This window comes from Rhinolophus hipposideros (genome assembly GCF_964194185.1).
Source record: "Rhinolophus hipposideros genome assembly, chromosome: 3".
Taxonomy (NCBI): Eukaryota; Metazoa; Chordata; class Mammalia; order Chiroptera; family Rhinolophidae; genus Rhinolophus; species Rhinolophus hipposideros.
This window is the reverse complement of record NC_138049.1, coordinates 67,633,508-67,777,686: the sequence shown is the minus strand read 5'-3', so window position 1 is coordinate 67,777,686 and position 144,179 is coordinate 67,633,508. Positions and strand designations below refer to the sequence as shown.

Here is a 144,179-nt window from a genome sequence, read left to right as displayed (position 1 = left end):
CTTTTTCACACTTTCAGTCTTGCTAAGGAAAGATATCAACAGTGTCTGCCCATACTTACTCCACGTTCTTTCTCGGCACTAACAATAATATGAACTGTATCTTGATAATGGAAAATCTTATTGAGGGATGTGCTAAGCTATCTACATATATTGCTAATTTTAGTCCCCACAGCAATACTCTGATGAAGATTTCATTATTATTTTTATTTTACAAATAGAATGTGGGGGGCATAGAAAAGCTAGAAGGAATGATTAACATCAGAAGGAAGTGGGAAAAGAGGGGGCGCTGTAAGATTTCTGTTGCATCTTTTAGCAGATTTTCATTAGCTGCATTGCCTCAGTTCTTTTGCTCTAGTGATAACTATTTCCAAGTAAAAAATCAGGACATAGGGCTATAACAGATGCTTTTTGTGCCCCTTGAGGGAATACAAGGCAGCCAGTGCTGTGAGTCTGAGAAAGTGTAGGGGCTAAGCATGCAGGCATGGAGGCAGGCTATTATTGTAGTCACACATCAGCTGTCACTGTGGACCACCCGGGTGACTGGGTAAGGTGCTCTCTCTAAGCCCTGGTTTTCCACCTGCAAAATGAGGTTTAATGAAGGGTGGTTTTGACAATTAGGCATGATAGCCAGTGCAAAGTTCTTAACCTAATGCCCGAGTTATACAGTTTCAGTAGCAAAATAGTTTTGAGTTATGTTGAGATTTATAACCCATTAACGATGACATGTGAATTCTGTTTTGGAAAATGCAAGACCCACGATTATTCTTTTTAAGCTTACCTAGAATTTGTTCCATTCCTAGCTCAGAGTTCAAGGATAACTGTCAAGGTACCTTTCTTTCTCAGTTTTCTCTCCTTAGATGTTATTTTCTAGGTCCCCAGAGCTGTTTTTCTGACCAGCTGGGTTTTTGGCCCCGCTGATAATGCGTTTTGTGTTTGTTTGTCTGGATTTTCATGATTTAGTGGCTCCTGTGCTGATTATCTAAGTGAACTCTCATTAATTACCTTCCCTTTAGCTTGTCAACAAAAAAATCTCAAAGAGTTTTTCTACTTAGAAGTTCACCCTAATGATTAGTTTGAAATTCTTGAGGCGGGGACAAAGATTTTAGATCCCTGACTCTTTATCTAAACTAAAGTCAACACTAGGAGAGCTGCTTCTTGGCAGCACAGGGAGTCGTTGGCTGGTATTTCCACTTTAGGAGTCTCTTCTTGGGCAGTGTCACATGACCAATTCATTTCTAAAGTAAAGAGCTCACCTTCAGCAAGTAGGTGCTGTGGGAAAACTTGAGAGTGTATCCGGTACTCAGGACAAGCTTCAGGAGCATCCCCAGGGGAGCTGCAGGGGGCTCAGCAGGGCTCCATGCTGGAGGTTTAATGTTGTGGTTACCTTCGTGAAATTCTTACTATTTTGATCTTTGAATTCGTGTTTTGTAAGCAGTCTAATGGGACTACAAAGTATGCGATGGGGCCTTGGAGCCTGCTTCAGACACGGTCCCTCTTCTTGCCATGTCACTGCCTCTCTGAGATAGTTTCTTGGCTGCCCATTCTCCCTGCCTCTGCCCGGGAACTGCTGTCCCCTTCTGACTCCCCACCTCCTTCCTGTGGGGCTGTGTGCAGGTGGGAGGACAGTTGGAGGCAAGAGCAAATCTCATGTGCTGAGCTGGAGCGATTGGGGAGCCCCATGCCAATGAATGTTTGAACTTATCCAGGGAGTACTCTTGTCATGCGGGGCAGCCTGCGGGGTCTCTGGTCCTGCTCCCCACATAAGAACACAGGATATGGTGAGGCCAAAATGGAACACCCACAGAGCCATAGATAGGGGAGTCATACCATTATAGTCTTGCTGGCAGCTGGGTTGGAGACACAGGAAGCAGGAGCCACAGGATCCGGAACCTGCTGTCCGCTTCTCTACCAACCAACCAACCCCTTGCTAACTGCACTCCGCCGTGCTAACTGCAATCCGCGCTTGCCAGCCACCATCTTCTTGCTAGCCCCCACTTTCCCCGCTAATGTAGCCACAGCAGTTATATTAGAGGCCAATGGCTCACTGGTTACAGCTGACGGCCAACTAGCCACAGCTGATGGCCATCCAATCACAGTGATGGCCATTTACTACCTCAGCCAGCACCTTTCCACGTGAGACCAAGAGCCTGGAAACTGCACTCCTGGCTCTGTCTCCACAACTCCTGTGCCAAGGGAGTGTTATAATAAATAGAAAAATAAACACTATAAGAGGTTGAGAGACCTGAGAAAAAAGGTAAAAACTGCTTTCTTGTCATTTGAACAAGATGCTCTTCATTTTCATCTTTCATTGGACCCTGCAACTTATGCAGCTGGCATTCAGGTATTCGGAGGGGCAGGGGTTTATGCCATCTTGCAAGGTGTGTAACACTGCAAGTGTACCTATCCTAACAAGCAGAGCGGTTCAGGGGTCTTATGACCTCTGGAGGCTGTGGCAGAGCCGGGTGTCCCCCAGCTCTGTTAAGTAGCAGTTCATCTACTGTTAGGCTCTTTGAGGCTTTGGACAGGCTTCTCCTTCACCCGCAACACACTTAGGAAACTACATCATGTAGCATAAGCATAGTTTCTATTACTGCTCCTCATAGTGAATGTGGAGGGAAATGCAAACATGTATTTGCAGAGTTTACCCAGAAAAGTTGAATTTCAAAGGCATCCCAATATTATAATAGTGAAGTGAAACAAATCAGTGAAATTCTTGCTGGCCTGTTTCTAGATATTTTCTACATACTTTATATATTTATATGAACTGTAACTTAGTGCAAAATCAGAACATTTAACTGACATTTTGATTAATACTCATTACTATTGCGTCATTACTTCTGAATTGCGGTCACCCGTCTCTTTGGAGCAGGCTGGGAATCCACACATGGAAGGAGTCTTGTGTTCCTCTTCGAGTACATCTAGGTAAATATTTGTGTCCAATTTGACACAGGTTCTCCGTAAGGAAGTGAAACTGGGTGGTTCAGTTTAGTACTGTTCGGAGTGCGTTTTCATGAACTTTGGCTTGCTTCTCCTTCTTAAGAAAATAGTCACTTTGGACAGTCCCAGTCGAGGTTGCTTATACTCACTGCCTAACTGAAACGTCCCACTGTGCTTGATGTAGGAGATTTTAATTGTACACTATCTCTCCAAAATAAATTAAAAGGAAACTGTTCTCAGTTTTACTAAATTGGTTCCTCTTACAAAACATATTACATAATGTCTACTAAACAGCCCTGAGAAAGATTTCCTAAGACACAAAGCAAATGAAGTACCTTGGTACCCTCTGTGTGGTTCAGAAACCCTGCGTTCTAACCTCTGCCCTGTTATTTCTGAGTTGTGAAAAGGAAAAGAGAGGACACATGAGAAAGAGACTGTCAGAATCTGGGACAGAGTAGGTATCTAATAAATATTTATTGTTAAAGGGTACTAAAATAAATTGTATTTTGTGTATTTTAAAAATCTAACTTAAGTTCTTATTATCTCCCAGAAGGAAGGAGCCTTATCTGTTACTTCATATTTGATTAATATCAGATTTAGGATAATAATTTATTTGAGTTAATTTATTATGCAATTGTGGGATTTTAGGTTCCCATTTTGCCAGTCTCTGTACACATTTCACAGGCAGTAACCACAGAGATTGGGATTTCCCATCGCTAAGTTCTAGTCAGCTGTACATCGGAGAGCCACGCTCTCCAGACGCCACGTGACTGTGACTCGCCGTGGCTCGTACAGGTGCTCAGGAAGGAAGTGTACAGTCTGATTTTGTCCCCTATCACAGCTGCCACCAAGCATCATGGAAATCACAAAACTGCCTCAGAAAGCAAACATGGCTTCTTTTAGGGAAGGAAGAGGGGTTCCAGGTCTTGTTTTAGGTGCTAGAGGGCTCTATATATAATCAAAATATCCAAGTAAAGAAAACTTCTCATAACAAAGTAATTTTAATAAACATTCCATATGTTAAGTCAGAAATCTTTCAATTTGTAGTAGGTTGAACAAGACTCAGCTGTATCTGACCTAAAAAACAGGTTTATATGATTCTATGGGTCTAACTCTCACACACAATCGCCATATAACCATCCATTCTGCTAATCCTGAGGTATCAGCTGAACTCTAAAAGTATACATGATTTTAGTATAGTTTCCATACGAATTTTGTCTTTGGCCAGGGAATAGGTCATTGAGTTTTGTACTACACTATGACACTTCATGCTTTTAGCTCAGAGGAGAGATTCAAGTCGTACTAGTTGTTAACTGAAATGATTCACAATTTGAAATCCTCTTATGGAACATGTGGTAACTCCCTATTATATCCAGAATACTGTCTATAATTTGACCAGCACCCTTATTGCCGGCCTTGCCAAATACGGGATGTTTAGAGTACTGGAAAGTTCCAAGTCCTTAATGTTTTGAACTGTTCCCAGAGCGAGGATTACTCAGCAACGACCGTCTGATTTGAGACTACACATAACAAAACTATTTACACTTGATTTCTTTTTTACTGATTAAAGAGCCAGGAAAAATGACACCCATATCAGAGAATCATTGCACCACTAGCCAGGAAAAGCATCTACCATTTCCAGGATGTTGGCCAGTATGGGACTTTCACTGGTGCCGGAGGCTTGGGACCCCAAACAATCTCTGTGTTTTCTGTCTCTGATGTTTCCTTTCAGAGACAGTAAAGCTTAGTCTTTCCTTTCACGCATAAGTGCATGGCATCAGTTATCCCAAACACTGGGATGATATTATCAGCAAGATCTAAAGACAAACTGATTGATGACTTAGGTTCAAATGCTGCTTTGTACTAATCATCAGGTTATGTAAAGATGAACAAATGTGATGTGTCATCTGGAAACATAAATGTTGTATTGTTAGTTGCATTGGGAGGCCCTTGATAAAAGTTTCATTATTTTGCAGAAGGAACAAGAGTTCCTGCCTACCAGCTACAAGGAATAGAGTACTCTTTACTTTTTGTTTTCTGTGCCTTGATTGTCATCAAATGTCTGACCCGATTCTTTGTACAACTGAGAAAATGAAGACGTTAAAGGAGGCTGAGAGCTTACAAAACGTTGGTAGAGGGTAGAAAAAAGGCTTGACTCTTTCCCCTATACTTTCATCATGTAAGGTACCCCCAGCATGCTTCCCAGGGATCCAGCATCTTGATGTCAGAAAGAGAGTTTAACAAGAGGGACATTCCAATCAATGTGTCTTTTTCTGTCAGCAGAAATGTGGTATATGAGCTTTCACAAAGAATGATATGCATACAGAAAAGATAATCTCCAATATACCTCGATTTTCAAACGTTTCAGAACTCGAACGGTCTTCCGGAACGGATTATGTTCGAAAACCGAGGTACCACTGTACTAGACTCTATTATTGACATTACACTAATGGAATGTAACTGTCTGACCTCAGAAAGTAACCTCACCTTTCTTTGCTTCAATTTCCTTACTCCTAAAATGGGACTACAGTAGTCCCTATTTTATAGGTGATTGAGAGGATTAAATGAGCTAACATATGTAAAGTGCTTGGGATGGGGATTGGCAATCGTGGTCAGTGGATCAAATCCAACCCTCTGCCTGTTTTTCTATGACCCATGACCTAAGAGTGTTTTTTTAACATGTTTAAAATGATTGCATTTGAAAATGATTATATATAAGTACCTACATAATATCCTTAATTTTCCTTCTTGACCTGTAAAGCCTAAAATGTTTACTATCTGACTTTTTTAAGAAAAAAGTTTGCTGATCCCTGGCATAGAACAGTGCCTGGCATATTGTGAATACATTTAAAGTATAAGCTATTATTAATAATATTATTTACTACACTATAGTGTATCATACCAAACTATATTCTCATGCTGTCTGAATTAATTGGTAAAAGCAAGACAAAATACCTAAGTATTAGAGGATTATTTCTTCCAGCCTGTTCTGTAGGCTCATGAGAGTATCTGTTCTCAGGGCTTTTCAAGGTACCCTGACACTACAATTCAGGGAGGGTTCATTCAAGATCAATAAATGCCTCGACTTCGGAGACGAGATTCTGCCATCCTTATCGATCACCTATTTATTAAAATGTGGAAAATAGTCCCTGTGTCCTTTTGTACAGATGATGTTGAAGAAAATTTGCCTTCATTGGTTGATGTGAACTTTTGTCTATTAGCTTTTATCTGTTCCTGTATGTGAAGTGATTTCTGTGCTGCGATCAGGGGTTAAGTAAATTCCCCCTTTGGTCTCATTCTCCCGAGCAGGTGCGATATGAGATGATGTTGCTTTCTGGGTCTCATTCTCCTGAGCAGGGGAGATATGGGATGAAGTTGCTTTTCTGACCCCCTTTGGTCTCATTCTCCTGAGCAGGGGAGACATGAGATGAGGTTTTCTGTTTGGTCTCATTCTCTCGAGCAGGGAAGATATGAGATGATGTTGCTTTCTGGGTCTCATTCTCCCAAGCAGAGGAGATGTGGGACGAGGTTGCTTGTCTGACCCACTTTGGTCTCATTCTCCCGAGCAGGGGAGACATGAGATGATGTTGCTTTCTGGGTCTCATTCTCCCGAGCAGGGGAGACATGAGATGAGGTTTTCTGTTTGGTCTCACTCTCCCGAGCAGGGGAGATATGAGATGATGTTTGTTGTTCTGTCTGTGCTGTGAGGTGATGGCTAGCTCAGAGTTAAAGAAATTCTTGATCAGGGGTTGAGAGAATTCCCTCTTTGTTCTGTCTGTTTCCCCCACATCAGCAGATGAAGTGAAGAAGTAGCTAAGTTATATCAAGACGACGTGACAGGCACGTTGCCAGGCTTTGGAAGGCCTTGGGCTGACCGTCCCAAGCGAGAACAGTAGGTATGGCTTATCCGGATGAGTTGGCCCTTTGGCCGGATGGGCAACATTCATATCAATAACTGCCGGACCCTCCCAGAACTGGTCATTCCCAGAGGGGGCGGCAGAAACAAGAAACTTGGCTCTAAGGTACATCTGAGAAAATATATAAGACAAACCTCAGTTGACAGTGTTATTAATTATTATTTCATCATTTGGTCATTTGGTGATTTTTCATCATTCTAACATTTTGAAGACTTCCAGCAACGTGCAGCTTACAACAGCAGGGGACGTCTTGACTTTCAGCTGCGAACCTGGTGAGATCTGGCTGGTTCCTGGCCTCTCCAGTGTTGTTCCCCACGGTTAACCTCCTTGAGAACTTGTTAGCATCTAGAAAACTTGCATGCAGCTTGCAGCTGCAACATCAGAACACAGCTTCTAACAACAACAACGGCAACAGCAGCAACATTCTTCAGATTGTTAACACCTTGAAAACGTATATGCAGCTTGCAGCTTACAACATCAGAAGAGCCTTGACTTCTAACAACAACAACAACATTCTTGGAAACTAGCAAGAAGCAGTGGGAGACGCCGGAGTTTCTCTCAGGTACAGACCTGGCGAGGTTTTGATTTATGATATTTTCCAGTGTTGTTCTCCCCGCGTTTGGTGAGCTTGTGGCATCTACTGTAATAGTTTCTATCCTATAGAGCTTCTTACTGCTTTTGGATACTCCTTACTCATGTTATTTGTGTATTTAGCCACGTGATTTTTGATCAATACTAAACATATGTTGGGATCTCTTAAACTTACATGTTTGTGTACTCCTTTGACATGACATTGGTATCAATGTATATAGTTTAGTCTTAACCACCTTTACTTTATGTCATTAACACATTTTATTGTCTTTGTCTTTTGTTATTACATTGCTATTGCTATGTATTAGATATTATTGCTAAATAAATTCATTAGCCCCATTCTAGCATGTGTCCCTCCACCTTTTCACCGCTTGTCATTACACTTTTGTAACAATTCTCCAGAATTTACAGCTGAACACAGCAGTATTTAAATTGCATCCCTTAGGATAAAAGGTACAGTCTTCCTTAGGTTCTTTTACTTGATTCATTTAAGGGTGGAGAATAGAATGCCTCTAAAGGAATTTTGCCAATTCATATTTTTCAAGTTTCACCAAGTGAGTCAATTTCTAACCTTCATCATGCTAGTTAACAGACCACTGTTTTGACTTATAGAAACCCATTTCTTATGCTGCATATCCAAATTTACAAATCACTGGTTGTTGATCAAGATATAGAAAACAGATATCACTTCATATCTGTTAGAATGGCTATTATCAGAAAGACAAGAAATAACAAGTGTTGGAGAGTATGTGGAGAAAAGGGACCCTTGTACACTGTTGGTGGGATTATAAATTGGTGCAGCCACTATGGAAAACAGTACGGAGATTCCTCAAAATATTAAGAATAGAATTACCATATGACCCAGCAATCCTTCTTTTGGGTATTCATCAGAAGAATATGAAAACATATATATAATACATTGCTGTGTTCATTGCAGCATTATTTATAATAGCCAAGATATGGAAGCAACCTACGTGTCCACTGATAAATGAATGGATAAAGATGTCACACACACACGTCTAATTAAGTTCGCGAACTTGTTGCAATGATGTTGCTAACCTTTTCTGATATCAGATAGATTATTCATTACGAATTTGTACCAACTGGACAAAGAGGTAACCCACATTACTATTTGGAAGTGCTGAAAAGGCTGCATGAAAAAGTTAGACGACCTGAAATTTTCGCCAATAATTCATGGCTCTTGCATCACGACAATGCACCAGCTCACACGGCACTGTCTGTGAGGGAGTTTTTAGCCAGTAAACAAATAACTGTATTGGAACACCCTCCGTACTCACCTGATCTGGCCCCCAATAACTTCTTTCTTTACCTGAAGATAAAGGATATATTGGAAGAAAATACTGAAACATTTTGATGACATTCAGGACATCAAGGGTAATACAACCACAGCTTTGATGTCCATTCCAGAAAAAGTTTCAAAACTTCTTTGAAGGGTGGACTAGGTACTGGCATCAGTGTATAGCTTCCCAAGGGGAGTATTTCGAAGGTGACCAGAGTGATATTCAGCAATGAGGTGTGTAGCACTTTTTCTAGGGTGAGTTCATGAACTAATTGTCAGACCTCACATTATACATACACACACTGGAATGCTACTCATCCATAAAGAAGATGAAATATTGCCATTTGCAAGAACATGGATGAATCTTTAGAGTATTATGCTAAATGAAGTAAGTCAGATGGAAAAGGACAAAAATCACGTTTTCACCCACGTAGAATAAAACAAAACAAAACAAAACAAAACAAAAAACACTCATAGAAACAGACAGCAGACTGGTGGTCTCCAGAGAGTTACTACCAGAAGGGAGATAGAGGAGGTAAAATGGGTAAAGGGGGTCAAATATATGGTGATGGATGGAAACCAGACTTTCAGTGGTGAGTATGCTGCAGAGTATCCAAATGGATATTGAATTATATTAGGTTGGTGCAAAAGTAATTGTGGCTTAAAAGGTTAAAAATAATTGCAAAACCCGCAACTACTTTTGCAGCAACCTAATAATATACACCTGAAACTTATATAATGTTATTAACCAATGGTTACTCAATTAAAAAATAAAAAATAATTTAATAATGATCAGTGCACAGTCTAAAAAAAAGAGATATAGAGAACAGCTCTCTTGTAGCACCACCTTTGCATAATAAGCTTACTGATTAAAACACCAGCATATTATCAAATTTACATTAGCATTGGTGTTATCATTTAGCCTAAGGATTATACTCTGTCACATTGCCTATGCTGAAGTGTTTAAAATATTGATGTTGAAAACTCCCTACTTAGAAAATATTTGCTCTATGTGGTTTGTGTATAAGCATGCAAGCTTCTAGATTTTTGCTAATTTCTGTGTACAGTTTTTAAATTAATTTACAATATTTATGTTTTATCTGAAAAAAAAGCAGGAAAGCATCGACTAGTCTTTTGTAACGTTGGCTGATGATTCTATATTTAAAAATCAACAGTTATTAAAGTGCACTGCATCAAACTTGGGACATAGAGTATATTTCAAAAAACACACGATGCTCTTCTCTGAAGAGAATTTGTAATTATCTCCAAATATTTTATCTTCTAATGTGTGTGTGGCAGGGGACAGGAGTGAAGGGTGAAATGGGTTGGAGAAAGAAAGACAATAGAGAAAGATCTATTCAAGAAGTGAGACATTTAAAATTCTGTGAGCCAGAAAACAATATAGTAGGGAAAGGAGGAGGAGGGAGGATAGATAGCTGGGATATTTTATTCGTGTAGAAACTGACAAATATTTTTAATGAATTGGAATGTTTTAGACAAGAAATATGCTTGCATTGGAGTTGAAGGTATAAGATACTGAAGATAGCATTGTGTAGACTTTTATGCTGTAGTCAGATTTTCATATGTCTTCATTATGCCTCACCCATATTGAGTTCCTGAGATTGAGGACCTTGCTTTACAGTCCTCTCACTGTACAGTCTCTAAAATAGCGCTCACTCATCTGTCATGGCCATCTATCATTGTTGTTGACAGCTTTCACACCAACTATACAGAAAGATAGCTTATATAAATTTAGTTGTAATTCTCAGAGCTCTTTCTCCGCTCTCCCCTTTTTCTTGGGCAAGAGATGATCTGGTTTTATTTAGCAGCTGCTGGTCATATGATGGAAAGGCATACATGATACAAAATTATAGCAGTCTAGTTCATATACAAACTAAGCCTTTGCAATTCATTAGAGTCTCAATTTTTTTGAAGTCCCATTTCATGTTTAGCAAATCAATGTCATCCCCAAGTCTAAATCACTTCATTATATGTGAACCTATTTTATAATCCCCAGATCAAAATCACTTCTTTATATGTGAACCCATCATATTTATAGAACTTCACATATAGAGAAGATATTCCAATATTCTCCCAACACAATTAGTGTCAACAACTTAGCAGAAGGCATGACAGACTTTTCTGAGAGAAAGATGCATGGGGTACAACTCAGCCTGTCTTGGCCATAAAAAACAGGCTGCACTCCCAGTCCCCTGAGGTAAGGCATGACAGACAGACAGACAGACAGGTGGATGGCACTGCTTGCCTGAGGGCCTGGGAGTTAACTGTACTCTGAGATACAGGCCCACAGGCAGGCCTCAGGCAAGCTGGGCTAATGTTAGCCAGGAAAATAAATACCCTTGAACTTCTTGTGTTTCGCATACAGGGAACTTGAAGCCAAGAGGAGAAAGAAGGGTATCTAAACACATGCCAAGCCTTTTAAACTCTTCAATAATCGTGCTTGGTTCACAGCTCTTCTTAAACACACCAGGCCTTTCTCGGCAGGCCCTGGCCACACCCACTGGCTAGCCCTGGGCAGCTGGGATAGTTGCTGCCCCAGTGCCTGCCTCAGTCCCTTGGGAGTGGGGAATCCATGGTGACCATGGTGTGCAGAATGGGAGCCAGAGACCCAGGTGGGTTTTTGCCCGGACTCTGACACCTCTGCGTGGTCAGTTATGGTCCCTCCGCTCCTCCCATTGCAGGGGTTGAGTGTGTGGTACCTGTACTACCCACACAGCCCTCACCTGGCCAGCCTCCACATGGCTCATCCCCTCTTCTATTGCACTAAATTCCAGAGCCTAGGACCCTCTAGGAACCACATTGCAAATCTGAATGCTGATACTTTATTTAAAATTATTCTGTCTCTTTATTAGTAATGCTAGAACAGAAGACAAATGAAATGGAGTCCATCCCTTAATTTCCAGATCTCACTATTCCCAAGCCCCACCTTCATCCAAATAAAGGCTGGGTCATTGGGACTGCCTGGGCTTATTGCTTTAGTGACCAAGTCTACTTGCACTAAACTACTGCACGTCACTTTTCCAGTCACAAGTTAACATTAATCTGTACCACAAAGTGAGAGTTAAAACAGTAGACTGGAGCAAGGCAGGCTTCCTTCAGACATGCACTGCTCACCACCTAGGAGGAGGAGGGCTCCCCGAGCTGCCCAGGAAGACAATGGATTGCTAGACCAACCCTACGAGCATCCTGCAACGCACCCTGCTGGATCCACAGACACACTGGCCCTAACGGGTGCGCAGGCTGTAGGACAGGAGACAGGCAGATCAGGACCGCAAACTCCTGCCCCCCTGCAAGGATCCAGCATGGCCCTCCCCACACTATATCACAGAGGCTGCCTCACCTGCCCTCGTGGGGACCATGGTGACGAGATGTCCCTGATTATCCCTGGTGCCAAAGCTGGGTCAGGAGAGCCAGGTCCACTGCACTGCATTCTGACAGTAATGCTGAAGAATGGGGACCCGGGGTGGGCAGACCAGCCTCCCCCAGCACAAGGCAGGCCTCTGTGTTGACTTTCCAGCTGACCAAGAGCTCACCGAGAACACCAAGGGGACAAAGGTCTCCTTCCCTCTAACATGCAACCAGGACAGGGCCCAAGACATGATTCATTCTAAGAAAACCCCTGGCAAGCTGAGTGCTGCGGTACTTTGAGATCAGCGATAGAGGTTTCCTGCAAGAAATGATTCCTTTTCCACACAACGGGCAAAGGCCTTGTCTCTGCAGGAGCAGCTGAAAGCGATGAACAGAGATGTCCCAGTCCCCAGCCCCTTTTGGTCAGCTGCCCTAAAGTCTTGGAGAGCTTCAGCACAAGACTGAGGGAATGCCACAGGCTCTTAGGAAATGGTGCTTTCCTGGTGGCAGACACCCTAGGAAAGGTCCGAAGGGTGAAGGCAGGGCTAGTGGGAAAACCTCAGGCAAAGGACACCGGGAATGTTTAAAACACAGGCCCAGGGGAGAAAACAAGGCTGTGTTGCGCTGCCTGAGAAGGTGAGGTTGGGAGACAAAGAAGGTAGGGGTCCTAAAACCACTTCAGATGGTTTTAGGGCTGGTCTGAATTAAGTAATTCAAGCTCTTCCATTGTTCCTGTGAGCTCCATCTAGCTAATAAGAATCTGTTCAAGCCAATAATTCCATCATCTTCTATTCCATTTAAATAAAGTCAAAGGACAAAAAGAGAGTTTATACCTTTCAAGCCCCAGGAAAGTTGCTGACCCTATGCTACAGGGAAGCTCGGCTCCAACAAGTACTTCACTAAGTAAACATGTATCACAAATACCCAAACAACCTGCTATTCCTACAGAGTCTGCTCTCCAATGAGCTTGGTTCACAACTTGCTGCCCAAGGGCAGGCCATCTGATGCTGTGAGAGCAGATTGCAGCTCTCTGTGAAAGCTGGTGCGTATGCAATAGAACAATGTGATGACGGTGTGCACAAGAGAAAAAGCTCTAAAAACAGATTTTTAACAGACAGTTCCTGTGCTGGGAAGGATATAAAGGGTAGAAAAGTAGAGCGCAGAATTGATAGCACCTCATTCAGGGACACACACACTTCAGGTATTCCCCCAAAATGGCAGCACAGTCCATTCAGGAATACAAATCAATGCCAGCCTCCAGATGAGTGGGGTCCCCACAGACTTGGGGAAACCCTATCAGGCCCTCCTCTCCCCATAATGTGCAGGCAACAGGAGTCTCCTTGGAAGACCCTGGCGGAAGGCAAACCACCAGCCCCAAGGGCACCCTCTTGTTTGGCCACTGAGACCGGAGAAACAGAAAGACACCTACCTCTCAGGCCAGGGGTGCTGTGCTGGCAAGGATAGGAAGCTGAAGGCAGCTGTCGCAATGCAGGTGGGGAGCTGACTGTCTGGGCCCCTACTAGGGAGCCCGCGCCGCTCTCCAGGCGTCACCCTGCCTTTTACTGAGGACGGGCTGCCCAGGGCCAAGGATCTGCTGGGTGCTTGGAGCAAATCCTCCCAGAGAGCACCGCGCTAAACAAGTAAAACCTGGCTGATTCTCTGAGCCTCCAGGAGTGTCTGCTCCCTGTGCTGGGTGGGATGGTGCAGTTTATCCAAGCACAGAGACCATGGGGAGGGCGGAGTGGAGCTAATCACCTGGCAAACAGCTGACGATTAGGAAGCTTTACTGGAGGCCGGGGCAGGTGATCCATAAAGACCATTAATGGAAGCCAGTTAAGCTTCAGCTCCTTCCTGGTGAGGATCTGAGCATGCAGCAGCTGTGGACGCCATAGTTGCTCCCAGCGGGGTTCTTCCTCCGGGAGCAGGTTGCATGCACCCAGGGGCAGGGAACCTGGCACTACTTCTCATGAGAGGCTTCAGATATCTGGAGAACCAGAGATTTTTCAACAAAAGCTTTCTGGATATCAATTTAAAGATTCTAAACGTGAGAACTGAAAGCAGACGGCCAAGAGTGCTGTGTGTAGATCCTGCCCCAGGGGAATCCTCCAGGCTCTTGATCCAGGCGCAGGCCCACAAGTCCCCTGACGTGACAGACAGGGTGGCTGCTGAATATTAAGCGCTAGGTCCCTGGGCTACTTCCTTAGGAAAAACACAAAAGCAACATCACAGATCAAACTAAGTAGTATTATATTTTTTAAAAGAAACTTTATTTTGAGAGGAGGGTACTCACAGTGTTAGGAGGCAATTCACAGAAAGAGGCTTTTTAAAAAAAAAATTTTTTCTGAGGGTGATGTTGTGGTTTTGTTAATATTATTAAAATACACCATAGACCCAAGAGCAATGAATGGTTGTTGCCAAAAAAGTTTTATACTTTTATTTTAGAAGCAAACATATAATGCCTCATAAAGTAATTATACTTTCTAGGTTAGAAAGCTAGAGAATTACTTTGTGCAAAATATTTTCAAAACAATTTTGCAACAGTAAGAACAAATAAAAGGTATCATAATATGCTTTCTGTTAACTTTCTATCTACCCTATGACCGCATTTTGAATTGGAGAGAGGGAAAAACGGACAAATATTTATTTTCACTTTGATTAATTAAGCAATTAGTCGGTTGTAGTGTTATTAAAATTAAACTATTAAGACAGTAATAAAGAAGCTTTGGCATATAACTTAAACCTTAATCCCAGTCTAATTATTTCTTAATCAAAGATTAAGCTATTGTCTTAATATAAGTCCCTAAAGCTATGAGCCTTGGTTTTAATCTTAGATATTTAAGAAATATTCTTTTGATAAATGACTCATAAAACTAAAGTTTTTTCGTCCCTCTTGTCTTTCCTCACCCCTCTCTTCCTCCCTCCCTCACTCCATTCCTTCTTTCCTTTCTTCCTCCTCTCATTCTTATTCCCTCTTCTCCTTTCTCAGGTCTTCAAGTCATGAAGCTATCATATCAGAAAGGCAAAAACAGATTCCATCATTAACTTTTTAAAACAATTATGATATTTAGATTAGAAAAATTATGTGGTACCATATCCTAATATATATATATTAGAGTGGCAAATAAAGGAGTAATTTATCTGAGTTATTAGTTCTGTGACATTTTCATTGTAAATTGTATTACAATAAAATGATTAAAACAATAAGTTATAAATTTAAAAAGTACAACATATATTGGGTCTTGTGTGGTAATTTATTAGCCTTTTTACTGTTCTTATGCTCTAAATATTTACCCCTTACATCTATAGCTGTCCTGTTTTTTTTTAATTCTGTCATCTGCCACCTCCGGCCAAGGTGTAGTTTTTTGTGTTCAAGGTTGGGGGGTGGGGGCACTGGGGACCACCTTCCAGGTAAGAATACCACAAATTCATTATTACCCAATTCAATAACACTTTTCAAGAGTAAATTCTTTACAAGTTTCTGCCTGCCTTTGGTCATTTCTAATACCCTGTAATAGTTGTCTTTAATAACTTTTCCCAGTTTAAATAATTCTTATCTTCAGGAGGACTTGCTCAAATTCTTTATGTCTCCATTACCCCACATCTATCTTAATGGACAGTCCCTTCACTTTTAAAAATGGGAATGATATAATATCTACTTTATAGGATTCTTATAAAAATTAAATGATATAATGTATGCACAGAGCTTAACATAGTTACATTTTAATCATTTGATAAGTGTTATGTTTAATATTCTTTTCATCTGTTTTATTTATCCAAAGTCATACACAACTGACTCTTGGACCTAGGTCTTTTGACTTCAAGTCCAAGGATCCTTATAGCAAAGAGTTACTGTTAAGTGAGAGTTTCAATGCTTTACTCACTAAAGTGGTGTTAATTACAATATAAATTGATGCATGAATCAGACAGTAGCCCTCAGTAATTATTCCTCTTAGTGCTACCTTAAAAAGAATGTATTCAATGGAAATATGTAGTACTAATCATCATCTTACCTTGGATGACATCTTTCTTCTGAGTTTTTATTCCTTTAAGAAATATTTACTAAGTACCCACTGACTAGAAGTCATTGTAGTTAATGTGGGAGCTCAAAGTGGCTTAATAAGTGCACTTAATTCCTCATATAACCAGAAGTCCTGAGGTAGACTAGACACCAAGTTTGGCTCAGAGGCTCAACAGTTTCATCATGAATCAGGTTGTTTTTATATCTCTGCTCTGCCATGCCTGTTGAAGACCTCTTCCTCTGGCTGGTAGCAAGTTGGCTGCCTCAGTCCAGACATGACATCAAAGGATAGATGGATAGTATCTTTCTGTGGTTCTCTCTCAGGAGTAAGCCAGTAGCCCTTTATAGCCCTCCTTTCTTGTCTTATTGATGGGAATTGAGAAAGGATGGTAAGGATGTGAATCAGGGTGTTGGTCATGAGTGACTCAATCAACAAAGTAAGACAGCTAGGAATACTTATTTGGAAAGGCCATGTGTATATTTTACTAAAATAAAAATTGAGTTAACATGTATTTTTTTCCTCTCAATAACTTTGAATGTACCTTCTACTGCATTACATTTTTACTTTCCTCTATCTTTTTTGTTTTATTGTTTGCTTTTACTTTTTCTTTGAAATAGAAGAGAAGTCTTAAAAGTACATACCTGTACCTCTTTCTGCTTCTGAATGGGATGTCAAGAAGGCTGTGGCAGGCTACTTACTCACCGAAACTAATAAATATAGAATAGTTGCAAAAAAAATACCTTTAATGACACTTATAAGCTATAAAATAATGAGGACTAGATAAATAAAATTTCAGTCAGCAGAAAGCTCTACTGAAATGAATTGATGTCTGCTAGTAGTTTTGTTCCCAGGAGCATCAACAATTTGCAGTATGGACTGTGGATTAAGTATTTCCTCAGCAGGGGAACTTTACTGGAGAAAAGAAGTTAACACAGGACTGGTGTAACAAACAGAAAAGGAGAGGGGCCAGAACACAAGCTTGGTTTTTTCCCTATAGACCATTTGCTAAATTCTGGTGGTGGTACAGGTGTCTTGAGATGCTGGCCATAAAGGCAGAATGAAGTTTCCCATTGTCCTGGGGTAACGAGGAGACAAAGTCTTGCTAAAGGGACATAGTCTGCAACATAAATATGAAAGTTCTCTCCCTTAAGACATTTGCCAAATTATGAAGCAGTGTGAGATGGGAGGGCATCAAGCTAATCTTAAATTTCCAAAGGGAAGCCTTGAAGAGCAATGCCTGAGGAATAGGGGCAAAGCAGAGCTGACTTGAGTCTTGCTAGAATTTCAACCTACCCTCAAGTTAGCTCTAACTCTGATGGAATTGAAGTTATCAGTCCCTTACTGTATTAACCATACAGTATTCTGTATTCTGATGCTTTAGCATCTTGAGGCCTTGCTGAACCGGGAAGACTGCCCCTTCCAGAGTTAGGTAGTTCAAAGAGGTAGTGAAAACCCACCCATGAGAACTCCTTTCAAATGCAAACCAACCAATCCAGAGCCCACACCCTTCAACCACCTTCTTAAACAGACTCTTACACTCTTATCCATTGTCACTTGCCCTAATCACCCCAGGGCCAGGTACCAGACAACTAGGGACAGCACCTGTGCTCCAGAGACTGCTGAAATTACTCAAAGTAGCCAATCCTAAATATGTTAACCCTGCCCTTCCAGTTCCTTTTTACAGAAAACACAATACATGCTCTTGCCCATAGTTTCCTCCTCCTTCAGCCTCCTGGCCGACCTGGAACTTCCTCATTTGTCCCCCTCCAACCCCCACATGCATGGTGAGCATGTCCCTTTCTCTCGGTGTCTGTGAGTATAACAAACTACGTTTACAATGTCAGCCATCTCCTGATCTGTTTTAGTTGCCATACCTAAACAATAATAAAATATATATTTAAAAAAATCCTATCTGTCTAACAGAACAAAGAGTAAACCCTCTTGGGTCAGGGGATAACATCATCCATAGCTTCTGCAGTACTTTGATATACAATGCATCACATACAATAAAAAATAACATGGCAGGAAAATCTAATTTACACAGTATTAATTTCAAAATTAGTAACTCATTGGATGGGATTAATAGACACAGAAGAAGAAAGAATGAATGACACTGAAGATAAGTCCATTGAAAATATCCAACTTAAGCTCAGAGAAGAAAAATAATGGAATGCATAGCTCAGAGTATAAGGGACATGTGAGACCCAATCAAAAATTTAATGAGCATATAATTAGAATCCCAGAGCAAGGAAGAGAGATTGGAAGAGAAGCAATGTTTGAAGAGCTAATGGCCAAAACTTTTCAAAACTGATGACTCATCAGTGAGATTCAGCAATAAATATTTATTAACAGGGGAGTAAATAACTTATCGTCATATATTCATATAGAAATAAAAAAGAATAAATTACTGTTACATACAACAATAGGGATGAATTGTACAGACATAACCATGAGTGAAATACATCAAAATTTCCATTTATATGAAGTTCAGGTATAGGCAAGATTAATCTTGATGATAGAAGCCAGATTAATGGTTAACTCTATGGGAGTATTGACTAAGAAGGGTATAAAATGTCTTTCTGGGGTGTTGGAAACATTCTGCATCTTGATCTGGATGGTGATTACATTCATGTGTGTATGTGTGTGCATGTACATATATGTATGCATATATGTATATATAGTTATTGATATGTATACTGAAATTAGTGTGCTTCATAAATTTTGTATTTCAACAAAAACAAAACAATGGAAAACAAAAATATATCACCTATGTCCATCTACATTGTGGTGGAAAAACTGCTGAGAATGTGTATGGAGAATTTATATATTCTTATTGAAATAGATGGTGAGTTGAATAAATGTGTTGCTTTCAATAGAAAGAAGATATTGGGAATTGATTCATTTCAAAATGACTTCTGGAGATGCATTAAACATTGTTTGTTGAGCCAAAGACTTCCATTTTAAAGATAGGTAAATGAATTATGATTAGTTTTGGCAAGACCTAATTTAATTTGTTGTTCCTTAGATAAACAAAAATGCAAATCATTGTACAACTAGAATGTAAACAAAAGCTCATGTATAACCTTATATACTGTTGCTTAAGATTCCAAGTGGAAAGTTGAGTTAGGAGGCTGAGCACACAACATTGCATGTACTGGCAAAGGGAATGCCAAATGATTTTACCTGTGCTATTTAAAGGGTTTGTTTTTATGAAGATAATCCCAGGGAATATTTAGAAGTTCATAGAGTAATGAACTCCTCGTGTTTATTTTCAAACCTTGACTGTGAGGAAGAATCAGAAAAACGGCCAAAAGTCATAGTCATTTAACTGGTTTCCTCAATTAGTAGATTTGGTCAGGAGCAGTCTTTTAGAAATTTTCTTTTTTTGAAAATTGTTGGCATTTGTGTATACTGATCGACACTTGTTAAAGTCATACAGCCACAAAAAAAATCTGAGGAGGATTTGATTGTCTTTATTTTTTTTTTCCAGAAATACTTATTATTTCAACTCCTTAACATAAATAGGGCCATAGTTTATGGAGCTCAGTACAAAATGAAAATGCAGGGCCTCTTGTTCAAAAATTAAAAATTTCAAGATGGTCACAGCAGAGCATTAAATCAGGCCCGGAGCCCCTCTAAATGTGGAGTCCTGTATAGCTGCACAGGCTACATACATGGAGCTGGAACTACTTCTCAACATGACATTCAAACCCTCTATGACTACAGTCCTGGCAAATTCTGCAGCCTCATCACCTATATTCTTCCCACATGCTCCAACCATAACACCTGGTTTGCAGTTCCTAAGACACTTCATGTTGGTTCATGTGTCCATTTCTTTATGCACATGGCTCATTTTCTTCCCTAAAATGTTCCTCACCACGTACTCTGTCTGATATATTCTACTAATTTTTACCTACTAATTCCCCTGAGAGAATTATCCATTCCTTCCTTGAGCCATCGCTGACCTTGTGAAATCTCTATTATTATACAGTAAGTCCTCACTTAACGTCCTCTACACGTCCTCTATAGGTATCCCCTGTCCCCAGAGGGTTGAAACTAGAGAAATGACATAATGAAACCGATTTCCCGTAGGCTAATTTATATAAACAAGAGATAAGTTCTTATGGCACCTCATCAACATTATTTCGTCATTTCTCATTGAAGAAAATGACGTTATTTGAGGACCTCGTATATAATATATATTTTATTGCCATTTTTGTTTATTCATCTGTCTTTTAAAACATGAGCTTGTTGTGGTCAGGAATTGTGTTTTAGCTATATTATTACATTGCACAAAGTAGATATTTAATAAATATTTATTTGTAAATGGACGAAGGAGTAGAATTCTAAAGATACAAAATGGAGAAAGTTCAGCTACATTTAAAATAGTAAATACAACTGTTTTTTCCTATTAGCATGGCCATATAGCATGGCCAAATCTTTCTTGTTTGAAATAACATCTGACTTTTTTAAAATAAATGCAAAAAGCATAGGAAGAGTGAGTAGACTTCATATTTTTGGTTCCTCATTCCATATTTAATTAATTTTGAAGAAGTTTGATATCCAACTGGTAAAATAATTTGACCTCATTTCTACACTCTGATTTAATCTAATAGATTTTACTTACACATTTTTGTCTTTTGAGCTAGAATTAGTAAGTCTATTTCACATAAATGACAAATGAGTTTTTAGGAGTAACGTTTTGGAATAAACTTTTCCCAAAGAGATTATTATATCCTGAATGAATAAATGAACCAATGACTGAAACCTACTACTAGCTGGACTAGTAATATTTGCTTTCCTTAATTTTTTATATACAGAATAGTTTTTTATTGCAATTTCCATACAGCATGGCCAAATTCTTTCTTGTTTCCTCACAATAATTTCCATCAACTGCTGGAAAGTTAGCAGGTATAAGCTGAAATATAAACTGAAATTTCTCTAAAGTTTTATGCTGCCTTTTCACTCAATGAGACATTACTTTCCAGCCCCAAGGGTCAAGATTATGAATCATTTTATTTTCAGAAAAAGTAATTTATCTGAGAGGGCTGACATAGTTCGGGTACTGTATAAAGCTCTATTTAATAGTAGGCAAGATGAAGAAGGGAGGAGACACCTTTAGCTGAGTAAAGGGTAGATTTTCTGGCCTTGACTATAGTGTGGGAGAAAACCGAAACAGAGCAAGTGGAAATATAATGAGGAGTAAGCATCATTTAGGCCCTGGTAAGTTGGAATAAGGATACTCACATATAGAGCCTTAGTCTTCCCAGCAAGACTGTTTCAAATCATATTTATTGGGCATCCACAATTTTCAGAAGACATGGTCTCAGACCTGTGGGGAATCCTAAGAAAACAGATCAATAGACTGTCTATTATATGATGTCCTTTCACATTTAGAAAGAATGTGAGGGTGGGGAAAGAATTGAGGTGGTTTTTAAAGAAAAAGAGCCATGGGAGAGAATTATGACAAGCATAGTGGATGGCGTGTGTGGGTGTGTTTAATATAATATTTGTCTTATTATCAATTCAAAGGCTTTTCATATGTGAGCCAATATTTGAAAAGGAAACTGAAAAAATACATTGAAGAAAATGATATTAACAGGATAGCCTAGAAAGAGACTGGGACAACTAATATTCATTCATTCACCCACGAGATTGACTAATGTTTCCCAGGCAAAGTGGTAGATCCCACTAGCCTTTATTCCCTAATTTTTAATGGAATGGCAAGGGACTAGAGCTATACTTAACCTCAGCCCTGTAACAACTAGTTTACTGCTATTCCTCAACCAAGTTACACCTATTTTTTTAGTCAACTCCATTAGGATCTACAAGTTGGGAATATAAATTTAAAATTATATGTATAATTAAACATAAAAAACATGTATTTTACATATTTATATACATTGTATATCATTAACTAATATATAATGAAATTTACATGTGTGTATTGAGACATAAAAAAATGAAATATCTGATTAGTATTTTCATGAAGTTTTCTATGTCATACCATAAGTATCTAAATGACCAATTTCCCCAAAACAGGAAAATTTATTTGAAAATAGAAGATTCCCATTACATCTAGAAGTAACATAACTGATGTAATGATAGTAATAATAGCTAACATATATTATGTACTTGTTATGTGCCAGGTAATAGTCCAAATACGTCAAATGTATTAATTAACCTAATCCATGGAACTATGGGAGAAGTGCTGTTATTATTTCTTAGATGAGGAAATGGAGGCTCAGGGTGTCTGAATCACTTGCAAGTGTCACATTGATAAAGAAGACCTTGGATTTAAATGTAGTCTGTTTGGATGGAGAACTCAATTCTTAACTCCCACACGTTACTGATTGCACACTGTTAGTGATTTTGCAAAATACTTACTAGATGTGTAATTTCACCGGAGGGTGATGGGTGATGATGCTTCATATGAATTAATCACCAGCACTTCACGGTAGATAGATATATCTTGTGCAATACGACACAGAAAAGCGGAAAAAGACAAAATTTTATTCTTGATCTTTCAACTCGAGTCATTTAGGAATTTTACCGTTTCCTTCTCTGGCCTGCGGACCATTATTATTTTTCATACTTAAAATTCAAATTCCCACAGGAATGGTATTAGGAGGTTTTTCTTTTCCCTGGTAGATAGCCAGACAGCTGACAGGAAATGCTAGAAGGAAACCTAAGAATTTGAAGAAATAATTTCCAAAGTTACCCAGCATTCTTTTCATTTAATTCACTTTTTTCTCTTGACCATTATTTTCTTTCTCTCTTCCTCTCTGCCTCCCCTTTGCCCCTCATTTTAAGACCTGTGAAGGGAAATTCCTCCTCTTTCTACTTCTTCAGTCTCCCTCAGACACATCCCCTTTAGTTTATCCTGAAAAATTTTATTTATTTCTATATTATTTTGTAAGAAACAAAACTATGCTCTGTGTGGTGCAAATATTATGGCAGCATTTCTCCTCTTTCAAACTTCAGAGGACTTTGGGAGCGAGGGAATGCTTCACAGGATTACCTGTAGCTCTAGCTGTATTAAGCACAGTGGAGCACACTGTGGAGCCCAGAGACTCAAGTTTCTCTAACAGGCACCAATGACCAATGACAAGGCCAGCGGGGGCCAGACAGAAGCTGGTTGCCTCTACAGCGTGCACATACTCCCCTCCCACCTGGCCGAGTCGTCAATGCAAATCATGCCTCTTATTTACTGAACTGAAATAATTGGTTCTACTTTATTTCTCCTTTCAGTTTTGAGTTCCCTTGGATACTTGCATTTGCACAGCAGTGTCAGCCACCCCCATACCTCAACCCACCTCCCCGTCTGCTAATTCCTCTGCAAGTTGGTGCTCTATCCCAAAGGGAGGAAGTGGTGCATAACTCACTTGATCTAGCATCTCTTGTAAGTGAAAGGTCAATGAAGAACAGTGACAGCAGGCTGGTTACTTGCTCAGAGGAAGCAGGACAAATGTGAGCCCCGTGCTTAGAACGAAGCCACACGGGCTGCTTGAGTGGCCCTTTGAATTCAGATTTAAAGAAATGGATTCGGATGTTAATCCTTTTGAGGATATGGAACCAGAGGATTTCTAAATTCTTAAATACCGCTTATGATGTTTTCAAAACATCATATATTGTTACCTTTCCCAGTGAATGAAGTTTATTTCCAAAGTGGTATAAAAGGAGCAATGTTTTCTGCCACTTCTGCTTGAGGCTACTTTACTAGTTTATTCATAAATTTTATAGACTTAGTGATAGGTTATGTGACTTCTGGAATAGCTGTAAATCCACTGTGTGTGTGTCATGCATCCTTCAGAAGCCAGTATAGGATAGGTTTTCAGTGCCTTGGGTCCCAGCCACAGATTCTGTCTGAGTGCACTCTTTTTAAAGTGGTGTGCAAGAAGTCAGTGCTGTGGAATGATCTCATTTATGATGTGGATGGGAAATGGAAAATCCAGTTCTGTTTTCACTTCAGAATATTTCTGCTTTTTTCGTTTCCATTTAAATACTAAAACATTTAAGTGCAAAACACAAGCAGATTTTTCCCCCAACATACCTTATTTTATATTTACCGTTTTGCCATTAAATGACCTTTACTTGATAATAATATATTACAGGATGAAAGTGCTGTTTAATAAACATGGATCAGATTTTATTACCTGATGATCTTTTTATCTAGGTCAGGTTAGTAGTTTGAAAATTAGCAGGCAGAATAAAATTTTGCTTATTTGACTTATTTCTAATTGTTTATTTAAAAGAACTTTTAAGTGGTAGGTATTGACTCTTGTCAATAAAATCATATACTAATGCTATTTATCTCCCCCACCCCCAGGATTCTGAACATGCTCAAAGAGGTGTATTTAGGAAGGGCTTCATGCAATCTGGGTAGTTGTGTAGCAGCTGGGTAAGGGCACATAAGAAACTTGACTCAAAGCTCAGAATGCTAATTGAGAAAGAGCCTGGTGTTTAGCTGCGAAATCAAGGGGAAAACATGGGAGGTAATTATCCAAGTTGGGATATTGCTTGGGTAAAAGAGTTGCTGTGTTAATAAAAATATAATGAGGCATAGTTGCCTGGGGTTGCTGTTCAGTTTTTTGTATCTCCACCACGAGATATCTCCAGGTGCAAGATGGAGAGAACATATTTTACTATTGGCACTGACTCAATTAGAATGTGGGCATCTACTTCCTGAAAACCACTGAACCTGAAACTGGCATGACAATGGCAAATTAAATGACATGCAAGGATCGCAAGATATTCCTCTCACTATTTGTGAGGCTTTTATGTTGTATTCTGGCTTAGCATCATATTTTAATTTTAAGAGAAATGAGTGATAAGGAAGAATAAGAGAATGAAAATAACTAAAGATTATAAAACGGGAGAGGAAGAAGGGTTAGAGAACATAGCCGTTTGTGTGGGAAAAGGCGTCTACACATACTTGAAATGAAAGTGTATTATGAATGAGGTAAGAATCACCTCTGAAAATGGGACAGTTGAAAATTAGCTTGGAAAAAAATTTAGCCTTCCTGTTTTATCTGTAAACTTAAAACAAACAAAAAAAAATAGCTTTCAAAGTAAAAGGCATTTTTAGTATAGGAAATAATGGATCAGGTTGTTTTCAGTCTATCTCAAAGATTCTCTTCTCTCCTAGCACCATTTGAAGATTCGTTGGTGGGTTTCTCTGCTCCCTGGTCTGCTCTGGTTTTCAGTATTTATATTAAGATTATTTTGGGGGGGTTTCTTCTCATTTTCAGTTACTCCCTTTGGCTCTTCCATAGTCCTTCAACTCCCGCCCAGCCCCCTGGCCTCCTGCTGGTTGATCCCACCGTCCTTCACCACCCTTCATTCCCACCATGGCCCTCTCTCCCTTACTTACCAGCCTAAATCCAGGGCCAATCATCATGTCGCTCCCTCAGGCGCATCCTGGGCTACCGCTGGCCTCTTGTTTTGTAGAACTGGTGGCAAACCTGGAACCCTGGTTAAATCCAAGAGTCGGCCTGCTTTGTACCTACCTCTGTACAGCAGAACTTGGCTAGTAAAACCACACCACTGTGCTGACTGGTATCATTTTCAATTTATCACCACCAATATCAATGGGCTGTCACTCCTGATGAACAATCATTCTATACTTTCCTAACTATTTACCCACTCTCCTGACCTTTCATTTCACACTATCTCCTCTCTCTACAACCTCCAACACCTTTTCTCGCATCTTGACTCTCAGCTGGTGACCTCACTTCCTGTCTCAGGCAGTATATTGAGGCGAACAGAAGTGCAAGTCCCTAGATTGCGATTGCCCTGCCTGATGCAATACTGGCCTGCTCACCAGAATCTACATCCTCTGCCTTCCGGTCTGGGCCTTGGGGGAACTCTGTGCCAATCCCTTCACTCGGGCACTGGATCCCACTCCATTAAACATTGTTCCAGTAATTCTCCTCCCTTTTTTCTACATTCTTTTTTCCCCCCTCTTCTTGATGGCTACCATCAACATATGCACATGCTGTTTTTTCTTTCAATTTCAGAAACCCTTTCTTTCAGCCTCATTCCCTTGCTAGCTGCCATCTCATTTCTTTGCTCCCCTTTGTGTTAAAATTCCCCTAAAGACTCCTATGTGCTGTCTCCAAAACTTCCTTTCTCATCCCCTCATAAGTAAGTACACTTCAGTCAGGCTTATGCCCCTAATATTTCACCAGGACTGCTCTTGTAAAAGTCATCAGTGACCTCCATGTTGCTGAATCCACTGAGTAATTCTCAGTCCTTATCTTACTTGTCCCAACCATGTATTGATACAGTTTAGTCACTCTTTCCTCCTTGACGTATTTCCTTCACTAAACGTCCAGGATGCCACATTTTTTCTTTTTTCGGATTTCTTCTTATCAATTGCTCCTCTTGTTCTCCTTTCTTGTTTTTCTGCTTCGCATTCCTTCTAATACTAGAGTATTCCAGGTTCTGTTCTTCGTCCTCTTCTCTTTTTCATACTTACTCTCTGATTGATTTCACTCAGTTCCATGGTGTTGAATATCATCTCTGTGCTGACATACCCTAATTAATATTCCTAGCCCATACTCTCTCCTGAACTTCTTATACACAATTGGGTGCCTGACATCTCCCACTTGGATACTTAATAGAAGCCTTAAATTCAACATGCCTTAAATGGAATTCTCTTGATCTTTCCCCGCATAATCTGTTCTACCTTTAACCTTTCCCATCCTCGTCAAATGCAGCTCCATTTTTCCATTTTCTTACACCCCAAACTTTGTGGAGTCATTCATGGCTCTTCATGTTCTTGTGTAGTCTATGTCCAATATATCTAGACATTCTGTTTTCTCTACTTTGAAAATATATCCAAAATTTAACCACTCTTTGTCCCAACACTGATTTAATACAGGCCTCTACTATCTGTTTTCCTTTTTTCTTGTTTGTATTAGTCTCCTATCTGGTCTCCTGTCTTCTGTGTTTGGGCCCTTATAATTTATTTTCAATGTAGTAGTCTGTCATCTTTTAAAAATGTAAGTTTGATCATGTCGCTTCTTTGCTATAACCCTGCAATGGCTCCCTTTTACCCCAATTAAAAATAAAGTCCTCACAATCTTCTAGAAAGATTGCATTAGTTTTCTAGGGTTGCTGTAACAAAGTACCACAGACCTGGTGGCTTAAAACACAGAAATTTACTCTTCCACTGTTCTGGAGGCCAGAAGTATGAAATCGGACTGTCGGCACACTCTCTCCAAAGGCTCTAGGGGAGAATCCGTCTGTCTCTGTCAGTTTCTGGTGGCTTTAGGTATTCCTTGGCTGGTGGCTACTTCACTCCAGTCTCTCATGGCCTTCTTCTCTTCTCTGTCTCATAAGAACAATTGTTACTGGTTTTAAGCCCCCCCAGAAAACCCAGGATGATCTCATCTTGAGATCATTAACTTAACTTGCCTCGGCAAAGATTCTTTTTCCAAATAAATTCACATTTACAGGTTCTAGGAGTTAAGATGTGGGCATATATTTTAGGGAGCTACCATTCAAGCCAGAAAGCCCTATCTACTGTGGACCACTGTTACCTCTTGAATCTCTTCTTGAATCTCTTTTTCTACCAGTCTTCCCCTTGATCACCTTGTTGCAACCACACTGGATTCCTTGATTTTTCGCAAATAGGCCAGGCACTCATAGATTAAGGCCTTTTCACTGGTCATTTTCTCTGCTTGGAACACTTTTCCTGCAGATATCAACAAGACGTATGCCTTCATGTTACATTCTCATGAGGTCTCCCTTGGTTACTCTATTTGAAGTTGCAGTGCTCATCTTCCTTTTCACCCTGTTCTTGCTTCATATTTTTTTCCCATTCTGATTGAATGGGCAATTTTTCTGTTTCACGTGATGTTGGCTCGGGTACTAGGATTGCCTGAAAGTCCAAAAGACTTCAGACATATGGCTGGAAGTTGTGTCTGGCTGCCAAATGGGAGTTTAGCTGGAGCTGTTGGCAAGGGTCCTTGGGTCTCCTCCATGTGGCCTCTCTATGTGGCGGCTTGGGCTTCCTCACTGGTTGGTTGCTGAGTTCCAAGAAGGAGCATTCTAAGAAGAAAGAAGTAGAAGCTGTCAGTCTTCCTTAGAAGTACCAGAATATTACTTCTACTGTATTCTTGTAGTCAAAGTAGTTGTAACAGCAGTCTAGATTCAAAAAGAGGAAAACTAAACTCCTCCTCTCAGTTGGGAGAATGGCATGTTTGGACAGGAAGGCAAGAAACTTATGGTAACCATCTATGGAGACTATCTAGCAAAAGGAACTACCTGGGTCCCTGATATCATACCACGATGTGGCTGCCAACCAAAATGGACATCTTTATCTTTGTGTTCGTTCTCTTTTTATCCTGCATCTATGACTTAGGAGTTTCTCTGATCTTAAAAAAAATAAATATACAAGCAATGTTCTAAGATTTAAAAATTTGACAAATATAAATAAATCAGTTCATTAGCAATCCTCAATGATTTTTGCATTTAAGCTTATGAAAATTGCTCTATGTGCAGTAGGGGGAGGGAAATCCATTGTGAAGCCTTGATAATTTGTTGAAGTTTTATATAGTTTGCCCAAGTTTCACATTTAAAAAATTGCTTTTTGACGTTATTACTGTTAGTTGATAGAGATGTGATCTCATTTATAATCATATATAAGAGGCAATGATTCTTATAAATAATATTTTGAAGGTCTTATACCATTCCAATGAATAGTTGAATTTTATATCCCAATATATTTGGGTAATATTATCTGGTGTTAACTGATAAAATCAGTGATTAAATAGAACCATAGCTAATGGAATCTACAGTTTACTGCTTTTTGAAGGTGTTATGCCACTTCTATGAAACTATTTACTTAGGTTGAAAATGGGAGGCGGGGGGCAGTGAATCACTTTTTCTTATGACTACTTCCCATTGTTTTAGTCAGCTTGGACGTGCATAAAGAAATACCATAGAGTGGGTAGTTTAAAAAAACAAATTTCTTACAGTTCTGGTGCCTGGAAGTCCATGATCAGGGTGCTGGCATGGTCAGGTTCTGATGAAGCCTCCCTTGCTGGCTTGCAGATAGTTACCTTCTGTGCTCTCACATGGCTGAGTGGAAGAGGGCACGCTCTCTGGTATCTCATCATATCAGTGCACTAACCCATCCTAAGCCTTCATGACCTCATCTAAATCAAATTATCTCCCAAAAGCCCCGTCTCCAAATACCATCACAGTGGGGGTTCAGCTTCAGCATCTGAGTGGGGGTGGGGGGCACAATTAGTCCACAGCATTGACTAATTCCTTTCATCACTCCATGTAGACTCTGTTGGTAGCAGATGAGAACAGAACAAATGAATCAAATAATACCTTTCAATTTAAGTTCTGTAAAATTAGTTTGTATGTCAGCAAATTTCATTCACCTTAAATTTTTTGGTATGTTTATTCTCTGCAACAACAGAAATTATTTTTCATCCAGGGATATCCAAGGATATATAAGATTGGCATAGTTAGCCGAATAATGGCTCCCAAAGATGTCTATGTCCTAATCTCTGGAATTTATAAATGTTTCCTTACATGGCACAAAGCACTTTGTAGATACGATTAAGGGTATAGACTCTGAGATAGGGAAATTATCCTAGTATAGCTAAATGGGCTCAGTCTAATTACATGAATTCTTAAAAGTGGACAAGAATAAAAGAGTAGGTCAGAGATGCAACATTAGGAGTCAACCTGCCATTGCTGCCTTTGAAGATGCGGAAAGGGGGCCTCTAGAAGCTCGGAATGGGCCTCAGCTGACAGCCAGCAAAGAAACAAAGCCCTCCTTATAACCCATAACTACAAGGTACTAAATTCTATCAACAACCAAAAAAAAACAGGAAATTGATTCTCCCCTAGAGATTCCAGAGAGACACTCAGCTTGCCAAAACTCTGATGTACGCCCAGTGAGACCTGTACTGGACTTCTGACCCACAGGACTTTAGAGTTTGTGTTGTTTTAAGTCCCTAAGTTTGTGGTAATTTGCGATGTTGTAATTCGTTACGGCAGCAATAGAAAACTAATACATTTCATGAATTAAAGTCCTCAGTCTCCAAATTCTAAATGTCACCCAAACATGAAAGAATTCTTTACTTCTAATCAAAGAGAACAGATGACCTGTTTTAGCAACTATTCTAGACCCATCAGACATTTTAGGAAGCATTGTTAACAGTCGGTTCTTTGAGGGCAACTGCATTGTTTTGGTGAACAACAGCATTTGTCATGTTTCAATGAGTCAGGATAGACTTTGACAGACAAAATGATTGGATTGGGAGAGTAGGATTGAGAGAGTCATGTTCAGTAACAGAGTGTAGACTTGGGGGAAGCACCTGGAAAATTCAAAGTTGTACAGAGACTGAATCCCACCGTTCTGATATGATATTCTTTACTAAATAAAGTGATGCCTTGGTTTTAGAACCATAAGAAAAGGCTCACAATCATAACCCTTTTCTTTAATCTCTGTCATGTCATATGCTAATCTGCAAGAGTGAGAGACATCTGAAATGCTGTGCTTTTTTGGTCAGTGTACAAAAGAAACTGGAAGTCTCATATTCCCATGAATTTGATTGCCATGAGAGTGTGGTATACAGCCAATACTGTCGAGGAATCCGCCTATCCATTTAGTGATCAACTGTGGCAATGACTAAATTAGTAGCCTTAGGGGTGATCAGATATTGTAATATAATAAAATTTCTTGCCTTATTTAAAATTGAAGCCCTTTTCATGTATGAGTATTATTATTCAATAGAATGAAGAATGAATAAGTGAAAAGCTTATGGAAATTTCAAGTAACAATACCAAAGGAAGCATGTATTTATCCTATCAGTAACTCACGTGCATCATCGTCTTGTTTGTTAATATGTTTCAACTGATAAAGCTGAACTTTATCACTAAAAGGCCAAAGACACAAATAAGGTATGATGATTTTTAAAATACATTAAAAAGACAATTCAAAAACAATCCCTCTAATAATAATAATGCCATTTTTCTTTTTCTAATGTATTATGTTTTAAAAGGGGAGGATTTCTACTGTGCTGGAAATCTGAATGACTTCTGGGTCTTAATCTCCAGAGTAAGGATAAAAATGTGTTCATTTAGAGATCTTCCTTGGAAAGAGCTGCCTTCAGTGGCTCATAAGTCAATCTAGAGCCCATGAGTAAAAAGACACCATCTGATATATTTTCATCTCCTTTTCATCTCTTCTGTCCTGTTACTAGGAAGATGTGCAATCTTGAAAAACTAACCAGGCTGCCACTCAGGTTTCTCTGCTTTATGTCACACATCACTTATTTAGTGTTTTCTAACATTCTGCTTTCTATCCATTAGTTCATCTCCTCCATCATCTAGAAGGTAGTGAGCTCCTGAGTTTTTCTTTTTCTTATTCTAAGTTTATCCAAGATATTTGGTTATAAAATGAATATTCACAATAGGTGCTAAACACACTTAAAGTTTGGGCTCTTTAATTTTCGACTATCATAATACATAGAAATTCACAAAACATCATTGAGGACACACCTCTATCATGTGATCCTTTTTTAATTCTCTGATTTTCAAGACAAAGTTACCAAGCACTACATCAATGGTGATCCTGGTATTGTGGCATTGTTTTAATTACCTCAAACCCAGAACAAGCAATTATAAGGGGACTCATTTGAAACATACTTGGGAGTTTCAAGTAGGTTTTTCATGATTAAAAACAAAAACACAAAATTGACAACAATCATAAAGTTAGAAAACATTTTCTAATTAATCTTTTTTGCTATGCTGCATTGAGAAGCACTTCAAACTTTTGGTAAATGGAGAAGGAATGAAACTGGATTCATGAGAAGATCCTTTCCACTTCAGGCAGATTATTAAGAGTACAGGAAAGATTAAAGCAAGAGTATTTGCTAAGCAGTAGTATAGTGCATTAATCCTCCACCAAGATTGAACCCAAGCCTTGTGACTAATTTTTGTGATCAGGGACACATCAAGCATCTCTGAGCTTCGTTTTCCTTATCCATAAAGTGGGAATAATAACAATATTTGCTCTACATAACATGTGGCTCAGGGAAGACATAACTGTGTGTGAAAGTGGAAAATGCTTTACTAAACATAAATCATCAAGTATACAAACATATAATTATCAGCACAAAAAAACCTTTTTAGTTTATATTATTTATTTAGTGAAATGAATTATTGCACCTCTTCAAGAAAAAATATGTACTGCTTGTAAATTTTTGGTACTTAGTGTTACTTTTTTCTGTGGTAGAAGAAAATGTTTCAAAAATGTACTTTCTGGGTTACAAAGAGGTCAATTAAAAAAAGAAATGCAAACTTCATCGATTAAAATGTACAGTATTCTCTGTGGACTGAAAGTACTTTCATGGAAATGCAAGTTATTCATGTCCAATTTGCTTTTTATTTACCTTTTTGAAGAGTAGTATAAATACAGAAGAGCACTCTTACTGTAAGTACACAACTTATTAATGTCACCTACAAACGAACATCTATTGCAAGTGACCAGGTAAAATAATCAGATGATTACCAGGACTGAGAAGCCCTCTCATGAGCCTGCCCCTTGACTCTCAAAAGTAACCACTTCTGACAGCTAACATTGCTTTTGCCAGTTTTTATACTTTCTGTAACTAGAATCATACAGCATACACTCTTTTGTTTCTGGCTTGTTTCACACATTATGTTTGTGTGGTCATCGTGATTATTTTCATGTTGTGTAGTACCTTGTTATATGAATATACCACAGCTTGTTTATTCATTTTGCTGTTGGTGGGCATTTGAGTAGTTTCCAGTTTGGGGCTATTATCAATAGGACTACTAGGAACATTATAGTACTTTCTTTGGTGAACATATGCACACATTTATGTTGATGGAAAGGTATGCTTATGTTCAGTTTTAATAAATATTGCCAGTTTTCCAACCAATTAATCTTCCTACCAACTGTGTATGTGAGTTCCTGTGTCTCTGCCTTTTCACCAACACTTGTTATTTCCCATCTAGGTTATTTTAGTCATTCTTATATCTAGTGGTAATCTCATCATAGTTTTATCTTGGATTTCCTTGATGATCAATATTGGCTACCTTCTCATTTAATGGACCATTTGGATATTCTGTTTTTGCCCTATCTAAGTTTTTAACCCACTTTTTCATTGGATTGTCTTTTTTGTAATGATTTGTAGAAATTCTTCATGAATTGGTATCTTCTTTCACATGCACTTTTCCCATTCACTGTCCTATTTTGCCTTTTGATGAACAAAAATTCTTTTTTTTTGGGGGGGTATACATTGTGAAAGCACTGCCCCTATTGAGTTAATTAATACATCCATCACCTCACATATTTACTTTTATTTTTGGTAAGAACATTTAAATTTTACTCTCATCGCAAATTTCAATTATACAAGTGTTATTAACTATAGTCACCATGTTGTGCATTAGATCCTCAGACTTTATCCATTTTATAACTAAAAGTTTGTACCCTTTTATCAACCTCTCCCTTATTTGAATATATTGAATTTATTTTTTATTTTTTAGTGTTTATTTTTAAAACAATTCTTTGCCTAGTTTGTAGTCACGAAGATATTCTCCTACCCATGGGGTTAATAATTGAATGTCAGTACCAAAAATAAAGCTATACAAAGGAAAAACACACACACATATACACATTCAGCTTGGTTAATCAAAAGCAATTAAGCAAATGACTGACTAAGCATTGAACATGAAGAGATGAATCTTTTAGTTTCATAATCAGCCATTTTAAATCATGTCAATTTTTTAGGGTGAAATAACAGGCTTGTTTTTTTCCGTTCTTGTATATCCAATTTTAGAAATATCAGGAGATTACTAGCAATGACAGGATTCATCCTTTCTTACATGCCACCAAAGTAACATGCAGCCAGCTCTTTACACGGTTGTAGAGAATACAATTTGTAGATGGGACAGTGTGAGGGATTTCAAAGTAGGTATTGAGAGATAGAAAAGAAATTTAGACTGCTTTCTGACCTAAATTTTTTGACGGTGTACCTATATATTGGCAAAAGTCAATTTTCATCTGTTGACATTTTTGGTAAATGTTGAAGTCAGGGCAATTGCCTTTTGGTATATAGGGGTTCCTTCTTTGCAAGTCAAATATTCTTGAACACCAGACTGAAACAACTTTTCCCATCAGTAGCCTCTGGCCCAATAAAGCTAGAGTTTGGCCACGAGAAAAGTCTTAGCAGATTTGATCAATTCTATTTTTTTGCTCCTGATATTAGGCAATCAAAGCAAGCGTGTATTGTAGCACATAAAGTCAGTTCAGAATATTTGCCACAAGTCAAAAAAATACTTGGGAGGGATAATGACTTTTTAAAAATTTTTTGAATAAGGATTTGGGTTTAGATAGGAGAAAAAATTCTTATCTACGTGACAGCCTTCAGAAGCTGAAATGTGCTTTTGGAGTTTAGGGATTTTTTGAGAATAAGAGTTGGGCATAAAATAGTTGAGAGTTCTATATCAGAAGAACAGAGGAAGACCTTACTAAGATTTTTAAAATGAAATGGTTGAACTACCCTGGTTGAACAGCACAGAAATCCTCACCCACGTAGTTGGCCTCTCCGATTCCCATAAGTTGAAATGAAACCAAATACCTTCAGGGATAAATGCAGCCTCTCCAGGACTTGGTTACCGTCTCTTGGGACAATCCCTATTCCTCTGGATCATTGAGGTTGGGTTGTCCCATTTGCTGCCTGATCTTTATAATTAATGTCTCCAAAGATTTGGGAGCTTCAGTTTGTTTGCCTTGAGGGGTAAATCTGAATTTGTTTCTGTGAAAGAGGCTTTTTGTTTAAGCTTTAGGGTTAAGAAGGCAAAAGTTAAGTAATGTCCTCCACCCCACCCCCACAGTTTGAGGAAGAAACTAAGAATCAAAGTGGATGCTAAGGACTCTAAGTTTTATTTATCTATTTTCATACTTGGCCTTTCTGGATGCTTTGATAAGAATAAACCCCACGGGCTTGCCCACACTGCCTTTCAGAGATTCAAACTTGAGTTGTACAAGTCACATTATAGCCACCTCTAACTACTTCCTAACATTGTATGCCCTCAAAAGTCTATGGAATTAAGGCAGATCATTGATTTTTGTTGTTATTGTCCCTTACTGTGATATGTAGAAAATGATAAATAAAAATTAGGGTTTGCATTTAAATTTGTTTGGATTGTGGAAGGAGTACAGTAGAGGGTTAAGTGAAGGAGACCAACCAACCAGAATAGAACTCTCATTGGGGTGTTGAAAAATAAAATAGAACAAAGTAATGAAATGCATCGATGCTCTAATAAATTCTAAAAAATGAGTTCTTGATTATTTTATGGGGGATGAATATTATGAATCCCTGAAGACCTCGAGTTAGCGTTTGCTTCCACCTCACAAAGAGTAGCAAAGGCCTCAAGACAGCTTGGAACAGTGTTTGGGAGTGGGGGTGAGGCTTTGCTGAATTATATGAACACATCTGTGAGAATCTTTCTGCACCCTCTCCTCTCGCCCTATTCCTTGACATCACTTGGGAGGCCGTGACATGGACCCAATTTTAAAATGTGACATTGAGAAAAGGGGCTGCATACCTCTGCCTCCAGTTCCAAGGACATCCCTAAAGTAGCCATTGATGGTAGAGGATTTAAGTCCTCGCTATCTAACATTCACTACACACCTTCTGTTCCCGAGAACTCCTGTACCACTGAGCTTGACTCTGCCCTCACACGTGGGTAGATCTCTTCCTCTGATCTAAGAACTCTCATGTGTGTTTTACTGACAGTAAGGAGTTTAGGTCACAACCTAACACAGCAATAGGTGTGTAGGATCTGGGAGAGTACACATATGTGATGTTAAGGACTTGAGTATAAACTAGATTGTTTTGGTTCTTCAACTAATTTGTTGGCTTTTTGAAGGCAGGAAGGTTTCTTTGAATCTACAAGTATATATGTCTCATACAACTTAGCATGGTATGTTTTCCATATTGAAGATGACGAATATTACAGAATATTCTGTAAATTGTGTAGCAGTATTTATAAGTGAGGTTAAACACTCTGTTCCTGGAGTCGGATAGCTCGGGTGAATTCCTGGCTGCGTCACTTGACAGCGCTGTGACCTTAGGCAAGCCACTGAACCTCCCTGGGTGTGCGTTTCCTCATCTGGAAAATCGGGATAATAATACATCTACCTCACCCACTTTTGTGGGCATTAACTAAATTAATATACGTAGAGTAGAACCATGCTGACATGTGATAAAAGCTCAATAAATGTAAACTCCTTTATTATTATTATTAGCACTTTACAGTCTACAGAAAACTTTTCCATACAGCAACTCATTTAATTCTCACAAGAATCCTGTGAGAGGTGAAGGACATATATCCTTACTTCTTTTGCAGTTGGAAGGACTAGATCTTACAACTGATCAGAGGCAGCATTACGGGGGGTGTACACACACAAACGTAATCTCCAAAACCAGTGGTCTGGTTACTGCACTGTCTCAACCATCATGTACTCTCTGTCATCCTGGAGAGAATTTAAAAATACACGACTATGCAATTATATTGTTACAGGGGAGCATTACAGAGGGGTCAGAACATTGGCTCCTGAGATCACATCGGGAGCCCACACTGACTTAACTCCAAGCATGGTCTTGTGTCTGACTAGGGGAAAACAGTAGGGAGAGTGTGGATTACACAGGTTGTGGCCCGTATTCCTGCAGACGGATAGATACGATGGCGGTTCCCACAGAGATGGAACAATTCTCAGAAATGGTGGAAACCAAGCTGGTCCTTAAAGGTCTCCTTCCCGGGGCACTGGGCGGAGAAAAGGCCGATAATTATACAGAAGTTGTTGTCCCTGAGACTGTATCCCCAAACATTTTCTCTTACTGTCTCTGTCATGTCCTCCTTTCTGTGTCTGATGCTGCCTTGGGGTCTTGCATATAGAGGGTGTTCATTAATAATAACTAAGCAAATAAAGAAATGACTGCGTTGTATACGAGTACCAAAATACAGACAATGTGAAATTAGTGCTCGCTTCGGCAGCACATATACTAAATGATGTGAAATTAGAATCATTTTACATAATTCTTGGTAAAAGATTTGTTTGGAGGAAAAATTAGGTATTATCACTAAAACAAGCAAGATAAGTTCCAGCTCATTCCAGCCAAATGGGGAAGGAGCACAAAAACAAGTCACTCCAAGGAAAGTGAAGCCAAGCATTGTGATCTGCAATAGATGCATGCCAGAGCACGCTAGCTGTAGGCGTCTCACACATAGCCTTTACTATGTTGAGGTACATTCCCTGTATACCCAGTTTATTGAGTTTTTATCATATATGGATGTTGGAATTTTGTCTAATGCTTTTTCTGCATCTATTGAAATATGATTTGTACCCTTCATTTTGTTAATGTGGTGTATCACATTGACTCATTTGCATATTTTGAACCATCCTTGCATCACTGAAATAAATCCCACTTGACCATGGTGTATAGTCTTTTTAATGTATTGTTGAATTCACTTTGCTGTTTTGTTAACAATTTTTGCATGTGATCATCACAAATATTGGTCTGAAATTTTATTTTCTGTGGCGTAGTCTGGTTTTGGTGTCAGGGTAATGCTGACTTCGTAATGAGTTAGAAGTGTTCCCTCCTCTTCTATTTTTTGCAAGAATTTTAGGATTGGTATTGATTCTCCTTTGACTATAAGTTTAGTATGTTGTATTTCCATTTTCACTTGTTTCAAGTTATTTTTTGATTTCTCTGGAGTTCTTTGATCCATTGGTTGTTCAGTAGCATGTTAATCTTCACATATTTGTAAATTTTCCAGTTTTCTTCTTGTATTTGATTTCTAGTTTCATACCATGGAGGTTGGAAAAGCTGCTTGATACGATTTCAATCTTCATAAATTAAGACTTGATTTGTGGTTGAACATGTGATTGATCCTGGAGAATATTCCATGTGGATTTGAGAAAAATATGTATTCTGCTACTCTTAGATGGAATGTTCTGCATATATCTTTTAATTCCGTCTGTTATATCCGATATAACATGTCTTTTAAGGCCAATATTTCCTTGCTGATTCTGTAGAGTTGATTTATAGAAAAAATTTTTATTTTAATATCAAGTTCTAATTACGACCAGCAGATTTTAGGGCACCTAACAAAATTTTTAAAAAATATTAAGCCTTAGTAAATATTTGAGATTTAAAAAGAAAAGTAAGCAATTTGCAAACATCCCTTTTTGCTATCAATTAATGAAAAGCCCCCGATTTGATAATAAAACTTAAGGCTTTTAACAGAGCAAGTATGTATACCACTCTCTTCCAGTTACCAACCTTCTCTGTGGTATGAAAAATAACTCTGTCTAGATTATGAAGCCTAAAATAGCTTCTCTTTTCTTTCAACTCAAAGTATCTGTCCTCAGTAGTATGCTTTTTTGTTGTTGTTTTTTTTAACTTTGACATGCATCAAAATCACCTGGAGGGCTTGTTGAAAAACAGATTGTGGGGCTCCACTTGCCAATTTTTGGATTCAGAATTGAAGTAGAGCCCAATAATTTTCATTCCTCACAAGTTCCTCATGATGTTGATGTTGCTTATCTGGAGAATAAACTGACAACCACTCACCTATGATTATTCTCAATGTCTTCCTTTAAGTTTGGAAGAAATAAATAGCACTTCTCTCCTTTCCAACAAATTTTACTTGTACTCTTGAGTGCATCTTCATCCCCATTCTGCAATTATTTCCTCTATTCTCAGCATCTCAATCATTTTCTATATACAGTCTCTTCTCACTTTGTTTCCTTGAGGTGTAGTCCTCCAATTTTTCAAACACAAAACAAGTGCCCCATGTAATTACCATTTTTGTGTCTCATGCTTCTACTTGTTCATTGCCAAATTTCTAGATAAAATATCCTTGAGCTAAAACCTCTATATTCTCATCACTCCAATCATCTCTGAATCAGAGTCCCAGCAGGAAACAGCACTCTCAACTTGGGCAAGTTATTAATGGACTCTTTATAAAATTGTGGGAAAGATTTAGGGAAACTACAATGGGTACTGCAGTAACCTAGGTTAGAAACAGTGGGAGATCCTTTGCCATTGCTAGATCTGAATGGTTGGGGGAAAACAACATTTACCAGAATCTGGAGAGAGTGCTGTATGGAGAGCAAGCTGCCTGGTAGAAGCTGTGACCTTCCTAGGAGGAGTGTGGCCCATAACAATGCTACAGACAGGAAGGGTCAGCAAAAAGAAAAAAAAAAAAGCTTCTTTCTCTTTCCTCTTCTCAGAGTAACCAGAAGCCAGAGGGAAAATGACCTGGCTGACAACATCCTGAAGTTCAAACTCACGAAACATAGTAGAGAATGGATCTAAGGTACAAATAGAATATATCCATCAGTCCACACTTTTTGTTCTTCAGCATCTATTCCTGTCCTCTATTTAGGTAACAATTTTGTGCCCTCAACATAGGAAACAAAGTCCTATAACCTAGTATTTCATAAGAGGTTGATGTCAATTCATTCATATTTTTCTCATGAACACATGGAACATTCTCCAGAACAGACCATAGTAAGTTAGATAATAAAACACATCTCAATAATTTAAAAAGTATTGAAGTAATACAAAATAAGTCCTCCATATTTAACAAAATTAAATTAGAAATCAACAACAAAAGGATATTTGGGGAGATTACCAAATATTTTGAAATTAAACAACGTACTTTTAAATAATCCATGATTCAAAGAAGAAATTAAAGTTAGAAAATATTTTCAATTGAATGAAAATAATACAACATATAAAATTTATGTTTTATAAGTTTATAAGGAATGTGGCGAAAGCAGTGCCTTAATGGTAAATGTATAGCTTTAAGTATCTATATTTGGGAAAGAAGATCTCAAATCAATAATCTAATCTTAAACATTTAGAAAAAGAACAGCAAATTAAAGCTAAAGCAAGCAGGAAAAAAACATAATAATAAAGTTCAGGGTTGAAACCAATGGGAAAAAAAAAACAAATAGCAGGGAAAAAAAATCAAATGGAACCACAAAGGTGGTTCTTTTAATAGATCAACAAAATTGGTAAGATTAAGGAAAAAAGGCAAGAAAACAGATTACCCAAATCAAGAATGAAAATGAGCAATATAGTCAATAATACTGTAATAACTGTGTATGGTGTCAGATGGGTACTAGACTTACTGGGGGTGATCACTTGGTAAGTTACATAAATGTCTAATCTGTATTGTACACCTGAAACTAATATAATATTGTATGTCAACTGTAATTAAATAGAAATTTTGTTAGAGTAAAAAAAAAAAGAAAAACCCCAGATGGCTTCACTGGTTAATCAAACTTTTACACAATAAACAATACCAATCTCTTATAAACACTTCCAGAAAACAGAAGGAAAAACTCCTCAACTCATTTTATGAAGTCATTATTATGCTAATTCCAAAGTGAGAAAAGATAACAAAAGAAAACCACAGACCAATATCCCTCATAAATTATAGCAAAATCCTCAATGAAATATTAGTAAATCATATCAAGAACCTTTCTGCATTGTTGTCAATTCTCCATTTCTTGACCTACTCGTACAACACTGAACTGAGTATTTCTGTCTTGTGCACTTATCTGTGTTATGGTTCAAGATTTTAAAAGATTTAAACACACACACACAAGAAACGAACACCTAGTCTACACCTTCAAAGTGTAATTTAGTGAAAGATAAAGACTGATAGAAAAATAAAAATAACAGAATATAACAAGTACTCTCCCTAAAAGGTATAAAGAGTAAAGGGAAAATACGAATGTAATCAATCTTATTTTTATATGTTATTACGTTATTTGTTTTACACGTTATTGTTTTTATTTTTGAGGAGATATGAAAAGAAAAAAACAGGAAGTTTATAAAGAAAATAGAATTTGACTTGCATTAATCATGGATAGGTAAATTTCAATAACGTGAAAAAGCAGAAAAATTTCGGTAAGAGATCTGCATGAGCAAGCCTATGTGGGAAAAACATAAGGTCAGGTTTGACTCTACCACTACATGTATAGGTGAAAAAACAAAAATCACTTGAAGTCCAAGCTGAAGATACATGACCTTACCTAGTCAAAGTGTAGATGAAGTAATTTAAGTTTTCATATCGGGGAAAAGACAAGACATAAACTTTAGGGGTACTAGTTTTGGAGGTAATGAGTTTAATGGATTGGACAGAGGAGATGGAGAAAGGGGTACCAGAAATTAAGGAACTAAAGTCGTGGTTCACAACCACATTCTCAACCTTTCAGGAGCTTGTGAGATCAAAACTATTCCATAACATATTTGCATTTTTTTCAAACTCAATTTTTAAAGTATCCAGGTGCTATATGACATGAGTCCTCTATTAAACCAGGCAGTAAAGACCTAAACCTGAAAAACTGAGGTACTACTTTTATGTATAAAAATACAAAACAATCCCAATCTGCTTGCTAATTTTGTTTTGGAAAATAGTTACATTTTCATTAAAAATGTTATTTATGTTAGCATGTGAGGATTTATAATTTTTAAATTAATTAATTTTTTAAAGTTTATCCTTATTTTGAATACATTAAATATGGATAGATGTAAGCCATATAAAAAAAGTTCTTTGGGATCCTCAATAATTTTTATCAGTATAAAGGGGTCCAAGACCAAAGAGATTCAGACTTCTGAAAAGAATTATGGACATAAAACGTAGTAGTAGTAAGATTAAAATGGAAAAGGTTAAAATAAAACACACTGCAGAGAAAGAATTTCTGTAAATATAAGGGCAAAATGGGGAAAGAGACAAAAATTCAGAAGTTCAGCCTGAATGATTTGGGAGAATGACAGATTAAGACATAAGGCAATAAAAAAGATCAGAGAGTGGAGGGGTGACAAGAGTTCAATTTTGACACAAATGAAATGCCAGCCAAGCAGCCAAGTAGAGATATGTAAGAAAATGAAATATAAAAGGGCTAAGAAATAGTTTGATGGTCATTTACATAGGAAAGATCACATTGTTTTGGCATCTTACATAATTGAGCATCACCTCAAGCCAAAAAGATATACCAGTACAGGGCCAGACCAGTGGCTCAGGTGGTTGGAGCTCCATGCTCCATGCTCCGTGCTCCTAACTCCAAAGGCTGCTGGTTCAATTCCCACATGGGCCAGTGGGCTCTCAACCACAAGTTGCCAGTTCGATTAAAAAAAAAACAAAAACAAAAAAAAACATATACCAGTACATAAGCACTGCTATGAATATCTTGGATCACTTGTCCCCCATTCCTTGGTGGAAGGTTGTTGTAGTTTCTTCTGAAAACATCTCTTATACTGCCAATTCTGGAAGCTTCTGGGTTACATTTATTTTTACTAAGTGCTTTTTTATATTTTCTTAAGTCTTGGCTAAATTGCTGAGGATAATTACAATCTCTAAGAGGCAGTCTGGTGTAGTCCTAGGGGAACCAGACAAAAGACAGAAGACTTTATTCTCCTTAGTCACTTACACAAATTTACAAAATGAAGGTAAATATGCAGTTAATCTATAAGGCTTCTTTAGATCTAAAATTTTATGAAATAACTATCAACCCCGTTATCATGAACAAACACATATACCCCTAGCCTCCAACGAGTTATAGAACCAACCCAGATATTTGGTTCTCAGTTGACTGTACCTATTCTATCATTGTTCCTATGTAAAGTAGGATTGTCTTTAAATTTATTTTAAAAACCACCTCTTTGGAACTTTCAGAGAATTCCTGAATCTTATAATTCGTCAACAAATTTGTCTTTACCTGACTGGTAGACTTCTTGGTTTTGCAAATTTTAAGCATACACTGCTCTGATACCACCACTCCTACCCTAATTCCCCACCTAGCCGTCACCTTTCCAGGCTAAAAAGTTCTGATTGCTTAATCTTAAAAACCTCTGCATCCCACTGATCCTTTAAATGGCCCATTTCTAGATTTTCTTCAATTCTATTGTCTGTCCTGAAGTCATGGGATTAAAGATGAATTAATAATTGCAGGCAGAATAACGTTATTGATAGGGAAAGAAACCAATCACGTTCCTGGGCTTTTGAGTAGCAATGTATCAGGTTTCTATCTTCATAGACTTGTTTATGAATTATAGTTTACAGCATGCTTACCTTTCATTTTACTAGCAAAAGGACTTTTTTCCAAATGAAGTTTTATAAATACCTCACTATACCAAACAGGCCATAAAATGCAAGTGTTCTGATTGCGGTTTGTAAAGGCCAAAAACCCCCACAGATTTGTTCAGCTTTTGTACTTCCTTCATATCCCATCCAACAAAGGCCCTTCAGGTGCTTCCTAGGTGGCATGAAGTACACCATGAAAATCATCACTTCATAGCATCTTTAAATATGAAAGATGCCAATATACATGTAAGAATCAAAGCTTCAAATGAAATAAATCAATTACCTCAGAAGGCCTCTTTACCGCAACATCAATAAAATACAAAATTAATTTCTTCTCAATTTATTCAAACACATAAAACTTTTCACAGGTGCATTTTAGAAAAACTGCCATTTATTTTTTAAGTAGTCAAGTAGTCATCAACTTAAGACAAATACTGACCATAGTATGCTACCAGAAAGAACAATTAGTAATTCCTCCTATAATAGACGCCAGTATAGTACAAGATATCAAACACACAGTAGCAGTAATCAAAATTATTTTTTATTGGCATTTGCTTACAAGTTTGCTGCTTTTGGGTAGAGCTAAACCTCAAGTATTGAGTTAGTGTCAGCTATATTTCCATCAACTGAATTATAGCAGTGAATTTCCTGTATGTTCCCCTAGGCTTATATCCCAGAAACTAAAACATTAACCCTCCCAATTTGTCTAGGTATTGGAGCAAAGATTTAACATTTGTTTTTAAAATATTCAGCCACTCAAAAACAAACCAAACAGCATACTGTAAAGAAAACAATGTTTATATCTATCCAAATAACCCAGGCTCAGAGAATTTCTGATTACATAATATTGTAAAAGTAATATAAACCAATCTTCTTCCAAACTATTTAATTCTTGTAATGTATAATTTTAAGCATTTATCTTACATAATTTTAATACTTTGAGAAATTGATTCTCTCACATTAGGCTTTTATAAGATCTTCCCTCCCCACCAAGAAACAACCCACAATGTCTCCAAATCTTATAAAAGAACTATTATCTTGGACTAAGCTTTTCAGAAGTGTTCATATTTCCTTTCTATTATACTCCACAATTTAATATAGAATGGATGATGTGGTATCCAAATTGCAATATATGGCATTTGAGCAATTCAAGCTTTAAATAGACTAGAACATTTATAGACTGATTTTAAAAAAAAAGACACAATGAAAACATAACTACTGTAATAAACACACAATTTTGGCCAGTAATGAGTGAGAAATAACGGCTAATACTCCTACTTTAAGCTCATCAATGTCATATTAAAAAAGAGCAGTGACAGACATTTGGCAAAAAAGTTTCTAAATTATTTATCCCAAATTCTCAAATGGGAAGTTATTTTTAATGCATCACTCAAATTTTACACTTCAATCACTCATGTTTTCCTTTTAAAATTATTCAGAAGAAATGATTCTATTTAAACATAATCTACTTTTTCCTCTCCCATCTTTACATAAAATTACTAAAATCATGATTCTACGGAATTTCTTTTTACTCATACAAATATAATATGCTTAAATTGCTGTAAACAAATGAGATTTCTTATTCTATTAAGAATAATCTGTTATCAAATTTGTAAGAACTCTTTTCCACGGCTTTTCTGTGTAACAATCATGATTTATGAAAAATTCATCTCCATTGCACAGCAAACTAGCATCCATGCTTATTCCACATAGGTACTGCCAGTGGTCCCTGTGGTGTCCTTTCAACAATGACAAACTCATCAGGGTTGCCAAATGCCTCATAGAAAACCAATAAATCTTGTATTGCATGCTCCTCAATCTGAAAGGAGGGAAGGAAAAAAAAAAAAAAAAGACTGGCTTTACTCTTTTAATTGTAAACTAAGCAAGATTATATTAGCTTCCCAATTTCCTTTTATGGAACTACCATTTTCTACAATAAAGCAGAATTAAATTAGGTATCCTGCTATCCCCTTGGCAAGGAAAAGGCTTGAGGCCTAAGCTAGAATAATCAGGTACCCACCCTTCCTTGAAATTTATTCTTGAGCAGAAGAAAAAGCAAACTGAAAATAGTTGTTGGAGTCCATTCATTCCAATAGTTTCATTCTGTGAGATATTTTTTGTTACTGTACAAGTCTTCTAATTCTTGCGTCTAAGCTCTCTAGGGCAACTATGCGTCTTTGTTTCCAAGTCTGGATCTCTGGTCTTTCAGCTAAGTCTGTGGAATCTCAATATCCCTCAAATAAATGTTCTTTTCTTTAAGTTAGCTAGAGTTGGGGTCTGTTGCTTAAAACCTAAGAACTCTTTATTTTTTTTTTTTTGCCCCAAACTTTTTTTCTTTATTACATTTATTGGGGTGACATTAGTTAGTAAAATTATATGTTTTAAGTGTACATTTCTATAATATTATCATCTATATATGATTGCATTATTTTTTTTTGTTTTTTTTTTTAGTTTTATTTTTACATCCCTCACACCGTGAACCGCCCTCCCCCCATCCACCACCACCCCGACCTCACACCGAGCCATCACATTATACACATAAAATTATAGTTGCCATTCATTAATGTCCAGCCTGTGGTGTACAATGCCATGACCAGGCATCCACAGCATCCCTGAGGTGGTCTCCCAAACAGGACACATGTCCATCGGACACCCAACAAAATCCCCAAACGCTATTGAATAAGTTCCCCAAAGTAATTCTCAAAAAACCCTGAGGCCATCCTGTGGTCACCAGCCGCCCCCCAATCCCTTCACCCGTCCCCCCCACCCCAAACCCCTCCCCCCCGCCCATCTAACAACTCTCGGTTTTTTGTGTCCCCAAAACTGTTTCTGATTAGTTCATACAAAACCTAAGAACTCTTGATGATTCTTACTGAACTTCTGAGGCAGGTGTAGTGTGCTAGATAATGCCAAGTTTTCTATCAGTCTTTTTAAAAACAGTCCACCAATACTGAAAATCACCAGTACTGAAAATATTACCTTTATCACAATTTATTTGTTCTAAATTACTTATCCTGCATAGTTACCGTACTTCCCTGAAAATAAGATCTACCCCGAAAATAAGCCCCAGTTAAGACTCAACCAGACGGATGCATTTAGTACGTTATACGATGTTCCAGAAAAAGATCCCAATACTGTATTTGACTAAATGTAGATTGTTGTACATGAAAAAATAAGACATCCCCTGAAAATGAGCCCTAATGTGTCTTCTGGAGCAAAAATTAATATAAGACCGGTCTTATTTTTGGGGGAAACGGGGGAAATACAGTATAAGACCCAATCTTATTTTCGGGGAAACATGCTAAATTGATGAATGTCTCAGTTTAGTTTTACAATGTATTTACATTTTAATATGACAAGTATATGCACCTATAGAAAGCAAACAAACATAATTTTCTTAAGATCTAAGGATAAAATGTACTGTAGTTCTTTCCTAAATTAAACCTATATAGGAATGTTCTTTACCTGAATCAAAGCCAAGGGTTTTTCTCGACTTCTGATAAGTGCTGCTTCCTGTTGTAGTTCTTCTTCTACAATAGATGCAAAAGTGACTGGGGCTATCACCGAAGGAACAGTCAATGAAGAAGAGAGCCAGGGACTGAAAGAATAGGAATAATGAGTTCTCATTTATCTTCTTGAATTTTTGCATACAAAATCTCATCTGAAATATAGTGTTACATTTTTTAACAGTGTTACATATTTTCCCCACTGACTTACAACATACAGTACCTGGAAGCTTTTGCATTCCACTTACAGAATGATGAGGTGAGAAACAGAAAAAAGGAAAACTAATATTTTATTTAGATCAGTACTGCATCAAAAAGAGAGATGGAGCAGAAGCAATGTAACAACAGAAAGGCAATTCAAACTCTGCAGCAGAGAGTATTCAGATAACATATTCTAGTCAATATCATACTATTCCCAATTTTTTAATACTCTCTTTCAGTGCTAAGCAACAGCCTGCCTTTGGAGGTCCCAAAGCTAATTAATTAACCTTACTTGTGACTGTCTAGAATTGGTACATCTGAAATATGGCTGTCTTCTGGTCCTGGGGTACCATGAGTAGAGCATCTGCAAAACAAATGCCAAAATTGAAGGATAAAGCCTCTACTAACATTAGTAAAATTGCTTATTTATAGACAGAGAAGGAATTGCAAGCCCCTGACTCAAGAGACAAATTAACGTATGCAGCCATAATTAATTTTAAAATTATAAGCAAAGAAAAAAAATCTACAGGTACTTATAAAATCTTGTATATAAAATACCATAGGGAGGATCTCACAAGAAATGGTCTATTTTAAAAATAATATCCATATAGCCATTTATTGCAATCAAATATACATTAAGAAATACAGACAACTTTGTGAAGACTGTTTTACATAATTAATATTTTATGACTAAAGTTAACAATTTAGCATTAAATTTCAAAATACAGCAGGTCCTTAAATAACATTATTTCAGTCAACATCGTTTAATTATAATGTTGATGCTATAAGAACTTAACACTTATTTTTATAAATTAGCCTATGGTAAAATTGGTTTCATTATAGTCTCCTCACTTAAAGTTGCAGAACCTACTGATGACATTAAATGAAGACTTATTGTATACAGAGACCAGATAATTACCAGCCAAATTTTGTGAGTGACTAATATATAGTCTAAATTTTGTAAGTGACTAAAATACAGTAAATACTTTGACAAGCTAGGGATTATAGATAGAACAGAAATATAAAACATGATCTCTATCTTCTAAGAACTCACAAACTAGATGAGAAAACAACATACAATGACATATAATACAATAGAAAAAGATTTAAGACACTATCTAACAAACCGAGGTCTACTGACTGATTATAAAAACTATAAAAACCAGAAAGATTTGGTCATTTGAGAGGGCCTCATGGAGAAGACAATAAAAGGGGTGTAGGATGAGAGTAGTAGGAAGCATTCCGGTAAAGGGAAAAATTAATAAAGGTACTATAGAGACTGGCCTCATTGTGGAATTTTAGAGTTAGAGAGATTCCTAGAGATTATCTAGATTAATCCAATGCCCTCTTTCAACAATGAGCAAACATACGCCTAGACAGGTTTAACAGAAAGGCCGAGTGTGAGCAGCCAGGGCCTAAAATACTGACTTTCTGATTCATTTATGCACATTTATTGGAAATATGGCAGCCCTGTGGTGCTGAAAATCAGGGTAATTAAAAATTAAGTCCCTCCACCTCAAAAAACTCTGGTAGGAGAGATTTTTAAATGTTAAACAATGATACAATAACGTGAGAATACTGTAACTGTTACTATACCAATATGTGCAAAGTACTATGGATACACAGGAAAAATTATATATATGCATATATATATATGCATATAAATACACACATATACGTATATATACATACATATACATATATATGCATATATATGTATATTTTGTTTTTGTTTTTTAAATTTTTTTATTGGGGAATATTGGGGAACAGTGTGTTTTTCCAGGGCCCATCAGCGCCAAGTCATTGTCCTTCAATCTAGTTGTGGAGGGTGCAGCTCAGCTCCAAGTCCAGTCGCTGTTTTCAATCTTTAATTGCAGGGGGTGCAGCCCACCATTTCATGGGGAAATTGAACCAGCAACCTTGTTGTTGAGAGTTCAAGCTCTAATCAACTAAGCCATCTGGCTGCCCCTGTATTATTCTTTAAGTCTTAGTTTCCTAATCAATATAAAGGAAATAATACATGCTTTCTTCACAGAATATTGTAAAAATTAAATGAGATAATGTATGCAAAAATACTCTCAGTAAATTTTCCCAAACATCAGGTCTAAACATTTTAGCTTTCACTGTTTCATTATAACTTTATTTCCCTTTTAATCTCTTCCAACTCTTAATTCAATTATTCTGTGTACCGAAGAGAAGAGTCTACCTTTACATAAGCCACCAACATCTTTTATCATTCCTTGTATTTGTACGACCAAAACCCTATCTTAGTGTCACTCTCCTCACTTTTAATGTCATTTCCTCAGTGAAGCCAACAGCGTGTACCCTCTTCCATATTATGTTAATTTTTCCAAAGGATTTTAAGTATGGGATAAAATAAAAGCAGTTTTTTCCTAAAAAGGTCCCTATTCCTTTGAATTACTGGTAACTTTTTTCTTCCATAAGTAGTAATGAAATATAAATTGAAATAAAAATAGGTATAATTACAGGGTTCTTAGTTTTAAGGAAATTCTATGACTTGAAACCTGCTGGATACCTGACCAAATAAGAGATAGGATAAATAAAATAAAACAAGATAAAAACAAGATAAAATAAATGACGATTATGAGAAAAGTGAAGCCAAAGAAATGAATTAGAAAGCTGCTGGGATAAACCTGTTTTGAGGTATCCAGATTAAAATGACTGTAAAATAAATAGAAAAATTCTACATTCTGATGGAATAGGTAATTATCTTATACAGAGACTAAATGCAAACTCCCTTGGTTAAGTTCCTTGAAAGGTTCTAAAGTCAGTCTAAAACTAGAGATTAGAGGCCTTTTAGGTCATTAAAGCATAACACAGAACAAAAATAGATAATGACTGAAGTGGTGCTCTAAAATCATTCTGCGCGCGCGCGCACACACACACACAAACATACACACATATCATCCTGGTATCTGCAGATCAGCTAAAGTGTTTTGACACTTGCAATGTAGAACCAATTATTATTTAATTGTTAAGTTAAGAAGCAGCAGCTACAAGCTCTGTCTTAGAAAATGGAAGAAGAATTGACTGGGTGGTGAGGACACAATGTGATATATATATAATGTATTACAGAATTGTACACTTGAAACTATTGTAACTTTACTAACCATTGTCACCCCAATAAACTTTAATAAAAAAGAAAAGAAAATGGTATGTAGCTGGCTAATAGAATTGAATTATCAGGACTAGTATCTTATATAGTCCATCTTAAACCAAAGTTAAGCAATCAGAGTTTAATTGTATCAACTTATCTATGTAACATTTTGTAATCTATAAAGTACTGTCATATACATTACCTGATAAAAACCTTACAATAATCTATGAGGCAGGCATTACTGTTCTCATTTCACATATTATGAAACTGAGGTTCAGAAAGGTTCACAGAGGGCTACTATAAACATTAGACTGAAACTCAAATCCGTTTCATAAAATTATAATCCCAGAATTCTCTTCACTAGTAATTTTTCATTACATAATTTCATTATTTACAAATTTACCCAAATTTCATCTTAGAATGAAGGAAAACTGATAAGTACAAAAGAGCTATGATTAAACAAATATAAAAAAATTCTACTCTTTCAGATAATTGATATCATATCATTAAGCTTAAGGCATTTGCAACATAGAAAGACATCTCAATAGACAATTTGTATTAAATTTAGCATTCTGAAAATAAAAATAACATAAATAGGCCAACTAAAAGTGAAAGAAAAATGAAAGAAAACATTTTAAAATAATACAAAATAATATTGAATGTCAACTGTAATTGAAAATAAAAAAAATAAAAATCATTTAAAAATGAAAAAGAACACATAACAATAAACAAATAGAAACTGCATAAATACCTCTTTTCTCTATTTTTAACACCCTCAAATAACATTGCCATTTTTGGATTTCCCTAGACTTGGGGAGAAAAAGTCACATTTCTACAATTAAAACAAGAATGTATGGTTGGTGGAATTGCCTGAGATGAGCCCCCAATCCCTGCCACACACCCCCAGTTTCCTAAAGGACCTTGTCTGTCTTCTTGCCTAATTCCCACTATTTCCTCTGTTTACACTGTCCTTTCTCCTCTTTGCTTTTAAAAATCCCATCCCTATGTTGAAAAGCTGTGGCAATGAAATGGATCAGTATTTTTTCTAATATTATTTATATGGCCATAAAGATAATGATAAAATACTTGGGATTGAATACAAAAGTGTTTATAAACTAATACTCAAGCCTGTCTTTCTCAATGAAGTTTTTCCTTACAACTCTAGCCCAGCCATTTTTCCCCTTCTCTGAGCCACTCATCTGGCCTTTAATCATAAATTGTTTTGTGACTTGTTTAATACTGTTGTGTTGTACTGTAACTTCATCCTTGCTCAGTTATTTAATTTCCATGTGTGCATATTTAGACTTACCAACTAGATTTGAAACACATTTAAGGGTAGGTCTGTGTATTATACTTTTCTATATATCCAGGAGAGGCCAACAGAATGTTGTGCATATGTCAGTTGTCCCATAATTTGGTGAATTAATATTTCACTTCAGCTGTTATGTTTTATTTTTTAAAAAACTCACTTATGATTACATATTTTCTATGGTATTAGAAAATGAAATTCAAGCTATTTTCTTTCTCAGTGATCAGATGATAACACACAGCTATTTAAAACATTAACTTCCACTTACCAAAAACCAAGGTAAGGATGGCATGATACTATCATATATTCCTTTACAATCTCCAAAGCACCGTAATAGAACACATCACTTTTCACAATTAAGAGCCCTGATGTAATAGCACACCCTAGTGATCAACTATGAAACCACACATCCTTAATATTTTAAGAGTTCCATGACAAAAATATTTACCCAAAGAAAATAAGAAAATTTAATGTACAGTGGTAATATTTAAAATATTAAAAATTATAAAAATGAACTTAATGTTCATACCTTAAAATTTATACATATAACTTGCTATATTAGAAACAGATGTTACTTGAGACAGAGCTACAATTTTATTTCATTTATTTATCCTGTCATTTACCAAATCCTCACTGAGCACCTACTACATGATAGGAAACATTCTAAGCATTGGTGATAAGCAAAGAGATCAATCTTCCTTCCTCTCATTGAACATAGAGTTGAATATACAGACATGAAAATACTTGTAGTAGAAAATATTAAACAAAGAATCATACTAATAATAAGTATAACTGAAAACTGTGATGAGTGAGAAGTGCACTAAGGATATGTAACCGGAAACTGACCCAGAAAGGGAAGTCAGACTTCCCTCCAAAATATGGCTGAATAGAAACTGAAAGAGTCCGAGTCAACTGTCAAAGTGTAGTAGGTGGGAAGAAGTAAATGGCATTCGAGAAACTAAGAGAAGGCCAAGATGGCTAGAATACAGACATCACATTAAAAGATAGGGCAAAAGAGGTTATCAGGAGCTAGACTAGGTAGCTCTTGGAGGCCATATAAGAATTCTAACTTTAATCCTAAGAACAGTGAAATCTGCACTTTAAAAAAAATACACTGGTTCAATATGTTGAAGGAAAGAAAGGCTGTGGCAGGACCAGTTAGGAGGCTTACTCAGGTGACGCAGGTACAAGATCACAGTAGCCTGAATGAGGGTGATGGCAATGGAGTTTAGTATATGGATTTGAGAAATGTTTAAGAGATACAACGCTGGCATGTCCTGATGACTGACTGGATATTGCTGAGGAAGATGGACATGTCAAAGAATTGCAAAGGACATTTATCAAGGAAGAAAAATCAGGAAGAATGGGCTATTTAATGTTTTCCCTATATTTTTGTTTGATTTTGGTTTTATGAGAGAGGTATGAGGTAAACATTAAGCTTGGTTTTGGACATAAAGTTTAAAGTGTTGCTAACATTCAAATAGGATGGATATATCAAGAAGGCAATTGGATAACTAAGTCTGAAGCTCAGATGACAGATGTGAGTCTTTAGTATATAAGGAATAATTGAACTAGATAGCATAGAAATAATATAAAGTTAAATGAGAAGATGACCTGTAATTGACCTTCAAGTACAATGAGTCATATAAAAAGTCCATGGTGTTGGTAATATGGAGGTCACTGCTAAACTTAGCCTGAAATGTTTCAGTCTAGTAATGGGATTAGAAGCCAGAATGGATTATGAAGTGTGTGGGAGTTGACAGCTCTTTTGAGAAATCTGGCTGTGAAGAAAGTAGGATATTGGTAATAATAGGACAATTGCTAGCAGAAAGTGTGGGAGCTGAGTGAAGGATTATCTTACCTAGATCACATGAAAGAGACCTGAGCATACTCAAAATTAGATGGGAAGAATCTACTTAAAAGGAAAAGGTTGAATATCCACAAGAAAAAAGAGGGATGATTAATAGTTTAAGGCTCGGAAGTGAAAAGGGGTTAAGATACAGCACAGGTATAAATATTAGCCTTAGATAAGAAGGATAACTCTGTTGCAAAACAAAAAGGGAAGACGAAGATACAATGAATACAAAGAGAGACAGATCTGTCTGTCTCCAGTAGGAAAGTAAAGCAATATGTACCTTTCTAATTAAAAACATGGTCTCTAGGACATCATTCATCATATAACTTACAAAAACGATTGTTTTTCTTATATCAAAAAAGACTATATACTATATTCAGTTTTTAAAATATACTAGATGTAGGGTCATTACAGATAACAAATAAACAAATTTTTTCTAATTAAAAAATCTGTCTGGATTAGACAAACCTAATGAAATGTACACCTATCTATTTTAAAACATTTGTTTTGATTATAATTATGTATGTAATACATACAAAACACGTGTATATGTATATAAGTGGCACTCAAATGTAATTAGACAAATATTTTTACTGTCAAAGTTTAACACTAAGACATTACATGTATGCATTTAAAATATGAAGTATCTTTTAAAATCATACTGGACTTTAAAAACCAGTTATCAAAAATAGCTAGAGAAAAAACTAGAAACACGCAAAGATCTATCAACAGATGCAGATAAACAGATTGTTTTATATCCATACAATGAAATACTACTGAGCAACAAAATGGAATGAACTACTGATATACATAACAACTTTGATTAATCTCAAATATCTAAGTAAAAAACAGATATAGTACATACTGAGAAAATCGATTGATAAAAAACTCTAGAATATACAAGCTAGTCTGTACAGACAGAAGCACGTTAGTAAATGCATAGAGAGCAGGATGGGAAAGGGAGGAAGGAATTACAAAAGGGCATGAAGAAACTTCTGAGATTGACAGTTAACATTCACTGTCTTGAATGTGGTTGGTGATGCTGGTTTAACAAGTGTATGCATATGCCAAAACGCCAAATTGTATACTTTAAATATATACAGTTTACTATAAGCCAATTATACAAAAATAAAACATAAAAAAGACATCTTACTTTTGAATGTAAAAGAATGTATAAAAATCTGCCTTACAAATATTTAAAGATTACTTCAGAACATAAAACTACCATCCAATATTTTAACGTAGAAAATGTGTAAGTTTATTACCTTACAACTTTTGGAGCCTGTGGATTCTCAATTCCTTTAAAACAAACTTTTTTGATCTGCTCTCTTAAACTATGGCCAGTAATAGGTTTTTTTTCTTCTACTATGAAATCCCGGAATGACTTGGATGAAAATGAATGTAGAGAAGATGCCCTGTAAAAGATAACAGAGATAGTGTTAAAACACCCATTTTTCAAAAGGTCATTGCTAGAAGTCACAAGGGAACAATGACATTATATAATTACAGTTTTCAATGCAATGTTGGATTCCTGCTGTCAACTTTGAACTAATCAAAACTATGTGATAAGAAAAAATAATAGAGACTAACACTAGAGGTGATCCAGATTGAATGATGGCAATATTAAAAACAGCTACTATAACTATGCCTCAGGTAACAAAAGCTATACTCACAAATCAAAAACTAAGGAAGCTCAGCAGAAAAAATGTTACTTTTGTTGAATATTGCTGGTAATGTTACTTCTTGATTTGAGTGCTGTTGCATAAGATGTGATCAGTTTGTGAAACTTCAACAACCTGTACACTTACAACTGCACTCTAAGTGTATATATGTTTAAATAAAAAATTATTTAAAATTTAAACCTAATTTCACATGGACAGACTAGAGGAAATAAAATTTAAATTGATCTAAATAACCAAAAACACAAAATCAATTACACCCAACATAGGAGTAATACTTTGAGAATTAGTTAAGAGTGGAATGTATTTTAGAATAATATCCACCAAAAAACAGGCAAAAAGTTAAAAATTACATATAGATTAATGTAGCTTCCAAAGATTTCATACATGTTTTTATGGTATCAGAATTGTTTTATGCCGCAATAGATGTATTGCTTTAAAATTACTAATGTAAAAAGGATTTGAAGAATGATAGATAGTCAAGGTTAGGCACACAGGCTCTGTTGCTAGACTGAGTTCTGCCACACACTAGCTTTGACCTTGACTTAACCTCTGTGCTTCAGTTTCCTCATCAATAACATGATGATACTATCTCCTTCATCACAACGGTTATTACCCTGTTTCCCTGAAAATAAGACCTAGCCAGACAAGCAGCTCAAATGCGTCTTTTGGAGCAAAAATTAATATAAGACCCGGTCTTATTTTACTATAGTAAAATAAGTATAGTAATCGGTCTTATTTTACTATAGTAAAATAAGTATAGTAATCTTATACTAAAATAAGACTGGGTCTTATATAATATAACACCGGGTCTTAGATTACTATACTTATTTTACTATAGTAAAATAAGACCGGGTCTTATATTAATTTTTGCTCCAAAAGATGCATTAGAGCTGCTTGTCCGGCTAGGTCTTATTTTCAGGAAAACATGGTATAAGGATCAAATGTTAATTTATGTATTTAAAACAGTACCTGATTCAGAGAAATGCTATGTAAGCCTATTACTATCCACAACTTGTACAGCATTTAACAAAACTAACATGTTTTAAGAGAAGAAAATGAGAACACCAAAGTTCTGACATAAAGAAATATAAACAATTAACAGGCTTATTAGCATCCCTCTCCTTCCTAAAGACTGACTTAGAAAAATTAATTCAATAGAACCTTTACTTAAGTTATTTTGTACCCTAGAACTACACTGTACCCTTAGCAGCATGTACAGAATCAGTAACATTAGATAGTGAAAATTATGAACATTAATAATGTAAACAATTTCCTAGCCTAACAATTTTTTCCATGTTATTTACTCAGAAAACAAAATGGTCATGTTAATAAGTGAACACAAAGGCTAAACAGATAATTCCCAAAAAATTTAAATTCATACTCTGAAGAAACCATAAAATCCATGTCCTAATATTAAGTTTATGAACTTAATCGAATTCATAAACGATTTGGGGTACTCCATAAAAAGGCAAAGCCTTCTAAGTTTTTATATCTTGTTTAAATATTTATTTATACCTAACTCAGATCAAACCATATTTGCAAAACACTTTTACATGCATGCATCATCTAATTTATCCTTACAATAACAATTCTGACAGAAAAATATTTTCATCACCACCTATGTTTAAGAGTACAACAGAAGTTGAGGGATCTCAACACCATAGGCTCACCAGAGATAAGGCAGAACTGGAATCCAAACCTAATTCTTTTTATTTTTTTAAGTTGAATTTATAATATAAAAAAATTTCATGTATAGTTGACATTCAGTATTATTTTATATTAGTTTCAGGTGTATAGCATATTGGTTTTATGTAATTTATGCCGTGATCCCGTCAGTACCCACCTGGCACTATACATAGTTGTTGCCACATTACTGATTATATTCTCTATGCTGTATTATTTTGTAACTATCTGTGACTATTTTGTAACTACCAATCTGTACTTTTTAATCCCTTCACTTTCTTCACACAGCTCCTCAACTCCCCTCCCCTCTGGCAATCATGTTTGTTCTCTGTATCTATAAGTCTGTTTCTACTTTGTTTGTACATTTATATTGTCCATTAGATTCCATACGTAAGTGAGATCACATGGTATTTGTCTTTCTCAGTCTGAATTATTTCACTTAGCAAAATACCCTCTAGGTCCATCCATGTCACAAATGATTTCATTCTTTTCTATGACCAAGTAATTTTCCATTGTATATTTGTACCACTTCTTTATCCAATCGATTCTTGATGGGAACATTGTTTGCTTCCGTATCTTGACTATTGTAAATAATGCTGCAGTGAACATAAGGGTGCGTTATCTTTTCGAATTAGTGTTTTGGGTTTTATCAAAGAAATACCCAGAAGACGAATTGCTAGGTCATATGGTAGTTCTATTTTTAATTGTTGGAGGAACCACCAAACCATTTACCATTTTCCATAGTGGCTACACCAATTTGCAATCCCACTAACCGTTTCCTTTTCTCCACATCCTTGCCAATACTTGTATGTTGATTGGTGACAGCCATTCTGACAGGTGTGAGGTAATATCTCATTGCGGTTTTAATTTGCGTTTCTCTGACGATTATTGACGTTGAGCATCTTCTTGTGTCTACTGGCCATTTGTATGTCCTCTATGGAGAAATATTCAGGTCCCCTGCCCTTTTTTTAATTGGACAGTTTAGTTTTTTGGTGTTGAGTTATGAGTTCTTTATAATTTTTGGATATTAACCCCTTATCATATGTATCATTGGTGTATGTCTTCTCCCATTCAGTCGGATGTCTTTTCGTTTTACTACTGGTTTCCTTTGCTATGCAAAAAGTTTTTAGTTTGATGTACTCCCATTTATTTATTTCTTGTTTCTCTTGCTTGAGAAAATCAGAGAAAATATCACTAAGAGTCGTGTCAGAGAATTTACTGCCTGTTTTCTTCTAGTTTTATGGTTTAGGGTCTTACATTTCAATCTTTAAACCATTTTTATTCATGTATATGGTGCAAGAAGGTGGTCCAGTTGCATTTTTTCACATGTATCAGTCCAGTTTCCCAACACCGTTTATTGAATAAATTGTCTGTATATTCTTGCCTCTTGACATAGATTAAATGACCATATGGTACTGGTATAGATTTATTTCTTGGCTCTCTATTCTGTTCCATTGATCTGTGTGTTTTAATGCCATTATCATGCTGTTTGGATTACTATAGCCTGGTACTAGTTTGATACCAAGTTGCATGATATCCAATTTTGTTCTTCCTTCTCAAGATTGTGCTGTGGCTATTCAGGGTTTTTTTGTGGTTCCATTGTATTTTCATTTTCATTTGTCTCAAGATATCTTTTGATTTCTTCCTTGATCTTGTTGTTAACCCTTTCATTATTTAGTAGCATGTTATTAATATTTAGCCTCCACATGTTTTTCAGTTTTTTTCTTGTAATTAACTTCTAGTTTCATACCATTAAGGTCAAAGATGACTGATATGATTTCAATCTTAAATTTATTGAGACTTGTTTTGTGGCCTAACATATGGTCTATACTGGGAACAGTTCCATATTCACTAGAAAAGAATATATTTTTTGCTGCTTTGGGGTGAAATGTTCTAAAAATATCAACTAAATCTACCTATTCTACTGTGTCATTTAAGACTTATGTTTCCTTGTTGTATTTCTGTCTGGAAAATCTGTCCATTGGTATAATGGGGTGTTAAAATCCCCCATTATGATTATATTACTGTGGGTTTCTCCCTTTATATCAGTCAGTAATTGACATATATTAGGTGCTCCTATGTTGGGTGCATAAATGTTTACAAGGGTTATATCTTCTTGCTGAATTGATCCCTTTATATAATGTCCCTCTTTGTCTCTTATTATAGCCTTTGTTTTGTCTAAGTATTGCTACCCCAGCTTTTATTTTTGTTTCCGTTCATATGAAATATCTTGTTCCACACCTTTACTTTCACTGTCTTTCGAATCTGAAGTGGGTCCTCTTTTAGACACCATATGTGTGGGTCTTGTTTTCTTACCCATTCAGCTACCCTATCTTTTGATTTGAGCATTTAATCCATTTACATTTAAAGAGGTTACTGATAGTTATTACCATTTTATTATTCATGTTAATGTTTATATTAATGTTCTTTTTCCCTTCTTCTAAAGAAGTCCCTTTAACATTTCATGTAATACTGGTTTGGTGATGATGACTCCTTTAGCTTTTCCTTGTCTGGAAAGCTCTATCTCTTCATCCATTTAAATGATAATCTTGCTAGGTAGCCTTGGTTGTAGGTCTTCGCTTTTCAGTACTTTGAGTGTTTCATGCCAATCACTTCTAGCCTGCAAAGTTTCTGTTGAGAAATCAGCTGACAATCTTATGGGAGTTCCGTTATGAGTAACTAATTGCCTTTCTCTTTCCGCTTTTAGGATTCTGTCTTTAACCTTTGCCACTTTAATTATGTGTCTTATTGTGGGTGTCTTTGTATTCACCTTGTTTGGGACTCTGTGCTTCCTGGGCATGTATGTCTATTTCCTTTGCAAGGTTAGGGAAGTTTTCAGTCATTATTTCTTCAAATAGGTTCTCAATCTCTTGCTTTCTCCCTTCTCCTTTTAGTAATCCTATGATGTGAATGCTGTTATTGACGTTATCTCAGAGGTCTCTTAAATTATCTTTTTTTTTAAATACTTTTTTCTTTTTGCTGTTCTGAATGGGTTTTTTGCTACCTTGTCTTCCAAGTCACTGATTCGATCTAGTATGCTGTTGATTTCTTCTAGTGTATTCTTCATTTCAGTTACTGTATTCTTCATTTCTGACTGGTTCTTTTTCATGGTCTCTGTCCTTTTTTATGCTTACTATCTCTTTGTTGAAGTTCTTACTGAGTTCATCTATTCTTCCCCTAAGTTCATTGAGTATCTTTATATAACCATTCTTTTCAACTCTATTATCTGGTATAATGCTTACCTCAATATCGTTTAGTTCTTTTTCTGGAGTTTTCTCCTGTTCATTTGGTACATAATTATTTCCCCATTTTAGCTGACTCTCTTGTGTTTGTTTCTATGTATTAGGTAGATCTGCTACATATTCCATTCTTGGCTGGATGACCTTATGTAATGTGTGCCCTGTGGGACTCAATGGCACAGTCTCCCTAGTCACCTGTGCCAGGTGTTCCTGTCCCTTGTGTGTGTTTCGCATGCCCTCCTGTTATAGTTGAGCTTTGATTGCTACTGGCACATCAGTGGGTGGGAATGACCCTCAGACTGACTGGTTGTGGGGTTTGGCCACATTCACAGATTACGAGGTGCTCTGTGAAGGGCTTATCTCATGGAACGGGATCCACTCCAGTGGGCTCTGAAGTCTGTTAAGATCACCCTTTGGGTGTGCCTCTTGTGGGGCTAATTGGGTGGTGCTGTGCTGGGGTCTGAAGCTGACCTCCAGGTATGTCGGTTCATAGGGCCTCATGGGAGGGGCTCTCTGGTGCATGCCCAGGTCAGTCACTGCCTGTAAATAGCTGGGGACTTTGTAATAGGAGCTACGAAGCAATCTACAGTTGGTTGCTTTCTGCACTGGAGCAAAGGGTAATGGGAGAGGCCACACTGCAAACTGAGGGTGACTGCCACCAGTACTGGGATAGCTCCACAAAAAGCCCAGGACATCCCGAGGCCTGCTGTCACCTGCTGGCTCGTGTAAGGCTCAGCCACTGATAGAGCTTCATGTGGTATGCAAGTTGGATGAGGCAGGGTCTCAAGGAGTCACCAGGGTGGGATGAGTGGTGTTTACCAGATTAATGTAGATTCTTGTTTATTGCCAGTGCTGAGTCAGTAACTAGTCAGCAAGTCTCAGAGCATATTGAGGACAGCCATCACCTGGGGCTCACGAACCCGAGAGTTGTCCAAGAAAGAGTGAAATGTGGGTGGAGCTAGCTGTTCGCCAAGAAAGATTCTTCTGCATGAGTTGGGTGGAGCTAGGTTCCAGGAATTCACCAGGGTGGAGTGTGCAGAGTTCACTTGGCCAATGAAGATTCAGATTTGGCTATGTGGGTTAGGGTTCAACAGAGGAAAGATGGCACCCGGCTACCGGCTGCAGGGGAGGATTCTATATAGGGAAAATGGCAACTGTCCCTCAAAACCTCGACCTGAAGCTGTATAACTCAGCATCTCCCTGCATGTCTTTGACTCCTCCCAAGTCACTGTACCTCTACCAGAGCCCAGGGGGAATGCTTGTGAGTGAGTCTGTGCACGGGTCCTTTAAGAGGACATCTGGTTTCCTGCAGCCTTCTGTCTCACCCGGATCGTCAGAATCCGCACTGTTTTTCACAGCCAGATGTTGTGGGAGCTCCTCTTCCTGGCATGGTCACTCCAGGCTAAGAAACCCGGTGTGGGGCCGGGGTCCCACACTCCTCGGAATGATCTCTGGGCCGACATATCCTTCTGGATTTTCAACCACCACAAGTAGGTGGGAGGCTGATCATTTCTTGTCTCCATCCCTCCTACCAGTCTTGACATGGTTTCTTCTTTATATCCCCAGTTACAGGTCTTCTGCTCAGTTATACTTCAGACAGTTTTCCAGATTGATTGTTCTATAATTTAGTTGTAATTTTAATATGGTCATGGGAGGAGGCAAGCACAGTATTTATCTACTCCACCATCTTGGTTCCTCCTCCAAACCCAATTCTTAATCATCACAAAATTCATACTCTGACATCTAGTCTACCACTGCCTTCAATAAGAAATCAAAGGCGACTGGGTGGCTCAGTTGGTTAAAGCGTGAGCTCTGAACGACAGAGTTGCCAGTTCATTTCTACATGGGCCAGTGAGCTGCGCCCTCCACAACTAGATGGAAGACAACGAGCTGCCGCGGAGCTTCTGGAGCGGCAGCTGGATGGCTCAGCTGGTTAGAACACTAGCTCTCAGCAACAAGGTTGCTGGTTCAATTCCCACATGGGATGGTGGGCTGTGCCCCCTGCAACTAAAGATTGAAAATGGCGACTGAACTTGGAGCTGAGCTGCACCCTCCACAAGTAAATTGAAGGGACAACTACTTGGAGCTGATGGATCCTGGAGAAACACACTGTCCCCCAATATTCCCAAATAAAAAAAAATAAAAAAATAAATAAATCAAGACAACACTCCTTATAAAGTGCCAAAGGTAACACAATGGGAGAAAAATAGTGATTCACACTTTGTTTTGTTAGGATGTGAGCTAAGCATCTATTCACAAGAAAATCAGCTAAAAGTTTTTACTAAATTACTATTTACTCAATAAAGGTTAAATCAACACAAAATGCTTCACATAAGATTTTTCTAAAAAACAAACAAAAATTCACCAAAAACTTAATATATGTTAAAGAAATCAGTTAAACACGTGAACATAACAAAATTAAGTTATTAACATTTATATATTTGATTATACAGTGTTGACAGTGCTGTGCTAAATGTGTTCTACAGATTAACTCACAATTCCCCTGTGAAATAGGTACCTGTTTTTAGACCTATTTATGGACAGGAAAAGTAAGACAGAGAAAGGTTAAGTAACTGATCTAAGTTCACAAAGATACCAAATAACAGATCCACCATTTAAATTCAAGCAAAGGTCACTCCAAAACCTTGGCTTAATCACTGTACTGCTGAGTCCACATTTAAGTCATTTACCTAAGTAAAAACCTAAATCATGAGAGAGATTTTCTTTATAGATTTGTATCAGAAACATGACCTGAGGTATTCATGTTAAAAACATTTCTTCGAAAAGGACTTTCTTGACTTTATCACAAAATTTCGCCCCAAACACACACATACATAGAACATTAAAAAATTTATATACATATACAAAAGAACCACTCCCCATTTCCTTACCAATTCCTTTCTCCTCCTAAAAGCAAACATACCTGAAGGTTTCTATTGGCAAACAAGGTACTTATGGTGTAAAGTATAGTATATAATTATTCATTTAGGAACACTGCTGGCAAAAACTCTTGCCAGCAAATACGATGAATGTCTCATGAAGTTCATGTCTTTAAATACAGAAACTTCACAATGACGTGTATAAAAAGCACAAGTTGTCAGATTCACCCTAGTGGTAATTTGGACACTTTTAGATGTGATATGTGATATATAACCTTAAAAAGTTATTTTTAAAAAGTTACTTATGATAAACATCTCCTTAAGAATTAATATAGGTAACAGGAGTTAACAAAATATCTTTAACTCATATGTTCATTAATCATGCATAGTAGTTACCTACAAAATGTCTTACTCAGTTTTCTTTAAATGAGTTATTATTCTTTCCACTGATCATGCCATAATTTGAAACATATCTGGTTTCCCACAATTTTACTTTCCTAACTCATAAGCTCTGGCTATTTTCCATCTTAGTAGACAGAAACTTTATGGAGAAGCATTTATAGACATTTGTAGCCACATAAAAAATTAATCAGGATTTGTTCCTCAGCTAAAGCAGCCCTGAAATGTTTGCTTTAATGAGTAAAATCTCTAGCTGTAAAAAGTTAAATAATTGAAATTAGTCTATAATTTATAGATTTGCTCTAAATGGAATTTCGAAGAATTTACATTCATAAATCAAGTCAGGCCACAAAGATTGTACATTCTTCTAAAGATGACTGGTAAAAAATGTTGTATTATTTCGCCAAGTAAAACCATGGATAATAAAAACTGGCAAACTCCCATATACACTTGATGTTTCCACATTAGATTTAAAGTCCAACTGGTTAGAATTTCATTCTAATGCAACAAGCAGTTATTTTTAATACTTAACAATGCCACACCTAACTGAATGCAGCATGGTTACAACTATATGTTAGCAGTCATAAAGACTAGGTGAATGAATATGTGAACAAACTAGAGAAAATCCTCATTACAACCAGAAGTGGACTTAGAGGGCTAATTTGTGATTTGTTAACAAATTGCACATTAACCCTAATATTAAAACAGAGTATAAAAATATCTAAGAAAATAAAATTACATTAGATAATTCATCAGGATGATGAAAATATGCCTTTGAGAAGTATTTTAAAACACTTTACGATAAATCACTATGGTAACAAATATATTCTATAAATGCAATCTGTAAATCCGATTAAAATGCTAATTTCAGATTAATTTTGTACTTTTTACAAAACAGAAAAAACTTTAAGTGCTACCAACTTTCTTTATAGCAAAATTCACAAGGAATATTCTCAGGAAAACAAATCTATTCCATTTTTAATTTCTTCAAGCATATGTTACATGTATTTACACCTTGTATGTATCTGATTAAAAATCAGAGTAATATACTAAACTTGAAGCATTCTAAGGATTCAATAAAAGTAACAACCAAATAATGATTATTTCCATTTAAATATGCATCAAATCCCAGAAGAGCAAACATCTACTATTTTATAAAAATGTATCCTTAACATTTCTAGCAAATGTTTTCTAATCTGTGCCATTAACTCAGGATATTTCCATAATCAAACAATAAATTATATGTATATATTTTTATATATGCTTACTTTATATATATATACATATACATATTATATATATGCTGAAATATGTATCTTGCATACATATATTTTACTAAGTTAGCTCACCATCTAATGAGTACAAATAAAAATAGTACATACATTCAAAATTATTTAGCAGAAATGAACTTTGAAAGATCCTTCAGATACCAAAAATTCAGTTGCAAGAAGTGATAAAAAGGGCATAAATGATTAATTTTATGGCAATTGGTACCTCTCACTCTGATAATTCAGAAGAAAATTCTCTGTAATTGGTGAGTTAAATTTTCTTGGTATCCCCAAATACATAAAATCCATTATTCATTTGTTTGTATTTAAATTTGCCAATCACATTTTCATAAAATAAATGTATAATAAACATCATAGATGTTTCACAGTCACCCAATGATTTTTCAAGAAAAAAATACTGATTATATTTTTGGCCAAATTTTATGGCATCTTTCTTCCCATGTTTCTAGAATTCTCTTTAATATGCCATAACACATTTCTTTTGAAATTTAGATAGTCCCTTCAAAATGGATGGGAGTCTGAGCTCACGTTGCTAATAACTACTGGGGAAAATTTTTTCTGAATTTGAAAATCGAAGCTGGAAGCTTCAGACAAATGACTACTTTAATCCTTTCCCCTGAAATCCCATATAAAGTAAACAGGCAAGTAATCAGAAAGGCATAAACCCACAAAGGCAGAAAGAATAAAGCATTAAGACAATGGCAGACTAAAACTAGTAAACTTTTGCATAATGGAAAACAGCTGGAGTGATGATTGATGTAGTGGAAATAAAGGAAACCTAATTCTCAGCAAGTGAGACAGTGATAGGGTATAAAGCTCAAAACCCTGAATAGGCTCATATATTGGAGCCATCTTATGTATTGAATTCTAAAGCAGGCATGAGGAAGAAAATGTGAACATTGGTTCAAAGTTTTTTTGTAGAGTGGTAGAGAATGTCAGATATCCTCTCTATCTCTACGTGGTCAGATGACTGCACCTCTTTATCTTGATGGAAGGAAAATGTGATTGAAAGTCACTAGTAATAGAGGCAGGCAGTCAGGAGTAAACTGGAGTGTACAAAGTAAACACACGGAAAGGAGAAGTATGAAAATCTATACCAAATGATGAAAACCTCAGTCCCAGCCCTAACCTCCTTAACCTGATAAGCTGCCAAAATGCTGTCAACCAAATATAAAACTTAAAGGGCTCCTCTTTAGAGAAACCGACAGACACAGGAAAAAAGACATGGAGATACTGACATATGGGGCTCCTCTAAGGATACTACGTCACCCTACAGTCATACCTATCAGTCAATCTGTTACACAGGCACACAGAGTTTCCAATTAGAACTTAAAAACAATAAAATAAAACAAAACATAATTAAAACATAGAGAGAGTGGATAAACAAGAACATAAATCAATGACTATTTTTAATTTGTATAAATGTCATGGTTTTGGTTTTTTTTTGAATCATTATGGTCAGTTTATTTTGAAAAATGTTTTCAAGTATAATGAGTATACAATATTATATTAGTTATGTTAGTTTCAGTTGTACAACATAATGATTTGGCATTTTTATACCTTACAATGTGATCACCCCACTAATTCTAGTAATCATCTGTCACCACGCAAATGTTATCACAACATTACTGAGTTTATTCCCTTTCATCTTTTTACCCATCTCCCCAACTCCTCTCTTCTGATAACCATCCCTTTGATCTGTTTCTGAGTATGGTTTTAATTTTTTTTAGATTCCACATATAAGTGAAACAATACGGTATTTGTCTTTCTCTGTTAATTCACTTAGCATAATAACCTCTAGGTCCATCCATGTTGTCACAAATGGCAAAATTTCATTCTTTCATTTCTGCATATTATCTTTTGTGTGTGTACCCACACACACACACACACACACATACACACACACACAACTGTATCTTCTTTATCCATTCATCTATCGAAGGACACCTAGGTTGCTTCCATATCTTACCTATTGGTAATAATGCTGCAATGAACATGGGTGGTTATATATATATATACATATATATATATATAAATGTTATCTAATTAGTGTTTTCTTTAGCTTGGGATAAATACCCAGAAATAGAATTGCTGGGTCGTATGGTCGATCTATTTTTAGGTTTTTCAGGAATATCCATACTGTTTTCCATAGTGGCTGCACCAATTTGCAGTCCCACCAACAGTGCACAAGGGTTGTCTTTTTCCCACATCTTTGCCAACATGTGATTTGTTGACTTTTTGATAATAGCCATTTCTGAATGGTGTGAGGCGATATCTCATGGTTTTGATTTGCATTTCTCTGATGATTATGATTAGTGATGATGAGCATCTTTTCATGTTTACTGGCTATCTGTATGTCCTCTTTGGAGAAATGTCTTTTCATGTCCTCTGCTCAGTGTTTTGATGAGATTTTTGTTGTTAATTGAGTTGTATGAGTTTTGTAATATATTTTGGAAATCAAGCCCTTATTGGAAATATCATTTGTGAATATATTTTCCCATTCAGTAAGTTTTCTTTTTGTTTTGTTGATGGTTTCCTTCATGTGCAGAAGTTTTTTAGTTTGATGACATGCCATTTATTTTTGCTTTTCTTTCCCTTGTTCAAGAAGACGTATCTAAAAGATACTGTGTAGATTGATGTCAAATCGTTTACTACATATCTTTTCTTCCAGGAGTTTCATGGTTTCAGGTCTTTAACCCATTTTTAGTTTATTTTTGTATATAGTGTATGTAAGAGATTACGGTGTAGGGAGGAGGGTCATTTTTCTTGGCATGTATCTGTCCAACACCACTTGTTGAAGAGACTGTCATTACTCCATTGTATACTCTTACCTCCTTTGTTGTAGATTAGTTGACCATATAAGGAAGGGTTTACTTCTGGGCTTTCTATTCCATTCCATTGATTTATATGCCTGATTTTGTACTAGTATTATACTGTTTTGATTTTTATAGCTTTGTAGTATAGTTTGAAATCAGGGAGCATGATACATCCAACTTTGTTCTTTCTCAAGATTGCTTTGGCTATCTGTGGTCTTTTGTCACTCCATAAAAACTTCCTACTGTTCTTCTATTTTCTAGTTCATTTATTTCCACTCTAATCTTCATTAATTCTTTCCTTCTAATTACTATGGGTTTTGTTTGTTCCTCTTTTGGGTTATTTTTATTGGTCTTCACTATTTCTTCTTTTAATCTCATCTCTTTGTATTTTGACTGGATTCTTCTTCCCATTTTTTGCATATTTTTTAGTTTACAATTACCATGAGGTTCATATACATTAATCTGTACCTACAGCAGTCTATTTTAAGCTGACAGGTATTTAAATTCTAAAACATTCTAAAAGCAGTGTACTTTTATGGCCCCCGCCACTTTTATTTTTTCAATGTCATGTTTTACATCTTTGTTTTGTGTATCCACTGTTATTTATTGTAGTTATATTTGATTTACTACAATTGTCTTTTAACCTTCATATTAGCTTAATTGGTTGATTCACTGTGATTATTGTATATTTGCCTTTACCAGTGAGATTTTTTTTCTTTCCTGCATTTTCTTTTTTCTGGTTATGGCCTTTTCTTTTCTGCATAAAGAAGACCCTTTAACATTTTTGTAAGACTGGTTTAGTGGTTGTGAACTATTGTTTTTGCTTCTCTGGGAAACTCTATCTCCAATTCTGAATGATAACCTTGCTCGATACAGTATTCTAGGTTGTAGATCCTTTTCTTTCAGTACTTTAAATATCTTCTGCCAGTCCCTTCTGGCCTGTAAAGTTGCTTCTGAAAAATCAGCTGACAGGGGGCCTTATAGCGTTTCCCTTGTATGTGACTTGATGTTTCATTCTTGCTGCATCCTTGTCCTTAACTGTTGCCATTTAAATTATAGTATGTCCTGCTATGGGTCTCTTGGGTTCATCTTGTTTGGAACTCTCCGAGCTTCCTGGACTTGGATGTCTGTTTCCTTCCCCAAATCAGGAAAGTTTTCAGAAATTATTTCTTCAAATATTCCTTCTGCCCTTTTCTCTCCCTTCTCCTGGAATCCCTATAACGTGAATGTTAGGGCACTCACTGTTATCCCAGAGATCCCTTATACTATCTTCATGTTTTAAAATTCTCTATTCATTTTGCTGCTCTGATTAGGTGATTTCCATTACTGTGTCTTCCAGGTCACTAACCGTTCTTCTGTATTAACTGCTATAGATTCCTTCTAACGTATTCTTCATTTTAGTTGTTGAATTCTTCCTCTCTGATTGCTTTTTTTTTAAATTATATTTTTCTCTTTGTTAAAGTGCTTTCTGAGTCCTAGTTCCTCTATTATACTTTCAAGTTTGTTGAACATCCTTATGATAATTTTTTTGAATTCTTTATCATTAGGGTTTTTACTTGTTTCATTAGGGTTTTTTCCCTAGTTTTTTCTTATTCCTTCATTTGGGGTATATTCTTCCGTCCCAATTTTGTCAGATTTTCTGTGTTTGTTCCTATGAGTTGGATAGAATGACTCTCTCTCCCAGTCATGAAAGAGTGGTATCTGTGTACAGACTGTGTTGGATAGTTTTGGCAGGACGGCCTGTTGTAGTCAGGGTTGGCACATGCGTTGCCTGGTGTGTCGCCTGGCCTGAAGGAGTGGGTTCTGAGTGGTGCAGCCTGGGGGGTGCATGATTCCTTTCCCTTCTAATCTGGGAAGGGCTTCCAAATATAGATGCAGCTGCTTGGTATGCTCTTGGCGTGCCCTATTGCTTTAACTGTCTGTGATCAGAGCAGGGTCTGGGCAGGGCTGCTTTGCATGCTTGCAGCTCAAAGCCCCACTAGCTCTGACCTTTTGCTGAGTGGGGCAGGGCCCCTGCACACATAGTGATACTTCGCTAGCTCTGCAGGCTCTCTCCGGAGCAGCTCTTCATGTGCCAAACTCCTCTCACTCCACTTGGGCAGACCTGCCGGCATGCCCTGTTGCTTTAATTGTCTATCCACAGAGCATGGTCTGGGTGGGGCACCTCCACGTGCCTGTTTCTCAATGCCCTATTAACTCTGTCTGCCCTTTCTCCAGGTGGGGCAGCCATGTGTGTCCATAGCAGCACCCCAATGATTCCATACAAGGAAGCCCTGTGTGTGGCTACTACATTTTGCTAGCTCCTTACTCCCTCCAGGTGGGGGAGCCCTGCATGCACACAGCACACAGTGGGTGCATGAAGCAGCATCCTGCTGTACCCACTGGATCAATGTCTAGGTGGACAGGCCCCTTGTCTACATACTATAACTCCCTCCTATTTCTATTGGATCTAGCTCTAGGAGTGGTGGCTGGGGACATGCTTCGGGGCCCCGCACTTCTGCCAGAGAACCTGGATGGAGCCTCCGCCCTCTATCCACGTTCACGGGATACATAAACAATGGTATTCACTGGTTGGTTCCTCTGGTCCTGGGTTGCTCCTTCAGCTCTTGGAGAGCTCTTGTGGTTCTGAGACCTTTGGTCCCTCCCTCTTGCTTGTTGTGCAGAAGCTGTTCAATTGGCTCACAGTTGTCTCTCAGGAAGAACTGCTCCAAATATAGGTGTACATTCGACGTGTTCTTGGGAGAGAGCATCCTTTTTCATTTTTTCATTATGGTATGTATTCTACTATAAACTATAATTTATCCATTTACTGCTATAAAAACTTAGATTATTTCCAGTTTTTGGCTTTTACAAATAATGATATAAATATTCCAATACATGCTGCCTGGTACACATGTGCATATATTTTGTTGGGTATATACTAAAGAGTGAAAAAGTTTAGAGCATACAGGTAGGTATCTTTAACAGTGAATGTTGAATAGGATACTATAAAAGCACACTAATAGCAAACAGGAAAGAGCTCTTGGCAAGTAAAGATTTTAATAGTTGAAATGAAATATTTAGTAGAGGGTTGTAAGATAAGTCTGGGAAATGTTGCAGAAAGTAGAATAGGAAGACAACAGAATGACAAATGTAAGAAAACTAATGGAATGCAGGAAAAGCAATATTCAACTAACGTGAATTCTAGAGAAAACAGTGAGGAGGAAAGTATCAAATAGTATATAAGATGTTCTTAGAACTTAAATACATGATTTTCCCAATTAAAGTAGCCCAGTAAGTATTCAACATATCAAAAAGAACCACATTAACACACATCACTGAGAAATTTCAGGACACCAGGTCCTTTATGCTTTTAGGAAAAAAAAGAGGGCAGGGAGGAAACTGGTAATCCATAAAAAGTTAGGAATTGGAATGGTATTAGATTTCCCAACAACAGGTAGAAAGAAAAAGAACAAACCCTACAAGTGATTCCTAACTTATAATTCTGTTCCAAGCTAATTATCAGTCAAGAACAAGGAGAGTAAAAACATTTTCATAGATATAAGAGCTCCAAAAATGTTATGTCTTAGATATCCTTTGTCAGAAAACTACAGGAGCTGTGCTATATCAAAACAAGGAGTAAATCAAGAAATAGAAAAAGACAGGATCTGGGAAACAGGGGATCAAACATTGGAGGGAAGCAAAGGATATTCCCAGGATGACAGTTAAAGGAAGTCTCAAGATGACTGATATTCAGAGGCATGGAAAAGACCAAGTTAAGACCAGAGAACACAGCTAGCTCTAAGGTAGCTGCCACAAGAAAACAAGCAAAATTGATAGATTACCTGATTTGTTCATCGTGTTAGAAAGAGGTATGTTTTAAGAGTTTGGGGGGAAATTAGTGATGAATACACAGAAATCAAGGGAAAAATTAAGGAAATTAGTTATTCTAGGGGAAAAACAGTATAAAAAAAGTAAACATAATCATACTCAGGATAATTTACCAGTCCATAAAAGGGAAGATTGCGGCAGGGGACTGCTATCTTTCATTACAAGCCTTAGAGTATTACCATGTATCAAATTTTAAACTGGTTGTGTTTTAATTTGATTAAAAATTGTACTTTACTGGGGCTGGAATGAATTCCTATGTTTGAAATAGATTTTGAACCAAAAAATTCAGTATGCCAATTAGTTGGATTCCCTAATTTGAGTGATCATTGTTCCTTCTTTGGTTCATTTACTTTTTATTTTTAAATAAATAAATTGATTGATGGCATGGCTAAAACTATATTACTAGGCCCAAAGTTTTCTCATGTGCTTAGTTAATTATCTCAAATTGCAATAAATTATTTTGAGGATTGATCCAAGAACTCTTTTTCCCCCACCTTTTCCAATAATTTTGATTAGGGAAAACACAACAAAATGTTGTAATAGCTACCCCGTAAACCTTGTAGAGACAGTACCAGAATCAGTCTTGTATACTGCCTTATCATCAGAAATTAAAACAGTGCCTTGCACGTAGAAGGTACACAACAAATATTAATGAATTAAAACATTCGACTAAGCCCATTCTCTCAAGTTTTACATACTCTTTCTATTTTTTAACTTAGGTTCTCCCAACCTCCTATTTTTCTTTATTTTTCTGTGATCATGCTTTAGATCTACTAGTGTCTCTGAGAGACACTGATTTAGTCCTGTTGGTGGCACTCAAAGTAAAATGCGTTGTTATTCTCTTCAAAATAGTTTACACTTTAATTGGGGAAAACATTTCCTTTTACAAATAGAAAAATGTGGCATTAGAAGGAATGAAGAGACTCCCCCAAACCAAGGGTGGCCTCCAAGATTTTCTTCAATGCCTCTGAGAGATACAGGGTTCTACTGATCTTTTTCTTGCCCTTCACACTATCCATGTACTTTTCTTCTAGAATTGGTTTCTAATTATTATATTACCAGTTATACAGAAAAGGGAAGATGGAAGGGGAGCAAGAAGTACAACATATTTTACACATCTCAAAATTGCTATCTGACCTCTTTGTAGATTATTCCTATTAATGCAATTACAGGTAAATTCTAATAGAGAAAACTTACATGTTATGTAAAAAGCCCTGCTTAAAAAAGCAATAAGTACAAACTTTGATTCTAACAACATAAAGATAGAAGGACATCGGTTAAAAAAAAAAAAGTAGTTGGATTTCATCAGGTTTTTCTATGGTTAAAAAATGTTTACTGTCAAATTTTTCTAAGATACATACTGTTTGATAGAAAACGTAAAAACAAGGATGTTCCTTTAAAATACTTTAGCAATAAACACTAATGAAAATACCAAGAATAAATTTTATCTATGTAAAAAAACTTTTGAAAACCATGATGTGCTTGTCAAAACAAACAAAAATAAAGTATTTATTTCCTAAGATCCAGTTTTTAACTTAAAAGCAAAAAGGGAAATGGAATATTAAAAAAGATGCGAGGAAAACCCCAGAAGCCAATAACTACATTAAAAGCTAATACATTCCAGTCAAGATGGCAGAGTAGGTAACCACCTCCTCCCAAGTGTGACCATTAAAAATCGGGAGGAGTATGTCAGCTGAGGAGGTCCACCTGAGAGGAATGAAGAGTGCCAGCCCCGCACCAGGATCCCCAGCCCAGGGTTCCAGTGCAGGAAGAGAAGTCCCCACAACTTCTGGCTGTGAAAAACAGTGGAGATTGGGGCTAAGTGAGATGGAGGGCAGCCAAACTCCTAGGCGCTCCTCTTAAAGGGCCCAGGGATGGACTTACTTGCTCTGAGCTCCAGAGCTGGGGCACTAGATACAATTCAGGGAGGAAATGAAGTGTATGAATACAGGGTGAGAGACAGAGGGGGAGCTTCCTCCCAGACAGTAGTCCTGGCAGAACCCATTGTTTCTTTGTTGAGCCCTTCCCTTCATGGCACGTAGATGCAGATGGCCACCATATCTGGATTCCATCAACCTGGCTAACATGCTTTGCCCCTCCCTGGTGATTCCCCGTCCTACTTAACTTTATGCCCATCCAAGCAATTTCCAGTGGCTTTTCCATATAAACAGTCTGTGTTGGCTTATATTGCAATTTTAGAATTTAATTTTAGATTTCCTAAAATCTCTCGAAGGTTGACAAACCCTAAGGAGTTCCTCACCACCAAACCAGTATCATAAGTAATGTTAGAACGACTTGTTTAAGAAGGAAAAAGAAGGAAAAAGAGATATAAAATGTGACTAGTAAAATGGCAATAACTACAAATGTGTCAACAATTACTTTAAATGTAAATGGATTAAATGCTCAAATCAAAAGATAGGGTGGCTGAAAGAAGAAGAAAACAAATACTGCCTACAAAAGAGTCAATCCAGATACTGAAAGTAAAAGGGATGGAAAAAGATAATTTCATGAAAATGGAAAGAAACAAACAAAAAGCTGGGGTAGCAATACTTATACCAGACAAAATAGACTTTAAAACAAAGGCTGTAACAAGAAACAAAGAAGGACCCAGTAATCCCACATCCTGGTATTTATCCAGAGAAACACAACATAGGCTCATTGCCTATTGTTTATGGTGGCCAAAATGTGGAGACAGCCTGGGTGTCCATCAATGGATGAATGGATAAAGAGGAGGTGGTGCACATATACCATGGAATATTACTCAGCCATAAAAAAGAATGAAACCTTGCCATCTGCAACAACATGGATGGACCTAGAGTGTATTATGCTGAGTGGAGTAAGTAAGACAGAGAAAGACAAATGCCATATGATTTCACTTATATGTGGAATCTAAAGAAAAATAAACAAATATAAGAAACAAAACAAACAAATTCATAGATACAGAGAACATTTTGATGGTAGCAAGATGGGAGGGGATTAATAGGATGGGTGAAAAAGAGGCAGGGATTAACAACTACAAATTAGTAGTTACAAAATAGTCATGGGAATATAAATATAGCATAAGGAATATAGCAATAACATTGTAATAACTATATATGGTTTCAGATGGGTACTAGATTTATCAGGATGGTCACTTTGTAAGTTATATGAATGTCTAATCCCTATGTTGTACACCTGAAACTAATATAATATTGTATGTAAACTAATTGAAAAATGAAAAAACTATCACACAAATAACAAATACTATTTATTTAAAAAAAAAAAGTTAATGCTCAGATCTATGCTTATTTAATAAAAATTAGAGCATACCATGTATGTGCTGGTTTTGAGGTTTTTGAAGAAGCAGTTAAAGCTGTTTCCATGCTATTCATCCCTGAATTATTTTCTTTGGTAGTCATTGCAATCATTTTGCGTTGCTTCTGAGAAAGTTTAACTCCAGGAGAAATCATTTTGCTAGAAATTAAGTTATATTAAATCAATTAGTTTCACTACTTCTTAACAAAGTTTAATTCCATAAGAAATCATTTTGCAAGAAATTAAACCAATCACATTAATTTCTGCTTAATGAAGATTATAGGTAATTATATTGCTTTCTGTTTATTTGATGTGGTTTTAGTATTACTGCATCAAAAAGGTCCACAAGTTTCAACAGTGACAGTATCAGTTTATACTACCAATGATTAAGTAATAGCTACATATGCGCCTCCTACTTACTAATATAGTTACATTAGAACTCGTTTACAGTGATCATTTCAGAGGTAAGTTTCTGTGTTCCAGAAGAGCTGGACTATCAACCTAACTAAATCTTTACCATATATTTAAGAAATAATGTTAGGGAGGCTAGTTATCTAGAAAAAAGCTTATAACTAACTTTAACTTAAAATGTAGAAAAATAATAGGAAAGGCCCAGTAGGTCTTTCCAGTTCTTTAGGGAAGATCTATAACAACATGGTCTTTCCTTTTTTATGATTTGTTTTATAACCAACCCCAAATTTGTCTTTGGTGTAGCTCCACATTTTTGTCTGTTTTCTTCAATTTGCATGATGGTTCTGAGATCCATCACAGGAGGGCTGACAGGACTAAAAGACACATAAACATTTTTTTTTTTTACAATATATTCATTTATTCAAAAGTCAAATTTCCAAACTTTACTGAAACTATAAATTATATATAAGACTTACAATGAGAGGAAAATTTAGGTCTTTTTTATCAGCTGTGGTCAACTTCAAAATAACATATTTTGAATGAAAGCTACTTTTATATAAAAATAAATAAATAACAACTAAAATGAATTAAAACTCTTAAAGAAAAAGTCAAATAGGGATATTCTTAACTTACCTAACTTAGGCAGAAGGACTCAAAGTTCTATTAAACTTTTATCCTTTAAAATGAATGGAACTTAAAAATTATATTCTTTCATTTTAATAAAATTATTAACACCATCTAATGTTAACAAAACTAAATTTAGTGGAAAAAGTCGGGGATGCTCAACAATATTAGAGACCCACCAGAGGGAGTTAAACCATAATGAGAAAAAAATTCTACAATGTTTAGAAATACCCAATATATTTTGCTGACTTTACACCAAGCTAGTCTTAAAAGATTTTTAATAAAATAGTTTAACATTGTGATTAGAAGGTGTTTCTAGGTGTTCTCACAACTATATTTACTTAGAAAGACAAAAAACTGGGACTCATTCTTGAACTACCTTTAGACAATGAAGCAACATACACTAGCACATCCATAACCTTTGTTCGAACTGTGCAAAATACAGCATATTTCAAAATAATTGCACAAGTCATCCGATAATAATATAACTGGGAAGTCAATTAACAATTTTAGAATATTATAAACCATAGCAGGTATATAAAGATGAATCACAAGGTCAATAAACACTGAAAAAGAACACTGAATTTTAATATCTATAGTTTTAAAAACTGACTTTTCTAAATAAGAGAAAAATATGGATAAAACATAGGTTAAAAGCACAGTATAGCATTACATGAATATTTTCTGAAAATTAATTGTGAATAACAATACATTTTGTGAGATCTTAAATACCCCCTACTATGCTAAAAAAATAAAAGAAAAAGTAAGCCTAAAAATGACAAAATGGTCTTCCTCAGTGGAAACTGGGTGTTTTAATTAATATATACTATGCAAAAAAAAAAAAAAAAAAAAGCTGGTATCCAGTCAGTGCGTGTTATAGTATTTACTAGTATTCACAGATGATAATACAAAAGCAACTGAAGTTTGTCTGGGGAAAAAAAGAGCCTGGGGGCGGCCGGATGGCTCAGTTGGTTAGAGTGCGAGCTCTGAACAACAGGGTTGCTGGTTCGATTCCTACATGGGCCAGTGAGCAGCACCCTCCACAATTAGAATGAAGGACAACAACCTGGAGCAGATGGGCCCTGGATAAACACACTATTCCCCAATAAAATTAAAAAAATAATAATAGTAAAAACAAAAGAGCCTGTTTTAGCTAGTTAGTAATTTCTACGCATTTAGGTAATTTTCTATGTATAATATGAGAAATCTGTATTAATATTTTTAAATGTGCTTATTTAAAATTTTTCATATGACTAAAAATGAATGATGTATTTCAGACTAACAGGTATGGCACAAAATGAATATCCTACCTGAAAGATCCAGCAACCCAACTGGAAGAACTTGAAGTATCAATTCTGTTACTGGGAATGGGCTGTGGAGCAGATGTTTTAAGTATTGGTGATTTTTCCCATGGTTTTAAATCTTCCCTAAAATATGTAGGAGGTGCACCATTAACATATGGTTTACTTTTCCCCTGGGGATTTAAAACAAAAAAAATTAAAAAGTGAAAAAAAAAATCAGGAACCTAGCCAAGCAGCTAACACATAGCTGATACTAAAATATTGGTTAAATTATATTAAACAGTATAATCTTATAACAATAATCATTCAGCATTTTCAATTCAGTTCTTCTATAGTTTAGTGCCTTACCCAATTCTCAAAACGAATCAGTGACTATAACCCAATTATTGTGAGCTTTGGGAATAATTTTTAGGAAAATAAGTTTGCATATTAAATTCCTATTTACATGAGTATTAAACAAAAGTGTTAATAACGGTTGTTCAAATAAGATATGAAGCAGTAACTTCAAAATTAAAGTCCGGGACTTTAATACGAAACAAATTCAAAGTTTGGTATAAATGTCGTTCAATTCACTCTGAATATAATTAAAGTACTCTGAATAAAATTAAAATCAAATAATAATGACACTTCAAATCTACAACTATTGTTATTACACTAGGTCAGGAAGTTATTAAAATGGTATTTCCTCTGCCAACACATTATTCTATTGTTGCCAGACATTCACAGCATGTCTTCAACCTTCCTTTAAACCTCAACTGTCTTCCAGACCAACCCCAGTATTACTATGAATTGCCCCTCAATGTACCCTACATTTAATGTACCCTACATTAAAAAAGTTTTTTAACTCAATCCTTGAGGCCCAAAAGACTCCAAGAAAGGGTAAATTTTCCATTGTCTCAAGAATATCTGTTTTATGGATTTAGAGTGGTTAAAAAAATGACTGTTTTTTAGTTAAGTTACACATTTTCCTTCCTTGCAGATTAACAATTATGGAATAAAATGTTAAGAGATATCTAAAAATTGGCATCTCCAGAGTTGACCAGACTAGGAATTCTGCAGCTTAATGTGAATTGTGTTAGATTAGGAGAGGAACTCCATTCCAGATTGTATTGCTCCAGTTAACACCATGGAGGAAAGAGACCATATAGAATTTGAAATTAGGCTTACATTCAAAATCATTTTCCTTTGACAATTTTTAGCTGGTGTTAAATGACATTTCACAAAATAATTTTCAAATAATTTCGTTGTATTTTTCAACATGCTTATACAGTTTTCCTATATTTTACATCAACATGTATTTTAGTTGCAGAAAGATTAGAAATAAAACATCATACATGGCTCAAAACTGCCATTAAAATCTTTAAAACTAGAAACATTATGCAAGTTTGAGAAAATTAATACTCATATATTATGTCAGTAATTGTATTTTATTATAAACCAAGCAGGGCATTTTTTTAAAGTAAAAATAATACAAAACTAAAGATAATCTATCTATATACCTAAATATTGAAGTTAAGAAAATAGTACATTAATAGACAAATAAAAACAAACCTCAGACTTATCTGAATGAAATCCTGTTGTGAAATCAGGGGACTGTAAATCTCTAGGACTACCCACTCCTGCATAGCTTCCTTCAGAGTCTGATGTCAATAGTTCCGGAAGAGATTCCACAGAATTGGTCTTACCACATTTTAATAATCCTAAAACGTAAATTTAAATTTATACATATATATATATATATATATATATATATATATATATATATATACATGTTTACTTGAACATATATATTAATCTAAATATATACATATATGTATATACATATACATGTATATAAAACATTCAATAAACAAAATAAAGCCAAAAGCTTCCATTTGCGATCTGCTTTAAAAAGCAATTCAGAACTTTTTTTTCAACATAAAGAAGACAAAATTAATAAATTCCAGACTCCTTCCCTTTTCTTTTCCTATCTGTCTCTCTGTATAGAGGTCTCTGCACCCACACAGAGGGGGACTGGCCCCAGTCTGTATGGAAAGAGTACTGTAGCCTTTCCGCCTCTTATTTAGCTGAAGCCAACTGTGGTCTGTTTGAGGGTTTTTCCTTCTAAAAAAATCTGTGAATTGAGAGCTATTTTTAATAGCTCATCACCTAAAGCAAAAGAGTTGTTATGAAATGTATATGCCATTTCTTCTCTTAAGCAGGCTAAGTACCTGTCTCCCTGCCATACCTAATACCTAGGTTCATTAGCAGATCCGTCAGTTTCATGTGTTTATGTTTACATATTTCAAATTCAGCACGATCTAAATGAAGCAGCAAAATAAAAAGCAACCAAAAACACATTATATGGCTGTAACTAAAACCTACACGATTGATTTAAAAATAAAACATACCATCTCTTATACATTCAAGTAAGTGTTCTTTTTAAAGTAAACCACCTTGACAAGACATAGGCCTCCTTTGTGGTTATCATGCAAAATAAAGTTTGGAAATATCATTCAAACTTTTTTCTCCCCCACAATGTTTTAAATATTTTTAAGAGGCAAATTTTTATCTAAGAAAGCATATTTAATCTTGGAATGCTCCCAAAAGTCAATTGGAAATAAATCTAATAAACAAAGAGAATGATTAAAGTGACCAAAATTAATTTGGGTATAGAAAACATTTTCACAGAATGTCTTTTGTCTAAGGATCAATGCACATACGTGAATGTTAAGCCTTTATAGAACTATCTTTGATAAAATCTGCCTCATATTCAAATTTTCTACCAGAATAGGTCTTTTTGACCTCCAATTAAATATAACCTTTCAGTCATTATCTGCTTTGGCCACAAAAAGAGTGGTATAGCAGGAAATCAAGAAAATAGATCTGAAATCTGAAATAAAACTGAAATCAAGAAAATAAATCTATTTCTGTCACTACCTCGAATCACTTAAGTTTTCTGAGCTTTTTACCTCAGGTTTAAAGGAAGGGATATAAATTATTCATTATTAATGACTCCTCTAGCTGTGAAATGCCAAAAATAACATTATTTAAAACAAACCAAATATCTGCTTTTCCATGTCTTTTAGGTAACTGGAAAAATCATTAGGTTCATGATTAATCGTCTGTCTATCCATTAATTCATCCTTCCTTTCATAGGTGGGGATCCATTAATCCACCTATGCCTCCTAAGGATTAGAGGTAATTCATGTGACACAGAGAATATAAAAATCACAGAATTTAAAATATTTGAAGGTCCTAAAGTAGGAATCAGGAGATGTGGTAAATGGGAAACTATTTTTTAGTGTTGCATCGATCAATTTAAGTATATCAATGTTGATAGGATACTAGAATTTTTTAAGGGTTAAGACAAAAAAGGCTATAAAAACACCTTTAGACAATTAGGGAAATCTGGAGATAGACTGCATTATTAGATAATATTAATGGATTAATGTACGTGTCTTAGATGAGATAATGGTATTGTGGTTGTGTAGAACAATATCCTTATTGGGAGAGTCATATTAGTTTTGCGGGAAATGTGTCTACAACTTACTCCCAGATGGGTCAGTAAAAAAAAAGTGTGTGTAGAATGCTTGGAGGATATAGGAAGAGGGCATGCAATAAGCCTAAAGAAAAAGCAACTTTGGTAAGACATTAACAATAAACATGGATGAAGGGTATAAGATGTTCATGGTATTTTTCTTTCATCTTTTCAATAGGTTAAAGATTTTCAAAATAAAAAACTGGGAAAATATTTTTAGAAAAACTACGTAATCTAGATAATGCCTAGATAGAAAATGTGTTGTATTCTACATATTTATAATCTTCTTATGCTCATGAATGGCATCTAGCACCTGCCTTAGAGCACTGATATATATGAATTGAATCCACATGGTAACAGTATCTCTGTCATTTTTATTTTGCCCTTTTCTCCTAACCCTCCATGCCACTGGACAGAGTGGTCTTTCTAAAAACATAAATCTTATCTAGTCACACCCTGCCTAAAAAATCCAACAATAGCTAACCAAAGCCTTCAGAATAAAATCAAAATACCTTAGTTTGGCATATAATACCTTCCAAATTCTGACCCTCTCCAACCAATCTCCTATTATCTGCACACAGCCCTACAGCGCTGTGCCATATGAACAAGAAATGTGCAGTTCTTTCTATTGTCTTTAGGCTTGGAAAGATAGTACCTCCTTCTCTTAGTAGATCTATCTGCCTCCTTTTCTTGGCTAACTTCTCTTCACTGTTCAAGATCCAGCTCAGGTATCACTGTCCTGTAAGACATCTTTCCTATTAGACTACTTTGGTTAACCCACAGCAAACTTCAGAGTACTTATCATAATATACTATCATTTTCTGTAGCTTCCCTAAGACAAGGACTATTTTTTATTTCAATAGCCCCAACAAATGGCATATAATAGTGTTTAATACATATTAAATGAATTAGACAATGAATAGAGACATGAGAGATGAGATCAGAAAATACATCCTAAAACACTTTATACTAACCTGTAGATGGTGGACTCTGAATAATATCGGAAAGGTTATAACCTCCAGAACTATCTGAACGTTTACGTGGCTTTTTTTTTGCTTTTGTTTTTGCCTTCTTGAATATACTTTCCCTAGGAAACAGCAAACATAAAAGTAATTAAAAAAAAAATAAAAGTTAAAGCCAAAACAGAAGAACTATGCATTTTGATCAAACAAAAAACACATAAGAATACATATGCTATAGTCTCATTTATCTGTGTGGTCTGGAGCAAATTACTCATATCACTGAAACTTAGTGTGATACAATTACTTGTTCTAACCCTAGAATTTCTGTGAAAGTTAGAAACAAGATGGTTTATAGGAAAATTCTTTGAAAAGTAAAATACTACACATGTTCACACAAAAGCTATTACAAACTATATTGAACTAGAAATATTCGCTGGTAACTTCAAAGCATTTCAGGGAATACTTAATTCCCTAAATAAAGCATTATTAATCAGGCAAGAGAAAATAAAATTACCTATAAGGACAACTATCTTTTTTTACTAAAAATCACAGATCTCATATAACTCATCCACAGTTACAAAAGTCAGCTGTGAATATTATTTTATAAAGGATAACATTTATGTCCATGTTAGTAATTTTATTATAATTTTTAATATAACACATCATACATTTAAGTCAGATATTTATAAACTGTCCAGTATCCCAAATACTACCAAAGTAGGAAAGACGTTAAAAAAATCTCTGGAAACCAAGAGCAGTTTTTCAGTGAGCTACATAAGTTAACACACACACACACACACACACACACACACATACACACACATAAACCCCCAAATGACTTGAACAACTGAAGATTTTATTTTAACAGGTCATTTACACACACACACACCAAATTACTGGAACAACTGAAGATTTTATTTTACCAGGTCATTTACCAAGTAGAAGGAAAGTAATTCTGTTAGCAGTTGATAAGTGAGTCTAAAACATGAACTTGAAATTCTATCCAGGGCTTTGTCAAATGATCCATCCCACTACAGGGTGACAACCTAAAACCTGGGATATTTTGTTGGAGGACTCCCAAATGTCAGTCACTACAGACCATAGCTATTAAACTAGTCAGGTTCCTACAGAAAGGAATCGAGAGAAGTGGATGACCCACTCCTCTCTGGTTCACCCTCTAGTCTCATACCAAGATGGAGGAGGGGAAATCACTTGGTTGAATGGGATTCAGGAAGAAATCAATGCTCTTTGAAAAAAACCTCAAAAAATGTTCTTTTCCAACCACTCATCCCAGTCTTCATACACCTAGTACTTCTAATTCTTAAGCCTTTCCAGCATTGCTTTAGGTTTTTCTGTTCTAAGTCATGACCACTTAGCAACCACTTTCCGACTTCCAAAACTGTTAACACATCCTGACTGCTGTTTACTACTTTCCTATTCTCTCTGTTATGCCTTTTTCATTTCTTTAACCTCAGCAGGGTTTGGGAAGGTAATTAAGATAAATGTACTAATTCAACCCAACATGTTTAACCTGAAGGCTATACTCCTTTCATATTTATATGAATTTTGTTATATATGCTCATATAAACTATTCATTTACTTTGTGCTTTACAAAGGCTAAAAATAAACATGCACTTTTCTTATGTCAGGTTTCTCAGTTTTTTTCTTTCAATATCGATATAAAAATGTCAACAGTGTTTAAGATGAACAAATGGGAGTGAGGTGGTTGGGGAAAAAGAAAGGAAGGAAAGGAAAAGAAAAAAAGAAACAGCTTACGAATAATTTTGTTCGATATGTATTTCTTCTTTCAAAAAAAAATCTCCATCTTCTTGTTCCAGATATCTAATATCTGGTCCATCTTGATATGGCGTAATGACTCTTCTGTCCATTGCTGGAATCTACAGAAAAGATGTCACTTTCAAATACAAAATTTATAAAAATACTTTTTAAAAATAGGCATACTATCCCATTTTTCTTTTTATGTGGTGACTTTAACTAGAAAAAGTCTAGAATGCCTAATGACGTCCTAAATTTAAATCAAGGGGTGCAAGGGATTAGATTAACTGTCAAAAAAGAAAAAAGAAAAAAGAAAAAACTTGACAGAAAAGCTCCCCTATATTAAAGACACAAATTAATCCATTTGTTAAGGATCATGTGTATCCATGTTTTTGCACTGTCCTGACCTTTCGTAAATAATAAATAATAACTGAAAGACTGAAGCTTTCAATAACTTTCATTTATAAAGGAATTAAAAGATACTAATTTTATCATTAAATATATTCAATTTTGATTATTATACTTATATGTGGGATATGTGAGGAAATTTTAAAATATCCTAATGTATTAGAATTCATTGGGAAATTATTCCATTGAGAAATATGACGTAATATACTGCTTTAGTTGATAATATCATTGAAAAAATATAAACCTTACCATTTTTCGGTAAAATACAGAAAGATCCTTCAAAACACCAACACTTAAAACCTCAAGAGACCTAACAAGATAAAAATTTTATATTTATATTCAAGTAACTTAATACCTGTCAAGATTTTCAAATATGTAGACATTTTATATTGCTAAGTAATATTCTTTTAAAAAGCATTAATGTACTAACTGCTACAAATTCTTTCTGAAAGTATGTGTAGTTACATATTTCAAATAAACAACATGAAACCCATTAGACAAATATCTGCAATAAAACTCGAGCACCTCTTACAAGTTACAGAAAAATCTTTTCTATCATAATGAAATAGCAATTACATATTTATTTTTCAACCTTCATTTCCCACAAATTACAATCTTTAACTACAGAAGGAGTGCTATATTGATATAACAATGGCCTAACAAGAAGCATTCCTGAATTCTATCTAGAATTATCACTGCTACCAATTACCCGCATGACCCTGAGCAATTCACTTTACCTCTCTGGGCTTTAGTGTATTCATATGTACAATGATGTTCATACTAGATCATTAGTATTATTCAAGGTAGATTTTAAGGAACTCTCAGGTTCCAAACAGGTACTTTAAGGTATCAGAGAAAATTTAAAGTGCACATTCTGAATTATATTTTAAACTACTTTTACAACTGACATAAAAAACTTGCATATTCAAATCTGTACCATATCAGTTTTAACATTTAGAGGATAACTTACTTGTGATGCTATGTCAATTTTGGTGTACCCCCCCGTTTCTTAACAATCTGTGCATATTTATTTGTACTTCTTCTAGCACAGACATCTTTGATTAGGAATAGTTAAGTTTGTACAATTCTTTGTTTTAATGAAAGTTATGCATGTCTAGTCATGTAAAATTATGTAAGTAGAATGGCACAGCACATGTGCCATCCTTAATAGTTCAGCTGACAGATTGTCACAACATAACAACTAAACAATAGTAGTATGACACATAATTTTCCAATATCGTATTTTAGATAAATTTGGTGCTTATTTTACATTTTGGTTGATTCTTATCTGACAATCCGAATAAAGCTTAATTTGATTTAAAAAATTTGCTATGATTATATGATTACAATTACTAATGCAATGTCAGCAAAAAAATTTATTCGGAAACCCTAGTGAGGCTATCACACTAAAATACTAGAGGCATTTTAAAATGACATTGTCTAATATCTCACATTAATTTGCATTTGAAAAGCATTTTTTACAAAATAACAAAGCATTCAACTGCCAAAATATTGTTTCCTCTAAACTGAACTGTTTAGGGGCAACTATAAGAATCTATTAGAACACTTTTATTTCAACCATGTTTGGGAATTAGTTTCATTAAACATGATCCTGACTTTGAAAGGTGAGTTATCAAAAACTACTATCGTTTACAGTAAATTATATGGGTCAAGATTTTCTTTATTCTTCACAAAAAAGTTTACTGGGTTTTCTCATCTGTAATATGAGGTTATAAACAGAATCTACTTTATGAAATAAACTGTAGCTACGTAACATTTTTAGAATGCTGCCTGGCACATAGTATTAGTTATCATCATTACTATTATTAGCTATTACCATTAATAATTATGATGGTAGTATTAGTTATTATTATGAGTAAAACAAATTACAGAAATAAACCAGATACTGAAACTTTGAAAATGCAAATTGCCACCAAGATATCTAATCTCAAATATCTGTGATCACCAAAACAGATTCATTTTTCTCACCACTGACTGTACAGTGAGTAAATGTAATGAAATTTTGACCTTATTAAAAAATTTATAAATTTATTTCATTAAAAATTCCACTGTTAAAACAGCTAAAAGCAATGGAACAGTTTCCAAGATCTCTCTAAAAATGTATATGATTCCTAAATAATTAGCATTTACCAAATTCTTTCCATCCAGGTAATCCTCAATATAATATGAAATATTAGCTTATACAACAGGGTATATATATTTAGATCACTTTTTATGTAAAATGTGTCATGTTTTTATAAGTAACATTTCATTACTCATTGATTTCTACATAAAGACTTCAACACACCTATCAGCTTGCAACAAACTAGAGGAATTAAAAACTTCAGGCTATCCTCTGTACCCTAAGTTTGACAAAGAATGCATAAAACAGGAAACATCTCAGAGAGTGACTACAAAGAGATAATGGAAATCAACCAGTAACAAGTTTTATACACACTTACGTGTGAACTAATTAAGTGCTGGCTTAGATAGTTTTACAAATAGTTTCCAAAAGCCAAGTAGCAATTACATAGTTACAAATCAACCTAAACAAAAAGATATGCATACATACAAAAAATTATACTTGTAAAAATACTGTTGCACAACTTTACAACCAAAATGTTAGATCCATTGAGGGCAAGGATTTTGTCTAGTTTGTTCACTGTTGTGTCTTAGCAGTGGCTGGCATATATTAGGCACTCAGATATTGATGGAATTATTGAAACCTCTTACATTTTCATTTTTTCTACAAAGCTGGAATTTAACATTATTTACTTTTAAATTACTAATATAGCTGCTATTGTATATAAATAATTGTTTTTGCAACAATCATATAATGTATGCACCCAACCTACCTTGCTTCAAGTAAAGCTGCCATATTTAGTCCTATAAACTGTAAACAAGACAGTTTCAATTGCTCAGCATTATACATCGCTGCAAATTCTAATAGCATAGCAGCATTCTTAAGGGTAACTACAAAGGAAAAAAAGATATGCAAAATGAGATGAAACGGATGTTACCATGGCAAAATATACTTATTTCTAAAGTTGTCAGGTTTGAACATTTAGAACAAGGAAAACTGAAAGCAGTTTCTTGCCGAAAATAAGTTACACTTGAGCAAATATAAAACTCACTTGCCATCCCAATATGCCTAAGTAATTTTAAATGACTGGTTATGAGAAAAAATAAGTGCACATAAAAAAAGAAATTTTAAGCAGAAGAAAATAGAGAAGGTGTACCAGTGTCACCTAAAAGCAAGCACATAAGAATTGACAATCTTCCTCCTAATATTTTAGAATATTTTTAACTTTCATTGATAAACAGCTTTCCTTTTCATTTATATAGCACAGAATAGTCATTCTCTCTTCTATAAAACTAAAGATATTCTCAAAACTAAGAGAAACCTATAAAATCGTTCTATAAAATACTTTTGAGTAACCTATCAGAATTTGAGTATATTTACATATATAAACACATGCACACTATATTTGAAAAATAAGTACATCTATATCTTGCCACATACAGTGCAGAATCTGGTATACTGTACAAGACATTCTGGATTTTGTTACAATCCTAGTAACTTTACATATGAAATATGTTTTGTTAGAAGACTGTCCCTGAAAATTCTACCTACCTAGCATGTAACTTTGGTTTCCCGAATCTCTCGATTCTTTTTCTTATTTACTTTGAGTCCCAGCAAACAGAGGAACACAACTGTTTTCTACACCAGGCTTCCTCCATTTCTTTTTTCTTTCTCCCTTGTAACTCTGTCAAAAGTTATAACTGCAGGTGATAATGGTCTTTGTTTCACTCCTAACTAATCCAAAGTTTCAACTAATGAATGATGAACCCAAAGTCTCTCATTTTACAGCAATGAAAATGGATCATATAAAAATTTTAGAGTTGTTCCGTTGGGAACAAGGATTGCCCAATAACCAGAGAACAAACTTCTGATGAATTATTCTCTTGATAGGTTCTAGGAAGATCAAGTAATTCATTAATACAGGCAACCATGCAGCAGGGGCCAAAAATATCCAAGGAATGCCAGGAAAGTGAACTGAACAACTAAAAATATCACCTATATGGATACTGTATGCTATTTTATGTTGCATCCTTATATATATTTCCCGTTTCTTGTTTAAAAGATCAAAGCTGTTTTCTTTTTGATAACCAAGGAGAAGATAGTGCACAGAACTCAAGAAAAGTGGGTAAATAAGACACTAGAGCTAAGACAAATTACTAACAAGAACAAATCGGAAATAATTGACAGGAAATCCTCTCATATTTCCTGAAGTGGCAATGAAGAAGCACAAAGATAAGATTACAAGGTCACAAAAGTTTTATATCAAGGAAATTTAACCTTTATCCCAGAGTAAACAATTAAAAAGATATGAACAGGGAAAGATATACTTACTTCCTATAAAAAGATTAAAGAAAAGTCAGAAAAGAGAAAGAAGACTTAAAAACTACTGTGATACTACACCGAAGAGATGGATAACGGTGACCTCAACTAGCACAAAGTGAGTTTAAAAAGGTGGGAGAAATGTAATCAACATAGTTAAAATGAGTAAGTTTTGACAACTGAAAAGAATGTGGATATAAGGAACAAATTAATAAAAAATAATTTTGAGTGTTCAGGAGGAACATCATGCAATTAATAAAATAATGAAGAGAGAAAAGAATAGAAGTTAGAGAGAAAAGAGACATGTTTTGATCAAACATATTAATGAGAAGTTTACATAAACATTCTAGCAAATAAGAAATGGGAAGCTAAACACAGACATAGTCAAGATGAGGACAAGGGTAAAAAAATTTCTGCTTCCCACTCTAACCCTTGAAATTTCAAGATAAATTTCACACTATCTTTATTATTCATGGTTTTATGACATTTCAAAAAAATACATAACATATTTCAATTCTAAAACGTACATATTTTCACATATGTACGTATCTCTATGTACATATCTCTAAAATAAGGATGTGCTTACAAATGATAAAATAGTTCAACTGTTTTGAAATTCTCAAGATACAAAAAAAAAAAAATTGGTGCATTTAGCCATAAATAGCATCAGAAAGTTCATAAAACAGTAATCCTGGACCAACCTGAAAATACTAACATTTTAATTCAAAAATACTCACGTTTTTCAGTTAATGCTACTTCACAAATCTCTTTCAATCGAGTTATGAGAAGCTGGTCAGCCACCACAAGAACACTACAAACAAAATCCACATTCTGAGATTCTAAAAAAAAACAAAAAACAAACAAACAAACAAAAATTACTCTTTACTATTTTGTAAACATTATACCTACGAAAACAAATCCAAGTAATTAAGACACTAAAAAAGAGAGAATTATAATGATACTTTTCTAAATGTTGAAACAGCAACTATGATAAATAGTAAGTTTCAAAACATTTCTACTTTTTGGTAGAAAGCTAGAAAGAAACACACCAAAATGCCCCGGTTCACACTAGGACCATGAAATGGGCAGTTGATCTTTTAAGTTCAGGGGGCAACTGAAATGCCTGACTTATTTAAAAATCTCCCATATTTTTAGACAAACATTTTTCAAATGAATAGAGGGAAAGTCAAATTTTAGCACCAAACTTATTATGTAGGCATATATGTTCACATACATTTATGGGGGGAAGTTAGGGGTGAACAATGCTTGTAGGCTTCCTTATTTAAAACAAAATTGATCATCTAAGAGTACATTTTTTTAAAACTATAGCAATTCCTTAATTTAAAATAAACTTCTTGGTCCAGAGTACTACTAATGGCCTCAAGCAATGCCCCTGAGCCACTGCCAGAGTAACAACATAAACAAAAACACAATAACACCACCAAAGGAAGAAAGGAGGGAAAATGGTTAAGAAGGAACAATGAAAAAAAAAAAAAAAAAAAGGCAGACTAAGGACTATTTCTAAAACTCTTTTCCTTTACAGAAGCAATAAAAATACTGCAAAAAATTGTCAAAAGCAACTTTTTCAGACCTCTAGATATTATCCAAATTCTTGCAATAATCTGGAGAGTCTTGACTCAAGAAAATTATCGGAATCTTGCTAAGAACAGTGAGCTTTGGGACACTGCAGCTTTTCCTATTTAGAACCCCCTCTCCCTTCTTCCACAGGAGTCTTGAAAACCAACAACCATGCAATCACAGTGGAAATAAACAGCTACAGCCACTGGAGGAGACATTAACAGCTGTGGAGCAGCATTATCAAAGAACTATCATTATTTGACCTGTACAGCAGTTCCCAGGAAACCCCACCCACTAGCAGGGCCTGTCTTTATGACCTACTCAAAGCTTGTTCAGTGTAAAAACCCTCTTCCTTAGGGGCATTTATTAATAACAATTAGCAATTATTTCACATTGAAGCTGACTGAGACAATGATAACAAATGCAGCAAACAAGAAACATACCAAAAAAACATTACAAAGAATTGCTAGAGAAACAGATGTTGTTATGACTAAATGTTTATGTCCCCTGTTGAAGCCCTAATTTCCAGCACGGCTATATTTGGAGATGGGGAGTCTATAGAAGTAATTACTGTTAGATGAAATCATAATGGTAGGGTCCTAATCCAACAGGATTAGTCTCCTTCTAATGAAAAACATCAGAAATATCTATCTCCATCTCTCCCTCTTACACCCTCCCCAACTCTCTACATACACACAAAGATACAATCCCTGCCCCTCCTCCCCAGCCTCTGAGGAAAGCCCATGTGAGGACATAACAAGAAGGCAGTCATGTACAAGCCAGAAAAAGAGTCCTCACCAGAAACCAATCTTGCCAGACCCTGATCTGGGATTTCTAGCCTCTAAAACTGTGAAAAAAGAAATTCTGTTGTTTAAACCACCCAGTCTATCCTGTTTTGTTATGGCAGCCTGAGCAGACTAATACAGATATCCATATGGGGGTTTGAAAAGTTCCAACATATTCTTGCAAATATAGAAGACCACACTAAACAAACAACAAAAATAACAAAGACGGGGGAAGGAGAAGAATCTGATTTTAAAGCTGCCACATTATACTGTGTAAATGTCCAGTTTTCAACAACGAAAATCATGAAAGATGCAAAGAAAGATGTATGGCCCATATATAGGAAAAGATCAGCCAAGAGAAACTCTCCCTGAGGAACACAAGATGTTGAACTATTAGACAAAAAATTTAAAACAGCTATTTGAAATATGACCAAAAAACTAAAAGAAGTCATGCCTAAAAAAGAAAGTATGAGAATAACGTCTCACAAAAATCAATAGTATCAGTGAAAATAGAAATTATAGGTCCAATGAGATTATGCAACCTGAGGAAAAGAAGGAAAAATGAATGAATAAACATAGCATGAGAAAATTATGGCACACGAACCAGCGTAACAAGATGTATACGGGCATAAAGAATTTTTGAAGAAATAATGGTGAAGTAGGGGAGTGAGGGGGTCAGAAGAGTTTAAAAGTTTTATATGAAGTTGTGATTAGTTTAAAATAGATTGTTATACTACAAAATGCTACATATAAACCTCGTGATAACCACAAAGCAGAAATCTACAATTGATACATTAAAGATAAATAAAATCATACCACTACCCAAAAAGATTAAATCACCAAAGAAGACAGATACAAAGGAACTATGAAAATCAGAAAACTGACAAAACGGCAATAGTAAGTCCTTACCCATCAAAAATTACTACAAATGTAAATTAGATTCTCTGATCAAAGGACAAAGTGGCTAAATGGATAAAGAAACAAGATCCAACTATATGTTGGCTACAAGAGACTCATTTTACCTTTAAAGACACACATGGCTGAGAGTGAAAGGATGCAAAAAAGATATTCCATGCAAATGGTAACCAAAGGAGAGTAGGAGTGGCTATATTTCTATCAGACAAAATAAAATAGGCTTTAAATTAAAAATAGTCACAAGAGATAGAGAGGTTATTATACAATGATAAAGGGGTTAATACATCAATCGGTGTAACAATTTGTAAAGCTATATGCATACAACACTGAAGTACCTAAATATACGAAGAAAATATTCACATAACTAAAGGCAGAAATAAAAATCAATAACATAATAATGAAGGACTTCAATATTCCACGTTCAAATACGGATAGATCATCCAGGCGGAATACCACTAAGGAAACAGCAGATGTGACCAACACTATACACTAAATGAACCTAACAGACATATGCAGAGCATTCCATCCTTTAGCAGCAAATACATATTTTTCTCAAGTGCACGCAAAACATTCTCCAGGATAGATCATACGTTAGATCACCAAACATGTTTCAACAATTTAAAGATATTTGAAATCATACCAAGTATCTCCTCCTACTAACAGAGTATAAAAGAAAAATAATAGGAGGAAAATTGGAATATTCACAAATACGTGGAAATTAAACAACACAGTCCTAAACAACCAATAAGTCAAAAAAGAAATCAAAGAGAAAGCAAAAAAATATCTTGAGACATGAAAATGGAAACACAACATACCAAAACCTATGGTATGAAGCAAAAACAGTTCTAACAAGGAAGTTTACAGTGATAAATGCCTTAACAAAAAAGAAAGATCTCAAAATAACAAACTTAAGGTTTTCTAGATTAAAAAAAGAAAAAGAAAAGATCTACAAAACTAAGAGTTGGTTGTTTGAAAAGATAAAACAAAATTAACAAGCCTTAAGTAGACTAAGAAAAAGAGGGAAGACTCTGATAAAATTATAAATGAAAGAGAAATTACAACTGATATCACAGAAATACAAAGGATAACAAGAGACTGCTATGAACAATTACATGCTATATGAATTGGACAACCTAGAAGAAATGGATAAATTCCTACAAATATACAATACACCACGAGGAAACAGAAAATCTGAACAGACCAATAACAGAGTAAGGAAACTGAATCAGTAATCAAAAATCTCCCAAAAAAGACTAGATAGCTTTACAGATGAATTCCACCAAATATTTAAAGGAAAATTAACACCAACCGTTCTCAAACTTGTCCAAAAAGAGGAAGAGGAAGGAATACTTCCAATCTCATTTTATTAGGCCAGCATTATTCTGATAACAAAGGCAGACAAAGACCCTACAAGAAAATTACAGAACAATATCCCTGATAAACATACATGCAAAATCCTCAATCAAATGATAGTAAACCAAATTCAACAGCATATTAAAAGAGTCATACACCATGGTTAAGTGGAATGGTACACCTGGGATGCAAGGATGGTTTAACACGTGTAAATCAATGAATATGATACACATTAACTAAATGAAGGATAAAAATCATATGATCATCTCAGAACAGATGCAGACAGTGTACAGAACAAAATTCAACATCCATTCATGATCAAAACTCTCAACAAAATTAGGTATAGAAGGAATGTACCTCAACATAATAAAGGCCATATATGACAAGCCCACAGCTAACATAATACTTAACTGTTAAAAAAAAAACCAAAACCAAAACTGCTCATCCTAAGATTAAGAAGAAAAGGATGCCCACTCTCATCACTTCTATACAGAAGTCCTAGCCAGAGCAATTAGGCAAGAGAAAGAAACAAACAGCATCCAAATTGGAAAGAAAGAAGTAAAACTGTCTCTGTTTGCAGCTGACAAGATCTAATACATAGAAACCCTAAAGATTCCACCAAAAAGCTATTATGTGAATTCAGTAAAGTTGCAAGAAACAAAACCAACAAAAAAGTCAGTTGCTTTTCTATGCATAAACAACAAACTATCCCCAAAAGTAATGAAGACAGCAATCCCACTTACAATTATATAAATATAAAACTTAGGAATAAATTTAACCAAGGAGATAAATGTTGGAAACTACAAAACACTGAAGAAAGATATTGAAGAAGACAAAAATACATGGAAAAGTATACTATGTTCATGAACTGGAAGAATATTGTTAAAACGTATATTCTACTCAAAGCAATCTACAGATTCAATGAAATCCTATTAAAATTCCAATGTTATTTTTCACAGGAAAAAAAGGCAAACCTAAAATTAATATTGAATTACAAAAGACCTTGTATAGACAAAACAGTCTTGAGAAAGAAGAGCAAAACTGGAGGCATGGCACTTCCTGATTTTAAACTCTATTACAAAGCTACAGTAATCAAAAGAGTAATGTATCAGTATAAACACAGGCGAGACCAATAGAACATAATAAAGAGCCCAGAAATAAAGTTTCAAATATATACGGTCAAGTAATTTTTGACAAAGGTGTCAAAAATACAAAATGGGAAAAGGACAGTCTCTTTAATAGTGTTAAGAAAATTGAATATCTACATACAAAAGAATAAAACTGGACCCACAGTTACACCATACACAAAAATTAACTCAAACTGGATTAGAGTTAAACCTAAGACCTAAAACCATAAAACTCCTAAAACAAGGAAAAACCTCCTAAACATTGGTCTAAGCAATGATGTTTCACATATGACACCAAAACCACATATAACAAAAGCATAAGTAAACAAGTGCAATTACATGAAATTAAAAAGATTCTGCACAACAAAGGAAACAATCAAAATGAAAAGATAAAAGGACAACCTCTGGAATGGGAGAAAGTATCTATAAACCATATCTGATAAGAGGTTAATATCCAAAATACTAAGAACTTCTACAACTCAACAGCAAAAAACAAGTGACTCAATTAAAAAATGGGGAGAGGACCTGAATAGATATTTCTCCAAAGAAGACATACAAATAGCCAACAAGATATACGAAAAGATGCTCAATGTCTCTAGTGTATAATCATCAGGTAAATGCAAATCAAAACCACAAGAGGTCATCTTATACCTTTAGGATATCTATTGTCAAAAACACAAAAGATAAAAGATAAGTGTTGATAAGGCTGTGGAGGGACCCCTTGTACACTATTAAGAGTGAAAAGTGGTACAGCCACTATGGAAGCAATAGGGGGGTTCCTCAAAAAAATTAAAAATGGAGAAAACAATGATATGGCAATCCAATGGTATTTAACCCCAAAAAATGGAAATCAGGATCTTGAAGACATACCTGCACCCCATGTTCACTGCAGCATTACTCATAATTGTCAAGATATACAAACACCCTAAATGTCTATCAACAGGTGACTAGTGCACCACTTCTATGACTAAAGACACCTAGTAACTAAAAACATGGGTGTGTTGCCTAACAAAATATATAAATGTACTCTTTACATAAATTTTGGATCAATTCTATTTCTTTCACTTTAGACATGTTATCATATGGGGAAAAACAGGGAAAAAGGAACTTCCGTAGACTATTTGTCAAAACTTCACTGTTTTCACATAAGCAATGAAAACTTTTTTCCCACTCCTTTACTTTTAGTAATCATCCCTATTGCTAATTCCAAATTAAGCCTCTGTTGATGGCTTATTTCAATTAGAGCAGAAATTAAGATTCACATGTTAATTTTATCATTATTTAATGTACCTTAAATATTTAAAATGTCCTAAGTCTTAATACCTTTTATCACCACAGCTTCATCAGTATAGAGGTAGTCCAAAATAACTTTAAGTATGTCAGAATGTATTTGCATTTCCAGAGCTGCACAACTGGAAGCCTAAACAAAATAAAATAATTTTAAACAAGAAAATACTACTACATTCTGATTGAGGCTGGTACAAAAAACTTTAAAAAGGAATCACATCATGCAAAAAAACACTTATTAAATACAAAGCTAAAATGAGATACATTTAATTTTAAATTGCCATATAATATGAAAAAGGATCCAGAAAAACTGAGAAAAAAGAAATACACTGATATTCCAAATTCATGTCTAAACAATAATAGGGAAAATTTGATTTAAGTAGCTTTTTTGCAATAATTTTCATTTCTATACGTTGCTATTTTCAGACAGGTTTACGCATAAATAAAGTTTAATACAAAAGAAAAACTGACTTAAAATATCAGGTTCCCATTCTGAATTTCTTTAGTATATAATCTCCTTAAAATATAAAGAAATATCATGACCGGTACCAGCCTACGTGGTTTCTAATTAAATCGTACCTCGATCCATGAGCTACTCAGCATACTATGAAAATATTCTGAAAGAAAAAAATTTCAGTGAGAATAGTGGAACAATACTAAAACAAATAAATCAGCATCTAAGAAAAAGTGTACCTACCAAGTCTAGCACAAAGAACACATTTATGACAAGGAAATTCCTTTCCATCCACTGATATTATGGTTACATCATATAGAAATGAACTGCAAGAAAAAATTTTTAATTGAAGCACGAGCAATTATTTCTTTATATATTTATATTTATATATTCATTATAGGATTTGGCTTAACTTTTCATGTTCTCTTAATTAAAGGCTGCAGCGAATAAGCAACTTGATGGTATACTTACAAATTACGTACTTCATCTCCTTCCACTTTAGGGAAGATAATAAGGGCCTTAGAATAAAAACAAATATTCAAAAAAGTCTTTCTTCTAATTTTCCTTTTTCATTACAGACCAGGTGTTAATAATATTATGTAAGTGACATCACAGACAAAGGTCTTTAACTCACTTATTTGTAACAACTCATTCTGTGCTAAGCATAATCTAGATACCGCCAGTTTTTCTTTCTCCAAAAACTTTTCACCTACAAAGAATACCTAAAAACAAAAACTTTTAATAACAAATGTGTTTAGAATAGTATATTTATTACTGAAAAGATTTACAAAGGAATCATCATAATGATGAGAGGGCCTAATTAATTTGGTTCTGGGGCTAACATCATTTCTTACTGATTAAAAATACAAAATTCAGACAAGAAAAATTAAAATTTTTTCTTAATTAGGAAGTATCAGTAAAAACAAATTGTACCAATATCTTATTGAGCAGGTAATATTCTGTCCATTTCCCTCAACAACTCCCCAACATTTCCAAAAATTAATACTAGTAAAGGTATCTACCTATACATTTTGTTTCATAAGTGAGTAAGAAGAGCTCTATTTCCACTCTTAGGTCTCAAAATCTAGAGGGGAAAAGTTTACCTTTATTTCTTAACTTACCATTTTTTCTGATTTAGCTTTGGCTTATTACCAGTTCTCTTGTCAATAACATTAATTTTTTCATTTTCAAATCTGACTCCATCTAACCTATCAAGGATAGATAAAAATTAACAATTGGTGTATATATCTCTCTACCAAAACAAGCAATAAAAACCCAACAAATTAGCTTTCATCTGAACAAGACTGTATAATTTATATCACCTAGAAAAGTATTTCAAAGAATCCTTACTCTGATAAAGAAATAATCACACATTCTCCTTCAATTTTACTTAGAACTAAAAATACATTAAATACCATTACTGACCAAAAAAAATAAATCAAAGCCATAGCACAAGGCCCTTCATTGTTTTTAAGTAGAAAACATACACTCGTCCCCTGCTCCCACCCAACTAAGGTTATACTGCCACAAAGCAACATAAATAACAATAGAGAGAATACAAAAAAATATGGTTTATAATATGGCAAATACTATGTTAGCCACTTTATACATGTTATATGACAAAACCACACCAACAATATGAGGTCAGTATTATCCCTCCCATTTTATATACTGAGAAACTAAAGTTCAAAGAAACTAAGAAATTTGAAACAGCTAGTTATAGTAAAGGTAAGAGGCATATATAGATCTTTCTAACTCCAAAGACTTTCTATTTCCAACATATCACACTCCCTGCCACTCCAGATCACTGTTACAAACACCAGAATGTTCAAACCCAGTAACAGCTTTCCCATACTTTAATGTTTTAATCCAGGGAGTCCCACAGAGATAGCTTTTAGCAGAAAATGTAGCTTTTCACCAGAAAATGGTGAAAGAAAGGAGAAGCAAAAGAAAAGAAAATTTTTAAAAGGAGGCCATAATGAGGTACAAGAATGGATATTAAGGAGTCATACCTACTACTCAAATTACTGAAACCAAATTTCCTTGCAATATTTTGCAACATTCTTACAGGATCATCTTCCCCAACACTTTTTAGTTTTTTCGAAGATTTGGGTTTGCTTTTCTGCTTTTCACTAATTGTATGTGCTTGATTACTTTTATAAACTTCAAATACTGAGTTCTGATTATCTTCATGGGAATTCATTTTCTTCAAATGAGAATTTGGAGTGCCCTGATATTCTTCTGGTTTTTTGTTCAAGTTTATTCTTGGTTTGAAACCATGAGTTAAAAAGTCACAAGTATCTGTATATATAAATTGTAAAAGGTATTCAAACAAGTCAGGATGAACCTTCTCTACCACAAAGAGATGGCATCCTGCAGAGTCTTCATCCTTCCGGTAAACATCTGTAAAGTCTAAAGAACCATCTGAAAGAAACAATTTCTGAAAAAAGTCAGAACGCACTGCCAAAATATATTTATGAGCAGGGAAGAGTCTGTTGCCAACTTGAAATGTCACATCATGGATGTTGTCCATTTCATCTGTTTCCTTCAACAGTTTGCCAAACTCTTCAAGAAAGGATGATGAGGACAGAGCTGGAATTTCATAAAGGCTACAAATGAAACAAAAATTTCTTTTACTTTCAAGAAAATGTAAAAAAAAACCCACAAAAGCATCCCTAGCCAATTCTCCTTTTAAAGGGCAATTTCTTTCTTATCTATTAGACTTAGAAAATTTTAAATTTGGCATTTCCTAAAATATAATACTGCACAGTCTTAGATACTGTATCACCATTTAAATTTTCTATTCCTTTTTATATGTTTATCTCTCCTAAACTAAAATGAGAATTAAGTTTTTCTTTGAAAGCAGTGTTTTCTATTTCTACAAACACTAGAATATAAATTTCAAATGACTATTTCATAGAAATTTTTCAATAATTAAAAATATAACTAAAAATATTCAAAAAAAATATAGTTCTCAACTTTTTCCTCTGTTATATCCTTTTATTTTCTAAGTGGAGAAAAATAAATATACAGAAAATTGAGTAAACATTTCAGGTCCCAGAACCCAGAGTAGGTCAGAAACTCCAGGAAGTATAAGATAAATACAGACATACAATAAATCTGTAATGCTGATTCTTTCAGTACTGTAGGAATGTGATCACACCTTCCCAATCTACTCACCCTTCCAGGTATGGGGAACCAAACCTCCTAGTTTGCCTGGGACTGAGGGGTTTCGCAGGAGACGAGACTTTCAGGGCTAAATATGGGACAGATCTAGGCAAACCAGGACGGATGGTCACCTACTTCTAGGTCTTTTCCTTTTCAATAGTACTCTTGATATTATCTTAACCTGTCATCTCTCCACTAATGTGACTTAGAAGATTTGCACAGAGATTGCCACTACCCTGCAGATAACTCTACACTACCTCTTCGTTTGTCAATTCTCTTCATTTATATTCAAGGGTCAGAAATTGTGGCAAACTGCATAACAAATATTTGTAATATATTTCTCAGAATCTGAGAACTTAGAATACATCAAGAAGTACTAAAAATATAAATTTTGTGTACATATACACACACATATATATAAACATATATTTCTTCAATATTTTCAATATATATCAGTTTACAAACTGAAAGGAACACTTTTCATTCCAATACAACAGATTCCACCTTTGAGTTTTCCTCGTAACATGATATGTCTAAAGTCTATAAGACTTGGCAATAATTTTTCAATTAAATTTGCTCCAGAAGCTACTGAAAACAAAAGAAAATCCAGTGACTGTTCCTTCTAAAAATGAAATTAAATATATGTAAGTGTACCTTGTTTTAGGATCTGACTGCAGGATTGCAAAGTTACATCCACTCGGATCTGTACTGACACTAACGGCTCTATGGGCAAAAGTAAGTTTCTCAAGTCGAATTCTTTCATACACACTATTTATGTCAGAGACACAAGAGACATCTGATGAGGAATTATGAAGGTTTGATAAAATCTCTGCTAAAAAGAAAAAAAATAAATTCCCATTAATCAAGGCTTTATTGAAACAGTTAAAATCATTTAGGAGTAAATGGAACAGAAAAACAATTAGGAAAATATGGAAATATCTTTTGTATGTATTAAGTCCTTTTGAAAAACTACATCATCGTTCTCTTCAACACAATTTGCACCCAATATATTGTTTGCATTATACATGATTGCAGTGGAACAATTATCCATGAATTTATCCCTTTCAAACACATCATCCACACTACAACCAAAGTTATCTTTCTAAAAAGCAAATCTGGTGTTCAAATAGCTTTTAAAATTACTCAGCTTGCATTAAAAATATATAAACTTAGCATCTTCATAATCTGATTGCTTATTTATTCCCTCCCTGTTTCTTCCATTTATTCATCAAATATCTGAGTGAGCACACTGTGCTACTGTGACAGAGTGATCAGTCTGTCCCTAGTGACAGTAGTGAAAAAGACGGGCATGTCCCCACCATCTCGGAGTACTCTTCTAGCACAGCAGACAGACACTAAACAATGATTATGTCCTTACAAGTCAGATCAAGGCTATGACAGAAAACTACGAAATCTGCATGCAAAGAAATGATTCTGCCTGCAGTACAAAAAATGTTTAAAGTAAATAAAGACAAAGATCATTTAGGAAACAATTTTAAGAATCCAGAAAAAAAATAAATGATGTAGACTGAGGTTGTATGGATGAAAATTGTAGAAAAGTGGAAAGATTTCAGATATATTTGAGACAAAAGTAACAAAATTGGTGACTAATTACAGGCAAAGGGTGAAGGAATATGGGGTGTCAAAGATAACCATTCACTTAGATTGAAAACAATGAAAAGTAGATGCGATGCATGAGTTCATGAATTCTGTTTTTAGACCACTAAATATGACTAGAACACAATTCTAAGGACTTCCAACACTTACACATCGAACTTGAATTCTGGTTACTCTCTCAAATTCAGTCTATTTCAGTCTCAGGGAGCTTCCCTAACCTTCCCTCGACACTTAGTTATTCCAATTTCTATACTCTCAAAAAACTTATGTTCATATTAGAATTTGTCTCTGTGAACTATAAATGTTTATATACATGCCTACTGCTCCTACAAGTTTATGAGTGTCTCAGAACAGGAGGTCTGTCTTATATATTTCCAAATTATTAAAACCTAGGCCTATATCTGGCACATAGTAACTATATCCTAAAGATTTAGTTTACAGAGTTGACTAATCTATAAGGAAATAAAATTAAATCAATAAAATTATCCAAAAATCATTCCTTTATGGTTTTATGATTTTAAAGAATGTTTATATAATTTTCTCAGTAATTAAAAATGTTCTTTATATATTCTAGCATACAATAACTGATTTGTTCATTCAACAAATGACTTAATAAGGAGCTGGAACATTCAAGAAATATGCTGACTGCTAAGGATATAGTGGGAATAGTCAAAGTCCTTGCCATTTGATAGTGAGATAGGAGACAAGCATTTGAAAAATTAATCACAAATATAAAAACAAATCAAAATAAGTTGTGTGATGAAAATACAAAGGGAACATTAAAAGTGAAACAGGGTAACTCAGTTTAGATTTGAAGAATCAGTGAAAACATCTTTGATGAAGTATATAAATTAAGCAAAGATGTGAAAAATTAGTCAAGGACCTGAAACTAATCACAGCTGGACAAGATTGAAAACCTGAGGGTCAATGTCACTGGACAGTCAGTGCTAAGCGAAAGGGAGAGAACTCTAGATGAGTTCAGAGACATAAACAATGTTTAGGTAATAAAGAAACCATTAAAGAATTAATTAAACACAGGAATATTACGATCAGATCTTAAAAGCTCACTCTGACAATCTTGAGACTAGAGAAAAAGAAAAGAACCAAAAGAAGAAAATTATTTCTTCAGTATTCCATGTGTCTTGGGCTAGGATAGGAGCAATGAGATGTAAATAGGTAAATGAATCCTATGAGTAGTTTACTCGAAGAAAAATCAACAGATTATTAATTGTTGATGAAAGAAAAAAGTCGCTAACCTAAAATGTAAGTAATCCACAAGTTTATAAATTTAGAACCAGATAATTAAGAATGAACTACATGATGAATAACTTCTATTTTCAATGGTGGCATCTTAATGCTATCTTTTATATTCATCAAGGAATGAATAAAACTTGTCTCCAATTATTCATAAATTGTTTAAAAAAACTACTTCTCCATTTTAAAATTCTCAACAAACATGAAAACTTTATTCTTCCTGTGATTTTTTTTCTTCTAAGTCATGAAATGCACTTTTTAAAACACTAATTTTATATATACAAGTATGTTAAAAAAAATACAGCATAAGCTACTAAATTCTCAATTTGGGGAGAGAGAGAAAAAAAGGGAACTTAGAAGATGGTTCATAACCATCCAGGAAGTTTTTTGTCTTTTGTTTTCTTTAACTTTATACTTCCCTGTTCCTAGAGCCAAGGCTAGCCAGCAATCAGCAATAGTGAGCCACTGTTACTGCAGGAAATGTACCATGACTTCCGGGTACACTGAGACTGATAAAAAGTTGAAAATTCCAGGTTTAAGTGGATCGAATTCCCTGTTCACCTCAACATACACAAAACAAAATCAAGTCATAAGGGTAAAACATAACATTTGTCAATTAAACCTATTAACAAATACTTGCGAAATTAAAGGCTAACTGAAAAGAACTTTTATGTGCCGTTTACATATATGAACTGACCTTTCTTTTCAGAACTCTTTCTTTTTTCTTCAAACCATTTCCCTCTAAATCCTTCCCCATCCTGTGTGACACATAGAATTTCATTCCTATTTAAAGCAATATCAGAAATGAAGACTTGGCGTGGATAAGCCCATCGACACTGCTTCAGAGAACTGCTGACTGACCTCCAGCAAAATACCTAAAATAAACCAAATTACATTAGAATATAAAGCAGCAATATAGCATCTGAACAACCAAAATCTGAAATAACCAAAAATTGAAATCAAGAGATAATATTTCTAAAATAAAAGCTGATTAGTATGTTTCAATGTCCATTCATTCTTCTGCATAAAAAAATAGACACTATAAAAGTCAAGATTATTTTAAAGAATTGTCTTTCAAAAAAACACAAGCAAACATGAAGCATTACCTACGCTTCAAAGACTCTCCTCTTAAGTAATTTTTAGCACTGCTAAAAAAAAAAAAAACCACAAAAAAACAAAACAAAACAAAAAAACCTTAAAGCTAAAACTTAGATGTTAGACTCGTAGTACCATCTGTTTACAAAGATGAAAATTATCCTATGAAAATCCAACCTTCACTTTCAAGAAAAAAAACAACAGATATATGCATAACTCAATTTTAACTAAAACAAATTTGGGAGACGGAAAATTCATCATAGAGTTCCACGGCTTCCTAGTGCCTCTGAAAACCTTAGTGTTTCTATGAAATGCTGCTACTCAACATAGAGAAAATGTTGAGAGATGTGGTGCTGAGCTTCCCAATCCAACTTTATCCAGAGCAGTAAACCTTTTATCTGCTTCACAGACTGGCATTCCAAATAAAATTTCATTTGAAAAGTTAATATTACTAACTTATAAAAGTTCAATCCCGTATTAAGAAAACTAAAGCACAAAATGGTATCTGCCAAGGTCACTCAAAACATATGTACATACATACACACATACACACACACACACACACACACACTCACACACACGACTCTACTGATTGATTCCTACACAACTTGGTTATTATATTAAGTTTAATTTTATGGGAAGTAAATATTCAGAGGTAAAAGCTAGATCCACATTAACATAAATGAAGCACATCCCAAAGTCAAATGTTAAGTTTTTTATACTCAAGTTTTATGTAATACCCATGCTTCCCTCCTTAGTACAAACTAGAGCTCTAATTCTTAAATATAGTTCCTTGTATTAAAATAATCAACAATAGATTTATGCCTGTAATGTACCAGTAGGTAGAGCTTTATGATTTTAATTCTTCAATTTCTAGAATGTCAAATTTTATAGCACTTTATAACATCAAAAACATTCTTAGTGCATGTTTTTATTTTATAAGCAAAAAGCAGAAAACAATGTTTTTCTAGTCACAGTGTAAAATTTTTTTCAGTGTCACTAATGTATAATGTATTTTTAAATTAATTTTATTAAAGAAATATACTAATATGTTTGCACAGGGAAATAAAATTAAAACTCTATAGTATTTATTTAAATGCAAAGAGATAAGGTTATTTGTATAGTTATCTAGAAATACGTTACCTCTTATACACGATAGTTATAATCTCTGCAAGTATGTGTGTGCATTTGTTTAAAACCTGGGGAAAATTTTCCAATTGTGGATCAAATTTTCAATACTGCCTGCTTAGCTTTTACTGTTTTAAAAGAGTAGTTATTTAACATATCTTGTGTCTATGCAATTCAGTACCATTTATCAACACTCAGTGTACAAATCAAATAACCCATGAAAATCCTTTATTTTTTTTCATTTTAAGGACAGTAAATGAGATTTTAAACTACAGTTTAACAAAGCAGTACTATGCAATGTTAGTTAAATGTCATCTTACTTTCTTTGAAATACCAGCTCCATACTAATTAGTATTGGATGCCAAAAATAAGTTGGGAAACAAAGTCAACAGGAATCATGACCATCATAGAAATACATTTCCACATTATCTGGTCCTCTACAGCTATCAACTGAGAATGAGATCACTACACTTTTACATAAATATATACTCACTCTTCCAGCTCCATCCATTGCAAGAATGCAAATTTTTTCATCCCCATTTTCTTTCAGAGGTTCAGGATCAACCCTGTATTCCACACGCCCCCCAGATACAAGAACCTTTTTCAAGTTTAGCTGTCTGGGTGAAAAAAGAATTCTAGATTAATTATGTTCTCTAAAATACACATGCTCAATTTTTTAAAATTTACTATTAAAATAATAACGTAAGGCAATGATTGTGAAAGGTGAAGTAAGACAGTTTAGCCTTTGGTATCCTTAGTCCCTCCTTTCTTCAGTTTCTCCTACTCCAATGATTGTCCTCTCTTTAAGATATTTTGCCTGTATTAAATTTTTCTCTCATTTCAAAATTACTATGTTGTAATAATCTGCAACAAAAGAAATTTCTTAGTGAAACTTGGATATAACTTATATTTATGTAATTTAATGTTATTAAGGCAAGTTTTATAAATCTTAACTAAAATCAAGCCTAACATCCCACAAATCACTTCACGCTCAGAAAAAACCTAGTGAGTTCTAAGAAACATGTATGTTCACATCCTCATGTTTCTGTAAAAGAAATAGGAACTAAATTCGATAACCTTCCAATTGTTATACAATGAAGGTAAGTTGTAACCAATTGATAGCTGACATTTTCTGCTCATGAGATAACTTCACAGACAGTATACTATTGCTAATGTAAGTGAGATGGTAATTTCATAAATATGTATTTATGAAATTACCATCTCACTTACATTAGCAAAAGCACATTTTGCTGCATTCAATTGCAATTTCAATGCCTGATTGCTTTTAAAGTTAGATGACTACTCTAGAACTCCTGCACGATACTGCATCCACTACTTGAGCTACACTTTTCCAGGGTCAAAGATCTACCACATTTCCCTGAAAATAAGACCTAGCCAGACAATCAGTTCTAATGCGTCCTTTGGAGCAAAAATTAAAATAAGACTTGGTCTTATTTTACTATAAGACCAGGACTTATATAAGAACCAGTCTAATATAATAAATATAATATTACATTATATAATATTATATAATATACTATATAATATGATACCGGCTCTTATATTAATTTTTGCTCCAAAAGATGCATTAGAGCTGATTGTCCAGCTACATCTTATTTTCGGGAAAACGGGGTATTTCTCTGCTTGTATTCATTACGATAATTATATAATACAAAGAAATATTATATAAACCAATAAAGTATATTTGTCTGAAAAGAATGTTTCTACAAAATTTGAATACTTTGGAACAACATGATAAATATAAGCAGCAAAAAATTGCTGTCAAATCAGATATGGATTAATCAAGTATAGAAGATTGAAAATGTATGCAATACAGAGGATTCTGCATTTAACTTACTTCACAATTGTTATTAAGCACTTACTCCTTAAATCATTCAAAATGAAATTATACATGACACAAATAAGATTTATGCACAACTGCCGTGGACTACCGTGTGCTGCCATGAGCAGCCAGTGGCCAGCGTGCGTGGCTGGCAGCCAGCGAGAGCTGCCATGAGCAGCTGAGGGACAACCGATTGCCTCAGCCGGTAGGGGGGGGAGGGGGATGCAAGGCTCATAATACAAGCATGGGCCAGGGAGTTGTGTCCTACAACTAGACGGAGAAACAACGGCTTCAACCGGAGGGCGGAGGGGGTGAGGGAAAGGCGGAAGAAGGGGGGAAAAGAAACAAGATTATGCACAAAAGAGAGAGAACTCCAACTGGTGAACCCATCCATACTTAAACCTTACTTTTATGATTCCCTGCTTTAACTGGCTTTTTTATTATCCAACCAACTGCTAATTCACTGCATGCTACTAAAACATGTTTTCAGATAACAATACACTACACAAAGATAAAAACATATACCAGTTAGGTATAAACACTTGGACTGAATAAACAGTTCATGGCACATGAGTAACGTTTTTTTAAATAAATGCACAATATAAAAAAACTACATACATATGAACCAACCATGATTGTGTCACAAAGAATTATGATTAATCTAGTTCTGTACAACAGAAACATAAAAAAGGGCAACTTATAGGTCACATTTAACCACACGTACGTGTTATCATAACTGAGACATGTTGTTTTATAACTACAAAGAACTTTTACGTGTATTCCCAGGATACTTGCCAGAAAACTAAGAACTAAGATTATAAAAGGCAAAAACTCCTGACTTCGACCCCCATTCCATTTTCTCTATTTGACACTTCACAGCAAAGCATAAAGCTGGTACTGATATTTGCTAGAAAAGTTGAACTCTTATCAAAATTACATTTGTTTCACAGAAATACACGTACTTAGAAGCCATCTTCTTGCACTGATAGTCTGCAAGTAAGTAAATATCTCCCCTTGTAGTAACACAGACTGTGGCCCCATCACTTGCAGCAACTAGAGACACGGCGATGTCCTTATGATGAAGGGCAGAGACTTGACGAGGAGCAGTTACACACTTTTCTCCATTAGGATCTAGTAAATAACCTAAAAATACAAAATAAATCACAAAATATCCATTTTAAGAATCCAATTTATTTCTTAGATTTTGTCAAAGATTTCTTACCCAGTTGTCCACCGTTTAGTCCCATAGTGTAAACAGCGTCTCTAGTCCACAGCACTGTATGAAACTTGCCTGCTGCTACTCCAATGATAGTTCTTCCTTTCAGATATTTTGCCTGCATCTATTCAAAAAGACAAGTAAGACTGCAGTTTACTGTATATCTATGAACCAGTATATTTTTATAAAGATCCAGTAGCAAACACATGGCATACTTGCTACCAGTGCCCCTTCAAGGCTAACGGCAGTCGTCACTAATAGATCTCAGCAACAGTACTAAAACCCCAACTCTTCTCAGAACACAAGACATTTGATGCAGCCACTTTAAGTCAGCAGGTTTAACATATAAAAAATTGACACAGTACAAAAACCAAATCGCTGAACTTTTGTTAACAAGCAATATGTAAAACAGGCATTCTCATTCTTATTATAAAATGTTACTTTTAAAGCTGACATATCCAGGTTCTCTCAACAGTGGCACTAATGGCACTTTGTTGTAGAGGATTGTCTTATGTATTTTGGAGGTTTAGCAACGTCCCTGGACTCTACACACTAGATGTCAGTAGCAACTGCTCCCAGTTGTGACATCTGAAAATGTCTCTAGACATGGCCAAATGGCTCCTGGGGGGCAAAACTGCCTCCAGTTGAGAATATAGATATGTCTATCAACCCTGAGCTCTGAGTTAGCCACACAGTGAGAATAAAAATGAGAGGAAAATCTACCATCCCTAAGGAAGTCTATAAAATGATTAAATTATGCACAAATTCCACAGGTGGAAAAAATGGATCTTCTAAAAGGTACCACAGATAGGAAACCATCTCTAATTATTTTGTTAATTCCTATTGATTCATTAGTCATCCCGAATGGAAAACCATTGGATTTAAAAGCTTATTAATAAAAATAATGTATCTACTAATTTTAAATCCAGAGAATTAAACCAGTGAAAACATCTAGTTCCTGAAATACAAAATTTTATGAGTTGAAACACATTTGTTATACTAGGTGATGATTCTAGTAACACATTACTTTAGAGCACCATTCCCAGTTTTGGTTACTAGGTCTCTGAAGCTGAGCAAAAGCTAGCTTCTGATTATACAAATGGGAGGGGGTAAGTAGAACAAAGAATGGTGGCTTTTGGATCTATATCCCTTCATGCCAACTTGCCAGGTGTGACTTTTGTGCAGAGGCAGATTTTTAATGAAGCCAATAAGCTAAGGCTGCTGGGTGACTCACTTGCATAGCCAATTTTGATTTATATACTTCATGTTTTTTCTTAAGGAGGGACTCATATCCCCAAAATCTGGATCCCTCTCTGCTTATGAATACTTAAAACGTTATTTTAAGGTGGTTTAGTGCCTAATTTCCCAAGTGCTTTCTTTCTTACTTCAAACAAAACCTGATTTGTACTATGCTTAATTTCTCCTGTAAAAAATAAAGTATACACCACTGAATATAAGTAAAATAAGTTCCTCTGTCAATACCTTCTATCTTTTTGTCTATACAGGTTTTACAGCAAATAGTCACCTTATTGTTTAAAAAAAGAGATGTTTACCTGTCTGGGCACATTACAATTGGGCAGTGGAGGGATGATTCCTAATTGATGAAAAATATTTAGACCGAACGTGTAAACACATCCATCTTCAGTTAACGCAACAGTATGGTCCTCAGCAGCTGCCACTTGGGAACAATTATGAGCACTCAGTCCCTCCACAAGCCTAGGGACCTACAAAGTAAACTTAACTTCAGTATAATATTAAGCACTTAGAAATACAAACAGCATCTGATGACACTATGTCCAAAAAACATGACTGATACATGGCGATATGTACTGTAGATAAACTCTACAATTCAGCAAGGGGCAGATGAGTTTAATAGGATGTGGACACTGGTTTATGAGTAAAATACAAAATCCCAATAAGACATTTCAATAAAATAATTTGATTCAACAAATTATTTTTGAGCCCTTATCATGTACCAAGTACAAATTTGTTTGGTATGAATAAAGGGAGCTCTTCTGCCAAAGTATTCACTGGTATATTGAAGAAATAAACAAAAATACAGGAAACAATGCATCTCATCAGTGAGTAACCAAATATACGACTTCTTTTGGAGTCATCTGTCCTAGGTTCAAATCTTAATTCTGCCATTTACTACCTATTTAATCTCAATCAAATCTCTTAACCTCTGAGTAGTTAATTTTCTTCAACTGAACACAAAATAATACTATTTTAGATAATAATTGGATTGGTGTTAGTAGATGAACTAGTAAGTATAAAACACAATTATCTCTGGAACAAAGTAAGCAATCAATAAATAACTGCTATTATTACTATTGTCATTGTGTATAAAATGAGGATAATAATGCCTATAACCCCACAGAGCTGTTGTAAGGCTTTATGAACAATTCCTCGATTACAATAAACCCTCAAAAAATGGAAGCTATTATTATAGCATGTTCTCCTTTTAAAGCACCATTTTATCGATGATAAATATACCAGTAGTCCCTTCATAATTTTTCTTTGATGCTTTAGAATTTTGCATATCTAAATCCTTATTTTGAATATGATATGCCAGGAAAATCAGTTTTTAAAAATCTATCAATTGGTTTATTATTTTCTCCTTCTAGTTGGATAAAAAATGGTTTTAGTTAACTGGAGCTTCCAGTTTATCAAAATTTTACTGAAGTTACCTAAACTGTATAATGACATTTCAATTACCAAGCATGTCTGTTCATCTCCATGGCCTAACCGTCCTCCAGGACCATGACCACAGGTGTAAACCTGCCCTTTTTGAGACAGAAACACTGAGTGAAATTTACAAAGCACCACCTATGAGGAAAAAAAAGAATATTAGTAATATTCCTGAATAAAATATCCTTTATTTTATAAAAAAAAGAAAGAGTAGAATAGTGTTAATTGTTTGAGTCGAATGATGGGATCATGGGAATTCATAATACAATTCTCTCTTCGAACACATTTAAAGTTTCTGTAATAAAAATTAAAAATATACATGCTTTATTTTAAAACAACTAAAAACAGACATATAGGGAAAAGAACAAAGGAAGAATTAAGCATGTGTTACCCACAGGAGGCTAAACATAGGAAAATTAAAACCTTAAGTCTTCAAAAGTAGTGGCCAGTTGTTTTCAAATTTCATAACTGAGCAGAATGTAATATAAAGCATAAAAAGCAGCACATAGTGATATGTTATTAAAGAAAATAGTGGAAATGCCTTAAGAATATTTTTCAAAAACAAGAACATCACCTATACATGGGGAGTGTCGGGTACACACTATGTCTTTTTTATAGCTCTAATTTGTTCTAATATATCTTTAATATCATATATGGCTTTAAATAATTTCATATTTATTTTCAAGTTTTTCTCTCTTCCCCACTTCCTTCCTTATCTGCCTCCTTAATACCACCCCCCCTTGCCCTCTGACAAACACACTTACATATTTCCATACTCTTACCATAAGACAAGGATACTGAAATGATTGAACTGCATCAGCAAAAGGCAATAACTGGAAACCAACAGCAGTTTCAAATACGTATGTATTTAATCCAACCCAGGCCTCACTTGGCTATTTTTCAATGCATCTAATATGCAGTGTATTATTTTACCTTAATACCATTTAAAAATCTTTTTATCTTATTTTTAAACATTATTTGCGAAAACTAATAGACATAGACAACAGTTAAGTGGTTACCAGAGGGTAAGGGAGGAGGGGGGATGGTAGAAGAGGGTAAAGGGGGCCAAATATATGGTGATGGAAGGAGAACTGACTCTGGGTGGTGAGCACACAATGTGATATATAGATGATGTAATACAGAATTGTACACTTGAAATCTATGTACTTTTACTAGTCACCCCAATAAATTTAAAAAACAAAAACAATAATTTCCACTTCATTTCTTATGCCATCTATAAGCATTTCTAACTTAGGATATAAATAGCTGATTAAGAAATAAAGAAATCCTAGAATTGTTTTCCAGAAAAAGTCAAGTTCCTTTGGAAAATAAGAAAATTTTAAGCTGAACTGTAAGCTCTATTTATACATATTAAACCATTTGGTGAGTTCTATAAATACATGTGCCTATCTTAAGTAACACAAAAAGTTATCTCATTGAGCTATACCACAAGTACCTGAAAAGTCTAAAAATAAAACTCAAATTTGTAATACAAAGAATTTTTAAGAAAAATATCATGTTATGAAACCAGAAATAATACATTTTGTTCAATTTTATATTCACTATTAGAATCCCATTCTACAATTTCTGGCTTCTACTATATTAAACAACCAAAACCAGAATTTAAGATCTTCAACTTTAAAATCTCTAAATTTTTTAAGGAGTTAACTGTTCATGGCTTTTCATCTTATTTCTCAGGAATGTATTATGCTAATATTAACAATCTCTTTCCTATGGTAGTTAATTCATTTGGTAACACACTACAGAATCAGCCCTTTTTCAGTGACTAATAGGGCTATCTATATAATTGGTGCTCAGTAAATATTCACATACATTTGCTTTCTCTTTTCTGAATGATATTCACTGTTTTCCTTCCTCTCAAACGTGTTCATAGTGCTTGCTTCAACCCTCATTCTGTGATAGGTAAAATTTCTTACAACCTTAATCTCTTCACAAATACTCTCACTTCCTTGCCTTATCTGAAATGTAGCTTTCTCTTTGGGTATACTGTTTCACTCATAACCCTACAAAGTGGAATACACTCATTTTTTCCATAGCACATATATCTTAGGACAAGAAGATACATTCAGCCTCTGGTTTCCTAATGCTACCATATTCCTTCATTATTGTGTAAAATCCCTGCTCCTGAAAAAAATCTCAGTTCATGAAATCTGATTATGTCACATACTAACTCAGAAAAGGAAAACAGATATCTTTCTGAAGTGCCCAACTCTGATCAATCATTAATAGCTGCTGATGCATGGAATAACATTTTAAGAAAGATTCTGAAGACCTGTTCAAGCTCAGTTTAACACACTCACACACACACACACACACACACACACACACACACAGTGGTATGGGAAAAGATGAGTATGTCAACAATAGTAAAATCCATGGAAGTGGAAGATATCCAACATAATGATAGAAGACCAAAGATCAAACCTTTACAATTATATCAATTAAGTTTATAATTACTTACATTTGAGTCCTTAAATTCACCTACCTAAAACTAGTAACACTGAGTTTCAACAATGAATTCACTTGAGAAACAACATGAAGAACTTCTTTTTTTAAGAACTCTTAATTTTTGTAAATGGACACAAAAGCTAGAAAATCAAAAGAAGTTCTTCTACCTTTCAAAAATTAACTGATATCTGTATAGTGCCTTTTACTTTCTAACACTGCTTGACAAGTGTCACAGGTTTATAGTACTTCATAGTCTAAATATGATTATGGCTAACAAAATCTAGGAATTAGTAAAGTTCTGTTGACTGATTGCTTTATTAAAACATGTTATCATACCTTCAACAAAGTTAACATAATCCAAATGAAAAGATGAGCTATAAAATATAAAAGTTCTTTTAACCTCTAAAAGTATATAGATTGTACTTCAAAATACCTGCTTAATATAAACCCCACTCCTGGAGAACAGATCCACCAATTCTGGATGATGTTTGCTATTCTGGCTTCCATGACCCAGGGTGAAATTTGTATTATCTCCCCAAGTGTAGACATCTGTAGGATCTAAAATGAAAAACAGTTTTTACACTCTTTATAATTTAAAACAAATTATCAGTTTAGTTCATTTATAGATATACTCCACTAATCAGTTTACCTCAAATATGACTCTTTACAGGAACTAATTTAACTACCATATTTAGAAAGATGCTGCCAGCACTGCCTTTTAAATTATGAATCTATTAACATAATTCTAGGAATAAAAAAAAAATCAGAAAATCCAAATCAGCACAGGCCTGTCTCAATGTAAACAACATTTGTTCCTTGTTTCTTCAGCAGCTAAAGTTTAACTGCCAAATGGGTAAAATATCCCCTGCCATATCCACTTAGTTTACAGAAAATAACATATATTTATTTAAACATAAAATGTTATTAATACATATAAAGGTTCTAAACGAAGCAAATGTGATGTTACTTACTATTCCTACAGAAACATTAACCCTCAATAGTTTGCTCTTGACAAATGCAAAAGTCACCCTACTAATTAGGGTACCCATTACACTGGGATAGAATTTAATCACAGCTAGGTTTATGATATAAATCTTCCTTTTTATTTTGCAAGGCTCATATAATTCCATTACAACTGTAACCTGAAATATGGTGTCCAAGGTAGAAAAGAAAATGAAGAATAAGCCCTTATTTAGCTTGATCACAGTTAAATACAAATAACTGTGTATTTATTTAATTGTACACAAATAAATACAAGAGTGCCGCCATTTAAATCTCTTTTTCCCCCAATTTCCATTTCCAGAGTTCCAAGGGCAAACAAAGTGGAGGGATAGGCAGAACTAAAAGAATGTGTGGATAGAAGAATCACTTCCTTTTTCCCTCTACCTGAAATGCTGATGCTACCTTCTGGATACACATTAATTAGACTTTATAGTAGTTAAATTCTATCTGCCTTCCCTCTTTGGTTGTGATTTTACTCTTAGAGACATAATACATTAAAATTTAAAAATGCAAAATAAATCAAAGTGTTCTGAATAGAAAACCAAAATTATCAACCAATATATACCAAAGTAAAAATATTTTGTAGACATCTACACACAAATTTTCTCAGTTATTTTAATAAGAATAAAATTTCATTAAAATTTTCTAAGCTGTACCTTAATGGAATACATATGTGGAATATTCTTACCAGTACTTTTGAATACTACATGAGTTGGTCTATCCTTCATCACAAGATCCAAAGCTGACAAGCCTTCTTTATCTTGAATATACAGACTAACACCATGCTAAAACAAACAAACAAACAAAAAAAAGTGTGTGTGGATACATATATTTGTATGTATATATTTTAACAAGTTTAATATTTACCTACAATCAGTAATTTATTTTTCTTATTTATCAAAAAGCCAGATGATCAAGCTCATAAATACATTAAAAAATAAACAATAACAATTACCTCCTATGACCACACCCATTTTTTTACATACACAGAAGAGAACAATAAAGAGAAGTCAAATATCCAATCCTTGGTAGAATAAGGATGGTCCAGAAAACTTGAAGAAATAAAATAAGTTACATTTAAAATCAGAATGAAGTAGATGTGAAAGTTCTCCTTGGGAAGGTTCTAGCTCTGAGTCTGTGTCAGTGTGTATGCACACATATATACTTTTTTATATTTAAAGAGCAATGCTCCATGTCCAGGTAAAAAGTGCAAAGATTTCAAGGCAATGGCAAAATACTTATATTAGGATTTACTGTTTATAAATATAATGTGGTCGTGTATCTTTTTGGTTTGAATTCCATTGTATCTATTATTGACATTAATACAATTATATATTTTTAGTTCTGTGTGTGATCCTTTCATCTTTTAACTTCAATTTTTATAGCATTGCTTAATTGTGGCTTCTTATAAATCATACAGTTAGACTGTATCTTTAAAAAGTCTACAGAGTGAATGAGTGTGAGAGTGTGTGTGTGTGTGTGTGTGTGTGTGTGTGTGTGTGTGTGTTTTAAGGATGAACTTAAAGTAACCTGTAGTTTTATATCTGCACAATTCAAACATGAAAGAGAACATTTTCATTCCCACTTATTTAAGGCAGTCAGCACACCCTATTCCTATAACTACACTTTGTCTTTAAATTATAATGGGGAGACGGGCAACAGAGAGCTGTGTTCAATTCATATTACTGTTACTTCATTAGTTTTTTTAAATATAAAATGTACTCCTTTTCAAGAATAACTTTGAATATTTGCTGATAGTTTAGCAAGACACTCAACAATTACTCAGACTTATCTCTACTTTAACTAGTGCGAGTCATCACTGGCTGTCCACAAAGTTTGCCTGGGTAGTTATAGGCTGAGATGAACTATGAAGTTTTTTTTTTTTTTAACCCTGTGACATGTTGTCATACCCTGTGTTACTTAGGAAAAAGGAAATCTCTCACTTCATAACAATGGATTCTAATAAACTAAAACCAATTCTAACTTCATTGTGAGGAAAAAGGAAATCTCCTCTCACTTCATAACAATGGATTCTAATAAACTAAAACCAATTCTAACTTCATTGTGTTCCAGATGATTATAATACTTGATTTCACAAGGACTGTCAATGAATAGAAAATACTCAAGTTAGTGAGAAAACAAGTAAAACAAAAATCAGAAGTGATCTAAGATCTTAATAAATATAAAATTGTATGTTGCCTACTACTTTCAAAAAGTTAGATATAATAAAAAACCATGTGGGAAGACCTGAGGTTGGCCTTTTTCACAGGATAAAGGGTAGATTCCATGATGGTGTTCCAAGCTATGAATTTGACAAATAGGATCCCAGAAACCTCAATCCCTAGAGAGCATATTTTGTAAGTATCATCAATTTGTCCTAAACTTTATTTACACCAACTGGACCATAGTAAGACTAAATCTATTTGCATTAACTAAGTAGCCCCAACAGCATTTGGGACTAGGGGCACTTTTTTGCCTTTAGAGCTCCCTCGATAGGGTGGGCTCTGACACTTCAATATACACATCTTAAACTCTAAAGGTAGTAGGAGGACCAGTGTGTAGTCTATCCCATTTCTTTAAAGATAAACTCTTTACATAATCCCAAAACAGTAGATGAATTCATTATTTTATTATACCGTGTTTCCCTGAAAATAAGACCTAGCCGGACCATCAGCCTCTAATGCGTCTTTTGGAGCAAAAATAATATAAGACCCAGTCTTATTTTACTATAAGACCGTCATACAAGACCCGATCTTATATCAATTTTTGCTCCAAAAGATGCATTAGAGCTGATTGTCCGGCTAGGTCTTATTTTCAGGGAAACACAGTAGCATCTAAGCATATACCAGGTCTATAAGCCTGAGCATTTCATGCCAATGCTCTACAACAAGGAGCAAATGGACTTTAGACACATCTATTCCACTGATAACACTACTGTAGATGCCTGGCTACAAATATAGAAAACTGCTGTTTGTTTTGACTGTCTTCCCCAAAAGCAAAGCATAAGATAAAAACTGGCCTACAGGAAATTTCCTTGGGAAGAGATCCAAAAAAGCAGTGGTAAGAGACCAGGAGAGCAAATCAAGGAAGGAGGTAAAACCAATATAAGGATGTTATTGAGTAGACAGACCACTGTTAAGGAGACTAGTAGTGCACGATCCTGACAGGACAATCTGGGAACCTTATAAAAATGTACCACAGAATAACTGTCCAAACAGGGACAAAAGGGGGAAGGAAATATTTACCATCAGTTTTCATTATTCATTAGCCAAGAGTTGCTCTACTGGGGCTTTAGCGCTCCTGTACTCTTGACTGGTCATGCATTTGCCAAATGATGGGCATAAGACGCAGGCAGTACAAGCCAGAAACAAGGTGCGGTTATACCTACACAAAGGTACTGGAAGCCTTTTCACAATTGGTTACCACAGCTGTGGCCAGATAAGAGAAGTGAGGCCAAGATGACATGAAGTGGTTCAGCAGAAGGAGCTCAATCAATAATCTTTCCAAACTGGTTATGAGCAAAGTTCAATGAGGTTAATGTGGCTCTCTGGCTACTGCTGCTCACATACTACCAAAAAGGTCAGGATCAAAATATCTTGAGACTACATAATTTCCGGTGGGGGTAAAACAGGGATGTATTATTCTACCCTCCTTTCAAGCCTATTCTTTAAAGCTTTGATAGTACTTTTGGATAAACTGGCTAGAAGCCCTCCTACTAGAGAACACAGAAAAATAAATTCTTTTATATTTAAATGAAATGATTTTAACATCATAAACCAGGAATACTTTTAATAAACAACTTGTCCTGCTATCTAATTATTCTGGGGGTGGGGGTTAGTGGGAAGGGCACAGGACAAGGGAAATTCACATCAGTTATTCTGTTTATAGTTATTCTATTGTAGTTTGAGAAGACTTGTCTTATTTATAATTTGACAGTTAACTGTTGTTGTTCTGGTTCATGACCTGGTTCTCCATTCTACTATTCTGTGAGGTATCTGATATCCCTCTAAATAATATCTTTTGCTTAGGTTACCATAATTGGTTTTTGTTGCATGAAAAACAGAACTCTAATACACTAGCGTTTATTAAGCACTTTCCTATTTGCTTATTTAATTCTTTGGTTTTGGTCTCTCTCCTCCCACTAGAATAAAAACTCCAAAAAAACGGATTCTGTCTGTCTTGCTCACTGCAATATCCCCAGCACTTAGATTACTGCCTGGTACACTTCAGGCAACTCAAAAATTTTTTTTTGTTCCCAATACTTTACAAATAGTATATCATTTAATCCACACAACCTTATGATTCAGTTAGTTCTTTCATTTACAAATGGGGAAATATTAAAGCAAGTTTTTCCAGACTAGTAATGTAGGCAAACCACCAGTATTTAAAAAAAACAATGGTATAGCAACAACAGATACAGCAGGACCCTTCAAGCATAAACTTTTATGAACCATGTATCCTGTCATAGACTCAATGAGCCAAAGAAAAGTAGCATAATATAGGCTGTTTTTACTCTAGCTTTTGGCAAAGAAGTTTCTGCTAAGGTATTTTATCTTTGGCAATCTGAAACTGATAGTATGGATGTATATTTTTTGTACAATTTGTTTGGCACCTAATTTAAAATGTTTATAGCTATAAGGTTTCTATCAAATACAATTCATTTAAAAAAGTGCATTTCTGTATGGTCTCTTTCTGCCAATCCATAATACCTTAAGCTATAGTTGTCATCTGAAGTAGAACTGACATGAACACCCCATCAATGAAGGCTGGGACAAAGCAAAGAAGAACGCAGTATACTAAACAGATGGAAGATTTCTGTGGAAATATTTTATCCATGGAATGCATTGATGTTAGATGTCTACCTCTGATCAACAGGAATCTGATGACAATAAAAGACAGTCAAGCTAATGGCAGGTAGCCCAAGGCACAACTTTCTGACATCTCTTAGCCAAGGTGGTGAACATGACTGAGGGAAATGAAACCTCAAAAGGAAGAAATGTCCAAACTTCAGGCCAGATGCTATTTCAAACTGAAGCCCTAAATCCTAACACCTGAATGGCAACCCCTAGGATATTGTGTTTCCCCCAAAATAAGATCTAGCCAGACTATCAGCTCTAATGCGACTTTTGGCGGAAAAATTAATATAAGACCCGTTCTCATTTTACTATAACATAAGACTGGGTCTAATATAATATAATAACATAATATGATATGATATATGACATAATGTAATATCGGGTCTTATATAATAAAAGACTGGGCCTAATATAATATAATACCAGGTCTTATATTAATTTTTACTCCAAAAGATGCATTAAAGCTGATGCATCATTAATGCATCATAAAACTAGGTCTTATTTTCAGGGAAACACGGTAACAGAAAATCCAAGAACACTCTCAAGCTTGACAGCACTGGCAGTCATCTAATTTTCCAGCAGAAACTGGAAAAAAACCAAGGTTCTAGAAGTGGTAAAGGGTTAAGAGTAGAGCTGATAGAGGCTTCCACTCTTACTAACCTAGCCTTCCCTATAACAGAGATTATAATAAGGGAGTTAAACTGATACTCAAAACTTTTAGATATAAAAGGAATTAACAGTAATTAAACACAAGAAAGGCTTGTTCTTTACTGAAACTCACTGGGGCAAAAAAATTAGAAAGGTACTATTATTATTCTCTTTTTATCATCAATGAACCCAAGGTTCAAGATTTAGTAACTTGTCCAGGATGACTCAGGAAGTGGTAGAGCTACAGAGTTCAGCTCCAAAAGGATATTTTACTATTAATACTGTATTTCCCCCAAAAATAAGACCTAACTGGAAAATAAGCCCTAGCATGATTTTTCAGGTTGATCGTAATATAAGCCCTACCCCAAAAATAAGTCCCAGTTAAGACTGTCAGCCAAACGCCTTCAGCACATCCATTGCAACACAGGACGTATGGAATTATAAACTAATATTAATATATAATTAAATACAAATAAATATTAATATTAATACTTAAAATAAATAACATAAATTATAATTAAGTATTTGTAAATACCCACGCGGGCACCTCTGGATGAGAGTTAAACCCTTATGTAAACAGATGAACTCAAGACTTATTGCCGAATGACCAGAGTACAAACACAATGCACGCATAATGTGAGCACTTGGTAACAAACAAACGTGGTTGTGTTTAATATGATCTTCATATTTCAATACGTTGTGCGTTGTAACGGACGTACTTAATGCACTCGTGTGAAATCAAGAAATGTTTTCTGAATTTGGGTGACTGCTATTTTTCGTCGCTTTTGTATGGATCATCATTCTTAACTGTCATCATTTTTGTTGCCACTCCTGTCTCGTAAGTCTTCACTTAACACTTGATTTAATGGTAGATTTAAGGGAAATAATGTTTTGACCCCCAGACAAGACGAGTGCAAAAAGAAAGAACTATTCTGTCGAATACAAGAAAGGAATCGTGGAGGACTCCCAGGGCAAGAATCTTATGGCTTTCTGCAAAGAAAAGAGAATGGATCTCCGAATAATCCGAATATGGCGAGCAGAATATGATAACTTCAGTCAACAGGTGGACGAGGGGAATGCTAAGAAGTGCAAGTGTGTGAATCAGGTCGGCAGAGCTGAAAGACGTCCAGAGCTGCAAGACGTCATCTGTGAATGGATCGCTGACAGGAGAGCAAAGGCTTTGGTTGTAAGCAGGGCTGATATTCAAGCATTTGCTGTTGCTATGGCACCACAGTTAGAAATATCCCCAGAAGAATTCAAAGCATCACAACACTGGCTGGATGGCTTCCTTCAGCGATATGAACTGTCTCTAAAGAGATCGACAACACTGTTGAAAGCCCAGTGGCTCAGGCGGCTGGAGCTCCATGCTAACTCCAAAGGCTCCCGGTTCGATTCCAACACGGGCCAGTGGGCTCTCAACCACAAGGTTGCCAGTTCAATTCCTCGAGTCCCGCAAGGGATGGTGGGCAGCGCCCCCTGCAACTAAGATTGAACACGGCACCTTGAGCTGAGCTGCCGCTGAGCTCCCGGATGGCTCAGTAGGTTGGAGTGCGTCCTCTCAATCAGAAAGTTGCCGGTTCGACTCCTGCAAAGGATGGTGGGCTGCGCCCCCTGCAACTGGCAACGGCGACTAGACCTGGAGCTGAGCTGCACCCTCCACAGCTAAGACTGAAAGGACAACAACTTGAAGTTAAACGGCACCCTCCACAACTAAGATTGACAGGACAACAACTTGACTTGGAAAAAAGTCCTGGAAGTACACACTGTTCCCCTATAAAGTCCTGTTCCCTTTCCCCAATAAAAATCTTAAAAAAAAAAAAAAAAAAAAAAAGAAGAAGATCGACCACACTGTTCAAGCTGGAAGATACTGAAGTTATTAAACGTGCACTTGCATTCAAGTCTTTTGTTGATGGCATCGACTTTTCTAAATGCCAACTCTCCAACATGATTGCTATGGATGAAACTGCAGTGTTTATGGGCCAAGGATCTCAAACGACAATTGATCAGAGGGGTGCCTCGTCAATCTACTACATTCCCTCCACTAGTTAAGAAAGTGCATGTGTTACCTGTATTTTTGGCAATTTGTCTGGATGGAAAGAAAACCCCACCTCTAATCATCACTAAGGGCAAGAAAGATAAAGTTGAAGGTGTTTCAGGCATGTATGTTCTTGAAAATGAAAAAGCCTGGTGCAACCAAGTTATAAGGAAGTGGGTTGATTTAATGCTGCCACTTGTTTTGCAAGGTGGCCAAAGAGGTCTGCTGGTCTGGGATTCAGCCAAAACTCACTGCGTTAAAGACATGAAGAACTTTCTTACAGAGAGAAGAATAGATCAAATAATGATTCTCACAGGAATGACTGCCTATCTTCAGACTCTTTATATTGTAATAAACAAGCCATTCAAGGACCATTTGAGCATGGAAATCGATGACTACGTTGAAAATAGAATAGACAGAAATCAGCATGGAAACTTTGTGAAGCCTAGCCTGCAAGAGGTCGTGACTTGGGTGAAGAATTCCTGGGATAAAATCACTGACAGCTGTGTTGCCAATGCACTACGAGCAGGCTGCATGGACAAGAAGCGCTCATTTAAGGAGAGCTCCATTGCTGGACATGAGGGATTGGGGCCAATGGTTCTACAGGAAATGGAGTCGCAAGAAATTCAAGGTGGAATTCGGGGTTTGGAAAGTTATGACGATGTTCCAAAAGAAGATGACATGACTGTATCTGAATAAATGTAGATTTTTATACATGAATAAATGAATAAATGTACATTGTCATACATGAATAAATGCCGATTGTTATACATGGAAAAAATAAGACATCCCCTGAAAATTAGCCCTAATGTGTCTTTTGGAGCAAAAATTACACATATAAGATCTAGTCTTATTCTCAGTGAAATATGGTATATACTGAAAATTATTTTGATAAGCAAATGTTACTACATAAAGACCACTATGTAAAGACTTTCTTAAAAGTCAAAAATAAATGAAGACACCAAAGATGAGCTCCCTAATGTGACCACACATTCCTTAGGGACAGGAACTGCTTTGTTTTTCTTTGGATCCTCCACAAACAGGACAAAATACCAATACAAAAAAACCCAAAAATCTTTCAATTTAAAACTCATGACTTCTGATAGTGAATATTTAATTTGCATTCAATAGTAAAATGACATTGGGTATATCTCAAAACACTTCATTATTTAGCTACAAGAAATCTGGATTTCATATACCTGATGGGTAATTACAAATAAATTAAGCTGATTCTAATTATTAATTTTTTGAAAGAGTATAAACACTTTATCCTAGCCCAACAAGAAATAACATACCATTCAAAAACTTGGTCTCTAAGTGATGTACACGTACTTCAATAACTAATGTCCTTTTAAAGTAGCTAAAATGGTTATTCAAAGTGAACCATATTTCTTAAAAATACTAAGGGATATACAGTACTGATTAAACGATAAAATGTCTGAGGTTTACTTCAAAATAATACGGGATGGAGAAAATCAATGGGACATACATAACACAAAATTGGCCAACAGTTCGTTGTATCTTGTACACTTTGGTATATGTTTAAAATTTTACATCATAAGAACTTTAAATAAAAGAAAATATATGGGATTTTAATTCTAAAGATGAATTACAGCAATAAAAGTAACAATTAATAAAACCTCAAAATTTTTTTGGAAAGTATGTTGCACACATGAAAAAGATTAAGAAAAATGTATGCCAGACCCAACAGTTTTAAATAAACAAATGACACTTACCTTCAATAGAGACCAAACACAATCAATATGTCCATAAAATATGCTTCTGTGCAAAGCTGTCCATCCTGACTCCGTGTCTTTCACCAATGGATCCACTCCTTTCTCAATAAGCCATTCTAACACTCCTTTCTTCCCACAGGAGGAAACGAGGTGGAGGGCATTTCTGCCAAAGGCATCCTTGATAGTTACAGCATTGTAACAATGACTGGAGAGAAAGGCCTTAATCTGGTTTTCACTCCCCTTGGTCACCACAGAAAGGATATCCAAAGCATGCTGCAGGGATCGACACTTGGATGTGCAGTCAGGGATGGAGGAATTCATCCTAATTTTTTTTTTATACTGCTTACTTCTTCAGAATAGTCATACAAGACTAATTTTAAAAAATGAAAAAGCCAAGATACAAAGGTGCTTTCAGAAAGATTTATAGAGAATAAATGGCCTGTTTAGGATTATAACTTAAATCCTCACAGCAAAAGTATAAAACTATAAATCTTTGTATAATTTATTTTGGCACTTCAATCAAAAAAATTATAAATAGCTCTATAAAGTTTATATCAAATACAAGTTCTTTATTTAAAAAAAACACACAACTGTGCACAGTTTATAAATTATTCCTGGAGTCAAGCACCAAGGGGGAGTGAGGAGGGGACCTCCCCCTCCACACTGTCTGATCCTCTTAAATATCCATAATTGCAAGGGTGACCTATAAGAGAAGGGGAAAGGAAGTTTAAGTAAAAATACAAAATTTATCTCACTATCCTCAAGTACTTTACTGTGCAACTACCTCAATATTTAAATACCCCTAATTCCTATTTTTTTTTAAAAAAAAGAGTCTATCAACTTTCACCTTCACATTTATAGTGTTCTATATCTACAGCAGTCATTCTGACCTTTTTTTCCAGTCTCATATTTAAGGTTAACCTCTGTGTCTGTACTCTGGAGTCCACCTCTTTCCTTCCAGAACTTTCATTCTTTCTTGCCTGTATATTTACACTCTACTGGCTATGTCCCTACAAGTTACACACACACTTAAATCCATCATCTTTATTGGAACCTCGTCACAAACCTTTACCCCTTAAATCTGTACCACCACTACCACCCACCCACAATAACCAACACTCTCATGATTTAATTTTTACTAAGTCCCAGGTACCATGCTAACTAACATTCTCTCTGCGCAGAAGGTCCTTCAATATAGGAAATGATAATTAAAGAACATGTATCAAAACAACTGGAGAGCTATACAGATAAAAATAACTTTAAATACTTGGCTTATACCTTAAACCAATATAAACTCTAGATGGCTCAAAGACAAACATAAAAAATGACATCACAAAAGCTCTAGATGAAAACACAGGAGACTCGTTTACATAATCTCAAAGCACAAAAGGACTGTGTAAGTATGATCTGAAATCTAAGTTATAAACAAAAGAGTCATAGTCTAAGTTATAAACCAAAAATTCAATCAGTTTAAAACCTACACCAAAAACTTTTAAAGACAAAAACAGCAAAAATCTTTCTTTATATAGTCTCTACAAATCATTATGAGACCAACAGCATAAAAGTCAAAGACTATTACATTTTTCAAAAACAAAACAAACCTTAAGTGCATTTTTAAAAAGAGGCTCACCTCGCACAAAAGAAATGCAAATTAAAACCATGAGATGCCATTTTGTAGCTATCAGAATGGTAAAGATTAAAAAAGTTGGTATTGCTATGTATTGCTATAGTTGTGAGGAAACAAGAACTCTACACAATTGCTGATGAAAGTATAAATTAGTATCACTTCTATGTAGAGTAATTTAATAATATTTATCAAAATGTAAAATACACTTTCCTTCTGTCCCAAACAATTTTACTCCTAGAAATTTATTCTGTAAAAATATATCCATGTATGAAATGGCCTAAGTACAAGAACATTCACTCCATCATTGTTTGAAATAATAAAACATGGTAAAAACTAAACAGTTAAAAGAATTATGTTATGCTCATGCAACAGAATATAATTTATCTATCAGAAAGAATGAATCAGCTATATAATTTGATATAAAATAATCTGCAAGATATTGTAAAATGTCTTTTCAAATGGAATGCATTTCTAATATTATTTGTGAGAAAAATGTATATGTATGTACATGTTTATGCTGAATATGCATGAAAGAGGTCTAGAAAAATACACCAAAAACGGTGAATAGTGGTTGCTCCAGGGAAGGGCACCAATGGTTGGAGACAGAAATGGACGGCAGACTTACTTTTTACTGTGAACCCCTTTTTAATGTTTTACCATGTGCATGTATACCTATTCAAAAATAAATGTGTAAAAAAATATAAATAAATGCTAATACAGAGGGTGCCAAAAAAATGTATACACATTTTAAGGAAAAAACTGTATTAAAATTGTAATACTCAATATATACCAATAAAAAAGATGAATACAAGTGATGTGTATACATATTTTTGGAACCCCCGGTATATTGATTAGAAAGGCCATTGGAAAGTATAGAAAACTCAACCATCATACATGAGCCACTACCTTCCTTTTTTCCAATATGCTACTCTATCTGCTTTGTTCCATTCAGACCTAGAGAAATGAATATCATTTGTCAACTATTTGATAAACTACTATGCTTCAGTTTCTTCACAACCTGTTAGAACACTAACCACCAGTGCTTTGGAAATTTTATATATCTAGAGTGGACTCCTTTACACTGAGCATTTCTCATCATTTCTTTATTTATCATCTCCTAATTATTTATCTTCTCCTTTCAGTATTTTTGTTCTCTGGATTTTAAATGAGTAGTCAATTAATTTGTAATGCCTAGATTTTCAAAGCTTTTTAGCAGAATTTCTATGTAAATTCTCTTCTCCAAGGTATCAAACTATTGTACTTATATTCCCCAAAATATTTTTTTAAATTTTAATTTATTTTGAGCATTGATTTGAACCACAAACAAAGAGTGTGGTAGTTAGATGACATAAAGAAAAATGTACCAAAGCCTCAAGTAGTTTAAACTGTTAAAACTGGAACATGATACATGGCAAAATTGAAATATAGTTAATTTCATTCTGTTGAGGCTCTAAAATTTTGCCATCGCTATATTTTCAGAGTCTTCACAATACCTGAAAGGAACTACTTCTTTGTGAATCACTCAAACCCTATATGAAAGAATTAAGATACAACAAGCAAGATCTCCCTAATTTGTTACTACATAATTTAAACATTGAAAGGGAAAATAAAAGGAATATTAAATATAAAAGTGATACCATAATAAAATACATATATAGAGAGAAGCACATAGAGAATACTACAAACATTAATATGGACGTGACTAAGAGCTATCATTCATGAGAGCCCTACATATTTGTATTCAAATATAGCAATGCTGGCTGCTACCAATTACGTAACTGTGAAAATTACGTAAACTCTCCAAGCCCTCACTCATTTCCTCATCAGAAAATGGAGACAATACCACTAACCTCACAGAGTTACTGTAATGATAAATAAAACTGCTTCGCATGGTACCTAGCACCAAATATGCATTCAAAAAACATTAGTTTTTTATTACTATTATTTCTTCAATAATGAAAAGGTAGCACATTTTAATCCCAAAGTTCATGTTTGAACTTCAGTTTCTCCACCACCTGCTTTCCATGCGTACTTTCCCATGAAACTACCCATGACCTCCAAATTGCCAAATACTTATGGATACTTTCATGTCTTATCTTATTTGACTTCCACATTTTTGAGTCATCAACACCTCATTTTCCTAAGGAGTCTTTTAGAAAGGGATGGTGAAAGCATGGGATCTCGCTCCTCACTTCTGATCTTCCCCTGACCTGCCAATTCTAGGCTTCTCTCAATGTTCCATCTTCAGTCTTCTTTTACTCTCTACCTCATATCCTCCCTGTATGATTTCAATCTCTCGTGTTAATTTTAACCTACATGCTTAAAATCCCCAAATCTGTCTCCTGCCCTCATGTCTGTCCTAAATTCCAGACCTGTATTTCCAAGGCTTAGTGTAAATCTTATTTATGCATTCAACAAATGCATATTGAAGGCAAAGAAAACAAACGAAATCAACATTTATTAAGCATCTAATACATAGTGGATATTTCACTCCGCAGAGATTAAGCCACCCAAATCATACCACCAGTAAGAGTTAGAATTCAAATACAGATCTGTTTAATGGTCAAGTCCAAGCGATCGCTACAACACCACACTGCTTCTCCAGAGCATCCACAGCTGGTCACAAGGTACTAGGAATACTAAAATAAATAGGGCTTTAATATTTTACATAGAATAATAAGTACATGTTCACAGATAAATATTTAAGTGAAAGTATAGCTCATTTAACAAATGAACTGATTGAAAAAAATTTATTATCTATTACATGGTCTCTACCATCAAAGGGTAGCAGTTTTGCAAAAGAGACTCACTTTTTTTAAGCAAGTAATAAAAATATGACTATAAACCAATGGTCAAGATAAAACAAGTGACACACAGGAATGGGGAACGAATAAGACGAATCTAAGGAAAATTTCCCTCAGGAGATGTATATAGTAAGACTTAAGGTGAGTACATGTTTGCCTGATAAATTCAGGGTGAGTAAGCATTTGAGGCTGAGGAAACAGTAAATATGAAAACACTAGAATTATCTTGGTCTATTCTGAAAATTCCAAGTAATTCAGAAGACAGAAATGAGTAAGGCCTAATACACACACAAGGATGAGCTACATTATGAACAGCATCATGTGCCTTTTTTAGGGATAAAGAAAGTGTGCATTTCAGAGATACATTTAGGATCTTGAATTGACAAGGGGTGGTGATAACTCCCAGGTTTCTGGTTTGATTACAGGTAAGGCAACCAATAAGAATATGGGGTGAATACTTTGGAAATCAGAAAAACAAAACAAACTTAACAAAGGAACAAATAAAAATTAAAGTTGAAAATTTCTGTTTTATATGTGATGAATATGTCGTGTTGATGGAAAACTGAGTTGGAGGGGTGTAGCTAGCTACAGGCAATTGTTCAACCTTGAAGGCTGGTCCACCACAAAGGAGTTCGCCAGTGGAGGTTGAGACCTCAACAATGGCTCACAATCCTACTTTTATCCTTGGCTGAGTGTTATTTTCCAAAAACACAAATCTGATCATGTTACTCTCCGACATATCCAACCAAAATGAACCAATATCTATGCAGACACACCTTGGAGATTGCAGGTTCGGTGCCAGACCACCACAAAAGCAAGTCCTAATCTTTTTGCGAGTGAGAGCTCACGCCTTCAATTTATAAAAAAGACACTACATCTGTGAAGTGCAATAAAATAAGATATGCCTGTATTTCATGTACTAAGAATAGTAGCATTATCTCAGGAAGACGATGGCAGACGATGACCATGTAGCGTATAAAGTTCATTCTGAATTCAGAGCTAGTAGTCCACGTACACCACTAACTACCCAGCTAAACAACCCTGGGCACGTTATACAGTGGTACCTCGGTTTTCAAACATAATCCGTTCCGAAGACTATTCGAGTCATGAAAAGTTTGAAAACAGCGGACAGCTAAGCCTCAGGATCTTGCACTCGGCGGAAGCCACGTGACATGTTCGACTTCCAAGGCATGTTTGAAAAATGACACACTTACTTCTGAGTTTACAGCGTTCGTAAACCAAAATGTTCGTGAACAGAGGCGTTCGAAAACCGAGGTATACTGTAACTTTCTAAGCTTCAATGATCTCACTTGTAAAGGGATAACAACTATTTATCTCCTGAGTTGTTCTGAAAAAAATAAGGCAATTCATTCCTAACAAATGTTAATCAAAAAAAGGAGGAAAGGGGGGCAGCTGTTTTGCTCAGTGGTTAGAGCACAGTGCTCATAACACCAACGCCACGGTTCGATTCCCACATGGGCCAGTGAGCTGCGCCCTCCACAACTAGATTGAAAACAACAGCTTGAGCTTGGAGCTGAGCCGCCAGTGGGTAGCCGGCCAGTTGGCTCAGTGGTTAGAGCACAGTGCACGTAAGACCAAGGTAGCCAGTTCAAGTCCAACATGGGGCAGAGAGCTGCACCTTCCATAACTAGATTGACTTGGAGCTGAACCGCGCCCCTCACAACTAGATTGAAAACAACTTGACATGAAGCTGATGGGTCCTGGAAAAACACACTATTCCCAATTAAAAAAAAAAAAAGAAAGGAAGGAAGGAAGGAAGGAAGGAAGGAAGGAAGGAAGGAAGGAAGGAAGGAAAAGAAAGAGAGAGAGAGAGAGAGAGAGAGAGAGAGAGAAAGAAAGAGAAAGAAAGAAAGAAAGAAAGAAAGAAAGAAAGAAAGAAAGAAAGAAAGAAAGAAAGAAAGAAAGAAAGAAAGAAAGAAAGAAAGAAAGAAAGAAAAAGAAAAGAAAGAGATATATGGGTATACAGGTCAGAAAACGGTGTACCTATTTGTAGGTCCTTTCTGTTTGGAATGATTTTCACCCAAACCTTTACAAGGCAAAACATCTGATACATACTGGACATTTTTCATCGCAGAAAGCCAATTGCCCATGGCTTACAAACATATAATAGCATCTACCATCTTCCATATGAATAAGCATTGTGCTTTACATAATTCAACTAATTTAATTCTCTTTTCAGCTTCATTAATGCCCATGTAGATATGATTAGCTTCATTTTACAAAGAAGAAATAAACTGGTGTAAAATTTAAGTAGCCTTATGTAAAGATTACTCTAGATTCTACCTATATTACCCAAAATACTCCCTAAAATGCAGTTAGGAAACCTTCAGTGAAAAGTAGAAGAGAGTAGTAGAAAAAATTACTTTTATTTGTAGTCACAGAATTGGGTTCCTACCATCTAAACCTGTGGCCTAGTAACTTAATCTCCCTAATCCTCAATTTCTACATCTGCAAAATGATGATAATAACCTGCTTTATAGTACACTTTTCCTATGCATAAAGATTTTAAGCTCCTTAAGAAAGGGAAGGAGAATGCCATACTTCATATTTCTCAAAAATATATAATATGTATTCACTAAGTAGGTTTATTTTTTTAAAGAGCTCCCTAAAACCAAATTATCTGCTCTATCAACTTGCATCTATATTAACTGTTACAAAGATACAAATTATAGTGTCTTATAAGGAAAGAATTTAATTTTTTTTTAATTCTTTCTGTATGACCAGAAAATAATTCACCTAATTTTAAAACACAAGCCCTTACTATGTTAGGAAATTAATAATTTAGCTTTATCAATACTGTCATTCTAATGTTTTCTCAAATATCCTCTGGGTACAAGAGATAACTATTTCAGTACTCTATCAGTGCAAAACACAGTTTCAAAAAAGGAAACTCCCAAAATTTTAGGGTGCAAGCACATCTCTAGATGTGGCAATGAATTACTGCCACATTAAGGAAAATACACTAACTTTGATATAATGTATAATAATTAACCAAGTAACTCGGAGCTCCCGTTATATAATAATTGCATTCATTTGTGGTCTGTTGAACTTTATGGTCTCAAAGCACAATGAAGATTAAAAATGCAATCAAGTTCCTTACGTAGAATTTAGCATACTGAAATCCCTCAATACAAGTTTTTAAAGAAATTTTTAAATGATGAAAGATTCGTTTTTTAAAATTTATTGAAGTAAACCGTTTGACTACAGTTTCTGCAAATATCTGTAATAGAATTATTTTTAGAAAAACAGTTCTTTCTGCCCTCATCTACCTTTATATCAGTTTCTAAAAAACCAATAAAAATCAGGGAATTCAAAATAAAAAAAAGAAGTGAAAATATCAAGAAGGGGCTACGCAAGGATGTGAATTTACACACCACGGGCAGAGAAGCACTACAACTCATAAAAGTCACATTCTTTCAGCTTTATGACAAATTTCGATTTTTCAAATACCCTACTTCGAGGCATGGGGGGGGATAAAAGGGTGCTACGTCAATCTGCTTCCAGAAAAATATCCTGTGTGGTTCACACACGACGTTTTGTGAGCTACGTCGGCAAACAGGAGTCAGGGACGTCCAGGGTTATGCATTTCCCTGCCGAAGTAAAACTTTTCTAGAACCTGACAACATGATACAAGAACAAAAGGCCTCTATCCTGTGTCCTCCATACCCCCCCCCCACCAAAAAAAAACCAAAAAAACCCAAAACGGTTCCTTTTCACACAATCAATTCATACTAAATTTCACAGGAACCCCAGAGTGGACTAAACCTGTGACCCTACGAAGGGGATGACACCTGGAGGCACGCCTTCAAATTCCAGGCTGGAAGGAAAGGGACTCGGGACAACTGTCTGAAAACTAGCAAAGTGACCGCGTCGGAGGGCGCATCGGGCAGGTCCGCAACGTAGCTCGCGGCGCGAACAGACCGGACCGTGCCTTAGCTGAGGGATGCGGCGTGAAGGCGGCTGCGAGGACCCGGGACACGCCAACCGCCCCGCGACGCCTCGCGCCAAGCCCGGCAGCCCCGGCGCAGCTGGGTTCCCTCCACGCGCCCCACCCGCGCCACCGGAGTCCGCCGTCACCCGCACCCTCTGGAAAGCGAACACTGTCCCATCCACCCCCCGCCCCGGGCTGCAGGCACACCGTCGCCTCGGCCCGCTCCGCACGGTCCGGCCGCGCCGAGCCCTCCCTCACCAGTCGCTAGATGAAAGTGCGCCGGCGGTCTCCTCGGAGGGGACACACGGCCGCGCGGGAACTCATCCTCAGTGAAGGCAACAGGAGGAACCGAACCGCGCCAGTGGGAGGCTGATCCCCAGACCCCGCCGAGCTCCGGAGGCGGCTGCAGCTACAGCCGCGATTACAGTCACGGCGGAAAAAAAAGAGCAGGGAAAAAGGGCCGGCGCGGGCGGTACCCAGGAATAAGAAGATCGTTGATTGGCTGCGGCGCGTGTATGACTCATGGTGATTGGCTGCTGCCTGTCTAGAAGGCCTCGCGTGGCAGCACCTAAGCTGTTGCCCTTCCCGGTATCCCTAAAGGGAGAGTGACCCTGCCGGCCTTGGGGTGTTGGGTGCGAGCCGAGGACGCTAAGCCAGCAGCGGTGGTGGAAATGCCCTTTTCGGGGTCGACTATCGCCCAGGTATTAACATAGCTCTTCCAGCAGCTGGAGACTCGGAATATAGGAGAAACTCGGGTGGAGAGACAGAGCCCGGGAAGACCTGGCCGAATGCCTCGGGAAGCCGGTCAGCACCGCGGGAGCCAAAGGCGTAGGGATCTTGCACAGAAGCGTTGCCTCCAGTCGCCCTACCCGTGCGGTCACGGGAAAGCCACAGGCGTTGTCTCTAGGAGACGCAGCCTCGCCCCGCCCTGGCCCGCTTATACACCTAGATTGGCTGAGAGTCACGCTCTTAGTCAGAAGGCATTACTGCCTTCTTGGGGTCGACTGTGGGACCAGCTGCTGGCGCGGGTCACGCCATTCAGTGCCCGATGCCGCGCTTGCACTACGCTTTTCCCCTTTAACTCTGCACTCCATGGAGCGTTTGAAAAGTGGTCAAGTGAAAAATAAATAAATAGGAACGAAAAGTAGCCACTAACTGACACTAGGGTACCGAACGGGAAGCATACTGCTGCGGAATGCCTCATACAGTAAGGCACTCACTAAATGTTTGTTCAAGGAGGGGCAGTGTGACTCAAACAACACTAGGAGTTAGGAGTTGGCTGCACAGCCCTGCCACGCTGTCAATAATACAAACCACTTAGTCTCCTCAAGACAAAGGAGTTGGACTGGATGTCTTAAGGACGTCCTGTTCAGCTTTACTCACCTTTTTTTGTAGCACAAGGAAGCTCAAAGCCATATGGCTGGTTAGTGAAAAGAGAAGGAGAATAACTAGCTGTCCTGTTGCCTGCCCTTCCTGGTACAATATTGTCTCTTTTCCCCTTATTCTGGTGCCCTACTTCCTACTTTGACATGTATCAAAAATCAGTTTCTAATTCAAAAATTGAGTGATTTTTGAAAATAAGCTCTATATGTTGACTTTTACATTCATGAATAAAGAAGCCAGTAATGGGAAGTAAAACTAATAATGTAAATAAATGCATTGATCTAGGTTGAAATCTTTTATCTGTCTGTTATTTGTATCTGGACAAGTTAACTTTTCTGAAGCCTCAGCTTCCTCATTTGTAAAACAGCAATAATGAATTTTAGGGTCATGAAAATGCAATTATACAGAGATATACATCACTTAACAGATTTCCGAGCACACAATAATCTAATACATTTTATAGAAAATGTTACCTTTTATAAATAAAGAAGTATTTACCTAGCAGCGGAATTATTCCAAGCACTCATTCATTCATTTTTCATAATTGCCTAGTGCCAGATAGCTGTGGTAAGCACTGGGGACCCAATAGTGAACAAAAACACATATAGATCCGGATAATCCCAAACCTAACACTAGATTGCAACATTTACAAGTGCTACAATGAGTACATTGATGAATTTAATCTGATTTCCCAGAAGAAGTGATACTTGAACTAAGTCCGAAGAATGAGTAGGTTATAACTAGATAAAGCAGGAAAGGGATGAAGCAGGCCACGGGATGTGTAATTGCTCTTCCTTTCCCTGGAAAATGAGGTGCCTTCAAAGATACTGCTTATTTGGGGGCAGCCAGATGGCTCAGTTGGTTAGAGCATGAGCTCTCAACAACAAGATTGCCAGTTCGATTCCCGCATGGGATGTGGGGGGCTGCGCCCCCTGCAACTAAAATTGAAAACAGCAACTAGACTTGGAGCTGAGCTGTGCCTTCCACAGCTAGATTGAAGGACAACGAGTTGGAGCTGATGGGCCTTGGAAAAACACACTATTCCCTAGTATTCTCCAATAAAATTGAAAAAAAGATACTAGTTATTTGTAGGACAGAATATTGACGTGATTAAGAAATAGCACAAATGAAGTACAATTAAATGAAAACTGCATTGTAGATGTGTTTAGGGAAAGAAGAGATCAACATTGGCCATTTTGTTTGGTTTTTAAAATATTTGTTTGTGTTTATAACAGAAAAAGGAGAAATATGCCAATTACGATGATTATCTCTGTGTAGAATTATGGGTGATTCTTAATTTCCATCATTTTGAATTTTGTAATTATTTTTTTTTGCAATAATTAAATGTTACTTGATCAATTTAAAAAATCAAAGTTTGGAAAAATAATTGACTGGAATTTCTAAAGACTTAAAGGAAGAAATTTAGAGATGGCTTTCAAAGATTGCAGTGATTTATATGGGGAAGAGTAGAAGATTAGCCCAGGCATCAGGAATAGAGTTGGAGATGAGCCCAGAAGAGAGCACCGCAGAAATGTTTTTAAGCCACATAACATTTGCAATAAACCCTAAATGCCATTTTTCCCGAATTGAATTAATAACACTATCTTTCATAAACAAAATGGATTTTGTTGTCATTCAAGTTGTATAGAAGAGATAGAAGAGAGAATATCAGAACTTTTATGGATGCAATTTATCAAAACCCAAACCTGATTAGGTTCTGCAAGCAAGCATAGTTATTACTACAGGAAGGTCAGCAGTGCGGCTCATCTAGAGATGACTAGAACCTTATTGTTTGACCTCATTCTCTTTTGCTCCAGATGGCCTTCCATGTGACAAACCCTTGGCTGGTTCAAGCTTCCTGACACACACCTCAGCTTTGCCATTCAGGAATATATCACTGAGCAACCTCTGCCTCAAGGTCAAAAATTCCAGGTGCACTTGATGGACTTATACTGGCTCAGATTAGGTAAGGAGTCAGGGGTATCACGATTGATAAACTCTATTAGAATCTTACGGTTGAAGCAGAGTGAAGAGATGTTCCACCAAAGAAGGCTATTAGATCCAGGATATATGGTCCCAGCTGCATTCTTCCTATGTAATGATTATCCTTCAAATCCTCACTTAGAGGAGGCCACCTCCTCACCAAACTGTGACGCCTTCTCTGATGCCCTTATCCCCTCTTCTCTACAACTTCTATGACTTATTCATATTATTGTGACACACTATATTGTTTTTAGATTTATTAGTTTTACATGTGGATGCAGTAAAAGCAAGGGTTCTAGAGGCAGACTGCTTGGATATAAAATTTTACTCCTTACTAGCTGCGAAACTGCAGGCAAGTTACATAACCCCTCTAGATCTCAGTTTCTCTAACATGAGATTAATAGTACTTTTTTCATTAAGTTCTTATGAAGTTTAAATGAGGTGATTTCTGTAAAACTCTTAGTAGAACTCTTTGCACTTAATAAAAGTTGACATATCTCAAGTCTTTTGGACGGATATATTTCCAAGAGAGCATTTGTGGGGTGGAAGACACAAGAATGACCCACAAGATGGCAGTGTTTGAATATAACTTTAGAACTATATAAGCTACAAAACAGACTCCACCAACAAATCTAAAAATTCCAGGCAATTACTGGAGAAATTCAAGGCAAATTCAAAGCCTACATCAAACAAGCAAAATTTGTGAGAAATAAAACCTATGAATTTGGTAAGCTGAGCATTCTTTTATAATCAGAACAATCTGAACTCACCAAACTCTCCTCCTTTGCTATGACTAAGAATTTGTAGTATTCCTGTAAGTCAGCCCATCTAACTTAGAATTGCATGTGTTCCTTCTTTACCTGTGTGGGAAGGAAGAAACTTTCCTCTACCCTTAAAGTTCTTTTGGCTGGCCTTATGATCAAATCGACATGAGATAAATTAGCAAGAGAGAAAAACCAAATTTAATGTATGCATATGTATGGGAACCCCACATACATGAGAGAGTCAGAGCGCCCACATGCATGAGAAGCTCAAGGGCAGAAAGGGAAATGGTATATAAGACATTATGAGCTAGGGATTAGGTAAGATGCCTTGGGAGCTTCAAAGTATCATTTCAGGATGATAAGAGCAGATGTTTAGTCAGTAGAAGTTTCTCCTGCCCTATAGCTAGGTCAAAAGAGGTTACCTCTGATAATCTCTTATTATGGGCAAAGCCCCTAATTCAATTTCTTCTAGGTTGTTAAGAGAGGGGCAAAAATTTCTCCTGAGTCCTCAGCTAAAATTGCCTTTAGCTCAAAACACCCATACTACAGAGGCGTGTCATGGAGTAACTAGTTCTGAACCCCCATACCTAACTGCATAATTAAACAGGTTATTATCACCACTGCTTCCTTTGAAAAATAAAGTAAAACAAGTTTGATTTGAAATGGCAAACTGGCACCTACTGTAGCCTTCTCTTCGTGCCACAAATCCTTAGACCGGGCAGAAAAGACATTTTCAAAATAATTAAATTCACAAGTGCATTAGAAAACAACGTTAGTTATTCATGGTCCAGAACTTACAAGGATTTCCTGAAAGATGGATAGAAGGCTGTATTAGATGGAAAAAAGGATTAACAGCTCCACACAAAAAGAATACAGGACTGCTATGAAAGGTAGTAGCAACAACAAAAGTATTTCACATCTACAGGTGGCCATTAGGAACAGGAAAAAGTCCAGACTAAACCACAAAGAAATTGATTGGAGTATCACAGCAGGAGCAGTGAGCCAGCTGAAGCTTCCTCATCCTCCATCCCATGACAGCAACAGAGGTATCTGTGTCTAGGTAGAATATAGGACAGTGCCCAAGTGTCTGGTGACATCTGGAATAATCAGGAAACTTATACTCGGAACACTAGCCACTAGCATCTCCTGTTCAGCAGCATGCCCACCCTTCCCCATACCTCTAAAGAATGACAGGTATTCAGGAGGTGACAACAGATATTATTCCTCCCTTCAGGGAAAGTGTACAACAGACATAGCCTCCTCCACAGCAATTTTTCTAAAAATGAATCTCAAATACACAGATGTCTACAAATTCAAGAATCACCAAATATTTGAGGAAAGCCAACATCCTAAGAGACATACAATTACAGATCCAAGAAGCTCAGCAAACCTTCGGCAGGATAAATACAATGATAGCTGTGTCTAGAAACATCATAGTCAAATTGCTGAAAAGCAAATAAAAATCTGAAAGCAGAGTAAAATGGAATATTTCATAAATAGAATAATAATTTGAATCACCATGGATTTCACATCGTAAAGTATGAAGATGACAGTATACCAATTACCATTAAAGAGATGAAGAAAAAAACTGCCAATCCAGAAAAAGTTCCTCAATAATGAAGGCAAATGAAGATATTTTCAGAGTAACGAAAACAAAGAGAACTAGTCACCACCAGACCTACACCACAAGAAATGCTGTAGAAAGTTCTATGACCTGAAGAGAATGCTGCCAAATAGAAACTCAATAATTCAGACAGGAAGGAAGAACACGAGAAATGGAAAATATTCAAGTTAATATGGTCAATCCTCTTTATTCACAGATTCTGTATTTGTGAATTCATCTACTCGCTAACATTTATTTGTAACCTCAGAATCAATACTCGGTGCTTTCACAGTCATTCAGGGACATGTGCAGAACAGTGAAAAATTGGAGTTACCCAATGCACATTCCCAGCACGTTCCCAGCTGAGTTCAAACAAGGCCAGGTTCTGCCTTCTTGTTTCAGCTCCCATAATGTAAACGGGTGTCTTTTCATAGTCAATCTAGGTGATATATTTTTTTGCATTTTTTTTTTAGGATTTTGCTATTTAAAATAGCCCTCAAATGTAATGCTGAAGTGCTGTGTAGTGTTTCTGAGCCCAAGAAGACTATAAAGTGTTTTGTGGAGAAAATACATGTTAGATAAGCTTTGTGCAAACATGAATTGTAGTGCTGTCAGCCATCAGTTTAATGTTAATGAATCAACAATATACATTAAATAAGGTGTCATTAAACAGAAACATACATAAAACAAGGTTGAACAGTTAGCAATATCGTGACCAGAGACTCATAGGAAAATAACCCTGTATTTCTAAGGACTGATGATTCAGTATCACTAATTTGATGTATGTTATGACTTAATAGAACATAACTACTATAAATAAAGAGAATCACTGCATATAAAAGTTTGTTTTCCTATTAATACCTTTAAATACATGACTTCAAAGCAAAAACTATAATATTATTTATGACTTTATACTGTATGTGGACATGATACAAATGACAACTACAGCCTAAAGGACAGAGTGGGGTAGGTTAATGGACCTGTACAAAGCCAAGATTTCTATACTTTATGTGAATTGGTACAATACTAACTCAAGTAGACTGTGAAAAGCTAATAATGCATATTGTGATCCCTAAAGCACCTGGTGAAAAAAATAATGGAAAGAGGTATAGCTAAAAGACTATATACAAATTAAAATGGAATTATAAAAAAGATTCTAATAACCTAACCAGACACCAGAAACAGTGTAACAAAAATGTGATGGAACAAGTAGAAAAAAAGTAATAAAATGATAGAAATAAATCCAGCTTTATCAATAATTACATTAAATGATTAAGTATCAAACACTCCAATTGAAAGGCAGAGATTGTCAGAATGAAACTTTTAAAAAACACCTAAGAATATATTGTCTTAAAGAGACTTTAAATATAAAGAAGCAGATAGGTTGAAAGTAAATGGATGGAAAAAGATATACCATAAGCATAATAAGCAGGCTATTATCATAGCAGAAAAATAGACTTTGAGACAAAAAATATCACCAAAGATAAAGAGGGATATTTAATAATGATAAAAGAGTAAATTAATCAAGAAGAAATAATGTGTGTGTACCTAATCATAAATATAATAAATATGTTCCCGATAACAGACCTTCAAAAAACATGAAGCAAAAATTGACTAAAAGAAAAAATAGACAATTCCATAATCACAGCAAGAAATTTTTAACACCCATCTCTCAGCACTAGATAGAACAATTAAACAAATACAAAATAGGAAATCTGAAGGTGATTGGAACAATACGAAGTGGTGATTTGAACCAAACAATATGAACTTTAGTCATGATTTTTATGCAGAAGTGTTTAGGGGTAAATTGATACCTTTAATTTACTACAAAATACATCAAGAAATATAATTTGAATAAAGAGACTAATAGATGACAGATATGTGATAAAGCAACTATATTAAAAATGTTAATGGTATAATCTTCATGGATACGAGGTATGACGATTAAGGTTGCAAACTGTTGCAACGATGTTGCTAACCTGTTTTGATATCAGAAGGATTATTCACTATGAATTTGTACCAATTGGACGAACAGTTGACCAAGTTTACTATTTGGAAGTGCTGAAAAAGCTGTGTGAAAAAGTTAGACGACCTGAACTTCTCACCAACAATTCATGGCTCTTGCATCACGACAATGCACCAGCTGACACGGCACTGTCTGTGAGGGAGTTTTTAGCCAGTAAACAAATAACTATATTGGAGCACTCTCCCTACTCATCTGATCTGGTACCCAATGATTTCTTTCTCTACCTGAAGATAAAGGAAATATTGAAAGGAAGACATTTTGATGACATTCAAGACTTCAAGGGTAATACAACAACTCTGATGGCCATTCCAGAAAAAGAGTTCCAAAATTGCTTTGAAGAGTGGACTAAGTGATGGCGTGGATCCATAGCTTCCCAAGGGGAGTACTTCAAAGGTGACCATAATGATATTCAGCAATGAGGTATGTGGCACTTTTTCTAGGATGAGTTTGTGAACCTAATTGTCAGACAAGTATGCTGAGTGAAAAAGCTAATCTCATTATATGCAGATAACATGATACTATATATAGAGAACCCTAAAGACTCCACCAAGAAACTATTAGAGCTGATAGATGAATTTAGTAAAGTAGCAGGATAAAAAATTAATATTCAGAAATCAGTTGCATTTGTACATACCAATAATGAAACATCAGAAGGAGAAATAAAAAAAAAATCCCATTTACAATTGCTTCAAAGACTATAAAATACTTGGGAATAAATTTAACCAAAGAAGTAAAAGATCTGTACTCAGAAAATTATAAGACACTGAAGAAAGAAATGAAAGAAGATACAAATAGATGGAAACACATACCATGTTCACAGATACGAAGAATTACTATAGTTAAAATGTCCATACTGCCTAAGGCTATATATATATTCAACGCAATTCCTATCAAACTACCAATGATGTTTTTCACAGAAATAGAACATATAATTCTAAAATTTATATGTGACCATAGAAGACCCCGGATAGCCTCAGCAATCTTGAGAAATAAGAACAAAATGGGAGGTATAACGATACCTGACATCAAATTATACTACAAGGCTACAGTAATCAAAACAGCATGGTACTGGCATAAAAACAGACACATAGATCAATGGAACAGAATAGAGAGTCCAGAAATAAATCCATGCCTGTATGGTCATTTAATCTACGACAATGGAAGCAAGAATGTACAGTGGGGTAAAGACAGTCTATTCAATAAATTGTGCTGGGAAACCTGGACAGACACATGCAAAAAAAATGAAGCTGGACCACCTCCTTACACCATATACAAAAATAAATTCAAAATGGCTTAAAGACTTAAATGTAAGATCTGAAACCATAAAATTCCTAAAAGAAAATATAGGAAGAAACTTCACAGACATTACCCAGAGTAAGATTTTTACTGATATATCTCCTTGCACAAGGGAAGTAAGAGAAAAAATAAACATGTGGGATTACATCAAACTAAAAAGTTTTTTCACAGCAAAGGAAACCATCAATAAAACAAAAAGAGATCCTACTGAATAGGAAAAGATATTTGCCAATGATATATCTAATAAGGGGTTAATATCACAAATTTATAAAAAGAACTCAACTCAACTCCAAAAAAACAAACAACCCAATTAAAAAATGATCAGAGGACATGAAGAGACATTTTTTCTAAAAAGGACATACAGATGGCAAACAGACATATGAAAAAATGCTCAAACTCACTAATCATTAGAGAAATGCAAATAAAAACCACAATGAGATACCACCTCACCCCAGTCAAAATGGCTATCATCAATAAATCAACAAACAACAAGTGCTGGCGCAGATGTGGAGAAAAGGGAACCCTTGTGCACTGTTGGGGGGATTGCAGATTGGTGCAGCCACTGTGGAAAACAGTATGGAGGATCTCAAAAATCTGGAAAATGGAACTACCTTATGATCCAGCAATTCCATTCCTAGGTATCTCTCCGGAGAAATCCAAAACTCTAATTCAAAAAACTTTATGCACTCCTATGTTTATTGCAGCACTATACACAATAGCCAAGACCTGAAAACAACCGAAATGCCCATCAGTAAATGACTGGATTAAGAAACTGTGGTACATTTATAAAATGGAGTATTATGCAGCCGTAAAAAAGAAAGAAATCTTACCATTTGCAACAGCATGGATGGACCTAGAGAACATTATATTAAGTGAAATAAGTCAGACAGAGAAAGACAAATACCATATGATCTCATTTATATGTGGAATCTAAAGAAAAGAATAAGTGAATGAACTAATCAGAAACAGTTTTGGAGACATAGAGGAAAAACTGAGGGTTGCTAGATGGGAGGCAGGGTGGGGATAAGGGGGAAAGTGAGGGGATTAGAAATCAGTCGGTAACCACAAGATGGCCATGGGGTTTGAAAACTAATTTGGGCAATGTAATCAATAATGTTGTAAGGATTTTGTAGGGTACCCGATGGACACTTGTCCCATTAGGGAGACAACCTCAGGGATGATGTAGACTCCTGATCACTGCATTGTACACCTGAAGCTGAAGCTGAACAATAATGAATGTCTACCACAAGTTTGTGTATATATATGTATATGTATATGTATGTATATGTATATGTATATGTATATGTATATGTATATATATATATACTTACAAGAAGCAGAGTACAGCATTAGGAATAGAGACAGTGGAAATGTAACGGCTCTGTGCGATGTCAGAGGGATAGTGGATGGGGGGAGGGGGGTCCACACAGTGTGAGGGATATAAATGATAAACGTCTAAGTATTACTTTGTCTTGTGCACCTGAAACTAATAAAAAAATTGATTAAAAACCTTGAGATATATAGACAAGCAGAAAATAAAGTAGAAAGAAAATAAAAACAAACAAAAAAACAAAAAAAAAGCTAATCTTAAAAGATCATATATGATTCCATTTATACAACACTCTTAAAATGACAAAAGTATAGAGACAGAGATAGATCAATGGTTGCCAGGAGTTAGGGACAGGAGGAAGTAGATATAACTATAAAAGTGTAACACAATGGGAAAATTTGTACTGATGGACCATTTATGTATCTTGATTATGATGGTGGTTACATGAACCTATATGTTTGCATACACCTGTACAGACACATGTGCACACATGCACAAATGTGTGCATGTAAAAGTGGTGAAATCTGAATGTGAAATAATGTCCATGGGTTGTACCAATGTTAGTTTTCTTGTTTTGAATTTGTGCTATAGATATAAAACATAACTATTAAGGAAAACTGGGTGAAGGGTACAAGGGAGCTCTCTGAATTATTTTTGCCAGTTCCTGAGAATCCAGAATTATTGCAAAATAATTTTTGTTTCTAAACAGTTAATAAAAAAAGGAAATAAAGTTTTTTTTTAAAAAAAGCATCCATATTTCAAAGGTAGTTAGGGTGGAGGCCCTAGCATTTGAATTCCCTCTTCACTGTTGACAATGCAAAAATGTGAGCTTCCATTCCTCTATCCAAAAGCAGAAGGTGTAGAGTCTTCACTGGAAAGCCTAGTAGCCTAATTATTACAGGCCATGTAGTTTGTAAACCTGCTTATAAAGCCCTCTCAGAGACTTGGTAAGGCGCCTAACATCTTAATACATTCCTCTTCTGCCTCAGCTAGACAATGTGGGCTCTGTTGTTTGCAGCTTTGAATACTGACTGATTTTTATTCTGATCGTTTCAATTGCACATCTTTATTTTCTGAGGGATTTTGAGGAGTGATAAAGCTAAAACATATCTCTACACACTGAAGCTACTGAGAAATTGATATCAGGCTAGAAAGTAATAAATGGATATGCAATACTGCTCAATAATTTCTTTGTTACGAGCCTGATCATAGCTATTTGGTTACTTCTAGAAGCAGAGAGAACTGAAGCCTCCGCTGACTTGCAATTGTTGACGGTCCTCACTTTCTGAGGTCCTTTGTTATTCTGAAATTCCTAAGAAACCAGAATACTCATGTGTACTTCAGTGTCCAGGACATGAATTTTTCTTCTTTACCTCACTAATGATATGCAGCACTGCCCTCCCACACCAGCCCCTAAGAGTGGCCCATCGTGGTGCTTAATGGCAGGAAGACTGTCTGAAAAACCCTCCTACTTAAATATAGCTTCAACAGGGCTCTGAAACAGGGATGTTGAAAAAGAGCTTTACAGTAATTACCCTATATTGTAAGACGATCAGGAGTGGACAAAAGGACAAGCAAAGGACCAGAGAAGAAAGCAAGAGAAAAGAATGAAACACCTAGTTCAGAAAAAAATGAATAAGACTTATAGAAATTATCTTAACCTAAGTAAAAGAATGAGGAAGAAAGCCAGGGAAGGCTCTCTAAGGACCCCAGAGATAATATTTCCCCTATTGCCCTTATTACTGCTTTGTATTAAATGTGTCTATGGGTTGAGATCCTTGTTGGTATTGGGAATTGTACCCAATTCACTCAGGTTATAATACGAAGAAATTCATTTACAAAGTTTACAAAAGCAGAACCACACAAACAACTTCATTTGAGTGGAATATTTCTTCGGTCCCAACCCAAACAGAAATGGACAGTTTTATTATACATCTGTCTCTAAATATCAGTTTTATATTTGTGAGTAAAATGTAGCTGAATAAGCACTTTCTAAAACTTTATGTAATTGCACAATGGGGCTACTCCAAAACGGAGATGATAAGATCATCAGAAGTACACATGCTGTGACTTGTATAACAATTTCTTCTTTATAGCTTTGTCATTGTTCCTTCTATAGCTTCTCAAATTTCCACCATTACCTATTTAGATTTTTGACAAAAAATAAAATGCAAAACAAAACAAACAAAAAAGGAAATCAGGGTAGCTCTGGGTCTGCCAAGGACCACCATTAATTATCACAATCATTGCCTAAATTTCTTCGGTGCTTTCCTGTTTGGAAGGTACTGTAACATCCTTTGTTTCCCATTAATGTTTTGATTTTCTAAAACAAGCCTGAAAAGAAGAACTCAAATTATTATCAAAATTTTAAAATGAAAAAGATGATGCTCAAAGGGGTTAAGTGACTTGCTCAGGGTTACAGAGCCAGTAAAAAGATCCCTCATAGCTCACATCAGAAACAGTAAGCCTGCTGCCCTCTCTAATGCTAACAGATTAAATGAGAGAAAAGAGAGCCCTGGGGAATGTCCTCTAATCACTCTACATTAGCTGAACAGCACAGATTGCAGTCTACTTCCTCTTAAATCCCATTGCACTTGCCATCTGTGAAATTCACTTGAACTCTTCCTCATATTTTGTCTTGTCTTGCTTTTAAGAGTTTAATAAATGAATGGGTGAATGACGTGTGTGTGTGTGTGTGTGTGTGTGTGTATTTGTGTTAACTCCCTACTTATTTAGTACAAGTGTTAGAAACAGGAACCTAGACTTTTGTTTTCTCACAAAATTTAGCACAGTACAATGCTTATAAATAATTTTTTAATTTGAATTTAATTAGATTAGATAATAGTATGAAAAATATAGACTTTGGTCCTAAGATAAGGTAGAGAAAATGAAAATTTTAGTGGAGGTAGACCAGGTACTTTTGTGCCTATTGAGGCCATCACCATCATTTTAATCATTTTGCCAAGACATTTAATTCCCTTGACCTTCTTGCTGCACACGCCCGACTCAATCTTAACCCCAGATCAGCCTACAAGTCAGCCTTCTTTACTCCTTACCTTGGTTAGGCTATAGACAAAGTATGAACAACAGAAAGATAACACACTTGCTTATATTTAAGCAAGGGTATTATAAAGGGTATTTGGACTGCAAAGTCCAAAGGTAAAACTGGCTTCACATGGGGCTTGTTCTTGCAACTCAAATGATGTGAGCAAAACCAAGCTTCTTTTTTCACTCTGCCTTCCTCAGAGTTGGTTTCATTCTCAGTCCAGGCATTGCTCCATTGCCTTCTCTTTTTCAGTAGTGCTCTTG

General features: G+C 35.6%; 1 protein-coding gene across 2 annotated transcripts; it reads right to left on the bottom strand.

The window, feature by feature from the left end:
• Positions 1-43,820: 43,820 nt before the first annotated feature.
• IBTK (inhibitor of Bruton tyrosine kinase) lies at positions 43,821-131,389 on the bottom strand. 2 transcript variants are annotated; one of them, XM_081044761.1, is made up of 29 exons: positions 130,744-131,389; positions 122,103-122,805; positions 113,516-113,612; positions 112,259-112,383; positions 109,384-109,494; positions 108,219-108,389; positions 106,672-106,789; positions 106,412-106,592; positions 104,100-104,223; positions 102,081-102,258; positions 99,167-99,344; positions 97,357-97,953; positions 96,466-96,552; positions 95,588-95,670; positions 95,470-95,507; positions 94,927-95,023; positions 88,583-88,684; positions 86,299-86,416; positions 83,693-83,753; positions 83,036-83,157; positions 81,272-81,384; positions 78,329-78,477; positions 76,787-76,950; positions 75,134-75,226; positions 74,457-74,600; positions 54,556-54,705; positions 47,301-47,372; positions 46,767-46,899; positions 43,821-45,120 (listed from the first exon to the last, which is right to left on the bottom strand). In XM_081044761.1, the coding sequence occupies exons 2-29, from the start codon at positions 122,421-122,423 to the stop codon at positions 44,989-44,991; spliced, it is 4,059 nt and encodes a 1,352-aa protein (XP_080900887.1). In that variant the 5' UTR covers positions 122,424-122,805; positions 130,744-131,389; the 3' UTR covers positions 43,821-44,988. The 2 variants fall into 2 exon arrangements, with proteins under 2 accessions (XP_080900887.1, XP_080900888.1); XM_081044762.1 differs by having other exon boundaries at positions 99,167-99,341.
• Between the last annotated feature and the right edge of the window lie 12,790 nt (positions 131,390-144,179).

Coding starts and splice junctions, on each gene's coding strand:
- IBTK (XM_081044761.1), bottom strand. CDS start 122,423: ATGAATTCCTCCATCCCTGACTGCACATCCAAGTGTCGATCCCTGCAG. Junction 102,259..104,099: donor CAATGGATGGAGCTGGAAGA/GTGAGTATATAT, acceptor GGTTTATTTTAG/GTATTTTGCTGGAGGTCAGT. Junction 95,024..95,469: donor TGAGTAGCTCATGGATCGAG/GTACGATTTAAT, acceptor TATTTTGTTTAG/GCTTCCAGTTGTGCAGCTCT.